The sequence below is a fragment of the Saccopteryx leptura genome, chromosome 2 (genome assembly GCF_036850995.1).
Source record: "Saccopteryx leptura isolate mSacLep1 chromosome 2, mSacLep1_pri_phased_curated, whole genome shotgun sequence".
NCBI lineage: Eukaryota > Metazoa > Chordata > Mammalia > Chiroptera > Emballonuridae > Saccopteryx > Saccopteryx leptura.
In genome coordinates, this window is record NC_089504.1 from 291,425,980 (window position 1) to 291,570,158 (window position 144,179).

General features: G+C 42.4%; 1 protein-coding gene and 1 pseudogene across 4 annotated transcripts; both read right to left on the reverse strand.

The window, feature by feature from the left end:
• Positions 1–47,601: 47,601 nt before the first annotated feature.
• GINS1 (GINS complex subunit 1) lies at positions 47,602–91,642 on the reverse strand. 4 transcript variants are annotated; one of them, XM_066366136.1, is made up of 8 exons: positions 91,442–91,642; positions 85,230–85,294; positions 81,891–81,989; positions 81,302–81,392; positions 60,102–60,218; positions 51,703–51,777; positions 48,782–48,878; positions 47,602–47,729 (listed from the first exon to the last, which is right to left on the reverse strand). In XM_066366136.1, the coding sequence occupies exons 1-7, from the start codon at positions 91,514–91,516 to the stop codon at positions 48,810–48,812; spliced, it is 591 nt and encodes a 196-aa protein (XP_066222233.1). In that variant the 5' UTR covers positions 91,517–91,642; the 3' UTR covers positions 47,602–47,729; positions 48,782–48,809. The 4 variants fall into 4 exon arrangements, with proteins under 4 accessions (XP_066222233.1, XP_066222234.1, XP_066222232.1 ...); XM_066366137.1 differs by lacking the exon at positions 47,602–47,729 and having other exon boundaries at positions 47,744–48,878; positions 91,490–91,642; XM_066366135.1 differs by lacking the exon at positions 47,602–47,729 and having other exon boundaries at positions 47,744–48,878.
• A 39,214-nt stretch (positions 91,643–130,856) lies between these two features.
• On the reverse strand, positions 130,857–134,523 carry LOC136392106 (calmodulin-binding transcription activator 1 pseudogene; annotated as a pseudogene).
• Between the last annotated feature and the right edge of the window lie 9,656 nt (positions 134,524–144,179).

A 144,179-nucleotide genomic window follows, 5' to 3' on the forward strand; every position in this document is an offset into this window, starting at 1 on the left:
GTATTGCTAAAGTGATTTGAGGTACACCAGAGAAAAGAGGTGTTGATTAGCAGATACTGTTGGGATGTTTCACTTTTACAAACACATACCACTGAGTTGGGCTCTGAAAGTTATGTCACTATTCTAATTACAGCAGATCATTAACCATGGATAAATAAATGCATGGAGGAGGCTTCTTTATTGAGACAAGCTGTCCCAATGATCAGATGAATCTGTTCCTTGCAGATTTAGCAAGGAATCTTCCATGTCTTGGAAGGCTGTGTGGACAAAGGTCTATTCTGGCTTCCCAGTCTCTGGCCATGGCCTGACAGCAAATGTCAGCAAAGTCAGTCAAAACCCATTCACCATACCCATCTTGTGTTCAAGACTACAGGCAACAAGTGACATAGCCAGTGCGCGATTAGGCACTGCAGACAATCCGCAAAGACAGCCCCTCTGAATGAAACAGGTCCCAGACACTCCAACACAGGCCCAAACACCCTTCAGATGACTGTGGCTTTTGCCACAGTTACCCAAACTTGATCCTGCCTTTACTTCAGCTCAGAGAGGAAGCACCTCTACACCTGGGCATTCTCCCACACAACACCTCATGGCAGAAGATAACATAACTATTTGATTTTAAGCCAGAATTGTCATTTTTTTCTAGTGATAACTTCACTGTCTCTTCATGAGATTCCAAAAGCAAAAAGAATAAGCAGTCTTAATAATTTAGTTGTGACCATTTAAATCACACCTGAAATCTCAACATCTTACCTGTGAATGCACACCAGAGGAAAATGAAGGGAGAGGGGCAAGAAACACTGATGTAGTGCGCTCAGGCTGTTGGACAGAGCACAGGCTGCTGAGGCATTTCCCACTCCGGCCTCTCATCTCCCTCAAGCGTCACATCACCACCCTGCACAGTACATATAATGGTCGCATCTTTTCATATGTGGAAATCCAGGCTTAGAGAAATCAAGTACGTCATGCAAGGTCACCCAGGGGGAAGATAACCTGTTTGGCTAGAACCCAGGTCCAGCCCACCCCGAAGCCGAGCTCTGTGCCCCTTCACACAGCAGGAGATGCGCCTCTGTTTACTCGAGGCTGATATCACCCTCGGCCCTTCTTTCCAATATTTCCTACATAGTCCCACAAACTGGAGTGGACTCTAGGTCTTCTCATTCAGACAGTCATCAAGACACACTTAAAAAATAAAATGTAAAAGCTTCAACCCACACCCTGAAACCAAGCACCCATCCATCCCTTTGCTGCCACAAACGAGCTAATATGAAATCTCTTTCAGGGAAGCTTTCTAAAGAGATAAACTGATGATGAAAACATTATGCAGCTGACAATATCTGGTGATGATGCAATATTTGGTGGTGATGTCTACAAATGTATTGTCTCCAAAGAACAGGCTCCCCCGTGTCCCTTCCAAAAGAAGGAAGCAACAAAGAAACAGTGCCTAGAGGACTTGCCTCTGTATAGTTGTATCGCCCTCTCTATTTACGTGTGCGGGACAAGTACCCCAGAGAACTTGAAATGTTCCAGCAAAGATCAGGCAGATGGAAGGTCATTCAAAAATGATTCCACGCCCGGGTTAGCTCTGCACAGCCCCCCAGCTTGCATCCTCCGGGGGCAGTAAAAGTCTCTGGGCTTCTTCCCGCACAGCATCAACTGTCACCGGTTCTTTCGCCTTTTATTTACACTGCAGAGCAGGCTGGGTCATCCGTGGGGGGACGGGGAGGGAGAAAAGGAAGAGGCGAGCGGGGAATAAGATACAATCAAGATTTTTGCTCATTCTCAAGAGACCAAAAAAAGGGCCCAACTGAGAAGGAAGCACAGCCCAGGCTGCACGATCAGCAGGGCAGCGCCCCTCTTCCCCGATGGGTTCTGCGCTGTAGCAGAAGCGCCTGGAGGGCCCTGGAGAGCCAGGGTCAAGCCCAGCGCCTCCACCAGGTGTGCGTGCTGGAAGAGGCGCCAACCTAGCGCACCACACAGGAAACCACTGCCCCCTTCAGGCCGCGTCTCGGCTCCGTGGCCGGAGCATAGGGGCTCCCTCTGTCCGAAAAGCTCGCTAACCCGACTTCGCGCGGCCGGCGATCGCTCTTCCAAGCTCCCTCTGCGCGCCTCAGACCCCGAGCTGCGGGAAAGGACCGCGCTGGGGCTCCAACCTGAACCTCAGCCGAGGGAGTTAGGAGAAGGCTTGAGATGGGAAGCTCTAGGCTCTCGGCTCCCCCGAAGAAGGTGGGCTGTAGGGCCAGCAGCTGCGGCTCCCCAAGACCGTGCTTCACTCTGCGCCCGGAGAAGCTGCGCCTGCAACCGCCAGGCCAACAGCAGCGGCGCGGCTGGACATCCCCTCCCGTCCAGGGAAAACTGCTCAGGGCACTCTCTGAGCACCTACGCCAAGGGGGGGAGGGGTGTCTCCTCATGAGACCTCTCCGGCCACAGACAGCGCCTGCCACATCCAGGTAGCAGCGCGGCTGAGCCAGCGGTCCCACACCTGCCCGCGCGGTGCAGTCTCCGAGCCGCTGGCGTGCACCAGGCGCCTAGCCCTTCTGCGTACAGGGATCCCTCGGGGACAGGGGTTTTCCGTCCCTCAGAGCACAACTTAACTCTCCTGGGGGCACGCAGCAGCCCATGGCATCTCCAGCCCCTGGTGGAGACCAATGCAATCAATGCGCCTGTTCCTCCCACCCGGCACTCATAGTCCCACCAGCGAGACCTGGGCAAAAGTAACTACTGTCGGCCTTTTAGGGAATCCAGTTCTCACCTTCTCCGTTCCTCGGATTAGAGGAGACCCTAGTTTCTATCTTACACCTCACACATACACACATACAATCTCAGAGGAAGGAGATGCGCAGCAAATCTTGGTAGCAGCTGTGCCAACCAACCACGGTGAGACCCGGAGGTGAGCACTGATCTCCAGCCCGCGATGTCCTCAGAAGGTACGGACGCGTCAGTCAGGGCTCTGCCCAAGGGCGGAAGCTTGCCTGTGTCCAACTCCACCCCTTACCCCACCCCACCGCCCACTGCAGCCACGGCGGCACGGGTGCTGGACACTCACCTTCGTGTAGAGAAGCCGCAGGTCAAGGAGATGGGGGCGCAGGAGCGACTCGTTGCGGGCTCTGCTCTGTGGCCAGTACCATCGCGGAAAGAGCGCCGCGCCCTAAGCTGCCCTTGGCCACCTCCTTGGAGAGAGGTAGGAGGCCCAAGATGGAGAGCGGCGGGCTGCTGGGCGTTGGTTGGGGGACACCCCGCGCCCTGCCCCGGTCCCGGGCGCCAGTAGCAGCTGTGGCAGCAGCAGGCACGAGGGGGACGGCGGCGGCAGCCCGGGTTGCCCGAAGCTCCGCGGGAAAGCCATGCCGGGTCGCGCTGCAAGCAGCCGGCGCCGTCTCACTCGACCCGCGTGGCCTCATTATACTCACGTGGGCAGGTCTGGCCCGCCGCCTCGTGCCAAGCACTCTGCGAGGCTCTTGCGCCACAACTCCGGCGCCGAACCGGGCTGTGGATCGGGCTCCGGCTCAGCTCACAATGTCCGCGTCCCGGGTGACCAATCAATCACTCCGGGAACTAGTGTGGGCGAGCGGAATGCCAGAGGCAGGGAAGAGACGGAAGAAACACGGCGAGTAGGGCCAGTGACGGTCTGCTAGCACGCCTATCTCCACACTGCCACCCAGATCCTGGCCGCCTCCGCCCGTCCCGGTGAGCGCTCTGAGCCGCGCTCTCTCCGGGATCCGCTTGTCCGCAGACCCTGGAGCCGGTCAGTGCGACGCAAGACAGCAGGAAACGCGGGCAGTGAGAGCGAGACTGCTCAGTGGAGACTCCGTCGCCTCCAGGGACCGAAGCCGTGCGCGCAGGGGCGGTGGAAGGAATGGAGCTGCCCTGGCAAACAAGAGGGCTGCCTTTCCAGCACACGCATACCCGCGCCCCAGGCCCTCCGCTGCGCAGACTGCGGCTGACTGCCCGGGACCTGAGTGCCCGGAGACAGAGGTTGGGGAACGAGCACTGACAAAGCTGCTTCCCAAGCGCTGCCTGCAGCACCTGCACCGAGGTTTGGGACTGCTTCCGGAAAGTCTTGCTGGAAAGGAGTGGGTGACGAGTACGCCACGTGGATGTCCGAATGGCACCTGCTCTGTGCAGGTGCCCGGGGTGCTCTGATCTAGCCCTAAGGGTCAGACGAAGACGCCATAGGCGCTGGAACACACCTTGGTGTTCGGGTGCCTGACCTTGGATAAGGGCACCCTTTATCCCCCCTGGACGTAGCAGCTGCCTTTTGCCAAACCCAGGCAAGACTGGAGTCTTCCCCTGTCCTATGCTACCGCCCTCTCCACGCGTTTCACCTCTCTGCGTTCCCACTCGCAAAGGACTCCGCGCTAAAATTCTCCCGATGTGGGAACATTGTCCTCAGAGTGGGTCCGGGTCCACGGTCTCCCTCTGCCAGGTCTCACTGGCTGCACTGACTAACCTTTAGCAAAGCAGCCCTGTGATCTGATCTAGGGCTTTGGTTACCATGTGCCTCTCCATGCTTAACGAAAAGGAACAGGGATCATTAAAATATAAAATACCAGTGGGCGATTAATGAGGAGGACACAGTCAGTCGTCAAATCAGAAAACATCCTTGATCCTGAACCAAACGTTGTGGGTGATGTTGATGATCCTGTAAATAGTTGGGAGTTTCACCTTAACATAATGTAATGTAAGCCTCAAAGGAGCCCTCTGAATGAAGTCCTGTGCATCATCCTCACTTTACAGGTGAATGTGCTGAGGCACAGAGAGGTTCCACAGCTTGTCAGAGTACACACAGCTACCCAAGGAGGACTGGACCCAGAGCCAGCAGGAGCTCTGTATGTAGTACAGTGGGAACCAGATGGGGTTCAGCTTCTGCAGCAGGCAGGAGGGGCAATGCTCTTCCTCTGGACTGTTCTGGACCTTGTTTCCCTCAGGCGTGTGCTGAAGGAGTTGGGCCAGACTATGTACACAAACTCGCTTTCCTAGAATAAGGCAGGGGCAGCCCTGAATCACAGGTTAGGTTCTCAGGAAGCAGAAAGGGGAAGGGAGGTTGAGCCCAACCCCTGGAAAGTGCCTCGGTCAGCTCGGGGAAATCCTGGCCACATTCTCTCCATCCCAATTCCTCTTTCTAGGCTTCTGCAGACACCACCTCCCTGGCTCCACTTAGCATTTTCTCCTCCCCAAGCAGAGCTCTCCTGAACATCTCCACCAAAAAAGTGGGCCAGAGAACTGTGTCATCCCCAGATGCCTACACGGGAGGCATGTCACTTGGCATCACAGATACTCTGTAGTCATTGGCTTCTGGCATCTGCCATTCCTCAACCTCTTAGCTCAAGTTTCTGAGTGAGCATTTTTACTCTTTTCTCTTTTTCTCTTAGTCATTTATGTTTTCCTTGTAAGCCGTGCCAGTATGGAGTATCTGCTGACACCTACAATGTGGGAATAAGTCAAAAGTTGACATTTACTAAGTGGTTGCCTTGCCTGGCCACCTGCCTTTCAGGCCATGTCTCCACTTGGTGGGTGGCCTGGGACCAGCCCTGACCCAAGGAGCACCAGACTCACTGTCATCAGCCTGGCTTCAGGCCAAGCTCTGATCTCATGCTCCATTTCTGATGCCTGGCCATCCCTCTGGTTCCTAGGTCCTACCTTGGCCTGCGTTCCAGTTTCAGTAACTGGATCCCTGGTGTGCTTCCTGGTTCTGAGTTTCTGCCGGGTCACCAGCCTCAAGTCCATGTTCTTCTAGAACTGGAGTCCAGCCTTCTGCTTCATGATAATCATTTGTTTCTTCAACCAGTGTTTTGCCATACATACTATGTGCTATGCGCTATCTACTATGTGATGGGCAGTGCCCCGGGAGCTGAGGATACAGGCATAAACAGGCCAAACTCATGTCCTGTTCTTGTAAAATTGACTTTCTAATGAGAGATGATGGTAAACCAATAAGCAGAAGTAGTAAGAAGATATTTTAGTCTGTCCGCTTGTGAACAGTTCTACGAACATCAGTAAAGCAGGAAAGAAGATAACGATTGACGGGGCTGTGATTTGAACTGGGGATGTCACAGAAGGACACACTGAGGTGACTTTTCAGCAAAGACCTAAGGGAGGTAAGTAGGCAAGACATGCAAATGATGCTCCAGGTAGAAGAACAGCATGGATAGGGGAGAAGGGAGTGTGCCTGTCATGTTTAAGGAATAGTCAGGAAGTCAATGTGGCTAGAATGGAGTGAGAGCAAAGGGCAAAGCGGTAGCACCAAGGTCGCAGGCAGAGGGACCTAGGCATTGTCAGGACTTTGGCTTGCAAGTGATGAAGTAGGAACTACTAGAGAATTCTGAGTCGATCAGTGCAATCTAATGTATTTTAACAGGATTGCTCTAGCTGTCAAGTGAAGAATTATTGGTAGAGGGCGGAGGGGAGGGGGAGAGCTAGAGTGAAAGCAGGGAAACCAATTAGGAGATTTTGACAATAAGTAAGGTATGGGGCAAGAACCAGGTGTAGGCAGAGGAAGGAGGTGGTGACAAGTGGCTAGGTCATGCATGGCCAACATACGGCCCTCTGGCCGGATCCAGCCCGCGTAATGAGTTTATGCGGCCCGCAATTAAATTTTTAATATTCTCTGCTACTTTAAAATCTCATCTACTCAGAAGTGAAAGCGGCTTTGATTATTGGAAATCTAGATATTTAAGAAGATAGTGATACGCAGAAAAGAATTCCACATGTGACTAAATCTAGGGTTGACTTCCAATAACTGGTCGAATGGATTCACAATACTTCTTTATTTAAAAAAAAAAATTCCATTATAAAGATTTACAACTTTTGTACTCGTCTGTACTCTATATGAACTGTTTGACCCTTAGCGGTGATGTGAAACCCACATTCTTTTAGGCGGAGTTTGCCAGTGCACACCCAAGGTCAAACACTTCGTTATTTTTGTGGTCAAGTGTGCTAAATCAAGTGGCATTGTAGCATAGACAATAGCTCCAGTTGATAACTGAAAACATGTCCAAGCTGTTTGTAAAACAAAATAATTGTTTTATCTGCAATATAACCCCTTCAAGCTCATTCTATTAGTGAAATATTGTTTTGATTGATTGCAATACAGTTTGGATATTTATACAATATGTAATTATATTTTTATTAAAATATATTTTTATTAAAATAATATTGTATATTAATTTTTTTCACTCACATTTATTCATAAAAAATTACATAATAAAATTTTGTTTACTTAAACAAATCACTTTTGTATTTAACATTTTTTAATTTTAATATTTAATCTGGCCCGTGAATATAGTTTTCTTTCTAGTCTGGCCCAGGGGCAAAAACTGTTGGCCATGCCTGGGCTAGGTTAATAATTATTCTTCTTAGTAGTGAGAATAAAATGTATTGGCAGATTCCAAGTCCTAGGGCTGTGGAAAACCCTGATTCTTATGAGCTCATCTGCCTTACATGAGACATAGTAGGGACTTGATAAAGCAACATGGTCAAGGAAGCAACATGGTCAAGGAAGGATTCCTAGAACGTGATGAATGTCACCCCAGGTCTGTATGGCTTCAACTCTTTTTTTTTTTTACTTATTTTTTTTAAGATGAAACGTGGAAATTTTATTTATTTATTTTTACAGAGACAGAGTCAGAGAGAGCGATAGATAGGGACAGAAAGACAGGAACAGAGAGAGATGAGAAGCATCAATCATCAGTTTTTCGTTGCGACACCTTAGTTGTTCATTGATTGCTTTCTCATATGTGCCTTGACTGTGGGCCTTCAGCAGACCGAGTAACCCCTTGCTCAAGCCAGCAACCTTGGGTCCAAGCTGGTGAGCTTTGCTCAAACCAGATGAGCCCGTGCTCAAGCTGGCGACCTTGGAGTCTTGAACCTTGGTCCTCTGCATCCCAGTCTGACGCTCTATCCACTGCGCCACTGCCTGGTCAGGCTGTATGGTTTCAACTCTTATCTCATTACAAAACTCTGCCTCCTTAGCAATTGTTTCTCCCTGTACCCAAGAATAAGAAGCCAGTATCCAAAACACTGTTCAGAGGTTGGGGCTGTGTTGAGGGATGGTATCTTTCCCATTTTGGGGGTATGGGGGCTCCATGGTCCACAGACTGCCTATCAGAAGGATACCCCATCCCTTTGAGTAGGGTGTCAACAGTGGAAGGCTAGAGAGGCCTCCCATGCTGTCTGTTCTCCTTCCATATTAGGCTGCACACCTTTCACCAGCCAGTGCCTGCCGCAAACCAGCACAGCTAGTAATTTCAGGTCCTGAGTGGGAATGGTGCAGAATGAAGAAAATAAGCTCAAAGAGAAAAAAGATGGGATTGAGAGGTTTCTTTGCAATGCAAAGATAGCTTGCAAAACGCGAGTCTCCACCCCCTTTATTTATAGGGCAAAGCAATATGCAAATAAGGAAGTTTCCCATACCCATACAAAGTCACACATCTCCAAGGCAACCCAAGAATTCTCCCAAGTGCAGAAAACCCTCCACCCTGCATAACTGAAACCAACCAACATCAGAACAAACAAAGGGTGAGAGGAAGGGCATGTAAATTGCTTTTAGCAACTTAAGCAAGCAAGTGAAGTCGGGGGATGGGATGAGTGCAAATACTCAGCTTTACAGCCAATATGGAGGTGTGGGGGAAGAACCTACCCTTTGGCTAAGCCTTAAACTGCAAGGGTTTTGCAAACTTGCAGTCTCCCACAAGTGCCAGCTGCTCAGATCTGCCCTCCCAAAGCTGCCTCCTCCCACGACTGGGTCCAGTTTACAACATCTCGTTTTCAATCTGATGTGTCATCCATGCCTGCCTTTCCTCTAACTCCCATTAAAAAAAAATCACAAGCCATTTTTGCAAACATCTCCCACGTATTGCTTATTCTTGTTTACGTTGAAATGTTCCTTTCAACCAAGTCGTTCAGCTGTTTTTTTTTCAGTATATTGTTTTCATTTCTCTTTTTTTTAATGGATAAGTTATGAATGATGGCTGCAAAAAGATTGATTGAATGAGTCTAAGTTGCTTTTTTCTTTGACAAGTCAGTTTTTTAAACCATAAAATTGTGTTTCGGACAACAAATGTGGCCTGGTGTTCAACCAATTCATGTAATAATAATAGGTACCATTTATTAAACACCTACCTCCTCTGTGCCAGATGCCTTGGTATGCATCATCTTAATCTTTACAATAGCCTGAAAGATAGGTATGAGGATCCCGGTTTTGCAATTATGAGGCTGATGTCCAGATGGATTAAATGATGAGCCTAATGATACTCGGCAGAGACAAGGACAGGGCCTAAACCTGGGCTGTCTGACCCCAAACTCCTGCACATGCCTCTGCTCCACATGCCTCTCTTTATGTGACTGAGGAGGAAACAGTTTTAATGAAGTAAAGAATGCTGCTGAGGGTTAACACCAGAAAGAGGTAAAAGGGCTCAGCCAGGGTCCGCCACCAAATCAGAGGTGAAGCTGGCTCTCCTCCTGAGTTATCAGGGAAGCATGTCTGGCTTGGAGAAAGTCTGTGACTAAGCCCTTCAGGAGTCAATGCCAAACCTGGGGTGGACCAGCAGAGCCCGGAGCCTCCTACCAACCCTGCCCCTTGTGCTGTTTGAGAACAGGGCATGACTATGTTGGTTGGGCAGGTCCTAAGTATACAGGGATGAGAATTCAGCTCATAACTGAGTGGTCTCCAGAAGGACTCAGGTTAACTGGCTTCCAGCACTGAAGATTTGGCGTGCCCTTTCTCTTGCTACAAAGCATTTCATATACATATAATCTGTTTAGAGCCTCAGAACATGCTTGTCTGGAAGGTGAGGCACAGACCCCACCCAGCACAGATGAGGAAGGTGAGGGCAGAAAGCTGAGGCAGTTCACCCTGTTTCCCGGTGCAGAGGGACGTGTCTGCGCCAGACCACAGCCTGGGGCTTCGGGCTCCAGAGCCTGATCAACAAGAACATGACTCTGCTGGGGAAAAGCCCTCCCCTCTCTCCTTCCTTCTGACATCCAACAAATGTTCACCCTGCACTTCTCCAGGCCACAGACCATTATAGCTTCCAGGGGGAAGTCAGGGGATCAGCCTTTTCCTCCATTTTCCCACAGCACTTTGGGCTTCATCGTGTCAGTAACTTTATTGCTGTGTAACTGTGGGCCAATTACTCACGATCTTTGTGCCTTAGTACCTCAATAATAATAATTATTATTATTTTTATTATTATTTTAAGTGAGAGAAGGGGAAACAGAGAGATAGACTCCTGACTGCATCCCGACTGGGATCCACCCAGCAACCCATTTCTGGGGTCGATGCTCAGACTATTGAGCTATTCTCAGCACCCAGGCCAACACTTGAACCAATCAAGCCACTGGCTTCGAGAGGACCAGAGAGAGAGAAGGGGGCATGGGATGAGACAGAAGCAGATGGTCGCTTCTCCTGTGTGCCCTGATCAGGGATGAATCCAGGATGACGGCATGCCAGGCCAACACTCTATCCCAATAGTTCTCAAAGTGTGCAGCAGGGTGCACTAGTGTGCCCTAGATTTCCACGTGCGCCCTACAGTATTCCAGAGAAATATATGCCTGTTGGGGACCAAAAAACCAACAGGGTTTTTGGAGTTTAGATTTTTGGGAGACAGAGGTGTGGGGAATTGGCTGTAAGCTGACAGTCTGCTCAACCCCCCCCCCCCCCCCAATCTCACTTGCCTGATTAGGTTGCAAAAGACTATTAAGCTGTGGTGCTGGATTGTTTACACTACCCCTCATGTTCCCATTAAAGACTGGAGGCAAGTTTCTTCTATCCTTTGTTTGGTGTAAAGTTAAGAGGATATGTATGGTGAGGGTTTTCTGCACTCAACACAATTAAGAGTAAAAAGAGAGGAATTCATCAATGTATTGACGAGGAAATGAGAGTTTGCCTTTCAAATATATGCCTAAACATTGAAGAAATCACTAGGACACATCAGGCTCATGTTTCTCATAAACACAAGAATAAAAAAACTTAACACATTTGTGCAGGACCTGCCGAATGTATGTATATATATAAAAACATAACTTTTTTTTCGCTTTTTTATTTTTTTAACCCTTCTTTTTTACAAATTCTAAAAAGCATAATTCAAAAACTGTAACAGGCCCTGGTTGGTTGGCTCAGCGGTAGAGCGTCGGCCTAGCGTGCGGAGGACCCGGGTTCGATTCCCGGCCAGGGCACACAGGAGAAGCGCCCATTTGCTTCTCCACCCCTCTGCCGTGCTTTCCTCTCTGTCTCTCTCTTCCCCTCCCAGAGCCAAGGCTCCATTGGAGCAAAGATGGCCCGGGCGCTGGGGATGGCTCTGTGGCCTCTGCCTCAGGCGCTAGAGTGGCTCTGGTCGCAACATGACGACGCCCAGGATGGGCAGAGCATCGCCCCCTGGTGGGCAGAGCGTCGCCCCTGATGGTTGTTCCGGGTGGATCCCGGTCGGGCGCATGCGGGAGTCTGTCTGACTGTCTCTCCCTGTTTCCAGCTTCAGAAAAATGAAAAAAAACAAAACAAAACTGTAACATAAGCCTGACCAGGCAGTGGTGCAGTGGATAGAACATCGGCCTTGGATGTGGAGGACCCAGGTTTGAGACCCCAAAGTCGTCAGCTTGAGCATGGGCTCATCTGGTTTGAGCAAGGCTCACCAGCTTGGACCCAAGGTTGCTGGCTCGAGCAAGGGGTCACTCAGTCTGCTGTAACCTCCCGGTCAAGGCACATATGAGAAATCAGTCAATGAACAATTAAGAAACTTCAATGAAGAATTGATGTTTCTCATCTCCCTCCCTTCCTGTCTGTCTGTCCCTATCTGTGCCTCTCTCTAACTCTCTGTTTCTGCCACACGCACACACACACACTAAATAAATAAATAAATAAATAAATAAATTGGTACCCCCTTTAAAAAAAAATGTAACATAAAAATGTTTTTTAATGTCAGAATAAATTTAATTTTGTCAGATTTCTTTTGTTTAATTACTATAAAAGCATGCTTGGACTTTATATATTTTTTCTTTAATATTTGACTTAATTATTATAACATATTTCACAGAAATTTGTATATAGTGCTCCTACAATTATTTGTAGGATTTTAAAAGTGCCCTGACTTCAAAAAGTTTGAGGACCACTGCTCTCATAGCTATTGACGATGAGCATTTTTCATATATCTGTTGGCCATTTGTATTTCTTCTTGGGAGAAGTATCTGTTCATGTTCTCTTCCCATTATTATTATTATTATTTTATTTTTCTGAAGCTGGAAACGGGGAGAGACAGTCAGACAGACTCCTGCATGCGCCCGACCAGGATCCACCTGGCACGCCCACCAGGGGCGATGCTCTGCCCCTCCGGGGCGTCGCTCTGCCGAGACCAGAGCCACTCTAGCGCCTGGGGCAGAGGCCAAGGAGCCATCCCCAGCGCCCGGGCCATCTTTGCTCCAATGGAACCTTGGCTGCGGGAGGGGAAGAGAGAGAGACAGAGAGGAAGGAGGGGGGGTGGAGAAGCAAATGGGCGCTTCTCCTATGTGCCCTGGCCTGGAATCGTACCCGGGTCCCCGACACGCCAGGCCGACGCTCTACCGCTGAGCCAACCGGACAGGGCCTCTTCCCATTATTTTATTGGATTGTTTGCTTGTTTGTTGTTGAGTTTTATGAGTTCTTTGTATATTTTGGATATTAGGACCTTATCTGTGCTGTTGTTTAAAAATATCATCTCTCATTTAGTTGGCTGTTTGTTCTGTTGTCAGTTTCTCTTGCTGTGCAAAAGCTTCTTAGTCTGATGCATTTATCTTTGCCTTCAGTTCCCTTTGGAGTCAAATTCATAAAATGCTCTTTATGTCCAAGGTCCATGAGTTTAGTACCTATGCTTACTTTTATGTAATTTGTTGTTTCAGGCCTTATATTTAGGTCTTTGATCCATTTTGAATTAATTTTAGTACAAGGGGACAAACTGTAGTCGAGTTTTATTCTTTTGCATGTGGCTTTCCAATTTTCGCAGCACCATTTATTGAAGAGGCTTTCTTTTCTCCATTGTGTGTTGTTGACCCCTTTATCAAAGATTATTTGACCATATATATGAGGTTTTATTTCTGGGCTCTCTATTCTGTTCCATTGGTCTGAGTGTCTGTTTTTCTGCTAATACCATGCTGTTTTGATTATCGTGGCTCTATACAGGTATTGATTGACTTACGACCTATGCAACTTATGACCATTCGACTTTAAGACCACAATCACTAGCCACGACTGCTCCGCGTCTGGTGTGCAAGCATTGACCAGCTGGGTGTATGACAGTGCGGACCAGCTTCCAGGAGCACTACCATCTCCACGTGCATCATTTAAATTGTTATCCTAGACTCAGTACAGCAATTTGTGTTTTGTGTCTTGGATATTTTTCATCAAACCCTTCCAAGATGTCTAACAAGAGGAAATTGTCTTTGTCTATGCCTCAGCCTGCCAAGAAGAAAGGCCATCGATCTTGACATGAAGATGAAGGTAATTAAGCAGTACAAAAGAGGAAAAAAAATTATGATAAAATAGGACTTAAAGATTTTTATAATATCATTTCACAGTACAGTACATATAGCCTACTCAACTTATGACCAAATCGTGTTACAACCAGTCTGTCAGAACCAATCGTGGTCTTAAGTCGAGCACTAGCTGTAATATAATTTGAAGTCAGGTATTGTAATGCCCCCAGCTTCGTTCTTTTTCCTTAGGATTACTTTGGCTATTCGGGTTTTTTTTATAGTTTCATATAAACCTGATGATTTTTTGTTCCATTTCTTTAAAAAAGGACATTGGAATTTTGATGGGAATTGCATTAGATTTGTATATCGCTCTGGGTAATATGGTTATTTTGACTATATTTATTCTTATCAGACGTATTGTCGAATATGTTCTCCCATTGTGTGGTTTGTCTTTTTATTCTGTTCATATTGTCTTTAGCTGTGTAAAAGCTTTTTAGTTTGATATAGCCTCACTTATTTATACTGTCTTTTATTTCACTTGCCCATGGAGATAAATCAGCAAATATATTGCTGCAAGAGATGTTGGAGAGCTTACTGCCTATGTTTTCTTCTAAGATGCTTATGGTTTCACAACTTACATTTAAGTCTTTTATCCATTTTAAGTTTGTTTTTGAGAATGGTGTAAGTTGGTGGTCTAGTTTCATTTTTTTGCAGGTAGCTGTGCAATTTTCCCAACATCATTTGTTAAAGAGGCTGTCTTTAGTCCATTGTCTGCTCTTACCTCCTTTGTCAAATATCACTTGTCCATAAAGGTGTGCGTTTATTTCTGGGTTCTCTGTTCTGTTCCATTATCTATATGTCTGTTATTATGCCAATACCAAGCTGTTTTGAGTACAATGGCCTTGTAGTATAACTTGATATCAGGAAGTGTGATACCACCCACTTTATTCTTCTTTTTCAAGATTGCTGATGCTATTCATGTTCTTTTTTGGTTCCATATAAATTTTTGGAATACGTGTTCTATATCTCTGAAGTATGTCATTGGTATTTTAATTGGTATTGCATTGAATTTATAAATTGCTTTCAGTAATATAGACATTTTAATGATGTTTATTCTTTCTATCCATGAACATGGTATATGCTTCCACTTGTTTGTATCTTCCTTGATTTCTTTTATCAATGTTTTATAATTTTCTGAGTACAAATCTTTAATCTCCTTGGTTAAATTTACTCTTAAGTACTTTGGTTTTTTGTTGCATTAGTGAAGGGAATTGTTTTTTTTAATTTTTCTTTCTGACAGTTCATTGTTGTATAAAAATGCCTCTGATTTCTGAGTATTAATTTTATATCCTGCCACCTTGCTGAATTCATTTATCAGGTTCACTAGTTTTTTGACTGAGATGTAGGGTTTTCTATATACAATATCATATGATCTGCAAATAATGAGAGTTTTACTTTTTCTTTTCCAATTTTGACGCATTTTATTTCTTCTTCTTTTCTGATTGCTGTGGCTAGGACTTCCAGAACTATATTGAATAAGAGTGGTGAAAGGGGGCACCCCTGCCTTGTTCCTGATTTTAAGGGGGTTGTTTTTCATTTTTGCCCATTGAGTATGATGTTGGCTGTGGGTTTGTCACAGATGGCCTTTATCATGTTGAGGTATGTTCCCTGAATACCTACTTTGCTGAGAGTTTAGATCATGAATGGGTGCTGGATTTTATCAAGGGCTTTTTCTGCATCTATTGAAATTATCATGTTTTTCTCCTTCCTTTTGTTTATGTGATTAATTACATTGATTGATTTGTGAATATTGTACCACCCTTGCCTCTCCAAAAGAAATCCCACTTGATCATGATGTATAATTTTTTTTATATATTGCTGGATCTTGTTTGCTAATATTTTGTTGAGAATTTTAGCATCTAATTTTGTCAGGGATATTGGTCTATAATTTTCTTTCTTTGTGTTGTCTTTGCCTGGTTTTGGAATCAGAATTATGCTCGCCTCATAAAAGGAGCTGGGAAGTCTTCCTTCCTCTTGAATTTTTTGAAATAGCTTGAGAAGAATAGGAGTTAGTTCTTCTTTGAATATTTGATAGAATTCACCTGTAAAGCCATCTGGACCAAGGCTTTGTTTGTTGGGAGTTTTTTGATAACTGTTTTGATCTTATCATATTTGTTGTAATCGGTCTGTTTAGGTTTTCTGATTCTTCCAGATTGATTTTTGAAAGATTATATGTTTCAATGAATTTGTTCATTTAATCTAGCTTGTCTAGTTTTTGACATACAGTTCTTCATAATATTTTCTTACAATCCTTTATATTTCTGTTGTGTCAGCTGTTATTTCTCCACTCTCATTTCTAGTTTTATTTATTTGAGTCCTCTCTCTTTTTTCTTGGTGAGTCTGGTTAAAGATTCATTGATCTTGTTTAACTTTTCAAAGAACGAGCTCTTGGTTTTATTGATTTTCTGTATTGTTTCTTTAGCCTCTATGTCATTTATTTCTGCTCTGATCTTTATTATTTCCTTTCTTTTTTTTTTTTTTTTGTATTTTTCTGAAGCTGGAAACGGGGAGAGACAGTCAGACAGACTCCCGCATGCGCCCGACCAGGATCCACCCGGCACGCCCACCAGGGGCGACGCTCTGCCCACCAGGGGGCGATGCTCTGCCCCTCCGGGGCGTCGCTCTGCCGCGACCAGAGCCACTCTAGCACCTGGGGCAGAGGCCAAGGAGCCATCCCCAGCGCCTGGGCCATCTTTGCTCCAATGGAGCCTTGGCTGCGGGAGAGGAAGAGAGAGACAGAGAGGAAGGAGGGGATGGGGGTGGAGAAGCAAATGGGCGCTTCTCCTATGTGCCCTGGCCGGGAATCGAACCCGGGTCCCCTGCACGCCAGGCCGACGCTCTACCGCTGAGCCAACCGGCCAGGGCTATTATTTCCTTTCTTCTACTACCTCTGGGCTTTACTTGCTATTCTTTTTCTAGTTCTTTTAGTTGCAGGGTTAAGCTGTTTATTTGAGCTTTTTCTTTCTTCTTAAGGTATGCCTGTAATGCTATGAACTTTCCTCTCAGGACTGCTTTTGCTGTGTCTCATAAATTTTGAGTTGTTGTATGCTTGTTATCATTTTTTTCTAGGAATTTTTTTATTTCTTCTTTGATCTTATTGTTAACCTATTCATTATTTAATAACATGCTATTTAATTTCCAAATGTTTGAGTATTTTTCAGTTTTTCTGTTGTGGTTGATTTCTAGTTTCATGCCATTGTGATTAGAGACTATGCTTGATATGATTTCAATCTTAAATTTGTTAAGACTCCTTTTGTGCCCTAACATGTGGTCTATCCTAGAGAATGTACCATGAGCACTTGAAAAGAATGTATATTCTGCTACTTTAGGATGAAAGGTTCTGAAGATACCTATTAAATCCAGTTGACCTAGTGTGTCCTTTAAGTCTGCTGTTTCTGTTAATTTTCTTTCTTGAGGATCTATTTAGAGATGTTAGTGGGGTATTGAAATCCCCTACTATTATAGTATTGCTGTTGATCTCGCTCTTTATATTCATCAAAGTCTGCTTTATATCATATATTTAGGTGTGCCTATATTAGGTGCATATATATTTATAATGGTTATATCTTCCTGTTGGATTGCTCCCTTTATCATTATGTAGTGACCTTCTTTATCTCTTACTATAAACTTTGTTTTAAAGTCTATTTTGTCAGATATTGCTATCCCAGCTTTATTTTCATTTCCATTTACATGAAATATTTTTTTCCAACCTTTTACTTTTAGTCTATATGTATCTTTTCTTTTTAGGTGTGTATCTTGTAGACAGCATATGTATGGGTCCTGTTTTTTTATCCACACAGCTACCCTTTGTCTTTTGATTGGATCATTTAATTCATTTACATTTAAGGTTATTATTGATATGTAGTTGGTTATTGCCATTTTATTCTTTAAAGCTACATTCCTCTTTTACTATATTCTTTCCCCCCTTTGTTCTATTTACAACAGGCCTCTTAACATTTCTTGCAGCGTTGGTTTAGTTATAATAAATTTCTTGAGTTTTTTTTTTCTGGGAAGCTTTTTATTTCTTCTTCAATTTTAAACAATAGCCTTGCTGAATAAAGAAGTCTTGGTTATAGGCTCTTGTTCTGCATTACTTTGAATATTTCTTGCCATTCCCTTCTGGACTCAAGTGTTTCTGTTGAGAACTCAGATGTCATCCTTATGGGGGCTCCTTTGTCGGTGATTGACTTTTTTTTCTCTAGCAGCTTTTAATATTTTCTCTTTATCTCTTAGCTTTGGTATTTTAATTATGATGTGTCTTGTAAGTTTCTTTGGGTTTTTCTTTAATAGAATTCTCTGTGCTTCTTGAACTTATGTGACTTTTTTTCCGCATCAATTTAGGGAAGTTTTCAGCTATGATTTCTTCAAACAATTTCTCTATGTCTTGTTCTTTTTTTTCTTCTTCAGGAATCCCTATGAATCGGATGTTATATCTCTTCATGTTGTCACAGAGCTCTCTTTGAGTTTCCTCAGACTTTTTGAGCCTCTTTTCTTTTTGCTGCTCTGCTTCCATGCCTTTGTTTATCTTGTCCTCTAACTTGCTGATTCTATCTGCAGCTTCATCCATTTTGCTTTTAATTCCTTCCAATGTGGTCTTCATTTCCGATATTGTATTTGCCATTTCTGACTGATTCTTTTTTATTATTTCAATGTCCTTTTTTATACTTGCTATCTCTTTATTTATGTGCTCGTTATGTCCATCCATTGTTGCTCTAAGATATTTGAGCATCCTAAAAATCATTATTTTAAACTCTGTATCTGGTAATTTGGTTATTTCTGACTTATTCAAGTTTTTTTCTGGGGATTTCTCTTGATTCGTTTGGGTCGAATTTCTCTGCTTTCCCATTTTGTCTGTGTATAACAAGGGTGTGGCCACAGGAGTCCAATGGTTGTGGCCTCTGTGTTCCCTAGGTGTAGTCTGTCTGCAGGCCTGCCACCCCCTCTGCCACTGCCTTGGGTGTTCAGGTAAGGGTGTTGCCAGCCTGCTGCAGCAGTCACTGCGGTTTTTGCCTCACCTCTGCAGGCAGGACTGTGTTCATGTGCCTGGGCTACAAGCCTTGGCTGGCCTCGGCCTTCACCCTGCCCCCATTTGCTGGGCCTCAAGCCTTGGCCCTGTGGGTGGTGCTGCACACCTGTGTTCAGCTGTAGGTCTCAGCTGGTTCCCTGGCTTTTGTCCCGGCTCTATATTACTTTCTGATAGCACTCTATCTTGTTTGGTTCTTCTCTTTTGTTTTCTGTCATTTGTTTTTGTTTGGTTGTATTCCATACCTCTTCCCTCTGTTTCTTCTTTTTATAAGCCATGTGTTTCTGTAGTGGTTTTTTCAGGGGTCGTTACCATTAGGTAAGTAAAGAATATATATTATATTCATTGTAGTCCGTTATCTCATGGATGCTTCTACACTCCATCCTCCTTTGGTACTGTTAATCTTTGTCCCCACCCCTTTTTTGTTTTTATTGTCACAGATTAATCTTGTTTTTATTGTGATCTTGATGGAGCTTTCAGTTGTAATTTTGTTTTGTTTTGTTCTTTGTATCTGGTCGGATAATCCCCTTTAGTATTTCCTGAAGTGGGGGTTTTCTGTGATAAATTACCTCATCTTTTCTATATCTGTGAATGCTTTTATTTCTCTTTTGTATTTGAAGGATAGCTTTGCTGGATATAGTATTCTTGGCTGGAATTTCCTCTCTTTCAGAATTTTAAATATTGGGATTCTCTCTCTTCTGGCTTGTAGAGTTCTTGCTGAGAAATCTGATGATAACGTAATGGGCCTTCCTTTCTATGTTGTATTCTTTTCCCTGGCTTCCTTGAGGATTTTTTCTTTGTCATTAGTTTGTGATGATTTCATTATGATGTGCCTTGGAATAGGTCTTTTTGGGTTAAGATGTTGTAAAGAATCATACCCCAGATTCTGAAAAGTACCATACCTCACTTCAGTGAGTTTACATAGAGACACCAAGTCCAGATGAATTTTGAAGGGTTTTATTAAGGGAGGAGATTTATTAAATATGCCAGCCACATAGGCTGACACGAGGCATTTGCAGACCCAAATCATGCGCCCTAAATACATCTCAGGGCTGGTTATATACCTTAATCACACACACAGGCTGGGGGAAGCATGACATCATGACACAATTGTTAACAAGCCCACAACATTTGTTTAGGGAATACACAAAAACATTAAGACTTTCAAGGTAACACAATCAAAGACATTTACAATCTTTCAGGGTTCATCTTCCCTCCTTTGCCTAGTGTTACTCTCAAGATTCCAGGAAGGGAGGTATGTAAATTCTGTCTCTTATTTAAAGATAAAAGAAGTTCCTCTGTTAACCTTTACTCTGTAGTTAGAACTAATGACCCATTGTCCTTGCAAGCCAGAAACTTCTACATTCTTCTCCCTCCCCTCCCCAAAGGAAGGATGGGACAGGAAAGCCTGACCTTTCCTCCTAGAATATCAATATTAATTTTGCAGCTTTTTGGTACCTTACTACATTCCCCACTGGTTTTATATCCTAAGTCAAATCTTTGACTTAATTTAACAATATAGCATGAGGCTGGCGTGTAAGAATATTAACTTATAACATGTAACAGATATTTAACAGACAGCATTAGTAGCTCTATGGTACATTAAAAAAACAAATGTTACTAATTAATTTCTTATAAACTGCACAAACCTTTTGTAACTTACATAAAACTAATTGGCTTTTATAACAATTTACTTTTAGTCAGAACTGTTAATTTTAAAAGCTTTAACCTTTAGTGACAATTAAGCTGGTTTTCATTTTACCCTAGTCTCCCTTTTTCCCCAATGTCTGATTAAAAGGAAGTCCTTAGTGAGTTTCTTCATGCATTAGCCATATGTAGACCAACCAGTTTCTGGTTTGTGGTTGGAGTAGGGCATGTCTTCTACCTTGGCAGCAATGGGAGTGGTCAGGATTACAGTGTGTGGAACCGTCCACGTGGGAGTCAGTTCTTGGGTGATATACTTCTTTATCTAGACTGAGTCCCCAGGCTGAAAAGGACATACTGGCTCTCCTGGCATTGCTGGAATCGCCTCTCAGACAGTCTTCTGAACAGTGCTGAGGAACCTGCAGAGTTGCAAGTACTTAAGGAAGGAGTGGTCATGTTTCCTTTACAATTTGATTCATGCATTTTACTTGCCCTGAACCTTTGGGGCCTGTGGGCACAATGTAACTTCAAATTAGTTTCTAATTAATATTGGGTTCCTTTCCTATTAGCTGTGAGATTTTGAACACAAATGCAGGCCTATCATTAGAATGGGCAAGCTAAACCTGAAAAGAATTCTATATAGCAACTTCCTAATAACTGTCAGTGTGGCCCTACTTTTAGAAGGAAAAGCTTTTATCTTCTGATTTCAGGGGTCCCCAAACTACGGCCCGTGGGCCACATGCGGCCCCCTGAGGCCATTTATCCGGCCCTCACAGCACTTCCGGAAGGGGCACCTCTTTCATTGGTGGTCAGTGAGAGGAGCATAGTTCCCATTGAAATACTGGTCAGTTTGTTGATTTAAATTTACTTGTTCTTTATTTTAAATATTGTATTTGTTCCCATTTTGTTTTTTACTTTAAAATAAGATATGTGCAGTGTGCATAGGGATTTGTTCATAGTTTTTTTTTATAGTCCGGCCCTTCAACGGTCTGAGGGACAGTGAACTGGCCCCCTGTGTAAAAAGTTTGGGGACCCCTGACCTATTTCTTTTTACAATTTCCATACTTTGCTTAGTATTTACTTGGACATAAACCAAACATTCAGATGTTATGCCTTATGTAATAGATTCTAAGTCTGGCTTTTTAATTATCCCTTTCCTGTTGGCAAAACTTTTTCTAATTGGTTTTGAATAAATCTTTGGCAATATGGGTTCTAAAAACCCCACTGGTTTAAGGTACCTTTTCCTACTCATTTGAATTCCTGTGTTCCAACTTTGAGGCAGACTGGAAAAATATTAAATAAACAAAATTAAAACAACTAATGTTAACAAATACTATAACAAGTGTCCTAATACAATAAAGTGACCAAAGCCCAGTAGATTATCAAAGTCCTAACCAATATAACAGGATTCAAAATAAAATCCTTATAGTCTTAAATGTCCTTAACATGTTAATGTAATTTCACGAAGTCTATGTTGACACCATTATCACTTCATATTATTTGCAAATGTAACCTAATCCTACTTCAGTCTGAGAACTGTCTCAATGAGCAGGAGTCACACATATTCAGGAAAAGTTCATAAGGCACTGGAGTTGTGGTCAATTTTCATACTTTGCAGTTAGAGTCTAAGTCCCAATGACGACTGCTTCTAGCTGGCAATGATTCAGGTAGACTGGACAGCTGCCTGAAGCATGGATGGAGACGGAGCTTTCATTTTCTTTTTAAACTGGAGAGATGAACCCCAGGGGGTGGGGGTTTCCCCTGAGGCTCTGCAACCATGGTATAGTGAAGAAAACCTTGGGATGCACTAAGCTGGAGTGTCAGAGGTAAATTTATCTAAATTAGGAGCAGGTCCCAGCCTAGAATAGGCATGGGGCATTGAGATAAGAGGAATAAAGGAAACACTTACATTAAAAAAAACAACAGAAAATAAGACTGTTAATACCCACAACAGAGATCTTTGAGGGATAAATAAAACCAGAATATTAGGCAAGGTATAGTAAATGGCCCTCATGTTTACAAGAAATGAGATCAGTTTACCTGCTACTTGGAAGAAATTCCCTAGGCTTGTCCATGGTGACGTGAGATGGGAGCTGATGTCTCTGGGCACCTTTATCCTTCAGTGACAAGTCCCAGCAGGCTGGGTAAGGTCAGGTCACAGGTGGCTCGAGCAGGGCTGGAAGAGACTGAACCTTTCCTCTGCAGAGTGAGGGGGCAGCTTACCTTCTTTTTTTTTTTTTTTTGCATTTTTCTGAAGCTGGAAAGAGGGAGAGACAGTCAGACAGACTCCCGCATGCGCCTGACTGAGATCCACCCAGCACGCCCACCATGGGGCGACGCTCTGCCCACCAGGGGGCGATGCTCTGCCCATCCCGGGCATCACCATGTTGCGACCAGAGCCACTCTAGTGCCTGAGGCAGAGGCCACAGAGCCATCCCCAGCGCCCGGGCCATCTTTGCTTCAATGAAGCCTTGGCTGTGGTAGGGGAAGAGAGAGACAGAGAAGAAGGCGCGGCGGAGGGGTGGAGAAGCAAATAGGCGCTTCTCCTGTGTGCCCTGGCTGGGAATCGAACCCGGGTCCTCCGCACGCTAGGCCGACGCTCTACCGCTGAGCCAACCAGCCAGGGCGCAGCTTACCTTCTTGTGTCCCTTTTTTCCCAAAGCAAAGGCATTCCCTGGTGGGGGCCGAGAAGACTGGCAGGCTTTAGCTTAATGACCTTTCTTTCCACTCTTGAAGCAGGGCCCTGATAGAGTCCTATAAAGCCCCTTCAGGGTGCTGGAGCCTTTAAGGGTGTATGCCAAGAGCTGGTATTTTCCTGATCTCTTTTGGGCTCTATTTGCCTTTTCTGTTCCTTTCTTGGTCATTATAGACCTTAAAAGCCATGCTCAGATCATCTCACTGAGGGGCTTTAGGGCCCTTTTCTGTCTATATAAACTTTGGGAAAAAGACAGAAACAGCATTATTAGCTGGATCAATAAAAGAGAGTAGCAGTTTGCAAGAAAAACAGGTTTGGCGTCTCCTTTAGGATTCCAGAGTCTCTCTGCTGCTGAATAACTTAGTACATTTGCATTCAAAAAATTTTTTTTATCAATACCATTTCAAAATGATAATAAACTAAACATTACAAAAAAAGACATTATTAACAATTATTACATATTTCCTAATATCTAAACCAAGATTTCAATATCACAGGGCTATAAAACAGCAAATAAAAAGGAGAATTAACAAAAGAACTTTGGGAGATAAGAAGATGGTGATGGAGTAGGTAGACGTACCAACCTCCACCTCCCAGAACCAAAGTACATTACAAGCTAATTTTAAGAACTATCATCTGGAAAAGCCAACTTTGGACTAAACTAAGAGGACTCTTCAACCAAGGAACACTGAAGAAGCCACACCGAGACTGGTAGGAAAAGCAGAAACGTGGAGAGGGCTACCCAGCTCCCCAGAGCAAACGGCAGCCGGGAGAGACTCGCCTGGCGGGAACTTAGTGGTAAAGGTTCACTTTACCACGCCACAGTTGCAGATCTCCAGGGAAGAGCACCCTGGTCTCATCTCTCCAGGCAGAGGAGAACAGAAGCTCCATCTCCACACATGCTGCAGATGGCTTTTCAAGTCTACCTGAATAGAAGCAGTGGTCATTGGGACTTGGACATGAGCTGCAAAGTATAGAATTGTGACAACAATTCCAGTGCCATGTAGACTTTTCCTGGACGTGGACTTTTCCTGGACTCCTGCTCCTTGTGACAGCGCCTAACAGACTGAACTGGGGTTGGGTTGCATTTGCAGAGATTTGGAATGGTGTTGGTGCCAACTTGGACTTGGTGAACATGTTAAGGACACTACTCTTTTATGGCTTCTTGCTGTATTGGCCAAGATTTTACTTAAAGGCTTTAATCACTGTAAAAAAAAAAAAGTAAACAAAAATAGAAGACTGGATAAAAAAGATATGGCACATATACACAATGGTATACTACTCAGCCATAAGAAATGATGACATTGGATCATTTACAACAAAATGGTGGGATCTTAATAACATTATTAGGAGTGAAATAAGTAAATCAGAAAAAAACAAGAACTGCATGATTCCATACATTGGAGGGACATAAAAACAAGACTAAGAGACATGGACAAGAGTGTGGTGGTAATGGGGGGAGAGGGAAGGAGGGAGAGGGGGAGGGGGAGGGGGTGGGGCACAAAGAAAACTAAATAGAAGGTGACAGAGAACAATCTGACTTTGGATGATGGGTATGCAACATAATTGAAGGACAAGATAACCTGGACATGTTTTCTTTGAAACATGTACCCTGATTTATTGATGTCACCCCATTAAAATTAATAAAAATTTATAAATTAAAAAAAACAAAAACAAAAGAGCTTTGAAATAATATATACATTCCTAACATGGAAAATACTTTTTACACAATAAGGGATCTCAATCTACCCCCAATTAACTATTGATTTACTGAGAAAAATAAGGAGTAGTCAAAATGCATTCACTATTTTGTAACTACCCAGTTGGCAGAGAGATACTAACCCTCTTTTTTGACCCACAGTAATTTACACTATGAAGTCAATATAAGGGTCGGGGTGCCTGGGATTCTTGCAGCAGGCTCCGGGAGCTGTGAAGAGCCTGCTGCTTTTACCTTTTTTTTCGTTTCCACTGTTTTTTTTTTTCCTGCAGCCAAACTCATGAACAAGACAATGGGTTTCTCCTAAGCAGGAATTTAATCCAATCTGCCACCTGTAACCAACTGCCTCACTTTGAGCAGCTAATTAAAAAAATACAAATTTCACAAATTTACCTTCCCAACAGTAGGCTGCTTTAGCCCAAATGAGGTTTTTAATTTCCCCACAATTCCCTGAAAATCCTTTTTACAATTTTTACTATTATGGCTAAAGCAGCAGGTCTCCCCCATGAACCCCATGCCTCCCATGACAGACAACAATCATGGCACATGAAGGAATTGGAGAAGGGTAGGGGAAACTTGGAGGGGACCGAACACCCGCCTTGGCCCCATGGGAGAGAGTTGGAACCTTTCTATAATTTTTTTACACCAGTGGAGGGTAACCAGCCACTACTCCAACCTATGTGGGCACCTGTCTCTGATAATCCTATCCCCTATAATCCTGTTACTCATGATTCCATCACTCATTTTTGAGTTGCAATTTATTTTAAGAAACTGATAATTAGCAAGGTCCATAACCATGGCTTGTTAATTTCTAAACCTTTTCACCTGGCCCTGTTTTCTAGTACAGCCCGAGGCAGGCTGAATCCTAACCTAGCTGAGCTCCGGGAGGTGGCTGCAGGGCTCGTCTCTTGGTGCTCGGTCTGCTGTTTGCCTTCCGCTCGGGTGCGCTGTGGGTGTGGCAGGGTGGGGAAGGAGCAGGCCTTCACTCATTTCTCTGTGGCCACCCCTACTCCGTTGTTTCGCACCTGCTTGGCTTTTTATTTTTTCCTTATTTAAACTGCCCGTTTGCTGCCCCTTTCTTCTAGAGGCTGCTTGTAACATGGGACATCTCTTTCTCCGATGTCCTTCTTTCTTGCAATATGCACACTGATTGTTTCCTAGCAGAGCCCTAGTCCTTCTTGAATTGCTTCCTTCCTCCATTGATCCTCCTCCTGACCCTAGGACTGCCTTTTTACAATATTGAAACTTGTCCTGGAAAATCCAGGAATTAGCACACTAACAAAAACAAGAAAATAAGACAGATAGTAACTAACACTCAGAATAAAAGATGCTTGACTATAGAGGTATTAATTATTACACAAAACAAGGGGAAGGGGCCAACAGAACAGAATAATTTCTTCAGGGGAGAAATCAGACAGAGTGCCCTGAAGCCAAAGGTCTTGGATCCAAGAACAAAGAGAATTTACAGTATAAACAATTCACCATTTAAGATTGCCCTCTAGTTTTAAGCCAGAAACCTCCAATTTTGACACAAGAGCTTAAACCAGGCCTTAAAATCAGACACATTTAAACACTAAACAAAGACTTCACATACACAGATTACAAATCAAGAAATTTAAATGAGCGTGCTTTATTTATTTCAATTAAAATTATAACAGATAATTTCTCCTGACAAAGACAAGGCTCAATAGACGAGGGGAGGGTTCCCCCTAGTGGCCTCTCAGGTGCTTGCAGGCTGTGTCCCTGGAAAAACTTTAGACTCAAACTCAGGGGTATCAGACAGAAACTATAAAAAGCAAAGAACAAGATCTGACAAACATAGAGAAGTCTATGGAAGTCCGAGGTGAGACCAATCAACCCAGGCTAACTCAGTCTCCACTGATGCAGTGTGATGCGAGACTGATTAATCCTGGCTAATTGAATCCCCACTAATGCCTTCCTAGAGCCCAAACAATTGTCCTCACTAATGTCTTTTACTGATAGCACAACTAGAAACCTTTGGAAGTCTAAGGCAGGACCTCATTCCCACTAATGCCTTCCTGGAGTACAACCAAACATCCACAGCAAAGCCCGAGGCAGGACCAATAAACTCCCCACCAACGTCTCGGTCTTGGAGAGCCCAATGTGAGAGTGCAACCGCGTCTGGTCCTCTAAATGCAGCAGTACAAAACAGAACAGAAAAGCAAGAATTCAGAGGAAAACTAGAATTCAGTAAAGCAAAAGAGTTGCTTTACCTACCTCCTTGTTTTCTCTGCCAATTTGTCCAAATTGTCGAATTTGGGAACCGGGAGGCATCTGCCGAAGAACTATCTGAACCCACAGAAAAACCGGGAGCCCTGGAACGTTTTCAGTGGCACCTCTCCTCGAGATTCAAGCAGGGTCAGGCAGCTCCCTGGAGAGACCCGCCGATTTGGGGTGTCTTTACCTGGTGACACGAAACACCAGATCCTGGACGAGCCCCTATATGTTGTAAAGTACCATACCCCAGATTCTGAAAAGTACCATACCTCACTTCAGTGAGTTTACATAGAGACACCAAGTCCAAATGAATTTTGAAGGGTTTATTAAAGGAGGAAATTTATTAAATATGCCAGCTGCATAGGCTGACACGGGGCATTTGCAGACCCTAATCGTGCACCCTAAATACATCTCAGGGTTGGTTATATACCCTCGATCACACACACAGGCTGGGGGAAGCATGACATCATGACACAATTGTTAACAAGCCCACAACATTTGTTTAGGGAATACACAAAAACATTAAGACTTTCAAGGTAACACAATCAAAGACATTTACAATCTTTCAGGGTTCATCTTCCCTCCTTTGCCTAGTGTTACTCTCAAGATTCCAGGAAGGGAGGTATGTAAATTCTGTCTCTTATTTAAAGATAAAAGAAGTTCCTCTGTTAACCTTTACTCTGTAGTTAGAACTAATGACCCATTGTCCTTGCAAGCCAGAAACTTCTACATTCTTCTCCCTCCCCTCCCCAAAGGAAGGATGGGACAGGAAAGCCTGACCTTTCCTCCTAGAGTATCAATATTAATTTTGCAGCTTTTGGGTACCTTACTACAAAGATAACTCGGTGTTCTGTTTGCTTCTTGAATTCGAGGCTCTAATTCTTTCCACAGGCTTGGGGAGTTCTTGTCTATTATTTGTTTGAATATGTTCTACATTCCATTTTTCTTTCTCTGTCATGTTAGGGTTAGGGTTAGCATAATGGTTAATATTAAGGTTATGGTTATGGTTAGTGTTATTCTCAGGGTTAGGATTATGGTTAGTGTTAAGGTTATTGTTAGAGGTAGGGGTAGGGTTAGGTATGGTTAGGGTGAGGTTGAGGGTTAAGGTTTAAGTTAGTGTTTCAGGTTAGGGTCAGCGTTAGGGTTAGAGTTAGGCTTAGAGTTAGGGTTAGAATTAGGGGTTATGATTATTGTTAAGGTTAGAGTTAGTGTTTGGTTAGAGTTACTGTTAGGGATAGAATTATTGTGAGGGTTAGGTTTAGGGTTAAGTTTAGGGTTAGGGTTATTATTAGGGTTTAGGTTAATGTTAGGTTTAGGGTTAGGGTTAGGCTTCATTTTAGGGTTAGGGTTATTGTAATTGCTAGGGTTTAGGATTAGGGTTATGGTTAAGATTATTGTTATTTTTAGGGTTAGGGTATAGGTTTAGTGTGTTAAGTTAGGGTTTGGGTTAAGGTTACAAGTTAGGGTTAGGTTTTGGGTTATTTTTAGGGTTAGGGTTATTGTTAGGGTTAGGATTAAGTTTAGGGTTAAGGTTATTGATAGGGTTAGGGTTAGGGTTACTGATAGGGTTAGGGTTAGTGTTAAGATTTGGGTTATTTTTAGGGTTATGGTTAAGTTAAGCATTACGGTTAGGGTTAGGCTTAGGTGTAGGTTTAAATTAGGAGTTAGGGTCAGAGTTAGGGTTAGGTGTAGGAGTTAAAATTAGTGTTAGGTATAAGGTTATTGTTAGAGATAGAGTTATAGTTGGGTTTAGGGTTAGGTTTAGCATTAGAGTTATTTTTAGTGTTAGGGTTAGGGAATAGGGCTAGGGTTCTTGTTAAGGTTAGTGTTAGTTTTAGGGTTATTGTTAGGGTTAGGGTTAAGGTCGTTTATAGGGTTAGGGTAAGTGTTAGGGTTATTGTTATTGTTAGGGTTAGTGATAGGGATATTGTTAGGCTTAGGGTTATTGTTAGGATTAGGATTATTGTTAGGGTTAGGATAAGGGTTATTGTTAAATTTAGGTTTAGGGTTAACATTAAGCTTAGAGTTAGCGATAGATTTATGTTTAGGATTAGGCTTAGTGTAAGGGTTAGAATTAGGGTTTAGCATTAGAGTTAGGGTTAGGAATAGAGGTTAAGGTTAATGTTACGGTCATATTTATTGTTAGTGTTAGGGTTAAAGTTAGAGTAATTGTTATTGTTAGGATTAATGTTATTGTTAGGGTTAGGATTAGTGTTAGGAATTTGGGTTAGGGTTATTGTTAGGGTTAATGTTATTGTTAGTGTTAGGTTTAGGGTTAGGGTTATTTTTAGGGTTAGTGTTAGGGTTATTGATAGGGTTAGGATTAGTGTTAGTATTAGGGCTATTGTTAAGTTTAGGGTTATGGTTATTGTTAGGGTTATTGTTAGAGTTAGGGTTAGCATTACTGTTAGGGTTAGGCTGAATGTTAGGGTTAGGGTTATAGTTAGGATTACAGTTAGGTTTAGGGTTGTTATGGTTAGTGTTAGGGTTAGTTTTAAGGTTAGGGTTTAGGTGTCAGAGTTAGGGTTAGGATTATTTTTTGGGTTATTGTTAGTGTTCGGGTTAGTGTTAGGGTTATTGTTAGGTTAAGAGTTATTGTTAGGATTATAGTTAGGGTTAGGGTATTGTTAGGATTAGGGTTAGAGGATTATGGTTAATGTAAGGGTTATGGTTAGGGTTATTCTTAGGGTTAGGATTATGTCCAGTGTTAGGGTTATTGTTTGGGTTTTGGTTAGTGTTATTTTTATGGCTAGGGTGATGATGAGGTTTAGGGTTAAGATTAGGGATTAGGGTTAGTGTTATGGTTAACACTAACCATAGGGGTTAAGTTTAGGGTTAGGGTTACTTTTAGGGTTTGAGTTATTGTTAGGGTTAGTTTAGTGTTAGGATTATTGTTATTGTTAAGGTTAGCATTAGGTTTAGGGTAAGTGTTAGGATTAGAAGTCAGAGTTAGAGGGGTTAGAAATAGGGGTTAAGTAATGTGTTACGGTTAGGTTTATTGTTAGAGTTCGGGTTAGGATTAGGGTTACTGCTATGGTTAAAGTTAGGGTTAGTGTTTAGGATAAGGGTTACAGTTAGGAATTAAGGTTAGGGTTAGGATTAGGGTTATTGATAGGGTTAGTGTTAGAATTAGAGTTAAGGTTAGGGTTACAGTTAATGTTAGGATTATTGTTAGGGTTAGGGTTAGGGTTTAGGGTTAGGGTTAGGGTTAGGGTTTTGGTAGGGTTAAGTTTAGCATTAGGTTAGATTTATTCTTAGAATTAGGGTTACAATTAGTGTTAGGATTATTATTTGGTTTAGGGTTAGGGATTAAGTTAGGGTTTAGGGTTAGGGTTTGAATTAGGGTTAGGGTTAGGGCTAGGTTTCAGAGATATGATCAAGGTTAGGGTTACGTTTAGAGTTAGGGTTAGGATTAGGGGTTAGAGTTAAGGGTATTGTTAAGGTTAGGTTTAGGAGTTATATTTAGGGTTAGGGTAATTGTTAGGGTTAGGGCTAGCATTTAGGGTTAAAGTTAGGTTTAGGGTCGTGATGGTGAACCTTTTTATAAAAACCACCCACTTTTGCAGTGCTGGTCAATCTGTTCCCTCCCGCCCACTAGTGGGTGTTCCAGCTTTCATGGTGGGCGGTAGTGGAGCAACCAAATGGCGCCACGGTTGGCCCACCATGAAAGCTGGAATGCCCACTAGTGGGCAGGAGGGAACAGGTTGACCAGCACTGCAAAAGTGGGTGGTTTTTATAAAAAGGTTCACCATCATAGGCTTAGGGTTTAGGGTGAAGATTATTATTAGGGTTATTGTTAGGTTTAGCATATACGTTTATTCTGTAAAGTTAGGGTTTGGGTTAGGGTTAAATGTTAGGGTTAGAATTAGGGTTATAGTTATTTTTAGGGTTAGCGTTAAGGTTATGATTAGGGTTATTCTTAGGGTTAGGCTTACAGTTACTGTTAGTGTTATTGTTAGGGTTAGCATTAGCATGTTTTTTATGGTAAGGGTTGGGGATTCGGTTTAGGGTTAATGTTAAAGTTAGGGGTTATGGTTATTGTTAGGGTTATGGTTAGTGTTATGCTTAGGGTTAGAGTTATTGTTATTGTTAGGGTTAGGATGTAGGGTTAGAATTAGTGTTAGGTTTGAGTTAGGGTTAGGGTTATTGTTAAGAGTTAAAGTTAGGGTTAGTGTTTAGGGTTAAGGTTAGGGTTAGGAATTAAGATTAGGATTAGTGCTATAGTTAGGGTTAGGGTTATTGTTAGGAGTCGGTTTAGGATTAAGAATAGGGTTATTGATAGGATTAGCATTAGTGTTAGGATTAGAGTTATGGTTAGGATTAGGGTTACGGTTAGTGTTATTGTTAGGGTTAGGCTTAATGTTAGGGTTAGGGTTTAGGGTTAGTGTTTTGGTTAATGTTAGGATTAGGGTTGTAGTTAGATTTATTCTTAGGGGTAGGTTTACTGGTGTTAGGGTTGTTTGGGTTAGGATTAGGGTTTGGATTAGGGTTAAGGTTAGGTTTAGGTTTAGGAGATACAATCTCAGGTTAGAGTTAGGGTTAGGGTTAGGCTTAGAGTTAGGGTTAGGATTAGGAGTTAGAGTTAAGGTTATTGTTAAGGTTAGGTTTAGGTGTCATATTTAGGATTAGGGTTAGCGTTAGGTTTATTGTTAGGGTTAGGGTTGTTAAAATTAGGGTTAAGATTAGGGTTATTAGGTTAGAATTTGTGTTATTAGGGTTCATGTTAGGTTTAGGATTTAGGGTTAAAGTTGGGTTTAGGGTCAGGGTTAGGGTGAGAATTATTGCTAGGGTTATTGTTAGAATTAGGGTATACGTTTAGTGTGTAAAGTTAGGGTTTGGTTTAGGGTTAGATGTTAGGATTATTATTCTATTTAGGGTTAGGGGTTAGTGTTATTGTTAGGGTTAGTGTTAGAGGTATTGTTAGGGTTAAGGTTAAGGTTAAAGTTAGGATTAGCATTATGGTTATTGTTAAGGTTATGGTTTAGGATTACTTTTAGGGTTATTGTTAGGGTTAGGGATAAAGGTAGGGTTATTAGGGTTAGGGTTATTGTTAAGTTTAGAATTATAGTTAGGGTTATTGTTAGGATTAAGGTTATTGTTAGGGTTAGGGCTAGAATTATTGTTAGGGTTAATGTTATGATTAAGGTTATTGTTAGGGTTTGGGTTAAGGTTAAGGTTATTATTAGGGCTTGGGATAATATTATTTTTAGGGTTAGGGTTAGGGTAAGGGTTATGGTTAAGGTTAGGGGATAGGGTCAGGGTTAGGCTTAGGCTTAGAGTTAATGTTAGGATTTAGTGTTAGGGTTAGTGTAAGGGTTATTCTTAGGTTAATGGAATAGTTTAGGGTTAGGGTTAGCCTTATGGTTAGGAGTTAGGGTTATTGATAGGGCTAGGGTTAAGGTTAGTGTTGTTTCTAGGGTTAGAGTTATTGTTAAGGTTAGGATTAGTGTTATTTGTAAGGTATTTTATGCCGAGGAAGAAAGGACATAGTCACCAAGTGTGGACAAGCAAAAGCTTTATTTAGAGCACTCCCCAACAAGGTTCACTGGTCCACAAGACAGGGGCCAGGGAAGTCACGCAACTTCTCCCGCCCGGGGGTAATTCATAGCATTGGTAGGGTGGTGGAGGGTGGCAAAATTTCATTGGCTGACAGTTGTTCTTTTTCAAAATGCTCCTGGGCCTTTCTCTTTTTTTTTTGGCGGGCATGGCTGTGGCCATTTCTTTTGGCAGTCATGGGCATGTGTCATTCCTCACGTGACCTTCCCCTATTGCCAACCGACCTCACAGTCCAACCTTTTATGTTCAATGAGGGTGCTGCTATTCATCTGGCTACTTCCTGCTGGTTAGGGGCATCATGGGGAAGGGAGGTTGGAAGGTGGTGGCTCTGAGGGGAGTCATGTATATGGGTGTGGGAGCATCTGGTTGACCATGACTTGAGAAACCTCATGAATATGGCCCTGTAAGAATCTAAGAAAAAGAGGAGCAAACATGAGTAATATGCTAATAATTAGAAGAGGACCTAGGATAGGGGCAATCCTGGTGAGGATGGGTGACTGCCACCAGGAGTTAAGCGGGTTGTAAAAAGAGAGGTCCTTGTGCAGTTTCTCTACAGATGGTTGAGGACATTGATGTTTTATTCCATCAGGGCAGTCTCATTGATATAGTAACAGTATTGCTCCCTGCTTTAATTCACTCTGGTGACAGGTTCCCAGTGGGAGGGACAGGAGTAACAGGAGGATCTGCAGGGCCCAACCTTTTGGTGAACGGAAGGTGGGTGGGGCCCAGTGGTTCCAACTGCCAGTGGTCCTGCATGGGGGCAAGCTTGAGGCGAGAGACATGGTACCAAGGTGTTTGCCCTAAGAGCTTGGCTACAGTAGGAGTAGTCAATATTACCATATGGGGTCCCATCCACCTGGGCTGTAGGAAGCCGGGCTAGAGTTCCCTTAGAAGAACTTTGTCCCTTGGTTGGAGGGGGACTGTTGGGTGTGCTTCATCTGGACCCCCAATGGGAGGAAGGGCCAAGTCCTTGTGTTCCTTGAAAAGATGGCAGAGTAAGGATAGAAACGGGAGGTATGTGGCAAGAGGAGGGGGGTTAATAGATAAGTTATGATTAATTAGGAATGGTCTACCAAAAACCAGCTCAAAGGGGCTGAGTCCAGTGGGGTTTCGTGGGGTTGCTCTGATTCTGGTGAGTGCTAGGGGGAGGAGATTTGGCCAGGAGAGTCTGGTCTCAATGGAGAGTTTGGTTAGCTGACCCTCCAAGATGCCATTAGTCCTCTCCACCTTACCCGATTGAGGGTGATAGGGTATGTGGAGTCTCCAGGTAATGTTGAAAGAGGTGGCAACCTGCTGGACTATTTGGGCAGTGAAGGCCAGGCCGTTGTCTGACTGGATGGCAGTCAGCAATCCAAACCGCGGGATGATGTTTTCCACCAGAATGGAGGCAACGGTGTGTGGGTGGAGCACAGAGCATATTCCTAGCAGCTGTGGCTGATGCAATACTGTGAGAATACTCTAGCACGGTGTTTCCCAACGTGGGGCCCATGCCCCACAGGGGGGCAATTTGATAGTTAAGGGGGGCAATTTGAAAATGGACTCGACACGACTTTAACTCTTTCGCCCGGGGCCATTTAAATGCAATGCTAGATATTGGTTCCAAATTTAACAAAAAATGCAATTCTTAAATAATTGCAGTAAATAATTATTAAGTATAATTTCGTTTGACGAGACCAAAATATCAACTGGGTGATTGGCGTCGTCAAGTATACTTCGTCCTGGGTTCACCGCGGAGCGTGCTGTCTGCCGTAGGAAACCCCGGACATTTTAAAAACTCCCTAAACAACGCAGTTATTCTCACCTAATTGGCCCATCGCAACTTCTGTAGTGTTTCACATCATTCAGTTGGTGTTAATTTGAAATAAGTGTCAGTCAAAACTGTTGTAAAAGCTTGTTGAATAAATATACATATATATATATTGTATAGATATAATTGGTAAGTATTTGATTTTATTTTTATCAATATTAAACTCTTTATTAAGTACTTCTTGCATCGGGGCTAGAAAGCACTAATATTTTATAAATATTATTGGGGTTATAATAGTGCATGCACGACAATTTTAATTTTAGAAGCATAACTTTCCAGAAAATTTTGTCAAGTGGAAAAAATATAGATACCTTTTGATTTGCAGTGGTAGTGTAGTAAATGTGTTATATACATTTAAATAAATATGAATTTTTAGTATACGTTTACTCTATGTCACATTGAATATATTTTAACACATATTTTAATATTAGTTTTTAATTGATCTTATTTTTATTTCTTATAGCCCATAGTAAAATGAGTGGTGCAAGCAAGAAAAAAACTCGCCAATATTCGGAGGAATATTTAAAATTTGGGTTCATACCCGTTGTTCACGATGAGCGGATTCCTTTTTGTCTTTTATGCCAGCAATGCTTGACCAACAAATCAATGAAATGAGGTCATCTTGAGGCGCATTTGAAGGCGAAACATAGTGCTCATATTAATTCAGATTTGAGTTACTTTAAAACTTTAAAGAAAAATTTTGAAAAAAGAACAACATTAAAGTCTCTATTTACTGCTCATACTTCAACTAATAATCGTGTTCTTGAGGCTAGTTATCAAATTTCTTTATTCATCGCTAAAACTGGAGAAAATCACACTATAGGAGAGAATTTAATAAAACCGTCAATATCAGCATTTCTTAAAACGGTTCTTGAAAAAGATGACAAAGATGTAAAAGCTATGCCACTCAGTGACAACACTGTTAGCAGAAGAATAGACGAAATGAGTGAGGATATTGAAAAACAACTTATTGAAAAACTGAAAACAAGAAAATTCTCCTTGCAAATGGATGAATCAACTTTGAGAGACAGTGAGGCAGTATTGATAACTTACATAAGATATATTGATAAAGGACATTTTGCTGAAGAAATGTTGTTCTGTAAAAGATTAGAAAGCACCACTACCTCCAAAGATATATATAATAAGCTAAAAAACTATTTAGATGTCAATGATATACCAATGAAAAATATAACATCTTGTGCTGCAGATGGTGCTCCCAATATGATGGGCAAGAAAAATGGCTGCTTAAAATTGATGAAAGATGCGAATCCAGAAATGATTCTTGTGCATTGTGTTATTCATAGGGAAAACTTGGTAGCTAAAAACATCTCGCCTGTTCTGAATGAAGTATTATTGATACATACAGTAATAAAGTATGTTAATGCTATTAAAGCTAGTGCCAAATGTGAGCATCTTTTCAAGCTATTTTGTGAAGAACAAAATGAAGACCATGTGAGACTTTTACTTCATACTGAAGTAAGATGGCTATCTAAAGGAAACTGTTTGAAAAGATTTATGGAACTGTTTGATACTCTTAGTGATTTTTTAAGCGACAAACCTGAAATGAAGTATCTGTTAACAATAGATGGTAAAGCATTTGTGAGTTATTTAGCTGATACCTTTGAAAAACTAAATATATTAAATAAGCAACTTCAAGGAACAAATAAAACTCTTGTCGATGCAAAAGCAAAGATATTTGGTTTCATTACCAATATTGAGTTATGTCAGAAACATACTAACAACAAAAACTTTAAACAGTTTCATTGGCTCCAAAAATGTGAAGTAACTGATACCGCTTTACTTGTTATTGTCAATCATTTGAATATTCTATCGGCTGATTTAAAAGAAAGATTTTCTGATTTAAAACAAATTGATTTCCCAACATGGATGATGCAGCCAATGTTAGTGGATTTGTCTGATATATCACATATGCAGTATCAAGAAGAACTCGCAGAACTGCAAAATGATGAGTCAGTTAAAGCTTTATTTAATATCAAAGGAGCGATGGCATGGCTTTGTGAGGAAACAGAAATCAAATACCCAAATTCAACCAAATGTGCAAGAAAACTATTGCTACTGTTTCCATCTTCATTTTTACCTGAATGTGGATTTAGTGCTGTAAATGATTTACTGGTAAAAAAAAGAAATCGGCTGGATATAACACAACGTGGAGACTTGAGACTAAAGCTAACCAAATTGGAACCTAATATAAAATCTCTGTGCAGCAAGCATCAAGCGTAAGGATCACACTAAATTAAAATAATAAATTAATATAAAAAAATCTGTATTAAAATTATTTGGAATTTAAATGTTTTTCATTATATGTTTTGAAATTTTACTTACTGTGTTTTGTTAACAATTTCATAGTGATTTCTTCCTAGAACCTATCATTTATGTTTATTAAGTGAACAAATCAATTTTTTAATGTTAAAAATTATGTATGTTACATGGGGGGGGGGACATAAAAATTTTAGAAAGGTTAAGGTGGGGCATGGCACAAAAAAGGTTGGGAAACACTGCCTAGCACCTGAAACCCTCCTAGGCATACCCAGGAAGGGAGCTCGCCCACTATAAGGAAGTGACTTAGTGCCAACCACGCAGCTCCCTGATCTTTTCAGCCATTGGCTATGAAGGACATGCTGTAACACACTATTGGCTGAACCCATGTATATAAGCTAGTTTGCTTCCTGAATAAAGTGGATCTGTGTCACTGAACCTGGTCCCTGGAGTCAGGTCTTTGCGTCTCCATTGCCCTCACCCCCGGCAGGTCTTGTCCACAACGGTGTCTGCCGTCTCTTGAGAGGTGGGAAAGGCTTCTACCCACCCTGAAGAGGTATCGACAAAAGTTAAGAGATAATGGAGTTTTTTGTGAGGGGTAATGTGTGTGAAGTTGATTTGCCAATCTTGGCCAGGTAAGTGCCCCCTCAGCTGATGAGTAAGGAAGCGGGGGTGGAGTTCCCCTTGTGTAGAGGCTTTGGAACAGATAGTACATGCTGTGTGTACCTTTTCTTTTTTTTTTTTTTTTTTTTTTTTTTCTTTTTTCATTTTTCTGAAGCTTGGAAACAGGGAGAGACAGTCAGACAGACTCCCGCATGCGCCCGACCGGGATCCACCCGGCACGCCCACCAGGGGCGACGCTCTGCCCACCAGGGGGCGATGCTCTGCCCATCCTGGGCGTCGCCATGTTGCGACCAGAGCCACTCTAGCGCCTGAGGTATAGGCCACAGAGCCATCCCCAGCGCCCGGGCCATCTTTGCTCCAATGGAGCCTTGGCTGCGGGAGGGGAAGAGAGAGACAGAGAGGAAAGCGCAGCGGAGGGGTGGAGAAGCAAATGGGCGCTTCTCCTGTGTGCCCTGGCCGGGAATCGAACCCGGGTCCTCCGCACGCTAGGCCGACGCTCTACCGCTGAGCCAACAGGCCAGGGCCTGTGTGTACCTTTTCAATAGTTTGCTGTAGGCCCGGGAAGAAAAAGAGTGGTTGCAAGAACCGATAGAGAGCTTTTGGCCCTATGTGTAAGGAACAGTGGATATCAGAAAGGAGTTTCAGCCTGTCCTTTTGGTAAGGCAATTCTATCTCCGAGAAATATCCATCCCTGGTTGCACGTCTCCACCTTTTCTGAGAAGGGCCTGTTCTTCCTCAGGAGTGTAGGAAGGTTTCAAGGAGGTGGAAAGAAACATGAGGAGTTTGGGGGGGTCCCTGTGGTGAGGTTTTGAGCCACCTCGTCGGCCCAAACATTTACAAAGGCCACCAGATCCTGAGAGGTTTGATGTCCCCTACAATGTACCATGGCCAACTTAGCAGGTAGCTGTAATGCCTGCAAAAGTTTAGAAATGAGGGTAGCATTGATTATGGGGGAGCCCTTGGTAGTGAGGAATACCCTTTCCTTCCAGAGGGCAGAGTGGCTGTGGGTGATAAGAAAGGCATATTTAGAGTCTGTATATATGGTTATGCATTTTCCCTGGGCCAGAGTGCCCATGTGAGGGCAATCAGCTCTGCTTTCTGGGAGGTGGTGCCCTCTGGCAGCTGTTGGGCTTCTAGGGTAGAAGAGGAGGTGACCACCGCATAGGCCGCCTGTCATTCGTCCATCAGGTCCCTGTTCAGAGCTCCCATCTACAAAGAGTATTAGATCAGGATCTTTTAGAGGGGAATCTGATAACCCATCTCAGGGTCTGTAGAGGAAATCTATTAGCTCTGTACAAGAGTGGGTGGGTTCCGGAAGTGTCATTGGAGCTGGCAGTAGAGTGGCTGGGTTGAGTCAGGGAGAGGGCAAAAGAGTGACTGAAGGGTTTTCGATGAACAGGAAGTAAAATTCTTGTAGGCAGGAAGGACCCAACAGAGAACGAGATTTGTGCGAAAGGAGGTCGGTGAGCCTGTGGGAGGAGAAGACAGTGATGGGTTGGGAAAGGGTGAGTTTAGTAGCCTCCTTGGTGAGTTCAGCTGCCACGGCCAGTGCTCTGTTTTGATCATTCTGATCCCATTCATACAAACCAGTTACAGTGCAGTGGGTGGCTCCTGGGAAGTCCTTTACAGGGGACTCTGCCTCAATTCTTGCCACCCCCAGCAGGAACATCCTATAATACAGCCAGGCCTCACCATACTATGCCCTATTCAGAATCTCCTAATCTAGGAGTCTAAGATCCTTGGGCATCTTAACAATCATCATTCTAAACTCTGCATCCAGTATCTTGGTTAGTTCTGTTTCATTCAGTTCTTTTTCTTGGGATTTTTCTTGTTAATTCGTTTGAATTGCATTTCTCTGTCTTCACACTTTGTCTCTGTATAGACTGCTCCTTTGGATGTGTTGTTTGTGTAGCTAGCTGAGTATAGGACTGGTGTTGTCTGCCTCCAGCTTTCCGTTGTGTTGTTTCTAGATCTTGGGTTGGCTTCAGCTGTTTCTATTCTGCTGTGGGCTACTTGTGTGCTGCTACTGCTCTTTTTGCTGTTTGTGACAGTGTTTTCTATGCCTTAGCTGGGTCAGGTGTGAGGAGCCTTTCCTTAAGATACCACTCTAACTAGGGTTGTTAAGTCCTGAGCTGATGCTCTCCATATCTGGCCGCTGTATGTACCAGCCCTGGACCTTCCTGGCTGGAACCTGGCACAGATCAGTGGGGGTCACTGCTTTTGACTAGCCCTTAGCAACCTTCTTGGAGCTACAGGCAATCCAGAATTTGTGGCTGCCTCTGTTGGCTGTTGTAAATATCAGCTGCACTCTGAGGCTGGCTTTTATCTACTCTTAGCCAGTGTGTATGGCCTTTCTATTTCTGAAGTGTGGTCTTTCTGCCAGCCCCACGCTGCCTCCGCTTGGGCACCAGCACAGGCTTGCTGGCTGCAAGTTGAACTGCTCTGCCAGTCTAGGGACTCCTTGCCTTGCTGGGCTCCGCCCCCTACGATCCCACAGGCTACCTCTCCAGACTCAACCCCCCCACACACGAGATGCCTCTCCTGGCTCCACCCCTTGCCATTGCTGCTCGGGTCACCTGGCTGCACCCCCCCATGGGCTTGCAGCACACCTCACCCAGCTGGGGTCTGCCCCCTGCCAGCTCAGGGGACAACTCCCTTGCAGGGTTCCTCCCCTATGTGCACAGGGGAAGCCTCTCTGGGCTCTGCCCTCTGCCGCCATCACTGCATGGGCTGCATAGCTGGGCTCTGCCCCATCTGTGCGGGGTCCAAGCGCTGCAGCCATCTCCACAGCCAGGCCCTCCCGCCGTTTGGAGGGTACTCAGCAGGTTGGGGGGGCCGTGTAGCCCAGACCTCAGCACTCAAAACCTGTGTCCCTGATGTGCCCTCTGCTTCTACGTGTTTCTCTGTACTGACTGGAGCAGGAGAGCCTCTGGTGGGTGGGGTAACTGCTTCCCTTTGCTGGCTTAGTTCTCCCAGGAAGAATGTTCATTCTAGGTTTGGGGAGTGACCCAGTACAGGGGTCAGGGAGGCTGTCCCCCAGTCTTTCCCTGTGCCGCCGAGACTACACTCTCCTCTCGCAACTGCAGTCCTCTCAGCGCTCCCCACTCCCGGAGCCCCGGTTAAGTGGCTGTGAATGAGATTTTCTGCACAGTCCCTTTCAGACGGAGTCTGGGTCTGAGAGTTCTGCTTCCCTCTTGCAAACAGTAACCCAGCTCTTCTTTCAGCTAAATACTGTCCATACACCTCCTCTAGTCTCCAGGGCTCCAGTCCTGTGGCTGAGGACCCACAACTCTCTGGGCAACCCACCCCACCATGAGAGACCCTCCAGGCTGCCTCTCCCTCCTGGGAGCAGGGCAGCCCTTTCTGCGTCTCTGCCCTTCCTACCAGCTCAGTGTGGTTCCTTCGGTGATGCTTGGTAATAGATTCCTCTTAGTTTAGTCCAAAGTTGGTTTTTCAAGATGACTGTTCCTAAATTAAGTTGTAATCCACTTTGGTTCTGGGAGGTGGGAGTTGTAACATCCGCCTACTCCATCGCCATTTTCCCCTCTTATTTCACTTTAATTACCATACCTCCTAAAAGTCGTATTTCCAAATATAATAACATTGGGGGTTAGGCCTTCAATATGAACTTAGGGGAAACAGAATAAAGTCAGTAGCAGTCACTTTATTGTCTACTTGTTAGAAGTGAGAGGGCATTTTTCTCTGATCTTAACTGTAAGGGTTTTCTGAGGTTTGGGAAAGTGAGGGCTCCCCTGAGACTGGCCTCCTATAACTTTTTGACTCAGGCCAGTTCAGGCACAGCCCCCAGCGCTCATCCTTACAGCACCAGTGTCCCATCCTATTTCAGGCTCCAGCCGTCTGCTCCTGGTAAACAGCAGTTCTCTTTGCTTGCATCTCTAGTTTTCAGGGTATTGGTTTGCCCTGTGACCTCAATTCTCTGAAGGATCTAAGAAGCATTGTTGGTTTTCAGTTTATTCCACTTTCATTCTTGTATGGAGATGGGAATAATGATTTTCAAGCTCTTTACATGTCAGACCAGAAACCCAAAATAGTACTTTTTTTTTTTTTAATAGTACTGTTTTTAATTTTGGTTTCTGCATGTTCACTGTTGGGACATAGACTTACAATGAGTTTTTATCTCTTGGTCTTGTATCCTGCCCCTTGCTGAGCTTACTAATTAGTTCTAGGAGTGTTTTTGTTACCTTCAGCTTCTTAAATCCCTGCTCCATCCCCGAGATAAGTCCCCACAGCTTTTTTTTTCTCCTGGCCCACCTTTTCCCATGCATGGCTGATGAGATTACTGCTGTGGAAACTGCCTCAGACTGCTTGTTGTGGGTGGCTTATCTTGGCTCCAAGACTTGGGTGTTTGCTTCCATGCATGTGTGGTAGACTTGCTTGGGCCTCCTCCATTAGGAGAATAATTCAGGGATTGATTTAAGATGAAAACTTCAGACTCTACGTTTGCCTGAGGACCAGCACTTTGTACAAATGACCTATTTGGGGATTTCTTGGGCTCCCTACCCCATTCCAGCTATCTCCAGGGCACATTTGTAAATGGATTAGAGGCATCCACTTGCTTTCTTTCCCTCACCTTTTTGTTAATGTAAAACTGTAAATACACAGAAAAGTTGAAATGATAATAAACTGACTTGCCACATACAACAGCCTTAATTTACAGTTGTTAACTGTAATACGTGCTTCGGTTATTTGTTTATATCTGCCTTTGTACATCTGTCTCTATATGTGTTTTCTGAACCATTTGAGAGTAAGTAACAGATATAATCATACTCTGCTCCAAAATATTTCAGCAGGTGTCTCTTAAAAATGAGTGCATCTTCTACTTAACCACAGTACTGCTATCACACTTAAGGAACTTAATCATGACCAGTGTTCAGACTAATCCACATTTCTGATTGTTCAAAAATTCCTGTGAGTGTGTGTGTGTGTGTGTGTGTGTGTGTGTGTGAGAGAGAGAGAGAGAGAGAGAGAGAGAGAGAGAGAGAGAGAAAGAGAGACAGAGAGAATGACAGATAGGGATAGACAGACAGGAAGGGAGAAGCATTAATTCTTCATTGTGGCACCTTAGTTGTTCCTTGATATATGGCTCTGTTGACTAATGAGTTTGCCGACCACTGATCCAACACAACTTACACCATTCACAAAAATAAACTCAAAATGGATAAAAGACTTAAATGTACACAGTCTCAAAACCATAAAAATTCTAAAAGAAAACTCAGACCACTCTGGAAGCAATATTTTTGCCAATATATCTCTTTGAGCAAGTGAAATAAACAACAAATTGGGCTATATCACACTAAAAAGTTTTTGCATAGCAAAAGACACCATTAAGCCTGACCTGTGGTGGCGCAGTGGATAAAGCGTCGACCTGGAAATGCTGAGGTCGCCGGTTCAAAACCCTGGGCTTGCCTGGTCAAGGCACATATGGGGGATGATGCTTCCAGCTCCTCCCCCCTTCTCTCTCTCTGTCTTTCTCTCTCTTCTCTCTCCTTCTCTGTCTCCCTATCTCTCTCTCTCTCTCTCTCCTCTCTAAAAATGAATAAAAAATTTTTAAAAAAGACACCATTAACAAAAAGAAAACCCACTCAACTGGAGGACATATTTGCTGATATGTCTGATAAGGGGTTCAAAACCAAATTTATAAAAAATTTCTAAAACTCAACACCAGGAAGGTAAACAAGCCAATTAAAAAATGGGGAAAGGACCTGAATAGACACTTCTCCAAAAAGGACATACAGATGACCAATAGGCATATGAAGAAATGCTCAAAGTCACTCATCATTAGAAATGCAAATTAAAACCACTATGAGATGTCACCTCACACCTGCCAGAATGGCTTTCATTAACAAATCAACAAACTACAAGTGCTGTCAAGGGTGTGGAGAAAAGGGAATCCTCCTGCACTGCTGGTGGGAATGCAGACTTGTGCAGCCACTGTGGAAAACAGGATGGCTCCTCAAAAAACTAAAATGTAACTGCCTTATGACCCAGCTATCCCACTTCTGGGAATACAGCCTAAGAATTCCAAAACACTAATTCAAAAGGAAATATGCACCCCTTGTTCACTGCAACATCGTTTACAATAGCCAAGAACTGGAAACAGCCCAAGTGTCTGACTGGACAAATGAATAAAAAAGCTGTGGTACATTTACACAATGGAGTACTACTCAGCTATGAAAAAGAAGAAAACCTTACATTTTGCAAAGGCGTAGATGAACCTGGAGATTATTATGCTAGTGAAATAAGCCAGGCAGAGAAAGATAAATACCATATGGTCTCATTTATATGTGAAATCTAATGAACACAATAAACTGAGGAACAAAACAGAAACAGAGGTAGGGTCACAGAGAAGAGATAGACAGCTGTCAGAGGGAAGAGAAAAGGGGGCTTGATTAAAGGTGAAGAGATTAGACAAGTTGCATATATATATAACACATAGATACAGACACCAGAGTAGCAGTTCCTAGAGTGAAAGGGGGGATGGAGGTAGGGGGTGGGTGGCAAAGGGGGTGAGACAGGGGTGGAGACTTTGCATATGGAAAGGCGGGCATGATGCAGTGTATACAGGATGTCATACTGAGTGGGGCACTTAAAACCATGTCAATATAATAAAAATAAAAATTTTTTTTAAATGAGCAATGGACACAAACAATAATGTGGCAGATTGCTTGGCACAAGGAGGGGGTGTTTGAGGTGAGGGTAGATGTGGAGGTGGGTAATAGGGGTAATAAATGGGAATGGATGGAGTCTCGATTTAGGGGAGGGGTGAACACACAATACGGAGTTCGGAGATGTGTTGTAGAATTGGGCACTTGAAACTTGTATAATTATGTTGACCAGTGTCACCTCAATAAATTCAGTTAAAAATTTTTAAGAAACAGAAAAAGAAAAGAATCAAGGAGTCAAAAAATCAATGACCTTTTATCTTCCACCTTAAGTAACAAAAGCAGCAAGTTATACCCAAAGTCATCAGAAGAAAGTAAATAATGAAGATCATAATAGCCTGACCAGGCAATAGCACAGTGGATAGAGCACCAGCCTGGGATGCTGAGGACCCAGGTTAAAAACCTTGAGGTCGCTCGCTTGAGCAGGGGCTCACCTGCTTGAGCTTGAGATCATAGACATGACCCCATGGTCACTGGCTTGGCTGGAGCCCCCCAGTCAAGGTATGTATGAGAAGCAATCAATGAACAACTAAGGTGCCACAACTATGAGTTGATGCTTCTCATCTCTCTCCCTTCCTGTCTGTCTCTCGTAAAAACAAAAACAAAAAAAGTCAAGGAACAGAAGAATGGGTTGGCAAACTACATGCTTTCAGGTTTAACCCAGTCCAGTAGAGCCTGTTTTTGTAAACAGTTTGATTGACATACCATACCCATCCCTGCTTTTGTGCTCTAGTAGCAGCCATAAAAAACTGGCCTACAAAGTCTATAAAGCCTAAGATACAGAAAAATGTTTGTTGATCCTTACAATAGAAAAGAGAAAAAAAACAAGCCAAAGCTCGTTTTCTGAGAAGATTAATAAAATTGGTAAACCCAGGATGATCAGGAAAAAAAGAGAAAAAATTACCAAAATCAGGAATAAGAGAGTTGACATCACTACAGAATCTACAAAAAGCTTAAGGCAATATTGTAAATGACACTATATGCCAATGACTTAAATAAGATATTATGGAGATGAAAATGATCAAAGCTCATTCTAGAAGAATACACTGAATAGCCCTACGTCTATGAGAGAAATTAAAATTGCAGTTAACCTCTCTGAAAAGAAACTCCAGGCCCAGAAGTTTTAAATGTGAATTCTACTAAAAATTTAAGGAAGACATAATATCAGTCTACATAATATTAGTCTACAAAACTAATCCAAAAAATTAAAGAAGAGGAAGTATTTCCCCACACATTCTATGATATGACAAGAAAACACTACAGACCAATATCCCTCATGAACAGACACAAAAAGTGTAAACAAAATTGTAGCTAATCAAATCTAAAGTGAGATTATGCCAGAAATGCAGGGTTATTTTAACACTGTGGAAAAAATATATCGAAAAATCAACATTTCTCTCCTAAAGATTCATTCCCAGATCATTCTAACAGTATTAAAACTATTAAATTTTAATTGATTCTAGAGATTAAGGAAGGGGGAGAAAGAGACAGAGAGAGGAGACCGAAAAGAAAGGAACATCAACGTCTTTGTGCATGTGCTCCGACTGGAAATGGAACCAGCAACCTCTGCCGCTCGGGAAGACATTCTCATTAACTGAGCCATCCAGCCAGGGCTATTACATTTTTATTTAAAATAAGCAAAGGGGCCCTGGCCGGTTGGCTCAGCGGTAGAGCGTCGGCCTGGTGTGCGGGGGACCCGGGTTCGATTCCCGGCCAGGGCACATAGGAGAGGCGCCCATTTGCTTCTCCACCCCCACCCCCTCCTTCCTCTCTGTCTCTCTCTTCCCCTCCCGCAGCCAAGGCTCCATTGGAGCAAAGATGGCCCGGGCGCTGGGGATGGCTCCTTGGCCTCTGCCCCAGGCGCTAGAGTGGCTCTGGTCGCGGCAGAGCGACGCCCCGGAGGGGCAGAGCATCGCCCCCTGGTGGGCAGAGCGTTGCCCCTGGTGGGCGTGCCGGGTGGATCCCGGTGGGGGCGCATGCGGGAGTCTGTCTGACTGTCTCTCCCCGTTTCCAGCTTCAGAAAAATACAAAAAAAAATACAAAAAATAAATAAATAAATAAAAAATAAAATAAAATAAGCAAAGGAACAAATACCAACTCATTTAACACACCAGACACTGGTGTTCCCACCTTTGTATGATTACTGTAGTTCCTTCACTGATCTGGGCAGCCTATAACCGTGCCCACTGATGGGACGCAGCAGACATGGTGCTAGTCCAGTACCAGGCCACCAGGCCTAGCTTTCAGAAAACTAACAATGCCTACTTCCATCCTCTTAACACCATGGGAGAACTGAGCTGCCAGGTAAGAAGGCCAGCCAGTTTGCTGGAGAGAACCACAGGGGGACACCACACAAAGACAGCAGGCTAAGCCAGCCAGCCATCATCTGAATATGACTGCTCCAGAGACCCCAAGCAAGATCTGCAAAACCATGTAGTCGAGTCCAGTCAACCACAGAATTGCAAGAGCCAATTAAATGGTATGGATTGAAGCCACTGTTTGAAATGGTTTAATAGGAACAGATAACTGACAAAGCACAGACTTACATACACACATACATACATTCCTTCTTCCAAAACTTTAGAAACCAACATCACTCACAGTTGCAAAATTCCTCAATAAAATAACAGTAAATCAAACTTTACAGTTTACTACATGTTTAACACACCATGGCTGAGAAGAGCGTAGCCCAGCAAATGCAAGTAGTTTTAACAATAGAATTCTATTCATATAATTCATAACAGTAGGGAGTTAAGTGAGAAACAGTATGATAATAACTCCAGTTCCATAGGCGCACCTGGAAAAAGCATATTTGTTAATTACCACTATTTTGTTTTTAATTATGGTACTTAATTTATTTTGAGGCTTCAAGTTGCTCGGAGGGAGGCCAGTTTTGGTATTTTCCCTGGAGAAGTATGGGATAAAGACTGAGAACGGAGACTGGCTTTCCAATCAAGTCATGAAAAAAGATAAGCTACCACCATTTATTTTTTAAGGTTTAAATAAAATATTGAAAAAATAAATAATTGATTTTAGAAAGAAAAAGGGGCAGGGAAGGAGCAGGAAGCATCTCATATGTGCTTTGACCCAGCAAGCCCGGGGTTTCGAACCAGCGACCTCAGCATTTCACGTTGATGATCTATTCACTGCACCACCACAGGACAAGCTGCCATTTATTATCAGCAGCAATCCACATTTTTCTGAAAGTTCTATACAACTAAATTACTGTGAGAAAGAAATGAGTTTATATAAATATTAGAATGTGGCCAAGTCATTATGACTTGCAAGTTTTATACATGTATCAGCCAAAGCTGGTTAAATAGAAAAAAGATTCAATTCATATCCGGTATAAAAACTAGAAAATAATTAGCAAACCACTAAGAAATGGTACTATACTTTACATATGTAACCAGCGAATAGCACATGGGATGGTGGTATTTAGTAGGTGAAGGGGGAACTTTCATTTTCCGTATGATATATTTTTTACCTTTTTTTTTAAACTACACATATTATTACCTTCAAATTTCTAGCCACAATTCTAAATAGTCAATATAAATTGAGGGCCTGACCTGTGGTGGCACAGTGGATAAAGCATTGACCTGGGATGCTGAGGTCGCCAGTTCAAAACCCTGGGCTTGCCTGGTCGAGGCACATATGGGAGTTGATGCTTCCTGCTCCCCTTCCTTCTCTCTCTCCTCTCTAAAATGAATAAAATCTTAAAAAAAAACAAACTATAAAAATATATATAAATTGATAACACCTCTAAAATGTCAAATGTTCAACTAGTGCACATTCATTTCAAATAAGATTTATTTTATTTGGGGAATTAAACACAAAAGAACATGGTATAATTGAAGTTCAGGAATGACAGGGGGCTAGCAACATGGTAATGGCCTTCAGAGCCATGGTTCCTCACAGCTGACTCACATGGACTTTAGGGTTCACCGGTGTGCATGGTTCCACGTGCTCTGGGGGTAAATATGAAGGAGGGAAGTGACTACCGACCCACAGGTAAAATATCAACATTATCAATTCCAGTCACTAGAAAAAACTTCCAATTGTTTATCAGCAGAAATTTAGATGAAAGTCTAATCTGGCTCCCAAAAGTATGGGGAGAAATCATTTTCAATAATGAAAATAATCTGGAAAGGGCAACCTACTGATCTAAGTGAAAACATACAAATTCACAGCCTAGGTAAATCTTCTCTGTAACTTGATTTAGGCCAGAAATACTTCCCTAGATAAAAACAAAACTGCCTAGTCTTTTACATTTGAATGCCTCTTTCAGATTACTGGGCTGGTAACGGAGGGAACCAGTGGGGAAAGCCACTGAAAGGCCACTCACCGACTACCAGGCAGGACCTCTCTGTGCCTCTCCAACTCCTACCACAGAAACTGCCCTGCACTTAGCTGACCAACTCTTCATGTGACTTCTCTATCAATGTGATTCTGAACAAAAACTGTGCAGTTTCTTTACTAATGCTCACACTACAAGTCCACAGACAAACATGAGCCAGACCAGCCACCGCTGTTAGAAATGAGCAAAATCATTGTCCTTTTTCCCTTCTCAAATAGCCAGGCAATTGTCATTAAACATTACATATACTGAAAACTTTTATAACCACCATCTCCACCTGCCCATATGATTTGGAAATACATACTCCAGAAATTCAGCTCCCTGACTTACAACATTCACACTACCAGAAACAAGGCAAGATGCCAGGGACCCACTTTGTCCCTGAACAGCCGAGTGCATCTCTTATTGTTTAAAATATTCAAATGTAATAAATATTTACTTTCATTAAACACACAGACACATTGTGGCATTTTAGGAATGTTATAATTATAGATGCAGATTACAAAAAAGAGGAGGAATCTGGTACTATAGAAAAACAAACCATTCTCAGCCCAGTATTTCTGGTTAAAGAAGTTTGTAACCTTTAAAACTAAAGAGCGGTGGGATCAAGGGAGGGTGGAGAAGGAAGTAGAGAAGTTTGTGTGAACGGGTTCAGCCTCGTACCACAGGGAAGCTTGACATCAGTGTAAGGTTACCACAGGACATGTTCCAGAACGCCTTGTCTAATCAGCTGCTCACACTTCCACCTAGGTAGAAAGTGCTGAAAGGAACAGGTAGGGGAGAGAAAGAGTAATGATTGGAAAATAAATTTAAATTACATTTTACATCATTAAAAAGCACCAACTGATTATATATTTTTTATATTCCAACAGATATAGTTAAGTTAAATTTAAGTATATCTGCTGTGTTCCTCAACTGAAACTGATGGTATGCAGAGCTGTACTGAATTCTGATTTTTATAAACAAATTCTTACTTTGATTAAGTTAAATTTAAAGACTTGTGCATTCTAGTGGGTGTTTTCCCTAGAGTTTGCATTTTGAATTTATGCACAGAAAACCCAGGTAGGTGAGATTTTGGGGTACCAGATGACAAGCTGTACAACTCACTAAGGAACATCTCCATTAAATCTTTTCTAGGATTTGAGTCTGAATATTTATTCTAATAACAGTGACAACTATTCTGTACTTTTTCAAGGATTAAAAGTATTTGTAACCTATAAAATCAGTGCTGTTTACACTCTGTGTTGTGAAGACCCTGGCGCTCAGCTAACGCTCGACCTCCATCTCCTGAGAGGATACTGTTCACATTCTGAAGCGGAAAGGAATCTCCTTGTCTGATTCCCTCCTAACACACAGGAGCTTAAAGCAGAAGTGAACATTTCCTAAGCTTTGAAGTGAGGAGGTACAGGAAGAAAGGAAGATTTTCCAGCTCATGGGTGACCAACATAATCTCAAAGAAAGACACACATGGATAAAAACGAAAAGCAGTATAGCCTTAAAAAATAATTGCAGTAGCAGAGGTTATCAAAAGCATTCAAGAAAGCAAACTGTAATTTCAGCGCGACTGTGCACCTAAAGATCCCTATTTACAAATGTCAAAGCCCTTATGCAAGGCCTGTGACCAAATAAATGCCTCTAAACCAGTCATGAAACACATGGGCCAAGGACTATTACCTAACATGTTTCTGAATTCTTAAAAAGACTTTAGGATGTATAATACAAAAAAGGTGGCCCACCACCACCCCAACAGAAAAAAGGGGGAAAAAAATACTGAGTTATATAAGTTATTCTAATTTTTTTTTATAAAAATAAGGGGTTTCTGATTTTTAGACAAACAGAAACATGTTTACTATACTAATAAGCATTAAATGAATGTATAGTAAGAAAATGTCTCCTGTTATGTTTCATATTATGTGGACAGATTCTATAGAAAACTGATTTTAGATGTGGTCTATTTATGTATGTATGTATGCATGTACATACATACTCACTTATTTATAGGAAGGGAGAGACAGGAAGAGAGAGGAAGAAAGGTAGTCAGACAGTTTTAGAAGCCCCTGAATATGAACTATAGTAGATTATATGTTTTAAATTTTTTCCTCATTTTTAAAATTAAGGGAAGGGTGATACTAAGAAAGTTAAAAGTATCACCAGGGAGTAATTGTGTGACACAGGAGCAAATGGAAGAGGGGCTCAGCTGGGTCTCCACTTGCCCAGCCCTACCAAGGTTCTCTTGCCGCTGAGGAACCACCAGCATCTGGGCACTCTGGGTGGGAAGATGAGCCATAACGCTTGAGAAAAAAATTCAGCCACAAAAGGGTGTTTAGGAAAGTGATATTTTCTCCTATCTTTTTTTTTTTTTAAACATCATTTTGCTTTAATAACCTTTTTTAAAAAAGATTTTATTTACTCATTTTAGAGAGGGGAGAGTGAGAGAGAAGGGAGAGAGAAGCGGAAAGCATCATCTCCCATATGTGCCTTGACCAGGGCAAGCCCAGGGTTTCAAACTGGCAACCTCAGCGTTCCAGGCTGACGCTTTATCCACTGCGCCACCACAGGTCAGGCCATTTTCTCCTTTCTTGCTTTATGAGGAAAGCGTTATTCTTGTGAACCAGGGCTTGACTTTGGGCCCTCCACCAGAAATACAGATTTTTATGAGCATTGACTTATCAGTATTAATTCATTAATATTATTCAATTCATAAATATCCTACTTCTTAGAGGACACTGGGAGGGAAATTTTGCCTCAACAAAAAATAGATTTTAAGGTACTCTAAAAATGTCTTTAAAATATGCAACATTTGTTTTAGAAAACTACTCAAAGTTCTAAGGGTACTCATAAAATGAGAGATCAAGTAAGTCATTCCTTCTTAAGGAAGTAAGTCCAAGAACCGCATAACCTGAAGCATTCTTTTGCTCTATGACATGAACAAAGATGTAGGGTATTAGATACTAACCAGTTGATAGCAGATGAAAGGCAAGAAAGAGTGGATTTCATTAGATAATTTTTCCTCCTGTATTATGTAATTATAAAAAATTGAAACAAAAATAAATTTAGCTAATGTGAAATTAGTGTGAACTTGAAGATTTCTAAGGAAATAATAAATATATTGAGATTCTTAAAAAATATTTGGTTTAAATAACAACTTCCATTTTTGTTTTTCCCTTTTAAATTCTGTTAAAATATTTCTGTAAATTTTTTTTATCTGTATCATTATCTGTTTGCTAAAGAACTAGGATTTGTAAAGTGAAGTACAAGTTAAAAATGACTGCTTATCACCTTTTTAATTATCATTCAAAGGAGCTAAACCCAACATTTTCACAGTGCCTTAACTAGAATAAGGCCCATTGTGATAATTTCCCTGGAAAAGGCTTAGAGTTAAAATACAAGCAATATTCTAGTAAATTAATTAACCTTTTCTTAATATAAATATATGCAACATTTGCCTCAACATTTTTCTACTTAGAAAACGTAGTCTTACATTAAAATAATGCCTAGATATGAATGATCATCATATTTTGCTACTGATTTCAGTGTTTTCATCATGTAACACAACATTTAAAATATCTTAAGACAAGAAATACCTGGCTATTTTTTTTTAATAGGACTGAAGTACCATCATCAACTTCAAATTCTCCATAGTCTTTTAGACATCGTACCTGAAAGAAAAATACTGATGTTTTATCTATTTTTAAGAGACAGACAGACAGAAAAAGAGAAAGATGAGAAGCCTCAGCTCGTAGTTGCTCACTGACTGCTTCTCATATGTGCCTTGACCAGGCGGCTGAAGCTGAGCCAGTGACATCTTGCTTAAACCAGCGACCTTAGGTCTCAAGCCAGCAATCGTTGGGCTCAAGCCAGCTACCAAGGGATATAGTGGATGATCCTCTGCTCACACTGGCAATCCTGCACTCAAGGCTGGGGAGCCTGCACACAAGCCACATAAGCCAGCACTCAAGCGTGAGACCTCTGGGTTTCAAACCTGGGGCCTCAGTGTCTCAGGTCGACACTCTATCCACTGCACCACCGCCAGTCTTTTTTTTTTAAGAGAGAGGGAGAGGGAGGATGGGAGGGACAGACAGTAAGGGAGATGAGAAGCGTCAACTCATAGTTGCAGCTCTTTGGTTATTCATTGCTTTCTCATTATGTGCCTTGATCAGGGGGCTCCAGCTGAGCCAGTGACCCCTTGCTCAAGCCAGTTACCTTGGGCTTGAGCCAGTGACCTTGGGCTCAAGCCAGCAACCATGGGGTCATGTCTATGATCCCACGCTCAAGCTAGCAACCCCATGCTCAAGCTGGTAAACTCAAACTGGTAAGCCAGCAACCTCAGAGTTTCGAACTTGGGTCTTCAGTGTCCCAGGCCAATGTTCTATCCACTGTGTCACTGCCTAGTCACACTCTAAATTATTTTTTAATATAAAGTAAATAAGAATTATATAAATAACCACACAGTAACATTATTAGGCTTTCTGTTGGTCTGTTTCTTCTCTGTGTACTTAGGCCTGGTACTCCTACTGAGATATTCTAGTGATTCCAACTGTTCTGGTTTGATGGGAAGAATGGCACCATCTCCCAGTGTATGTGTGCTAACAGCAAGGAAACCCAGGAAGCTGTGAAGGGGAGACATCATTGCATTCTTTCCTCTCTGTAAATCCTAAAGTATCAAGTGGCTAAAATATACATTTACAAAGAAATGACAATGTTTTAGACCAATTCCAACATGCCTCTTATAGATTCCTCCCACGAAATATCAATATTTGAGAATAGAACATGGGTAAGTCTGCAAAACTTCTGTTTTAAAAAGATTTTCCACTGACTGGCGGTGGCGCTGTGGATAGAGCATCGACCCAGAATGCTAAGTTTGTTGGTTTGAAATCCAAGGTCAGCAGCTTGTGTTTGGGCTCCCTGGCTTCAGTGTGAGCTCACCAGCTTGAGTGTGGGGTCTCTGGCTTGAGTGTGGTATTGTTAGCACAATTCCAAGGTCGCTGGCTTGAACCCCAAGGTTGCAGGCCTAAAGCCCAAGGTTGCCAGCTTGAGCAAGGGGTTGCTGGCTTGGCTTAAGTGGTGGCTGGTCCAATCCCCAGTCAAGGCATGTATGAGAATCAATGCAAAACGAAAGTGAAGCAACTACAGGTTGATGCTTCTGTTTCCCTTCCTGTCTCTCTCTCCATTTCTCTCTTTCAAGAAAAAAATAAAAAGATTTTTCCAATCTCCTTTGATATTCAGACTCTTTCCCCAAAATAATTAGAAGTAAACCAGACTTCTTATAACATGAGATGCAGACTCATGTTATAAGAATCAGGAGAGGTTCTTAGTTGAAAGGTGGGACACATCAGACTGCCTTTTGATAACCACTTCTATAACTTCTGTAACTACAGAGAAGGAATGTTCCTGAAAAGAAGGTTACAGACCTGGCTACAGTTCCAACTGCTGCTACAGGGAACCAGGACATTTTATTCTCCTTAGTAACTAGGACAGTTATTAGTAACGCCAACTCCAGGAATAAGTTTCAGTCATTTACTTTATCTAGGTAATTTCATCATGTCCTATAATTTCTCTAGAATCTTACCAGACTCCTAACAGTATTTTAACTTGTTCCATCAACTGGCTTCAACAATTATTAGCATCTGGTCAATCCTGTTCCCTCATCCACTTCTAGAGTTTGAAGCGAATCCTAGATATAATCCATTTTATCTATATATTTTAGTATCTATTTCTACAAAAGAAGATTCTTTCTGAAAAATACAATCTTGATATCATTACTGCATTGTATTGAGAATTTTTCAATCATGAGATATCCAGTTAGTATCCAAATTTCCCATTTCAGAAGTTATTTTTTAAAAAGTTGCCATGTTCAGAGTCCAACAAAAGCTGCACATTACATGTTTCTGATATCTCTCTTTTAATCTATAAAGTTCCTTCCCTCTTCTTTTCTTCTTGACAATTTGCTAAAGAAATTGAGCAGTTTGGTAGTTTCTCATAAACTATAGTTTTTAAAAATATCTTATTTATTGATTTTATTTTTTTAAATTTATTGTTTACATAGATTCTAGTGTCACCCCGAATGCATCCCCCCCTCCCCTGTATTCCCCTCAACATCTCCCTTGCCCCATCCCCACTTCCCTTCAGGTTTATCCCATCCTCTCCTCCCCTTTTCCTCTGTCCTCTTTCCCTCTGGTCCCTTTGATCTTTCCTTTGTCTCAATTCCGTTCCTCAGTTCACATTGTTCATTGAATTCCTCAAATGAGTGAGGTCATATGATATTTTTCTTTCTCTGCCTGGCTTATTTCACTTAATAGTTTCCTCAGGTGCACTATGGGGAGGGGGGCAAGGGAGATGTTGAGGGGAATATGGGGGGGAGTATATTTGGGGTGACACTAAAATCTATGTAAACACAATAAATCAATTTAAAAAACAAACAAAAAGTAAGATTTCCTTCTCTTTCATGGCCCTACAGTACTCCATTGTGTATATGTACCACAGCTTTTTAATCCACTCATCCATTGACGGACACTTGGGCTGTTTCCAGATCTTGGCTATTGTAAACAATGCTGCAATAAACATGGGGGTGCATTTCTTCTTTTGAATCAATGATATGGTGTCCTTGGGATATATTCCTAAAAGTGGGATGGCTGGGTCAAAAGGCAGTTCCATTTTTAATTTTTTTTTTCATTTTTTTTCATTTTTTTTCTGAAGCTGGAAACAGGGAGAGACAGTCAGACAGACTCCCGCATGCGCCCGACCGGGATCCACCCGGCACGCCCACCAGGGGCGATGCTCTGCCCACCAGGGGGCTGATGCTCTGCCCATCCTGGGCGTCGCCATATTGCGACCAGAGCCACTCTAGCGCCTGAGGCAGAGGCCACAGAGCCATCCCCAGCGCCCGGGCCATCTTTGCTCCAATGGAGCCTTGGCTGCGGGAGGGGAAGAGAGAGACAGAGAGGAAAGCGCGGCGGAGGGGTGGAGAAGCAAATGGGCGCTTCTCCTGTGTGCCCTGGCCGGGAATCGAACCCGGGTCCTCCGCACGCTAGGCCGACGCTCTACCGCTGAGCCAACCGGCCAGGGCTCATTTTTAATTTTTTGAGGAATCTCCATACCGTTTTCCACAGTGGCTGCACCAGTCTGCATTCCCACCAGTAGTGCAGGAGGGTTCCCTTTTCTCCACATCCTCGCCAGCACTTATTCTGTGTTGTTTTGTTAATGAGCGCCATTCTGACTGGTGTGAAGTGATATCTCATTGTGGTTTTAATTTGCATTTTTCTAATAATTAGTGATGTTGAACATTTTTTCATCTGCCTATTGGCCATCTGTATGTCCTCTTTGGAGAAGTGTCTATTCATTTCTTTTGCCCATTTTTTGATTGGATTGTTTATCTTCTTGGTGTTGAGTTTTACAACTTCTTTATAAATTTTGGTTATTAATCCCTTATCAGATGTATTGTTGAATATGTTCTCCCATTGTGTGGTTTGTCTTTTTATTCTGTTCATATTGTCTTTATCTGTGCAAAAGCTTTTTAGTTTGATATAGCCCCATTTGTTTATCCTGTCTTTTATTTCACTTGCCCGTGGAGATAAATCAGCAAATATATTGCTGCAAATGATGTCGGAGAGCTTACTGCCTATGTTCTAAGATGCTTATGGTTTCATGACTTACATTTAAGTCTTTTATCCATTTTGAGTTTGTTTTTGTGAATGGTATAAGTTGGTGGTCTAGTTTCATTTTTTTTGCAGGCAGCTGTCCAATTTTCCCAACACCATTTGTTAAAGAGGCTGTCTTTACTCCATTGTATGCTCTTCCCTCCTTAGTCAAATATCAATTGTCCATAAAGGTGTGGGTTTATTTCTGGGTTCTCTGTTCTGTTCCATTGATCTATATGCCTGTTCTTATGCCAGTACCAGGCTGTTTTGAGTACAATGGCCTTGTAGTATAACTTGATATCAGGAAGTGTGATACCTCCCACTTTATTCTTCTTTTTTAAGATTGCTGAGGCTATTCCTGTTCTTTTTTGGTTCCATATACATTTTTGGAATATGTGTTCTATATCTTTGAAGTATGTCATTGGTATTTTAATAGGAATTGCATTGAATTTATAAATTGCTTTGGGTAATATAGACATTTTAATGATGTTTATTCTTCCTATCCATGAACACTGTCTTATTTATTGATTTTAGAGAGGAGGAGGGGGTAGGGGAAGAGCAACAAGCATCAACTCATAGTAGTTGCTTCTCATACGTGCCTTGACTGGGAAGCCCTGGGCTTTGAACCTACAACTTCAGCTTTCCAGGTCGATGCTTCATCCACTGCACCGCCACAGGTTAGGCATTCATAAACTAAATTTTGTTGTGGATTCCTGTTGTGGGGTCATTTAACATGTCCCCCTCTCTGTCCTTGAATTTCCTACAGAGTGGGAGTGAAGTCTAGAAGCTAGATCAGATCAAGTCTGGTTTTATGGCAAATGGTATTATGTATGTGTTTTTGCAAGACCTCTGTTTCTTTTTGAATGTGTGGACCCTAAGAAGATTCATTTGATATTACCAAAAAGGAAATTATCTGCTGAAATGGACTCTCCATAATCAAGAGAGGGCCCAATTTTAAAAATACAGGGTTAGCAAAAGTAGGTTTACAGCTGTTCAAATGGAAAATAATAAATAATAATACAAGAATAAACTGTTTCTTGTACTCAAAATTGTAAACCGACTTTTGCTTACCCCTATAATAACAGCCTAGAGGTCACTTGCTGACAGGGACTTCTCTTTTCACAAACAGTGTGTCCGTAAAGTCATGGTGCACTTTTGACCGGTCACAGGAAAGCAACAAAAGATGATAGAAATGTGAAATCTGCACTAAAATAAAAGGAAAACCCTCCCAGTATCTGTAGGATGATGTGGCAGCATGTGCAATGGCGCAGATGATGACATAACACCGCGTATACAGTGGAGCAGCCCATGGCCATGCCAGTCGAGATGTGGATGGTACAGAGGAAAGTTCAGTGTGTTCTGTGGCTCGCTAAATTCGAATCCGTGACCAAAGTGCAACGTGAATATCGGCATGTTTATAACGAAGTGCCACCACATAGGAATAACATTACTCGGTGGGATAAGCAGTTGAATGAAATCGGCAGTTTGGTGGAGAAACCCCGTCTGGTAGGCCATCAGTCAGTGACGAGTCTGTAGATGCTATACAGGATAGCTACCTAAGGAGCCCTAAAAAATCTGTGCATGAACCCACAATGAACTGCACTGAATAGGTATGAAACTGGGAGAGTTTTCCTTGTATTTGATGCAGATTTCACATTTCTATCGTCTTTTATTGCTTTCCTGTGACTGGACAAAAGTGCACCGTGACTTTACGGACACACTGTATTTTGTATACCAGGGTAGACCTGACTAAACCCTCCACCTCATGCACTATGCCACACTTGTTTAACATGTCCCCCTCTCTGTCTCCAAATTTCCTACAGACTGGGAGTCAATTATGCCAATTTGAGTCAACCATTGCAGGGATGCCCTGGTTTCATTTTTACTTTCTTTTACTTTTATTTATTGATTTTTAGAGAGAGTGAAACGCTGATTTATTGTTCCATTTATTTATGCATTCATTGGTTGACTCTTGTATGTACCCTGATGGGGAATGAACACACAACCTTGGTGTAATGGGACTATGCTCCTACCAACTGAGTTACCTGGCCAGGGCTGGTTTCATCTTTTGAGCAATGGACTGAGATTTTCCCTGTCCAGTTAAAACTATGCAAATTATATTCTCATTTGCATCTATACCGACAAACCAGAACTGCATGATTTGGACCAATCAGAACTGTACAATTTGGAAACCTCATTTACATGAAATGGACCAAAATGGAAACTACAGGCAAGAAAATTCCCTATAAAAGGTGCCTTCTCATTTGTCTCAGTGGAGCAACACTTTCAACACTTTGTTTCTGATGGAGGCTGCTTCTGCCTAGTTTACAAACTATTATCTAAATAAAGTTTCTCTTTATTCACTCCACAGGCTTTTCAACTTGTTTACAGATGTTAAGATTAATCAGTGAGTCCGGGTGTTATCCATAACCATCTGGTGTTATCCATAACCATCTGTATCTATCCATTATTAAGGACTCCATTAACTTTCTAAGGTTTTAGTAGCTATTTGCCTTCATGCATTAAGGTTACAAAATGTCATTAATGTAGTTCTTTTATTCTTGCTGCATTTATTAGTGGGAATTCTTCTATTAAGAAATTTTCCTTGTAAATAATCTGGCTACTCTGAGATAGAGTTTTACAGTAAAGGTAGATGGATACCTGATTCCATTCTTTTTTTATTGCTTCTCAATATAAGTTACATACCTCATATCTCCAAGGGGGCCCAAAAAGGTTTTATTTTTTAAAATTGTAATTGTTGTATGTTGTCATTATCCATTCACAATTCTAACAAAATTGATGTTACTCAATTCACTGATAATTCACTTTGATGTTCAAATTGCCCCTTCTTTGGTCAGAGGGAGCTCCTTCAAATCAGTTCCCAAAACTCTGAGCAACCATGTAATCCTTCATACTTTCCTTGCTTTCTAGAAAGACATGGTGTTCCTGCTCAGCTTGTACATTTTTTATTTAAAATTAAGAATCACTCCTTTTTTTCCTGAAGAAGTCCTGGTTTTATTTAGTGGGAAATGGCAATTAGACTCCCAAAGCTATATGCTCATTATCTGGGGGTGGTTGTTGTTTCTAGGCTTTTTCAGCAGAGATAAGAAAAAAATTGTTTTTAAAGAGATGATTCAACCTGACTATATCCTGTTACTTCGAATTCGAGTTTGGGAAAACAGAATTTTCACTTAACTTTTTCATTTTAATATTTGAATCTCTCTTCTCTTATTTTGAAAATCTTGGTTCCCAGTGCCATACTTTTTTGCTCTGTTCTTCAATCTTATAATATACCCACTAGAAATAATCAATTTATGTGTTTTAAAGTAATTTAAAATAATTCCAGTTTGACTAATCCATCAATTTAAAATACAGGTTAATTTGTTTTATTTTGCTCTCAAAATTTGTGAGTCGATTTTCCACTTTAACTATAAAATGTTGACATGGTTCTGAAGCCAAAAATATTAAAACTGGTCTATTTAGAAAATATTAGTTTTTTTATCATCCACATACCGGTAGTATTTTTTATTTTGGTTCATCCCCCCCCCCCTTTTTCTAGTGAGAGGAGGGGAGATAGTAAGACAGACTCCTGCATGCAACCCTACCAGGATATACCTGGCAATCTCCCATTTGGGGCTGATGCTCTGCCCATATGGAGCCGATGTTTGCAACTGAGCTATTTTAGTGACTGAGGGAGAGGCTCTATTGAGCCATCCTTAGTGCCTGGGGCCATGCACTCAAATCAATCAAGCCATGGCTGTGGGAGGGGAAGAGAGAGAGAGAGAGAGAGAGAGAGAGAGAGAAAGTGGGAGCAGGAGGAGAAAAGAAGCAGATGGTCACTTCTGTGTGCCCTGACCAGGAATCAATCCCAGGATTTCTACATGCCAGGTCGACACTCTACCACTGAGCCAACTAGCCAGGGTTCCCTTTCTTTTTTAATATAAGCTTATATATATATTCATTTACCCTCAGAAAAAAGCTGCACAATCTATGCATTTTTTTTTTTGCCTGACCAGGCTGTAGCACAGTGGATAGAGCGTCTGACGAGGAACCAGGTTCAAGACTCTGAGGTTGCCAGTATGAGCGTGAGCTCATCTGGTTTGAGCAAGGCTCATCAGCTTGAGCTCAAGGTCACTGGCTTCAGCAAGGGGTCATTCCATCTGCTGTAGCTCCCCAGTCAAGGCACATATGAGAAAGCAATCAATGAACAACAAAGGTGCCACAATGAAGAACTGATGCTTCTCATCTCTCTCCATTTCTGTCTGTCTGTCCCTATCTGTTCCTCTCTCGGTCCCTGTCTCACACATACACGAACACAAAAAGCCAGTTTTAAGAGGTATACTTACTTCAATATATAGGCTTTTGGGAGGTTTCGTATCCTGTGTAATATCCAAACCTTCATCTCCTCCCAATGACCTCATGTAAGTAGCAAGGGACTTTTTATAATGATTGAACCATTCGATCTGCAAACATAAAGATGGTCATATCACAAAATTACCAGTAGAAACTGTATAATCATCCTTTCAAAAACAGCACATATACCCATATGGATCATGGTTATGACCATTCATTCATTTAAACCATAGGCATAGCCTGACCAGGTGGTGGCACAAGGGATAGAATGTTGGACTGGGATGTGGAGGACCCAGGTTCAAAACACCAAGGTCGCTGACTTGAGCATGGGGTCACTTGCTTGAACATGGGATCATAGACATGACCCCTTGGTCACTGGCTTGAGCAAGGGATCACTCACTCTGCTGTAGCCCCCTGGTCAAGGCACATATGAGAAAGCAATCAGTGAACAACTAAGGAGGTGCAAAGAATTGATGCTTCTTATCTCTCTCCCTGTCTGTCTGTCACAACCCCCCCCAAAACATAGACATAGCTCATTTTATTGAGCTTCACAGACATTGTGTTTTTTTATAAATTAAAAATTTATGACAACCCTGATAGGGCTGCAGGTGGGGGACATGACCCCTTCCCTCCTTAAATGGACAAAGGGACACTGACAAACTGGATGTTCCAGGTCACTACCCCCTGGGCATCCAGGTGACTAACCCGAGTGTGGATGATCCCCTAGCTTACTTATGGTTAATCTTGCATAAATTGCTAGAAACTATATTTTTCCTTAAGGACTACCAGCCCCTACCCTTGAATCCCCTATTTAACTCTACCTGTTAGAGAACTGGTTGCTGACCTCTGTCTTAGGAGTCAGCCTTGGTTGCTGAACTCCACCTTAGGAGTGAGCCTGGCAGATGATCCCCTTATAAACTTTTCTTGCCTGAACTCGGTGTTTCTTCTGACCGACCTTACAAATCCTACATGCTGCAAGTCTACAGCACTGTTTTTCCAAAAGCATTTTCACAGTGTCTCTGTCACGTTTTGGTAATTCTCATCGTATTTCAAACTTTTTCATTATTACTATACTAGTTATGGTGATCTGTGGTCAGTGATCTTTGTTATAATTGTTTTGAGTCTAGGAGGTAGCACAGTGGATAGAGCATCAGCCTGGAATGCTGAGGACCCAGGCTTGTAACTCTGAGGTCACCTGCTTGAGTGAGGGGTGACTGGCTTGAGTGTGGGATCACAGACATGACCCCTTGGTCGCTGGTTTGAGCCCAAAGGTTGCTGGAGGAAATAACTGTTTTGCCCATAGAAGGATAGCAACCTTAATCATAAATGTTTCATGTGTTCTGTCAGCTTCACCAATCTGCTGTTTTCCGGTTTCTCTCTCTATCCCCTCAGGCCCCCCGATTCCCTGAGACACAAAACATATTAAAATTAGGCCAATTAATAACCCAAGAACGGCCTCTAAGTCTTCAAGTGAAAGAGTCGCACATCTCCCACTTTATTTATTTTTAATTAAAATTTTTTTTTTTCATTATTGACTTTAGAGAAAGGAAAGAGGAGGGAGGAAGGGAGGTGGGAGAGAGAGATAGGAACATAGATCTGTTCCTGTAGGTGCCCTGTCCCTGGCTTGACCCAGCAATCTCTGAACTTTAGGATTATGCTCGGACCAACCGAACTATCCAGCCAGGGCTACACAGCCCTCACTTTAAATAAAAAAGTAAAAATGATTAAGCTCAGAAAGGAAGGCATGTCAGGCTGATAGCTAGGCCCCTTGTGCCAGTTAGCCAAGTTGTGAATGCAAAGGGATTAAAGGAAATTGGAAGTGCTACTCTAGTGAATACATAAATGATAAGTGAAACAATCTAGCTGATCAGGTGGTGGCACAGTGGATAGAGCGTCAGGCTGGAATGCTAAGGACCCAGGTTTGAAACCCCAAGGTCGCCAGCTTGAGTGCAGGCTCATCTGGCTTGAGCAGGGGATCATCTACATGATCTCAAAGCTCGGAAGCTTAAGCCTAAAGGTTGCTGTCATGAAAAGCCCAATGTCACTGGCTTGAGGAAGGGGACACTGGCACAGCCCCGGCCAAGGCACGTATGAGAAGCTCAGTGTACAACTAAAGTAAAAGCACCTACAAATTGATGCTTCTCACCCTCTCTCTCACACACACAAAAGTTTGATCATGAGATTGCAGCATTTCAGTCACATCTTCAGGCTCTACTTCTAATTCTGGTTCTCTTGCTTTTTCTACCATATCTGTAGTTACTTCCTCCACTATTACGTTGAAGTGATATCTATTGACACCATCCCCCAAAATGATTGAATATTGCAGGGCATCGTAGCATCGATGGGTTTCTGCAAGTTTTGTCAATTGATTGTTTCTCTGATGAAGAACAATATCTCTAGGTGGAATTGATCTCTGACTATAACAATTGCCACTTCGTCTATAGTTGGAGCATTGAATCTTCACACATGTTCTCCAGCAGCCATTTTGTCAGCACAAATAACAATCTTGTCTCTGTCACGTTTTGGAAATTCTCATCGTATTTCAAACTTTTTCATTATTACAATACTAGTTATGGTGATCTGTGATCAGTGATCTTTGTTGTTATAATTGTTTTGAGTCTAGGAGGTAGCACAGTGGATAGAGTATAAGATGGCATCATGTCAATTGCTGTTTTGAACAAACGCACTAAATTGTTTTTTTCGTGAAGAAGCTCTTGCAGTTGGGAAATGATGAACCTTTTTATGCCAGTAGAAATTCCACAGCGTGCATTCAATTCATCAGTGCCATCACCAATGAAATACATTTGTAGCAATTTATGTTGACCATCTGGGAACGGAAGCAGAGAGCCGGCTTTATGATAAATTTGTCCTTTCACTTTGAAAGTTGGCATAAATTGAGCTGTTACGATTTCTGCACCAAACAACGTCATTTAGAAGCATGAGTTCTATTTCCTGATGTTAGATAGGAAATGCTTTGATTCGGCAGTATATCCGGCAAACAAAGTTTTTAATGGCTCTGGCGGTTCTCCAAGTTAAGGCAGTTTAATTTTTCCAGCAGTGCAACACATTCCTTTTGTTTCTCCATTAAATTTCAGAGCCTTGCAATAAGGACACACTTCAGTCATAGTGCCAATGAGAACATGACAGCTCAAACTATAATCATCAGCTGGGTTGTACCGGAATGCAAGGCGATTGTAATCGCATGATTGCTGAGCACGGAGTCGTGTTTGACTCTGATTTGTTGTTTCTTCTTGACATCTTTCAGCCACTCTCAGCCTGTCTTGTTCATTCTGTTGAGAACAAAGCAGATCTGAAGCTGCAGGATGTGATCACCGTACTCGCGACCCTGCATCCTCAAGTAAATGGATGGTAAGTCGGAAACATTGAAATGGAATCATAAAATATTTAGTATAGCGTGTGTTGCTTTTACATCCAACAGATGGCACTGTTTTTATTTAAAAAGCATGTTTTTACCTGTCATAGGTGTGACATCTATATCTATATAATAGGTATATAAAAAAGAGCGCGTATTTGAATGTAATATTGTGTCAAGGCCCTGGCCGGTTGGCTCAGTGGTAGAGCATCGGCCTGGCATGCAGGGGTCCCAGGTTTGATTCCCAGCCAGGGCACACAGGAGAGGCGCCCATCTGCTTCTCCACCCCTCCCCCTCTCCTTCCTCTCTCTCTTCCCTTCCCACAGCCAAGGCTCCACTGGAGCAAAGTTGGCCTGGGCACTGAGGATGGCTCCATGGCCTCTGCCTCAGGCACTAGAATGGCTCTGGTTGCAACAGAGCGGCACCCCAGATGGGCAGAACATCGCCCCCTGGTGGGCATGCCGGGTGGATCCCGGCCAGGCGCATGCGGGAGTCTGTCTGACTGCCTCCTCGTTTCCAACTTCAGAAAAATACAGAAAAAAAAATTCAAAGCAATCGGTGAAGAACTTTCGGAGATTTAAGATTTTGAACAAATGAACATTTACATTTTTATTTATATAGAAGATTTACAGTAGAGTAGATCAAGCTGAGAATCAAATCAGCAATTCGAATATAAGGAAACAAAAAAACACCCAATAAGAACTGCAAAAAGAAAAAAATCCAAAAAAATAAAGATAGTGTAAGGAGCCTCTGGGACAACTTCAAGCACCAACATTGACATCATGGGGGTACTGATGAAAAAAGAGAAAAAGGATCTAAGTGGTGGTACAGTGGATAGAGCGTCAGACTGTGACACAGAAGACCCAGGTTCAAAACCCCGAGGTCACTGGCTTGAGCACAAGCTCATCTGGTTTGAGCAGGGCTCACCAGCTTGAGCCCAAAGTCACTGGCTTGAGCAAGGGGTCACTTGGTCTGCTGGAGCCCCCAGTAAAGGCACATATGAGAAAGCAATCAATGAACAACTAAGGTGCCGCAACAAAGAATTGATGCTTCTTATCTCTCTCCCTTCCTGTCTGTCCCTCTCTGTGTCTGTCTCTCTCTGTCACGAGAGAGAGAGAGAGAGAGAGAGAGAGAGAGAGAGAGAGAGAGAGAGAGAGAAAGGGATGGAGAACCTATCTGAAGAAATAATGACAGAAAGCTTTCCTAACCTGGTGAAGGAAATAGACATACAAGTCCAGGAAGCACAGAGAGTCTCAAACAAGATGAACCCAAAAAGGCCCACACCAAGACACATCATAATTAAAATGTGAAAGGTTAAAGACAAAGAGAGAATTTTTGTTGTTTTTTTTTTCTTTTTGAAAGAGGCATGGAGACAGGAACATTGAGCTGCTCCTGTATGTACCCTGACCAGGGAATCAAACTGGCAACTTCCATACGCCATGATGATTCTCCAACTACCTGGGCAGGGCTAAAAGAATCTTTTTTTTTTTAATTCAGTGAGAGGAGGGGAGGTAGAGCGACAGACTCCCATATGTGCCCCGAACAGAATCCACCTGGCAAGCCCACTAGGGGTCGATGCTCTGCTCATCTGGGGCATAGCTCTGTTACTCAGCAACCGTGCTCTTTTTAGTGCCTGAGGCAAAGGCCATAGGGTCATCCTCAGTGCCGGGGCCAACTCACTCCAACTGAGCAATAGCTGCAGGAGGGGAAGAGAAAAACAGAGAGAGACAGAGAGAGAGAGAAGAGGCAGAGGCATGTAAAAGCAGATGGGTGCTTCTCCTGTGTGCCCTCACCGGGATCCCAGGACATTCACACACTGGGCCAATGCTCTACCACTGAGCAAACCGGCCAGGATCAAGATTTTATTTATTTCTTTTAGAAAGAGGAAAGAGTAAAAGATAGAGGAGAAAGAGGACAGGAAAGCATCAACTCACAGTAGTTACTCCCCATATATTGATATATATGCCTTGACTGAGAAAGCCTGGGTTCGAACTGGCAACCTTAGCATTCCAAGTTGACGGTTTACCCACTGAGCCACCACAGATCAGGCAAGAAAGATTATAGGTTTAAAGAATAAAACAGGCCTGACCAGGCAGTGGCAGAGTGGACAGAGCACAGGCCTGAATGCAGAGGACCCTGGGTCAAAATCCTTGAGTTCACTGCCTTGAGTACAGTGGTACCTTAGTTGTTTATTGATTGCTTTCTCATATGTGCCTTGGCTGCGGGGGGTGGGGTGGGATGGAGGGGCTTGCTCCTTGCTTAAGCCAGTGACTTGGACTCAAGCCAGCAACAATTGGGCTTCAAGCCAGTGACTTTTGGGCTTAAGGTAGTGACTATGGGGTGATGTCTATGATCCCATGCTCAAGGTGGCATCCCTGTGCTCATGTTGGGGAGCCCACGCTGGATGAATGCACGCTTAAGCCAGCAACCTCAGGGTTTTGAACCTGAGTCCTCAGCATCCCAGTCAAACACTCTGTCTACTGCGCCACCACCTGGTCAGGCAATCATGTGATTTTTATCCTTCATTTTGTTTATGTGATGAATCACGTTTATTGATTTGTGAATATTGTACCAGCCTTGCCTCCCCAGAATAAATCCCACTTTATCATGGTGTATGATCATTTTGATGTTTTGCTGGATCTGGTTTGCTAATATTTTTTCAGAAGTTTAGCATCTATGTTCATCTGGGATATTGTCCTATAGTTTCTTTCTTTGTAGTGTCCCTCTGGTTTTGGAATTAGGATAATGCTTGACTCATAAAATGAGCTTGAAAATCTTCTCTTGAATTTTTTGAAATAGCTTGAAAAGGATAGGTGTTACTTCTTTGAATATTTGGTAGAATTTGCCTCTGAAGCCTCCAGTCCAGGACTTTTGTTTACTGGGACTTTTTTGATAACTGTTTTAATTTCATTTGTTGTAATTGGCCTACTTCAGTTTTCTGATTCTTCCAGATTCATTTTGGAATATTTATGTTTCTAGTAATCTGTCCATTTCACCAGGTTGTCCAGTATTTTGGCATATAGTTCTTTATCATATTTTCCTACAATCCTTTGTATTTCTGTGGAGTCAGTTGTTACTTCTCTTTCATTTCTGATTTTATTTATTTGGGTGTTCTCTTTTTTTTTTTTTTTCATTTTTCTGAAGCTGGAAACAGGGAGAGACAGTCAGACAAACTCCCGCATGCGCCCGACCAGGATCCACCCGCCACGCCCACCAGGGGCGACGCTCTGCCCACCAGGGGGCGATGCTCTGCCCATCCTGGGCATCGCCATGTTGCGACCAGAGCCACTCCGTATGACTCTATTGCCTTGAACTTCCCTCTAAGGACAGCTTTAGCTGTGTCCCTTAAATTTTGGGTTGTTGTATGTTCATTTTCATTTGTTTTAAGGAAATTTTTGATTTCTTCCTTGATCTCATTGTTAATTCATTAGTTATTTAATAATATGCTATTTAGCCTCCAAGTATTTGAATGTTTTTCCATTTTTCTATCGTAGTTGATTTTTATTTTCATGCCACTGTGGTCAGAAAAGATGCTTAATATGATTTCAGTCTTCTTAAATTTATTGAGACTTATTTTATGTCCTAACATGTGGTCTATCCAAGAAAATGAACCATGAGCACTTGAAAAGAATGTATATTCAGCTACTTTGGGGTGAAATGTTCTGAACATATTAATTAAATCCAGTTGATCTGGTGTGTCATTTAAGGCTGCTGTTTATTTTTGATATTATGTCTGGAGGATATATCCATTGATGTTTGTGGATTGTTAAAGTCCCCTACTACATTGCTTGTGATCTCTTCCTTTATGTCCATCAAAATCTGCTTTCTATATCATATTTAGGTGCTCCTATGTTGGGTGCATAGATATGTACAATGGTTATATCCTCTTGTTGAATTGTTCCCTTTATAATTACTTAATGACCTTCTTTATCCCTTATTATAACCTTTGTTTTAACCCTTTGAGTAGTGAGTTTTTTTCATGCTCACTGATCCCTGGGAGTTACCATTTTATTAACTTAAAATCATGTTTGATAACTAATTTATAGAAACAAGAACATACATTTCCCTTTTTTTAATGTTGCCTTAGACCAGCGGTTCTCAACCTGTGGGTCGTGACCCCAGCGGGGGTCGAGCGACCAAAACACAGGGGTCGCCTAAAGCCATCGGAAAAATGTATTATATAATAAATATGTATTTTCCGATGGCTTTAGGCGACCCCTGTGTTTTGGTCATTCAACCCCCGCCGGGGTCACGACCCATAGGTTGAGAACCGCTGCCTTAGACATTTTTAAAATAAATCAATTGTACTTTGGAGGCACAAGATATACATGAATGTTCATACTACTTAAAGGGTTAATCCATTTACATTTAAGATTATTGATATGTACTTATTTATTGCCATTTTATTATCTTTTCTTTTTTAAGTGAGAGAGACAGAGAGAGGAACAGATCAGTAGGGACTGACAGGATGAGAGAGAGAGGAGAAGCATCAATGCTTCATTGCAGCACCTTAGTTGTTCATTTATTGCTTTCTCATATGTGCCTTGACGGGGGGTGGGGGTACAACAGCAGAGCAAGTGACCCCTTCCTCAAGCTAGCGACCTTTGGGCTCAAGCCAGTGACATAGGGTCATGTTTATGATCCTGTGCTCAAGTCAGCAACCCTGCGTTTAAAGTCACTCACTTGAGCAAGGTGTCACTCGGTCTGCTGTAGCTCCTTGTTCAAGGCACAAATGAAAAAGCAATCAATGAACAACTAAGGTGCCACAATGAAGAACAGAAGCTTCTCATCTCTCTTCCTTCCTGTCTGTTTCTATCTGTCCCTCTCTGTCTCTGTCATAACTAACTAACTAAATAAATAAATAAATGGTGTTGGGAAAATTAGACAAGTACATGCAAAAAAAATAAAAATTAAGCCACCAACTTACACCACTCATAAAAATAAACTCAAAATGGATAAAAAGACTTAAATATAAGTCATGGAACTATAAATATCTTGGAAGAAAACAGGCAGTATACTCACTAATATCTCTCACAGCAATATTTTTGCTGATTAATCTCCATGGGCAAGTGAAATAAAGGACAAACAAAACAAACAGGACTATATCAAACTAAAAACCTTTTGTACAATAAAAAACACCATGAACAAAATAAAAAGACACCCATACAATAGAAGAACATATTTTCCAATATGTTTGATAAGGGGTTAATAACCAAAATTTATAAAGAACTTCCAAAACTCAATACCAGGAAGATAAACAATCCAATTAAAAAATGGGCAAAAGAATTGAATAGATACTTTTTCAAAGAGGATATACAGATGGCCAATAGGCATATGAAAAAATGTTCAACGTCACTAATCATCAGAGAAATGCAAATTAAAACCACAATGAGATACTACCTCACACTTATAAGAATGGTGCTCATCAACAAATTATTAGAAAACAAGTGCTGGCGAGGGTGTGGAGAAAAGGGAACCCTCCTGCCTGCTGGTAGGAATGTACTTGTGAAGCCACTGTGGAAAACAGTATGGTGTTTCCTCAAAAAATTAAAAATGGAACTGCCTTTTGATCCAGCTATCCCACTTTTAGAAATATATTCTAAGAATAGCAAATCAGATTCAAAAGGGGTGATATGTACCCCCATGTTTATTGGAGCATTGTTGAGAATAGCCAAGATCTGGAAACAGCTCAAAAGTCTGTCAGTGGACAGGTGGATTTAAAAGCTGTGGTACACATATACAATGGAATACTACATGGTCATGAAAAAGAAGGAAACCATACCTTTTGCAACAGCATAGATGGACCTGGAGATTACTATGCTAAGTGAAATAAGCCAGGCAGAGAAAGAAGAATATCATATGATCTCAGTTATATGTGGAATCTAATGAACAAAGTGAACTGAGGACAGAACAGAGGCAGAGGTGGAGTCACAGGGATCAGAGGGACAGCTGTCAGAAGGAAGGGGAACAAAGGGATGGAATCAGAGAAGGGATTAGTGAAATAATATATTCACAACAGATAGACACAGATAACAGGACAGCAAATCCCAGAGGGAAGGGAAGAGGAAGTTAGGGAAAGGGGGGCTAAGAGGGTATAAATAGGGACATGAGGGTGGGGTATGAGAGTGTTATATTCAGTGGGACACTTGAATCCATGTTAACACAATAAATTAAAATTAATAAAAGTTTAAAAAATAAAAAATAAAACTAGTCTGGCATGGAAGAAGAGAGGATAACTGCCACCCCAGTCCCCACCCCATTTCACCTTAAGAGAGAATGAGTCTAAAGATGGTATAAGAATGGGCTTGGTCCCTCGGAAAGGGAGATAAGAATCTAAACATTCATTGAAAATATTTATAAATTGCATTTATGTATTTTTTAATGAGAAGGTCCATATCTTTTGTTATATTTTAAAGGGATCTTAAGAGATGGCTATGACTGAAGGTTGGATAGATAAAAGTGGGCTTTGAAAAACAGTTGTAAGCCTGACCTGTGGTGCTGCAGTAGATAAAGAGTCGACCTGGAACACTGAGGTTGCAGTTTTTTAAAATACTTTATTTATTCATTTTAGAGAGGAGAGAGAAGGGGGAGGAGCAAGAAGCATCAACTCCCATATGTGCCCCGACCAAGCAAGCCCAGAGTTTCGAACCAGCGACCCCAGCGCTCCAGGTCGACGCTCCATCCACTGCGCCACCACAGGTCAGGCGAGGTTGCAGTTTTGAAACCTAGGGTTTCCTTGGTCAAAGCCCAAATGGGAGTTGACACTTCCTGCTTCCCCCCGCCTCTTTCTCTCTTTCTTTCACCTCATTAAAATGAAAAACAGTTGTAAAAAATTCTGCTTGCTCTTGGAAAAAATAAGATGTCACTGTTGCATTGTTATGGCAGCCATATTCATTCCTTTCTGTTTTCTAGTTTTTCAAACAATTAAACACTAAATTAAAAAAGAAACCATAGGCAATAGACTCTCAGACACTTCTGGAAGCATTATTTTGCCAATATAGCTCCTTGAGCAAGTGAAACAAACAACAAATTGAGCTATATCACACTGAAAAGTATTTGCAGAGCAAAAGACACCATTAACAAAAAGAAAACCCACTCAATGAGAGAGGATGTATTCACTGGTATGTCTGATAAGGGGTTAATAACCAAAATTTATAAAGAACTTCTAAAACTCAACACCAGGAAGGTAAACAAGCCAATTAAAAAATGGGCAAAGGACCTGAATAGACACTTCTCCAAAAAGGACATACAGATGGCCAATAGGCATATGAAAAAAGGCTTAAGGTCACTAATCATTAGAGAAATGCAAATTAAAACCACAATGAGATGTCACCTCACACATGCCAGAATGGCACTCATTAACAAACGAATAATAAATGAATAAATAAAGTATTTTAAAAAACTGCAACCTCAGTGTTCCAGGTCGACTCTTTATCTACTGCAGCACCACAGGTCAGGCTTACAACTGTTTTTCAAAGCCCACTTTTATCTATCCAACCTTCAGTCATAGCCATCTCTTAAGATCCCTTTAAAATCAACAAACCACAAGTGCTGTCAAGGGTGTGGAGAAAGGGGAAGCCTTCTGCACTGCTGGTGGGAATGCAGACTGGTGCAGCCACTGTGGAAAACAGGATGGTGTTTCCTCAAATTAAAAATGTAACTGCCTTATGACCCAGCTTTCCCACTTCTAGGAATATATCCTAAGAATCCCATGTTCATTGCAGCATTGTTTACAATAGCCAATATCTGGAAACAGTCCAAGTGATCATCATTGGAAGAGTGGATAAAAAACCTGTGGGTAGCCTGACCAGGCGATGCCGCATTGGATAACGTGTCGGACTTGAACACTGACCACCCAGATTTGAAAACAGAGGTTGCTGGCTTGAGTGTGTGCTCACCAGTTTGAGTGCAGGGTTGCCAGTTTGAGCCCAAAGGTTGCTGGCTTGAGCAAAGGGTAACTGGCTCACCTGGAGCTCCCCAGTCAAGGCACAGATGAGAAAGCACTCAATGAACAACTAGAGTGCCACAACTATGAGTTGATGCTTCTCATTTCTCTCCCTTCCTGTTTGTCCATACTTCTCTCCCTCTTGTTTATAAAAAAAAAAAAAGCTACGGTACATTTACACAATGAAATGCTACATGGCTGAAAAAGAAGTCTTATTTTTGCGTAGACATAGATGGACCTTGAATTATGCTATTGAAATAAGCCAGGCAGAGAAAGACACATACCATATGATCTCATTTATATTGATATGTGAAATCTAATGAACACAATATACTGAGGAACAAAACAGAAACAGAGGCAGGGTTGCAGAGAACAGATAGACAGCTGTCAGAGGGAAGGGGAAGCAGGGGCAGGATTAAAGAAAGTGAAGGAATTAGCCTAATTATATATAGATAACACATAAATATATACAACAGAATAGCAATCCCCAGAGTGAAGGGGGGATGGAGGTAGGAGGAGAGGAGGTGAAACCGGGGTATAAACTTTGCATGGGGAAGGGTGGGCATGATGCAGTTAGTAGAGGGTTTGTTTTTTTTTATAAAGTTGTCCATTGATTTGCAAGAGCGATTTGCCATTTAGTGGAAGTTTCCCAGAGCCATTGTTGTTGATCCTTTGAAAAAAGGAACAACAATAATTTTGAGGCTCAAAACCTATAAACTGTAAGGGTTGCCTATGCCCCTTGATAATCCAGGAGGCAACAAGATCAAAATATGGAAGTGAATTCCATGGGCTATTAGATGGTTCAATGTGCCCAAGCTGTAGCTGCTCTTGTACCAATTGAGCAGCTGCCCTAAGTTTCTCCTGAGAAAGGGGCCGTTGGTCTACCTATACAGGATTATCTGATTTCCAAGTAATTGGGTCTGCACAATGCATTATTGAGGTAGCAGGAGCTACCAAGGCCCTTATGCTAAATTTTGATATCCTAATCCACACCTTCTGGTATTGGGTGCCACTTCTATGGGGGTGAGAATTCCTTGCTGTTCTTTCCCTAGTCCCTTGGTGGGCAAAAATCTCCGATCAAGCATCTGAGTACTAACTAAACCATTAGGACTGACAAGCAAAGCTCCCATATTTTACAAAACATCTCTACTCCACAAATTAACTGGCCATCCAGGTAGCACATAAGGCTTAAAAAATCCAGAATGACCTTCTTAATCAGGGGTCCCCAAACTTTTTACACAGGGGGCCAGTTCACTGTCCCTCAGACCGTTGGAGGGCCGGACTATAAAGAAAACTATGAACAAATCCCTATGCACACTGCACATATCTTATTTAAAAGTAAAAAAAAAAAAAACAGAACAGGAATAAATATAATATTTTAAATAAAGAACGAGTAAATTTAAATCAACAAACTGACCAGTATTTCAATGGGAACTATGCTCCTCTCACTGACCACCAATGAAAGAAGTGCCCCTTCCGGAAGTGCGGTGGGGGCCGGATAAACGGCCTCAGGGGGCCACATGCGGCCCACGGGGCCGTAGTTTGGGGACCCCTGTTCTTAATCTTCCTAATTTAGAAAACTACAACTTTGTTGAGGGGATTTACTCTGCCCTATACCTTGTTATTCTGTGGCTGCTGCATGAGTGGGCCAGGAAGGAGGCCAATGTAGCTTAGCAATAACAGATACATCAGCTCCAGTATCTAAAAGTCCTTTAAATTTATGCTCATGTATTGTTAGTTCCATTTCAGGGCGTTCCTGACCTATTTTTTTTTAAATCCAATTGGCAAAATCAGAGGAGCCAAATCATCAATTTTCTTGGGGCCCCTTTTGCAGGATGTGGCCTGAGAAGCAGAATTAGCATCCTTATACTATTCTTCTAACTGCCTGAATAAGCCATGAGAAAAAATTTTTTTGATTAATTTAAATGGGGTGACATTGATGAAATTGTCTTCCGTCACCTTCTAACTGGTTTTCTTTGTGTCCCTTCCCTCCCCAACCCCCTCCATCTCCTCCCCCCCCACCCTGTAACCCCAACACTGTTGTCCATGTCTCTCAGTCGCATTTTTAGACCCACCTATGTATGGAATCATATAGTTCTTAGTTTTTTCTGATTTACTTATTTCGCTCAGTATAATGTTATCAAGGTCCATCCATGTTGTTTTAAATGATCCGATGTCATCATTTCTTATGGCTGAGTAGTATTCCATAGTATATATGTACCAAAGCTTTTTAATCCATTCGTCCCCTGACTGACACTTGGGCTGTTTCCAGATCTTTGCTATTCTGAACAATACTGCCATAAACATGGAGTGCATTTCTTCTTTTCAAACAGTACTATGGTGTTCTTGGGGTATATTCCTAACCGTGGTATAGCTGGGTCAAAGAAGGCAGATCGATTTTTAATTTCTTGAGGAATCTCCATACTGTTTTTCACAGTGGCTGCACCAGTCTGCATTCCCACCAGCAGTGCAGGATGGTTCCCTTTTCTCCACATCCTCGCCAGCAGTTATTCTGTGTTGTTTTATTGATGAGCGTCATTCTGACTGGTGTGAGGTGATATTTCATTGTGGTTTTAATTTGCATTTCTCTATGCCTATTGGCCATCTGTATGTCCTCTTTAGAGAAGTGTCTATTCATTTCTTTTGCCCATTTTTGGATTGGATTGTTTGTCTTCCTGGTATTAAGTTTTACAAGTTCTTTATAAATTTTGGTTATTAACCCCTTATCAGACGCATTGTCAAATATATTCTCCCATTGTGTAGTTTGTCTTTCTATTCTGTTCTTATTGTCTTTAGCTGTACAGAAGCTTTTTAGTTTGATAAAGTCCCATTTATTTATCCTGTCTTTTGTTTCACTTGCCTGTGGAGACAAATCAGCAAATATATTGCTGCGAGAGATGTCAGAGAGCTTACTGCCTATGTTTTCTTCTAAGATGCTTATGATTTTACGGCTTAGATTTTACGGCTTAGTCTTTTATCCATTTTGAGTTTATTTTTGTGAATGGTGTAAGTTGGTGGTCTAGTTTCATTTTTTTGCAGGTAGCTGTCCAATTTTCCCAACACCATTTGTTGAAGAGGCTGTCTTTACTCCAATGTATGCTCTTACCTCCTTTGTCAAATATCAGTTGTCCATGAAAGTGTGGATTTGTTTCTGGGATCTCAGTTCTGTTCCATTGATCTATATGCCTGTTCTTATGCCAGTAGCAGGCTGTTTTGAGTACAATGGCCTTATAACATAACTTGATATCCGGAAGTGTGATACCTCCTGCTTTATTCTTCCTTTTCATGATTGCTGAGGCTATTCATGTTCTCTTTTGGTTCCATACAAATTTTGGAATATGTGTCCTATATCTTTGAAGTAAGTCATTGGTATTTTAATCGGTATTGCATAGAATTTATAAATTGCTTTGGGTAATATAGACATTTTAATGATGTTTATTCTACCTAACCATGAGCACGGTATATGCCTCCACTTCTTTGTATCTTCCCTGATTTCTTTTAGCAATGTTTTATAATTTTCCGAGTACAAGTCTTTAATCTCCCTGGTTAAATTTATTCCTAGGTACTTTATTTTTTTGGTTGCAATGGTAAAGGGGATTGATTCCTTAATTTCTCTTTCTGACAGTTCATTGTTAGTGTATAAAAATGCCTCTGATTTCTGAGTATTGATTTTATATCCTGCCACCTTGCTGAATTCATTTATCAGGTCTAGTAGTTTTTTTACTGCGACTTTAGGGTTTTCTATATACAATATCATATCATCTGCAAATAATGATAGTTTTACTTCTTCTTTTCCAATTTGGATGCCTTTTATTTCCTTTTCTTGTCTGATTGCTGTGGCTTGGACTTCCAGAACTATGTTGAATAAGAGTGGTGAAAGGGGGCACCCCTGCCTTGTTCCTGATCTTAAGGGGATTGCTTTTCATTTTTGCCCATTGAGTATGATATTGGCTGTGGGTTTGTCATAGATGGCCTTTATCATGTTGAGGTATGTTCCCTGTATTCCCACTTTGCTGAGAGTTTTGATCATGAATGGGTGCTAGATTTTATCAAATGCTTTTTCTGCATCTATTGAAATTATCATGTGGTTTTTCTCCTTCCTTTTGTTTATGTGATGAATCACATTGATAGATTTGCGAATATTGTACCAGCCTTGCCTCCCCAGAATAAATCCCGCTTGATCATGGTGTATGATTTTTTTTCATATATTGCTGGATCCAGTTTGCTAATATTTTGTTGAGGATTTTGCATCTAAATTCATCAGAGATATTGGCCTATAATTTTCTTTTTTTGTGTTGTCTCTGCCTGGTTTTGGAATCAGAATTATGCTCACCTCATAAAAGGAGCTTAGAAGTCTTCCTTCCTCTTGAATTTTTTGAAATAGCTTGAGAAGGATAGGAGTTAGTTCTTTGAATATTTTGTAAAATTCACTTGTGAAGCTATCAGGCGCCAGACTTTTCTTTTTTGGGAGTGTTTTGATAGCTGTTTCAATCCCATTTGTTGTAATTGGTCTGTTTAGGTTTTCTGATTCTTCTAGATTAATTTTAGGAAGATTCTATGTTTCAAGAAATTTGTCCATTTCATCTAGGTTGTCTAGATTTTTGGCATACAGTTCTTCATAGTATTTTCTTAACAATATTTTGTATATCTGTTGTGTCAGTTGTTATTTCTCCACTCTCGTTTCTAATTTTATTTATTTATTTATTTATTTTTTTGTATTTTTTCTGAAGCTGGAAACGGGGAGAGACAGTCAGATCAGACAGACTCCCACATGCGCCCGACCGGGATCCACCCGGCACGCCCACCAGGGGCAATGCTCTGCCCACCAGGGGGCGATGCTCTGCCCCTCAGGGGCGTCACTCTGCCGCAACCAGAGCCACTCCAGCGCCTGGGGCAGAGGTCAAGGAGCCATCCCCAGCGCCCAGGCCATCTCCGCTCCAATGGAGCCTCGGCTGCGGGAGGGGAAGAGACAGAGAGGAAGGAGGGGGGAGGGTGGAAAAGCAAATGGGCGCTTCTCCAATTTGCCCTGGCCGGGAATCGAACCTGGGTCCCCCGCACGCCAGGCCAACACTCTACCGCTGAGCCAACCGGCCAGGGCCTCGTTTCTAATTTTATTTATTCGAGTCCTCTCTCTTTTTTTCTTGGTGAGTCTGGGTAAAGGTTCATCGATCTTGTTTACCTTTTCAAAAAACCAGCTCCTGGTTTCATTGATCCTCTGTATTGTTTCCTTAGCCTCTATGTCATTTATTTCTGCTCTGATCTTTATTATTTCCTTCCTTCTACTAGCTCTGGGCTTTCCTTCATGTTCTTTTTCAAGTTCTTTTAGATGGAGGGTCAAGTTGTTTATTTGAACTTTTTCTAGCTTCTTGAGGTATGCCTGTAATGCTATGAACTTTCCTCTCAGGACTGCTTTTGCTATGTCCCATAATTTTTTTTTTTTTTGTATTTTTCTGAAGCTGGAAACGGGGAGAGACAGTCAGACAGACTCCCGCATGCGCCCGACTGGGATCCACCCACCACGCCCACCAGGGGCGACGCTCTGCCCACCAGGGGGCGATGCTCTGCCCCTCCGGGGCGTCGCTCTGCCGCGACCAGAGCCACTCTAGCGCCTGGGGCAGAGGCCAAGGAGCCATCCCCAGCGCCCGGGCCATCTTTGCTCCAATGGAGCCTTGGCTGCGGGAGGGGAAGAGAGAGACAGAGAGGAAGGAGGGGGGTGGGGTGGAGAAGCAAATGGGCGCTTCTCCTATGTGCCCTGGCCGGGAATCGAACCCGGGTCCCCCGCACACCAGGCCGATGCTGTACCGCTGAGCCACCCGGCCAGGGCTATGTCCCATAAATTTTGAGTTGATGGATGCTCATTATCGTTTGTTTCTAGGAATTTTTTTATTTCTTCTTTGATCTTATTTACCCATTTGTTATTTAATAACATGCTATTTAGTTTCCAGGTGTTTGAGTGTTTTTCAGTTTTTCTGTTGTGGTTGATTTCTAGTTTAATGCCATTGTGATCAGAGAAAGTGCTCGATATGATTTCAATCTTCTTAAATTTGTTGAGACCGCTTTTGTGCCCTAACATGTGGTTTATTCTAGAGAATGTACAATGAGCGCTTGAAAAGAATGTATATTCTGCTGTTTTAGGGTAAAAGGTTCTGAAGATATCTATTAAATCGAGTTGATCTAATATGTCCTTTAAGTCTGCTGTTTCTTTGTGAATTTTCTTTCTTGAGGATCTATCTAATGATGTTAATGGGGTATTGAAATCCCCTACTATTATAGTATTGCTGTTGATCTTGCCCTTTAAATCCATCAAAGTCTGCTTTATATATTTAGGTGCTTCTATATTAGGTGTATAGATATTTATAACGGTTATATCTTCCTTTTCGATTGCTCCCTTTATCATTATGTAGTGACCTTCTTTATCTCTAATTATAGTCTTTGTTTTAAAGTCCATTTTGTCTGATATGAGTATTGCTACCCCAGCTTTTTTTTTCATTTCCATTTGCGTGAAATATTTTTTTCCATCCTTTAATCTTCAGTCTATGTGCAACTTTTGATTTAAGGTGTGACTCTTGTAGACAGCATATGTATGGGTCCTGTTTTCTTATCCATGCAGCTACCCTATGTCTTTTGATCAGATCATTTAATCCATTTACATTTAAGGTTATTATTGATATGCAATTGTTTATTGCCATTTTATTCTTTAAAACTGTATTCATCTTTTGCTATATTCTTTTTCTTCTTTGATCTGTTTACAACAGGTCCCTTAGCATTTCTTGCAGCCTTGGTTTGGTTGTACTGAATTCCTTGAATTTTCTTTTTTCTGGAAAGCTTTTTATTTCTCCTTCAATTTTAAATGATAGCCTTGCTGGATAAAGTAGTCTTGGTTGTAGGCTCTTGTTCTGAATTACCTTGAATATTTCTTGCCATTCCATTCTGGCCTCAAGTGTTTCTGTTGAGAAGTCAGAAGTCATCCTTATGGGGGCTCCTTTGTAGGTGACAGTCTTTTTTTCTCTAGCAGCTTTTAATATTTTCTCTTTATCACTTAGCTTTGGTATTTTAATTATGATGTGTCTTGGTGTTGATTTCTTTGAGTTTCTCCTTAATGGAGTTCTCTGTGCTTCCTGAACATGTGAGATGTTTTCCTGCCTTAACTGAGGAAGTTTTCAGCTATGATATGCTTGAACAAAGTCTCTATCCCTTGTTATTTCTCTTCTTCTTCAGGAACCCCTATGATGTGGATGTTATTTTTCTTCATGCTGTCACAGAGCTCTCTTAGAGTTTCCTCAGACTTTTTGAGTCTCTTTTCTTTTTTCTGATCTGCTTCCGTGCCTTTATTTATCGTGTCCTCTAACTCGCTGATTCGATTCTCAGCTTCATTCATCCTGCTTTTAATTCCTTCCATTGTGTTCTTTATTTCAGATACTGTATTTGTCATTTTGCTGATTCTTTTTTATTATTTCAATGTCCTTTTTTATATTTTCTATCTCTTTATTTAGGTGTTTGTAATGACCATCTATTGTTGTTCTAATATCTTTGAGCATCCTAAGAATTGTTATTTTAAACTCTGCATCTGGTATTTTGGTTATATCTAATTCATTTAGGTCCTTTTCTGGGGATTTCTCTTGGTTCATTTGTGTTGCATTTCTTTGCCTTCGCATTTTCTCTGTGTAAAGGAAGGTTTTGGCCCCTGGAGTCCACTGGGTATGGCCTCTGTTCCCTAGGTACAGTCTGTCTGCAGGCCCGCCACCCCCTCTTCTGTTGCTGCCCAGGGCTTTTGGATTTGGGCATTGCTGGTGCCTGCCCACTGGGGCTGTTGCTGTGGTTTCCACCTCTCCTTCACGGGAGTGGCTGTGATCATGTGCTCGGGTGCACAAGCCTTGGTGGCCTTGGCCTTTGCCCCGCCCCCATGGGTGGCGTTATGCTCGGCCCTGAGGGCAGTGGCGAGCACCTTTGCTCAGCTGCGGGTCTCTGCCAGTTTCCGGGCTTTCGCCCCACCCTTACAGGTGAGCCCACTCGTAGAGCGGCTGCTATCCTTGGCTCTACCACCGGGCAGGACTGCGTGCCCACACTCCAGTAGAGGGTTTTATATTGAGTGGGGCACTTAAAACCAAGTCAACACAATTAAAAATAAAAATTTTAAATAAAAAGAAAAGTACAAATCGATAGTTACATAACAGTCACCAGGGTGTAAAGCAAAGTGAAGAGAGTATAGTCCATAACATTCTAATAACTAAGTGGGGTGTCAGATGGGTATGAGGTTTATCAGGATGAGTACTTAGTAGGTTATATGTTTAATCACTGGGGTATACATCAAAAATTAGTACAGTGGTACCTTGCGATACGAACAGACCAACATACAAATTTTTAAGATAAAAGCTGCGGCTCGGTCTGTATTTTTGAGATCCGAGTGAAATTCTGAGATACAAGTCGTGATTCAGGAAGCTGCCGCTAGTTGGCACACGGGTCCAGTATCAGCAGTTTGATATATGAGTTGACTGACTGACGAGCTCAGTTACAGAACAAATTAAATTCGTATCTCAAGGTACCACTGTATTTTATATCAACTGTAACTGAAAAATAAATATGATTTAAAAAAATAAATATAATTTCCAAGATCCTTAGAGCTTGTACTAAAATTAATTTATGGATAAGCTTTGGTTATCAAAATCTTTGGTTTTCTAGACATTTCTTCTGAAACTAAAAGTTTAAAACTAGAAATTATAAAAGTAATGCAAAATAAGTAGCACACATTTTGTTTCTGTAAAGCCTGTTGTGATGATAAACGATGTAATATTCATAGTCTTATATAAATTAATGAGAAAGTTATTATATCTGAAAGCTATTATTTAAGCTTTAATATTTTCATCCCATTTATATGCATTTATGTTTAAATTTACATATAAAGTTATATTAGAATTGTAAAACTGATTATCTTATGAATAATAAAGAGAAAGAACCAACAATTCAGGGGGAAATGGTGTTTAAATATTCAGTCTACTTTTTAAGAAAGTGAAGAAAAGCCTGGCCTGTGGTGGTACACTGGATAGATCCTCTACCTGGAACGCTGAGGTTGCTGGTTTGAAACTCTGGGCTTGTTTGGTCACAGCACATAAGACAAGCAACCAATGAACAGCTAGAGCTAAGCAACTACTTTTCTTCACTCCCTCCTCTCTCTGTAAAATCAATTAAAATCTTTAAAAAAATTAAAATAGCCTGGCCTGTGGTGGTGCACTAGATAGAACTTCCACCTGTAATGCTGAGGTTGCCGCTTGGAAACCCTGGGCTTGCCCGGCCAAGGCGCATACAAGCAAACAACCAATGAACAACTAAAGTGAAGCAACTATGAGTTGATTACTTCTCATTACTGCCCATCCCTTCAGTGAAATCAATACATAAATTTTTTTAATTTAAATAAAATATGAAATAAAATAACAAAAAGTAAAGAAATGGACCATATCTTATTTGGTGGCTTTTATAGAGAAAAGAACTTTCTTATCTCATAGACTAAAAAGCTTCACAGTTTTGTGCTGATGTTTTGATTCATTTTTTGACTAAAATTTCTTATATCTGAAAAAGTAAAAATTTCTATTAGTTGTTACTGCTTGGTTAATTTAACTGTTATTTCTGATTATCTGTATAACTAAGACTTTAATCATTTTTGTCTTTAGACACCTATAACTTATCATTATATATCAATGCTATAAAATCTTTCTTTGCTAATTATTTTTGATATTGGTCTTCCCAAATATAGACTACAAAGATTACATATTAAAAAAGGTGTTAAAAAAAACAAGAAAGAGAAATACTAATATTATATAAAAATGTGAGAACTTCAGCATTTTCCAATTTCATAAATTTGAATAACAGTGGTAACTTACTTCTTCAGAAGACATGTGGAATCGTAAAACATTTGGCAAAACACTGCCATATTCCCACCTGATTGCTCTAATCCGAAGCAATCGGTCATACCTAGGACATTAAGAAGGTATTAGATGGCTTAACAAAAGGGGTATCAGAAGTTGTTTTGATTAGGAGATACGCAAGACTCACAATAATCTAAATGTACTATGTGGACTTTAGTTGGCTGATAAAGCAAAAAAGCCAACTGTAATAAGTCATCTTTTGGACAATACAGAATATTTATCAGAGATACATACTAAAGTATTCAGTGTTAAAAATGTCTTGATGCTCTACAATAGTGTAGCATGAACAACATAAAACAAATATGGCAAAACATTAAAAACTGTTATACATGTACAACGGCTCCACAGGAATTCACACTATTCTTCCTAGTTTTATTAATAATGCACTTTTTCATAATAAAAAGTTTTAAAATGGAAAAAAGAATTTAAAATGTTTATAAAGAGAGAAATCTAAGAACTGCTGTTTTCCATCTGAAATGGTTAGGAAACCACATGGAAAATACTCCATTGTTCCCTGACACCCCAAGCAAAAACTGAGTCTTACAGGTATGCTATAATGCAGCGTCGATTTCTCAGCAAAGAACAGTGTCGAAATTTGATGGTTGGTATCAAATCACTTCGTCCACCTGACTTCGCTTCATTCCTAGTAATTTGATAGAATAAATAACAAATATGTCTATTTCAGAATAAATAAAATTCTCAGTCAATTAACAATGGACTTACATGCTTGTTTTTTAAAATACTTATTTATTGATTTGAGAGACAGAGAGAGAGGGAGAAAGGGAGAGAGAAGAAAAACTTTTTTGTTGTTTCATTTATTTATGCATTCATTGGTTGAATTCTTGTATGTGCCCTGCCTGGGGATCAAACCTACAACTTCTGAACTATTCTCTGAACTACTAACCTATCTGGCCACAGCCCAGGCTTTTTTAGTATCTGCCTCTACTTCAGAGCTTTTATTAATATGTTAAAAGTTATAAAAACGACAAAAGCCAAAAATTTGTGTACCAGCATTTCATTTAACCATTGATCACTTTGCATTTTTGTCCACTGATTAATCTCCATTATTTCCAAAAGACACCATGTTTACTCACTTTTTGGAATTCCTTTATCATGCTGTGATAAGAGACAAACCTATTCTCATGTTCATAAGATTATGGTACTATATCATGTTTTTATTCTATGTAGCACTCCTTGTCAACATGGTGCTCTACTCATCCAACAAATATTTGTTGATCTTCAATTATGTACAAGCACTGTACTTCAGTGTTTTTCACACACAGAGAAAGAAATTTTTGGTTCTATTCTATAAAATGTACATCTCCTTAGAAATTAGACAAGTACAACATTTTAAAACCAGATGTTCAATTGTTTAATGGGTACAGAGTTTCAGTTTTTTAAGATAAGGAGTTACGAAGATGGGTGGTTGTGGTAGTTGTACAACATTAGCAATGTATTTAATACTACTGAACTATCCATTTTAAAATGGTTGGGATTTTATGTTATATACACATGTTATTTACCACAACTTTAAAAATTGGGGGGAAAAAGTCACATGTACAGAAAGAAACTACTTTGGAGTTTTAAAAGGAACCTGATAAATATTAAAAGGATTCCTCCATGCAGTGTATGCTGCAGGCCCTGAAAATAGAGGCAAATATGTCCCATCCAATCATGTCTTCTAGATTTCTTCTATATACACTTTTGCCACTCTGTGAAGGTCAGATTTATTTTCCACATTGCTAACAATGTGTTCTGGATTATAAAGTAATAGTACAAATAAAATACACCTAACTTAATATCAAGTAATTTATTGGCACATAGTAACTCCCTAATAAATTCACATTCACACATGAGTAATTTAAAAGAAACAGACGTCTTTTTTTTTTTTTTTTAATTTCAGTGAGAGGAGGGGAGGCAGAGACTGACTCTCGCATGTGCCCCAACTGGGATCCACCCAGCAAGCCCACTAAGGGGAAATCTCTGCCCATTTGGGGCCCTTGCACTGTTGCAACAGGAGCCATTTTTTAACAGCTGAGGTGGAGGCCATGAAGGCATCCTCAGCATCCGGGGTCAACTCACTCCAGGAGGGAGTTGAGATAGAGAAAAAGTGAGGGGGGAGGGGTGGAGAAGCAGATGGGCACCTCTCCTGTGTGCCCTGACCGGGAACTGAACCCAGGACATCCACACGTTGTGCCGACACTCTATGACTGAGCCAATTGGCCAGGGCCAAAATAGACTTCTTTTGATAAATAATTTTAACTAGAAACTGGTAATGATGATTGTCCCCCTAGAATGAAACTGAAAGGATAGGGAACGGGATTTTGGATTATGAATTTGCAAATAGTACTAATACAGGGAATTATTCCCTTACTGGATCAAGGCCTGTCAGGCCACCTCAAAAATACGTCTTTACCCTGTTCACTTTTTATCTAGTCCAAGTCACCTCTCCTGTCACCAGATGACCAGCATGTCTCCCTCTCTTCTCAGCTCTGTCCAAGGAGCAGAAGCACAACCTTTAAAACGCAAACGCTCCACCATCTTCCCTACACATTTAAAATTCTTACCTGGGTGTCTTGCTTTGCCTACTTAGTAAGCTTCAGATATACTGGCCTTCTTTAATTGTCAGTTTCCTGACCATCCCCCTTCTTCCATGACTCAGGGATTTTCCATATGCTGTTCCCTCCACTTGCCCACATGCTCTCTGCCCACAATTACTGCTTCACTCAAAACCTTTCTCCGTTAGGCCTCACCTGAAAAGTCTCTTCCTTGGGGAGAACTTTCCTGATTCCTCAATCTAGTTATACCTTCAATTCATTATTCTCTCTCCTAGCACTCTGTTGTGTTCCTTCATAGCTTGTCTTCCAATTTGGTCCACCTGTCTTTCTGCATTAGACTTCGAAGGCCATAGTGACAGAAATCTTGACTACTGTGTTTACAATTAAAATAGCAGAGCCATTTATCAGCACATAATTGTTTAGTACATATTTGTTGAATGAATGAATTAATGAATGGATCAGGAAATTGAGATTAGGACTTTACATACTCCTTACATTTACTGCAAACCTGTTGTGGTTCATTTCCTCATTCCATCTATAAAGATTTTTCTGTATCCATCTTTAAACACCATAGTTGGAAATGTTCCTGTTGTGTTGTAAGCTCCACCAATCTTAGTAGTATGCTACTGATTTCTATATCTAAGTCATAGCAGTCAAATAACAAATATTTATTGAGCATCTACCATAGTCCATGTACTACTTGACTCCCTGGAATATAGCTGTGATCAACACATAACCCTTTATTCCTTTATACTTAGAACACAGTCAGGCTCACAGAGAATTAAAAAAAAATACACATCTAAAAACTGATGCAAGATTATATGATTTTAATATCACATCTCTTAGGTTGTTTCAACCCTTTTAGTATGAATGAACGTTCATATATATCCTTGTGCCTCCTGACCATCCAGAGTACGATCAATTTATTTTAAAAATGTGTAAGGCAACATTAAAAAAAGGCAAATGTATGTTCTTCTTGTTTCCATGAAGTGGTTATCAAACAAACATGATTTTAAGTTAATAAAACTGTGACTGGAACTAATCTCATTTTTTGAAAAAAAACAAAACAAAACAACTCATTCCCGGGAGTCAGTGAGCATGAAAAAAACTCACTACTCAAAGGGTTAAAATATGAATATTATCCGTTGAGGATGCCTCTATGGAGCCTCTGCCTCAGGTGCTAAAAAAAAATAGCTCAGTTGTGAGCATGGCCCCAGACAGGAGTTGCCAGGTAGATCCCAGCCGAGGTGCATGCAGGAGTCTGTGTCTCCCCTACTCTCACTTAAAAAATAATAAAACAAAATATGAATATTATCAAAACTTACACATCAGACTGGTTTTGTTCGTATAAAGCTTTCATCTCCTCCAGAACTTGCCTGAGTCCATCCTCCTAGAACATACAAAAGGATATTAATCCACATTAATTCCCCCACCAAATCTGTACCAATATTCTATCTATGCTATGTTATCTTAATTTACATATGTTATCAAAAAGCAATAATCCTTTCATACCTACTAAAGTAGCTATAGTAATAAGTGTTGGCAAGAATAGGGAGAAACTGGAACCTTGGCACATTGCAGGTAGGAATGTAAAACGGTAGAGCACTGTGTAAAAAAGTCTAATGGTTCCTCAAAAAGATAAACATTATTATCCAGCAACTCCACTCCTAGGCATAGACTAAAGAGAATTAAAAACATATGTTTTTACAAAAACATGTACACAAATGTTCAAAGCAGCATTATGGCCAAAATAGCCAAAAAGTGGAAACAATCAGAATGTCTATCCCTGGATGAACTGATAAACTTAATATGGTATATTCATTTGACGGAATATTTGACCATAAAAAGCAATGCAGTGCCTGACCAGGTGGTGGTGCAGTGGATATAACACTGGACTGGGACACAGAGAATCCCAGGTTTGAAACCCTGAGGTCGAGGTCGTGGGCTTGAGCACAGGATCGAGTTTGAGCACAGACTCACCAGCTTGAGTGTGGGATCGCTGGCTTAATAGTGGGATCAAAGACGTGACCCCATGGTCGCTGGCTCAAGCCCAAAGGTGGCTGGCTTGAAGACCAGGATTGCTAGCTTGAGCCGAAGGTCACTGGCCTGAGCAAAGGGTCACTTGCTTTGCTTTAGCCACCCTACTTGCCCCATCAAGGCACATGAGAAAGCACTCAGTGAACAACTAAGGTGCTACAACAAAGAATTGATGCTTCTCATCTCTCTCCCTTCCTGTCTGTCTGCCCCTATCTGTCCCTCTCTCTGACTGTGTCTCTGTCAAAAAAAACCCCAAAAAAACAATGTAGTACTGATACAACATGGGGATGAATCTTGAAAACATCATGCTAAGTGAAACAAAACAGATACAAAGGACAGATACTATTTATATATGAGTCCACTTCTCAGAAATATGTAGAAATTCATAGACAGATTAGAAGTTACCAGGGGCTGAGGGGAGATGGGAATAGGGAGTTACTGTTTAATGATTACAAACTTTCTGTTTAAGGTGATGAAAATTAATGTTATTGAAGTATATACTTAGAAATGGTTAAAATAGTAAATTTTGTTATATTTCACACACAAAAAAAATTAAAATTACTACATTGTGCTGAGCAAAAGAAGTCAGATATAAAGAAGTAAATACTGTATGATTCCAACCCGCCCTTTACAGAAAAAGTTTGCAACTCCCAGAACAATGAATCCAGAAATATGTAAAGACAAATATAACCTGTAGTCATGGAAAAGTCAATCCATGCCTGACCAGGCAGTGGTGCAGTGGAGTCAGACTGGGATGCGGAGGACCCAGGTTCAAGACCCTGAGGTCGCCAGCTTGAGCGCGGGCTCATCTGGTTTGATCAAAGCTCACCAGCTTGGACCCAAGGTCGCTGGCTCGAGCAAGGGGTTACTCGGTCTGCTGAAGGCCCTCGGGCAGGGCACATATGAGAAAGCAATCAACGAACAACTAAGGTGACACAATGAAAAACTAATGATTGATGCTTCTCATCTCTCTCTGTTCCTGTCTGTCTGTCCCTATCTATCCCTCTCTCTGACTCTGTCTCTGTAAAAAAAAAAAAAAAAAAGGAACAGTCCACGGCTGCATAAGGTTGCAGGTGTGAGATAGCTACAAAAGGGAAAAACAAAACTTACGGTGACAGAAATCTTAATTGGGGTGCTAGTTATAAGGATGTATATGTTTTTCAAAGTTCAAATGTCTGTTAAAATGTGTACTTGGTTGTATATAAATTATACCTCGATAAAACAGCAAAAAAAAAAAAAATCAATAGTCCTAAAGAAGAAATAAGGCATGATAAAAGTATTAAATAATTTATTATTTACTGAAAAAGTGTCTTTAAAAGTTACTACCAAAAAAAAAAAAAAAAAAAAAAAAAAAAGCCTGACCTGTGGTGGCGCAGTGGATAAAGCGTCGACCTGGAAATGCTGAGGTCGCCGGTTCGAAACCCTGGGCTTGCCTGGTCAAGGCACATATGGGAGTTGATGCTTCCAGCTCCTCCCCCCGTCTCTCTCTTCTCTCTCTCTCTCTCTCTCTCCCTCTCTCTCTCCTCTCTAAAATGAATAAATAAAATAAAAATTAAAAAAAAAAAAAAAAAGAAACAGTGTGTTTTGAGGGGGCAGTTTGTACTGCAAGAACAGAAAGGCCAAAAGAGGTTTTCCTATTATCCACTTTGAAGCAAATTTTTTAAAAAATTTAAAAATGTACTTGGAAGGATAAAAAAATTAGTATTCTGAAATTCATAAACGTTACACAATAGGTCTGTTAACAATCCAAAAATAACTGACCCATCTACTTTTCCAATCTACTTTTAAGGCCAAAACATATGCATTAGCAAAAATGCTTTGGCACATTTACAAATCAACTACTTAACCCTGTTCAAATATAGGAAAAGATTTTCCTGATGAAAACTGTCTGTAAGCATGCCTGACCTGTGGTGGCGCAGTGGATAAAGCGTTGACCTGGAACACTGAGGTCACCGGTTCAAAACTCTGGGCTTGCCTGGTCAAGGCATATATGGGAGTTGATGCTTCCTGCTCCTCCCCCCTTTCTCTCTCTCTCTCTCTCTCTAATTCTAACTCTCTCTCCTCTCTAAAATGAATGAATAAATAAAAATTTAAAAAAAAAAAAAGAAAACTGTAAGCAAGACTTCTACCTTCCCTTTTAATAGTTGGTTAAAAAGAGATCATGAAAAAGTCTGATTTATTAGAATTCAGTTAAATATACATTTATCAGGAAATATTATTTTAAGGAATAGTTGAAGCTCTTGTAAAACAAATATATATATATATATATATATATGTATGTATACAAAAGATAAGTATAATTTTGTAAAAATACATAAGCTTCAGATTTAGATCTATAGTGGGAACTGAATCTGTTTTGTGTCCCCACAAGATAACTTTCCTAAAAACTCAAACTACCAGTTCTGCATATAGAAAGTGGGTAATCATTTCCATTTTGCTAAGCACAGCATCTAACCATGAGATGCTGGAATGAACAAGATAGGGCTCCTGCTCTAAACCCACTTATTCAATTATCTTATTCAAAAGAATGATTCTTGAAAGTCATGGGCCTACTGGCCCTCAGATCAATCAGATCAGTTCTCAGTGTGCGTGCCTCTGCTCAGCTGTGAGACAGTGACTAGCTTCTGTAGGCTGAGTCACCTGAAAAAGGTGGGTTTGTCAGTGGAAGGCAAGAATCCAACAGTAGTGAAGCAACACTTAGCTATACACCTTTGCATTTCATCATCTCTACTGAACTTCCCACTGTGGTCTCTTTTTTAGAGAGAGACAGACAGAAAGGGAGGGAGATGAGAAGCATCAACTTGTAGTTGAGGAACTTTAATTGTTCATTGATTACTTTTTCAAATGTGCCTTGACAGGGGCGGGGCTACAGCTGAGCCAGCAACTTTGCGCTTCAAGTCAGAGACCATGGGGTCACGTCTATGACCCCACGCTCAAGCTAGCGACCTCAGCATTTTGAACCTGGGTCTTCAGCGTCTCAGGTTGATTCTCTATCCACTGTGCCACCTAGTCAGGCATGTTGTCGAATTTTTTAAGGGAGGCTGATGTAGCCTGACTAGGAGGTGGCACAATAAATAGAGCATTCTGCTAGGAGAGAGGTGTCAAACAGCTAATAGAAAGCAACGTGTCAAGTTACACCAAATAGGTGTGGAAGAGCAGCACAGACACCCAGGTTCGAAACCCCAAGGGTGTCTACTTGAGCTGGGGCTCACCAGTTTGAATGCGCAGTTACCAACTTGACAGTAGGATCACAGACATGACCCCATGATCGCTGGCTTGAAGCCCAAGGTCGCTGGCATGCACAAGGGGTCACTGGCTCCGCTGGAGCCCCACCCTCCATCAAGGCTCACATGAGAAAGTAATCAATGAACAACTAAAGTGCAGCATCATTGAGTTGATGCTGATGCTTCTCATCTCTCTCTCTTCCTGTCAGTCCCTGTCTGTACCCACTCCACCCCACCCCTGGCTCTCTCTCTCTCTCTGTCTAAAAGAAAAATATTTTTAAATAAATAAATAAAGTAGGTAAATGTACTGAAGTTGAAACAAACTGGAAAATGCATTCAAAGTGAGGCTTTGCCTCCAGTATGTTGTTAAGATCAAACAATTCCTTTAACTTGATCCTTAGTTTCTCTTCACTGTTTCCACATCTGTAAAATGGCCTGATTTTCAGACTTAGCTGCTCTTTAATGTTCAAAACAAAATTCACCTTCCTCAAAACAGTCTTCCTCCTTAACTCCAGTATTGTTTACTCAGCTACCCGAGAAGAGAGCCTCCGAGATTCCCATTCCTCCTCTTCATTTATTACTCAACCCCTCTCCAACACACCCCCCCCTTCCTAATAGTCACAAGTCTTACTTGTCTCAAGTCACTGAAACCCAAACACTGATTTCAGGGCCTACGGACTGGATAGTTTGAACCGTACAAATCTCTCACCTGGTCCATTATAACCAATCACCCATAATCACCTCTCTGCTTCCATTCTTTCTTCTCTCTAATCCATTCCCCCAGTGCTGCCACAGATATCCTCAAAACACAAAAAATTACCCCGTCACTCCCCTGACTAAAACCCTTTCTTTACCAGCTTCCAAATGCTCTGGGTGAATACCAAACTCTCTTACACCTAGAACCCACACACACCAAACTCTTACACCTAGAATCCACACACACCAAACTCTCTTACACCTAGAATCCACACACACCAAACTCTCTTACGCCTAGAACCCGCACACACTTAGTCACCCTTCCTAGGGGATCAGGTATCTCTGCTGTCTGCCATATTTCCTCAGGCTGAGTCACTCCCAACTCCCAGTGGTGACCTCAGCCTTCCAGGCCTACCTCCAAAGCCCCCTCCTGTGCCCCAGCTCACAATGGAGATTCTCTTTTGTGCAGCTCTTCCAAGCCTCTTTGCTGTAACTTTATATGTTGTTTTCTATTAGCTGTTTGACGCCCCTCTGCTAGCAGAATGTACCCTGGCATCCATACAGTGGCTGCCCTATGATAGCAAATGTAGTCAAGTGCAAGTCTGAAGCCAGATTGCCAGGGTTTAAATCCTTAGCTTTAGTTCTTACTGGCTGTCACCACGGGCAAAATAATCTCCTCCTGTCACCACATACATAGCTGGAAAAAATGGAAAACAAGAGTTTAAACCACATAGGATTATTAAACCAAATAGGATTATTGTGAGGACAAGAGACAATAGATCAAGTATTTAGCATCCTGACCGGGACAGTAGCAATAAAAAAATAATAGAAAATTCAAAACAGTGATTAGTAACAGCAGCAGCGGTAAAAAGACTGTCATTGCTGTGTCAAGCTTTCTTCAGAGACCCTGATGTACACCATGTCACTGAGCCCTCACTACACCAAGAATTGGGTACTATTATTACCATCGTCCCCGTGTTTGCAAAACAGAGCACACAGAACATTTGAATAACTGGCTCAAAGCTACCCGGCTGAGCCAGAATCCCAGCCTGGCTCCAGAGGCCTAGCTTTCACCTGCATGCACAAATGTCAAGTTCTGCAAAGAAGCCTGACCTGTGGTGGCGCAGGGGAATAAAGCGTCGACCTGGAATGCTGAGGTTGCCGGTTCAAAACCCTGGGCCTGCCCAGTCAAGGTACAAATGGGAGTTGATGCTTCCTGCTCCTCCCCCCTTCTCTCTCTCTCTCTCTCTTCTCTAAAAATGAATAAATAAAAAAAATATATAAACAGCAACAACAACAAGTTCTGCAAAGAACAGCAATCAAGTCACAGATGAAAAAAAGGAGAACACTATAAGAACTACACCCATATAAAGAAATGCACCAAATTTCTGCGTGATACAAGCACGAAGACCTTCTTTTTCCACTTATACTTTGGCCAGGTCCCAAAATTTCTGTGCCCGACTTTGGCGTTTGAGAATGTAACCCCTCCGGGGCGGCGCAAGAAAACCGGGAGAGCGCTGCCGCGTTCTGCCCTCAGGCCCGGCTCCAACTCGCCCGTCCTGTCCACCCGGGCTCCTCACATTGAAGGTCGGCAGCTGCCCTATGGGCGCGCGGTGCAGCTCACAGACCAGCTCCATGGCCCTGTCGCAGAACATGGTGGTGCCGTCCCTGTCCCGTGGCCTTGTCAACCACCCGCTCCCACGCCGACCGGTCTCCGGGCTCACAGCCGCAATTCCCTACTCCCGCGGTCCCGAGATCCCAGCTCCAGATTCTCGCCTGAGCCTCAGCTCTGCGCTTTGGCGCCACACACGCCCAGCCAATAGGAACGCGCTGCTGAGCTTCGCGGTCTACGGCGGCGCTAAAAGGACATTTACTTCCACTGCGCAGCCGCACTACAGAAGTGGGCTGGGAGTCCTACTCTGCGGAAAGCCGCCGCTGATAAGGCAGAGCGGGCGCAGTTCTGGGAGTTTGTAAACTGTGCAGGTTTGTTGTCGAATTCCCAGTCGACTAAGCAAGCAATTTTGTGCGCTGACAGCTCCACATAAATGCACGTTTGTCAACTTTCTCCTTTCATTTGCGTCATTCATTTTCGTTTAGTTTTAGAGTTTCGCAGTTTGAGGTGAATAAGGTAGAACTAGAAACTTGCTGTGCATTAACGGTAGGACGCATTTCATTCGTTTCGTTTTGCAGTGTGGGTGTTTAGTTTAATAGAAAAGGAAAACCAACTTTGGGCATCTCCTGTGTGGTAGGAACTATGACATTTAATTCTCAGGATTAACCAACCCTAAGGTGGTTTTTAAAGACCTTTAGTATTCGGGACTCCTGCATGCCAGGCCAACGCCAGGGCATACAGGAGAAGCGCCCATCTGCTTCTCCACCCCTCTCCCTCTCCTTCCTCTCTGTCTCTCTCTTACCCTCCCGCAGCCAAGGCTCCACTGGAGCAAAAGATGGTCCGGGTGCTGGGGATGGCTCTGTGGCCTCTGCCTCAGGCCCTAGAATGGCTCTGGTCGCAACAGAGCGACGCCCCGGATGGGCAGAGCATCACCCCCTGGTGGGCATGCCGGGTGGATCCCCATCGGGCGCATGAGGGAGTCTGTCTGACTGCCTCCCCGTTTCCAGCTTCAGAAAAATACAAATAAATAAATAAATAAATAAATAAATAAAATAAATAAAGACCCTTAGTACTGATTAGGAGACAAGTTAGATAACTTCTCTAAGGTCACCAGTCCCTGTACTTAAGCTTTCAACTCCACAGTACTACCTTTGATGTTAGAGCAGACATTTAAAAATGTGTAAAATCACTTTAGTCACAAGGTGTATAGAGAGGGAAAAATGCCCTAGGTTAACACCAATTTATATGGCCATATTCTTGCTTACACGATTATGGAAATTGTCATAATCCACACAAGAATCAAAGATAGGAATTACCACTATAAAAATTCATTTGGCAATAAATAAAAGCAATATTACTTGGATTAATTCTAGCTAACCTGAGAAACGATTCCTCTTTTGCAAATATACAGTGGATGTGTGATCCAAGAAATGAGCATGTTGAGTAACATTTCCTTTTCATCTCGCAGTAAGGGAAAATTTAGGTTAAGTGTTTTTATCAAATACATAGTTCTATCCTGGACCATGCTACAGGGTTATGATCCAAAGATAAGCAGCATCCACATCTTTCCTTTGCCATAAATGCTTTAAATTTCAAACCCCAGGCATGAGATTTACTTCCTTACCTGTACAGTGGGGACAAAAGTATCCACTCCTGAGGGGCAGTGATGATTCTTTATTCCTTCAGAAAATATTTATGAAGTGTCTACTATGTACTAGACATTATTCTAGACCCATAACAATCAATGTTCTGTTGTGGGAAAACAGCAACATACAAATACAAATACATTGATAAATATATTAGTGAAAAGCATTAAAAATAAGCCAAAGAAGGTGAACGGAGTGATGGGGAGAGGACCTGAGGGTACCAAGTTAGTATTGAGAGAAGTCACAGCCCTGAAGTGGGGAGGGAGTAAGCCAAGGATATGGCACCATTGGGAGGACAGAAAATTCCAAGCAGCAAGAATGCAGTGCAAAGGTCCCAAGAAAGGTTGTGTGGTGGCTGGCACATGACCACCACAATTCCCTCCTGGCACCTCTGTATCAGCAAGAAGGCAGAGATGTTGGAGCAGAGTGAGTGAGGGAGACGCTGGTGGCTGAAATCAGATGGAAGGCTAGAGGTCCTTTCACAGGATTTAGTAAGGTTTTCTTTTCAGTGAGATTGGGAGCCACTGAAGTGTTTTGAGCAAAGAAGTAACAGCACTGGAGCTAGGTTTTCACAAAGACCTACATGGAAGCTGAGTTATGTAGACAGAATTGAGGTAAAGGTGGAGGCAGAGACCACTTAGGCTATTAAAATAATCCAAATGTGAGATGCTGGCTGCTTGGCCCAGGTTTCAGGGTGGATCCTGAAAGATCTGAGAAGGCTTGGTAATAGATCTGTTGTGGCAAAAAAAAAAAAAAAGGGGGGGGGGGTAGAATTAAGGATGACTCTAGGGTATAATCTGAGGAACTGCAATGATGGTCTTGTCATCCTCACTATCCTCACCTGTGGTGGAGAAGATTGCTGATGGAGCTGTGAGTGGAAGAAAAGTTGGGAGCTCAGCTTTGAACGTTATTTTAGGTTCCTGTAGGAAAAGAACTAGAAATACAAATGTAGGTGTCACCACTGTGGATTGGCATTTATAGCCTGGATAAGTCCACACAGAGTGTGAGTGTGGACCAGGAGTTGAGGACTGCATGGGCAAGGCCTAGTACTAGCAAGGACACAATTCCCTTTACTCTCTTCTCTCCAGCTCTCCCTAGCTTTTTTGGTTTTTTATTAAAGAGAATTCAATGAGTATTAGAGTAAAAAATTATTTACAATTTAGTTGCTGGTTTCCCAATCTCCAGTACGTGTTGGCACATTACTTTATTTATTTATTTATTTATTTATTTTACAGAGAGAAACAGAGATAGAGAGGGGCAAATAGAGACAGAGAGGAAGGGAGAGAGATGAGAAGCATCAATTCTTCATTGGGTCTCCTTAGCTGTTCATTGATTGCTTTCTCAAATGTACCTTAACCAGGTGGGTCCAGCAGAGCCAGTGACCCCTTGCTCAAGCCAGTGACCTTGGACTCAGACCAGCAACCTTGGACTTCAAGCCAGCTTGACCTTTGGGCTCAAGCCAGCAACCATAGGGTCATATCTATGATCCAACATTCAAGCTGGCAAGGCCGTGCTCAAGACTTTCAGCCAGCACTGAAGCCAGAGAGCCCGCGCTCAAGATGGCGATCTAGGGGTTTCACACCTGGGTCCTCCGCATCCCAGGTCAACACTCTATCCACTGTGCCATCACCTGGTCAGGCTGCTACATCACTTTAAAGAATTCACCTTTTGAATTCCAAAAGTATGTTTGGACAAATATAACTGCTGGTTGTGGTATTTAATAATATGGTCAATGAAACTGTTTTTGCAATTTCTAAGTATCACTACAAAACTAATATGTAGAGCTACATAAATTTCTTAAGGCATTTCTAATTAATCTTAGATTAACAGTTGCCAATAATTTGCACTGACAGATGTTGAAATTCCAAGTTACTTTGGGATAAGTAAGCAAATCTCTGGTTGCACTGTTGTATCAAAAATTACAGAATTAATATTAATATTTTAGGAAGCTTAAAGAACATTTTGTTAAGTTGGGCTAGGTGTGCAGAGAGATTTTGAAACTGATCTTTATACTTGTGTGATTAGCATCAAAACCAAGATGGCCGATGGCATTGTATTGTAAATGCAGAGGGGAAGGAGAGTTGGATTCTCTGACCTTCCCCCACACCTGTGAGGAAGCAAGTGAATAGCTAGCCAGGTGCAGGAAGAAAAAAGAAAAAAGATTTTTTATATTGATGGGCCATTTATAGGCATTTGTCTCCATGGAAACTACCCCACCCCTCCTGAAAGCGTGTAGTTAATGTATATATATCTCTGAACAAAAGAATGGCAGGTGAACACTAGAAAATATAGGAATATCTTTTAATATGTAGAGAGACATTTTTACTATTGTGTTACTTTGTAAGTTTTAATGTGTAGAAACAATTTTTATGAATCCTATAGACAAATGTTATAAACTTGCTAATAAATTGTATCCCATCCTCTCCTTCATCCTTTTCCCAAACCTGTATAGGTGCAAACAAAGGTTATAAGCTTATGCCATGATGTCAGGTTTTTTCCCTGCCTATGTATAATTAAGGGTATATAACCAGCCCCTAGAATATTAATCACACATGATTTGGGACTGCTGCCCATTGTAAGATATATGCGGCCGGCATATTTAATAAATTTCCTCCTTTAATAAAACTCTTCAAAACTCATCTGGACTTGGTGTCTCTACGAAAACCCATGGAATTGTGGATTGGGTACTTTACAACATTTGGCACCTATGCAGGGCCTATGGTGTTTCGCGTCACCGGGTATAGGCACCCGGAATTGGATGGACTCTCCGCTGAGCTGCCCGACCCTGTTTGAATCTCGAGGAGAGGTACGCCACTTGACATGTTTTCAGGGTTCCTGATCTTCCTGTGGGGTCTGGACATTTCTTCGGTAGATGCCTCTCGGTTCCCAAATTTGACAATTGGGATAATTTGGCAGAGAAATCGAGGAGGTAGGTAAAGCAACTCTTTTTGCTTTACTGAATTTTCTGGCTTTCCTCTGAATATTTGATTTTGCTTTTCTGTTTAGGACTGGTACTGGTCTGGGACTAGGTGTAGGTAAAGTAGACTTGTGACTTTACGAATTTGTAATGCCAGTGTGTAGGTAAAGAAAATCTCCTGTTTTACTGATTTGAAACTCTGGAAGCCTGAAGGTAAGGTCAATCTAGATCTATGGCCCAATCTAGATTTGTGGTTTTACTAATTCGTAACTCTGGTCTGTAGGTACAGTAAATCTTTTGTTTTGCTTATCTGAAACTCTGGAAGCCTGTAGGGAAAGCAAACCCTTTGTTTTACTAATTTGAAACTCCAGAGGCTTTTTGTAAGTGGAACAGATCTTTTGTTTTCGGTGTGTAGGTAGAACCGACTGCTTTGCTGTTTGAAACTAGTCTCCACATTTGGTGGTATTCTTGGGGGAGACCTGAGTAGGGACTGAGTTCATACTGATATAATCAGTCCCGTCTCAGGACTTTCCAGGGACACCTTTGGGTTTGTCGAAATCTCATTCTTTGTTTTCCTTACTTTTGTCTAAAATTTCTGAGTTTAAGTCCAAAGTCCTTGTAGGAACACGGCCTGCGTACACCTGAGAGGCCACGAGGGGGAGCCCTTCGCTTGTCTATGAAAGCTCGCTCGTGTGTGTGTGTGTGTGTGTGTGTGTGTGTGTGTGTGTGTGTATGTGTGTGTGTGTGTGTAAGTCCTTGTTTAATGTCTAAATGTGTCTGTTTTAAAACCTGGCTTGGGTCTTTTGTGTCAAGATTGGAAGTTTCTGACTAAAAAGCAGTCGTAAGTGGTGAACTATTATTCTCTTTGTTCTCAAATTCTAGCTTCGGGCGCCCTGTTAGGTTTCTCCTCTGAGGGAAATTATTTTCCTCTGTTGGCTTCTTCACCTAGTCTTGTGTAATAGTTAATACCTCTATAGTCAAACACCCTTTATTTTGGGTGCTAGTTAATTATCTGTCTTTCTTATTTTTATCGGTGCACTAATTTCTGGATTTTTCTGAAGTAGTTTTAATTTTGTAATTAGTAGTCTTGGCTATTAAATATGTGAGGAGGGGCCAGTTCACAGAGGACTCTGTTTTCTCATTCACCTGCAAATACCAGTCTTTCTCCTCCCCTGCTGGCCAAGGGCCCCTCCCTTCTACACTGTGTTCTTAAACCACTCCTCCCTCCTTACAGATGGGCAGCTCTGTCTCTCTTTCTTCTTTGACCCATCCCCTCCACTCCATTGGCTTTGGCTGTCTCTTTTTCTTCTTTGACCCATCCCTGCCCCTCCTCAGAGACTGACTGTGCCTTCCACTACTCCTCGTCCTCTCCCCTCTCTTCAGAGCTCTAAATCTTTTTGACTCCTCTGACCACATGGAACCACCACCAGCACTTCAATCTCCTCCTTCTGTAGATTCTGACCCTCCTTCTTTTCCATCCAGCTGTTCACACTGTCCATCTGTCTGCTTTCTCTCTTCCTCCCCTCTATGCTGACAACCCTGCCATCTCGAAAAGCTTAAAAAAGCAGAGTTGTCTATTGAGCTGTGTGAGTAAGTAATCTGTTTTGTCTCTTTGTCAGAAAATATCTCTAGTATAATTTTAATTGAAGCAAGTAAAGTGGCTCATTTAAATTCCTTAATTCATAATTTGTATATAAAATCTTTGTTTAATGTGTAACTGTGTCTGTTTCTAAGGCCTTAAACCAATAATTACCCACCTCTTAACAAGTCTTACTCATCCCCATGGACTCTCCCTGAAATACCCCCATCCTTCCTGTTTAAAAACCTTCAGGGGCTTATCGCCTCATACCAGACTTACACCTAATCAATGAGACAGTAATTCTCCTCCATCCAGTAGTCCCTAATGTCTACAAGTTACTGTCACACATTCCCTCAAACACTACTCACTTCACGGTCCTAGACTTCAAGAATGCCTTTTTTACCATTCCTCTACACCCTGACTCTTACTTTCTGTTTGCCTTTACCCAGACACTAATGCAGCCCAGCAATTTACGTGGACTGTCTTACCCCAAGGGTTCAAAAACAGCCCACACCTGTATGGGCAGGCACTAGCTCAGGATTTAACAGCATGCAATCTCAAAACTAGTACTCTCTTACAATATGTAGATGACCTACTCCTCTACAGCCCCTCCCTGCCTGCCTCAAGGTAACACACCGCCACCCTTCTTAACTTCCTCACCATAAAGGGATATCGTGTCTTCTCTGCTAAGCTCAACTTCACTCTTAGTCCATAGTCTATCTGGGTATCGCCTTAACCCCCACCACCTGAGGTCTCACCCTAGATCGAATTCAGACCCTCCAAAGTCTCCAACCACCTACCACCACAAATCAAATCCTTTCTTTCCTTAGTCTAATAGGCTTCTTTAGACACTGGATTCCTAATTTTACTCTCTTAGTCAAGCCCCTCAGTGAGATCTTCTGAGTATGGCTTTTAAGGTCTATAATGGCCAAGGAAGTAACAGAAAAGGCAAATAAGGCCCAAAAGGTGTCAGGAAATACCAGCTTTTGGCACACACTCTTAAAGGCTCCAGAGCCCTAAAGGGTTTCATAGGATTACATCAGGGCCCTGCTCCAGAGTGGAAAGAAAGGTCATTGAACCTACCAGGCTTCCCGGCCCCATCAAGGGACACATCTTTGCTGTGGAAAGAGAGACACAAGAAGGTAAGCTGCTCCCTTGCTCCATGGAGGGAGGGTTCAGTCTCTTCTAGCCCTGCTCCAGCTACCTGTGACCTGACCTTGCCCAGCATGCTGGAAATTGCCACTGAAGGCCCAAGGACATCATTCATGAGCCTAAGGTATTTCTTCCAAGTAGCAGATAAACTGATCTCATTTCTTGTAAAAAACAAGGGCCATCTATTATGCCTTGCCTAAATATTTAAGTTTTATTTATCCCTCGAAGATCTCTACTGTGGGTATTGACAGTCTGATTTTGTTACTTTATTTAATGTATAGCATCTCCTTTATTCCTCTTGTCTCAATGCCCCATGCCTATTATAGGCTGGGACCTGCTGCTAATTCCAGGTAGAAGTAGTGGTTACTAGGACTTAAACTCTAACTGCAAAGTGTAGAAATGTAACCACCCTTTCCCTAATTACTTGCAGAATTTATAGGTTACTCAGCAAACTGTTCAAAGACTGTCCAAGAGGCGCTTCCAGCAGTACATCACCCAAGGACTGACTTTCACGTGGACAGGTCCACACACCTTGATCCTGACAACTCCCTCTGCTGCTAAGGGCAACTCTTTCCTCCACCCTGACCATCTGGAGCTCAGAAACAGAGAAACAAAACCGATCCCTTGTCCATCAATTCTCTATCTGCCTCTCAGCCTGCCTCACCCAATCAGCGGCTTTCTACTTGTGTGGGACCAACACCTATATGTGTCTCCCTACTAATTAGACAGAAACCTGTACCCTAATCTATATCACCCCAAATATCAACCTAATCCCACCCCATGAGCCTCTTCCAGTTCCTAGTACACTACCCATCAATCTAAAAGACCAAACGATGGCCCTGGCCGGTTGGCTCAGCGGTAGAACGTCGGCCTGGCGTGCGGGGGACCCGGGTTCGATTCCCAGCCAGGGCACACAGGAGAAGCACCCATTTGCTTCTCCACCCCCCCTCTTTCCTCTCTGTCTTTCTCTTCCCTTCCCGCAGCCAAGGCTCCATTGGAGCAAAGATGGCCCGGGCGCTGGGGATGGCTCCTTGGCCTCTGCCCCAGGCGCTAGAGTGGCTCTGGTCGCGGCAGAGTGATGCCCCAGAGGGGCAGAGCATCGCCTCCTGGTGGGCAGAGCGTTGCCCCTGGTGGGCGTGCCGGGTGGATCCCGGTCGGGCACATGCGGGAGTCTGTCTGACTGTCTCTCCCCGTTTCTAGCTTCAGAAAAATACAACCCCCCCCCCAAAAAAAAACAAAACAAAAAAAAACTAAAAGACCAAACGAGTTATACAGGTAATTCTTCTTGTTGTTGCTTTAAAAATCTCTACAGAAGTAGATCTAGGGGCAGGGGGACTAGCCACTTCCCTGTCTTATTCCTACTCTCTCTCTCTCTCTCTCTCTGAAGCCCAGCAAATTTGTAAAAAAACAAACCAAGTCATGGAATCAGTGGTTTCACACAAACTGGGTGTCTTGACTATTGCCTTTCATTGGTCCACTCACTCTCCTATTTATTTTTCTAACTTTTGAACCCTTCCTCTTACCTTTGTTCACTAGTTTCTTACAGAACCACATGCAGACCTTTGCCTATCAGAAAAGTGGAAAAATCTACCTAACCCTACACACCAACCCTGAAACCTGCCCTCACAAAACAGAAGAATCTGGAACCCTATAAATACACCCCTACTCCAACTGCCCCAGGGAGAGGTTCACGAAGGAGGCCCCCAATAGGGATAACAGCAGGAAGTAGCTCCAGAAGATGGCTGGTCCGAGACAAACCTCCTTCCTGAACCCCATACCCTCTCCTTCCCCCCACCTCTTTTCCTTTTTTATCATACCACAGAGTTGAGAAATGATATATGAAATTCCAACTGCCCTTTTGTTGTTCCCCCTGGCTGCCTGACCTCACCCTTACTTACTGGATAATCACCCCTGAGGCAGAAGAGTTCCAGAAAGCTGAAATCCTAAAACTGTAAAAGGGAACATACCTGAACTTTTGACTCAGTACCCCCTCAGGATCCCCCAAACCCTATAAAATTCGCCCCCTTAGTCTGTAACCAGTGCCCTTCTCCCTGGAGAAGTGCCCGGCAGGGTTCCTTTCTTCCTTTCAATAAAACCTGTTACTCTGGTCTTTTCGGACTCCCATGGATTCCAACAGTATTTAATGTCTTTACATTTACTTAAATTTCAGACTCTTTTTACAAATCCACGCACTGGGCCATTATTTGTTAGGGTTTGAGTCTAGGTCTGAATCAGGGGCAGGATGTTTAGGGTCAGGGCTTGAACTTGGGCTAGGGATAGGACCAGGCCTAGGCTTAGGCTTAGGGTTAGGGAGGCAGAGTGAAGGCCACACTATAGGTATTTGACTCTTGATTATCATCAAAATGAGGAACTTTGCAAGTGTCTGAACACAGACCCTGACTTACTGGTTTTGTCTCCAGAAAGATAGACCTTGACCATAGCAGACCGAAGCTCAGTTCCATTCCACATGCCCCCAGGTTAGGTGTTCCCTCCATCAGGACTCTGCATTTGCAAAGGGAGTGCTGATAGTCAAAGCAAGCCATTATGGGCCCAGGGATCAGGAGGAGTTTTATTTTCCAATAACTGACTGGAGCAGAGGAAAGACCTCTGGTATGGGGAGTAGAGCATTACCTTGTTTGTACTTTTCAATTGTGTGTGGTTTTGTTGTGTACATTGTTACCCAATAAAGAATGGTGTTTTGGTCTGCACATCAGTCATGCCATGAAAATGATGCACTTGCTTCACATTTTTATCCCAGGAGGTAAAATGTTATGTTGTCTGAGGGGTGTGCCTGTTTACAGACCTCTCAACGTTATATTTGCTGTGTTAGTTTTCATGAACTTAGTTTATAGGTACTGAAGAAGGGTCAGGAGGTTGTCAGTTTTTTAGTTTTATTCCCACTATGTCCATTTAGTAGTATTCCTTCTTCCAGAAGTTGAGTTATGTGTTATTTTTGTTGTCTTTCCCTTGAAGTTCTTACGTAAATGTTGTGGTGAGTAGCTTCAGGGTTTCTTTACAAGTGCATTTGAGAACTCCTATTCGGAGACATTTGTCTTTCACCTCGCATTACTGATCCCTTGTTTTACTGAAATGGCAAGAGAAAAAAACTGAGTGGCGTCCATCAAAGTTTGTGGACACATGATTCACAAGTTGAACAGGGTTCATTGCAAAGGTGTTCTGAGTTTGACTCACTGCCACCCTCGTGTGGATATATTTGAAAATTACATCTTACTGTACCTCACCGGGGGAAGTGATAGGCTGCAGTGGGTTCTCTAGGAGGTCGTGTACAGTTCTTCTTTGGAAGCTTATTTTTGAGCCATAAATAGTTTTTAGTTAAATTTTCTGTCTTAATCCTAATGAAACCCAGAAATATTATTTCTGCCATTTCGTTCCTTTGAGGTCCCTTGCAACTGCTTTCATAGTATGATGTAGTTATCATATTTCCAGAAATGTTTCCAGCGTAGATTTGGAGCACAGGATAGGAGCCTCACCTAGGTGCTCTTTGACTGCTTGTCTACCAGCAATTGCTTCTTGTTGTGTGAAACAGTTAACGACTGTGATATCATTTGAGGTGCCAGCATAAGTGAATTTTGATGAGTTTGCTTCTGCCAATGGTGCATTTATAGCAGCCTTTTGTTTGTGATTTGTACATTTGCTTCAGAGACAGCAAGAAATATGCTTTACTAATTACAATCACTTGAATTCTGTTGTGGTCTTTCCCGTCGCATATGAAGGTCCGGTGAGTGTGCAGAGTTTTGCAGCTATTCTGTTCTGATACCATCTTGTGTTCATGTTTGCTTGGAGTCAGAGGTTGCTGCTTAGGGAAGGAAAACATTGTTGGGTTTAGGAAGTTTTCTGCATGTTGGATTTGATTGACTGGTCATGGGACTTAGGTTGTGTGTGCTGTTATTGAGTTATTGATGGCTGACTTTTGTTTCTGAAGGATGCACGCTGTGTCTGTGAATGACAGTGGTGTGATATGTCTCCCAGTGTGATTATGGATTTACTCATGTACGTGTTCAGTATGCATAGTACCTTTCTCCATTTCTGCATGTTTTGTCTCTCGGTAAGGTCATCCTTTTAGGTGGCTGCCTTGTTTTCTCTTGCACATGTGTTTCTATTGCCATGAATAGGTTGTATCGCAGGTTTGGGTGTGAGGATCTGATATTTCATTTCTATTGAGTTGTCATGCAGCCACTTTTTAAGATATGGATGTGTTTCCACTTTTCTTATTGTGGTGTCCGTTATGGAAAGCCTGTGCATGGATTTCTGTCCAGTGCTTGGGAGTCATTGACATTACTGTACACTCTGTGGCTGATAATAATAATTGCCTATCCAAAACCTTGAGGTTTTTTGCCTGTTGAAATTTTTCTGGTGTCTTCTGTGCTCTGGGTACCCTTCTCTCACATCTGTGAGGGGTTTTCTGTCTGTTATATTTTCATTCTGAGGTGCCATGCTGTGTTTTCACTGACAGGTTCTTCTGTAACTGGTACTTTCCTTGCCACATACCTCTGTTCCTTTCCTTCACGGCACTTGTCTCTATGTAGGATGATATGCTTACTTGTTTATTGCCTGTGTGCCAAGGTAGACTGAGAGGTGTTTGAAGCGCTGCCTGTTTGTTTGTTGAGGTGTAGGCTATACTGCATGGCTGTCAGAGTTCCTTCCACTAGCTGATGTTTGGTGTATGTGTACGAAGTGAATGACCATACTTGTGAGGTGTGGAAACTGTTCTTCCTAGAGAATGAGTTTCCTAGTCCCTTTCAGTTTCAAGCAAGATGAAACTGATTATCATCCTCCCTGCCCCAGTGAGCTTTCCACACAGTGTTATGTCACTCACTGTCTGCCTTTGAGTGTTGTGCTTGTTTGTTTCATGCTTTACTGTGTTCTTTATCCCAGCACCTGATGGCTGGTTTCTGGAGGTGTGTCTCAGTGGCCCTGCATGCTTCTGTAGAAGAAATTCATAGGATACTCAGTGGTGGGACTTCAGGATTGAGACATGGGTTGTAGCTCGGTGTGTATGGGCTGCCATGACTTGCATAGTGCCCGGTGACAAAGGCGTGTCTGTGTGTTGGGCGGATAAAATGTATTATGCTCACTTTGTTAAAGATGGCGCTGTCCACATGGAGGCCGTTGCCCAGGTGATATTAATGTGTGTTGGGGGCAGGCTGTGGGCAGGCAGAATCCTTGTAGCCTGGGGCTTGGTTTTGGGATTAAGCTTTTCCCACCCTTTTTAATGTGGGGTGGTGCAATTCCATCATGTCTTTAATAAGTGACTTTGTATTAGAGACTTCCCTATTTTGTATATTGGATTAAAGGTTTGGATTTCTACACTATAAAATGGGAGCAGAATGGAAGCTTGCACTCTTGGTTCCTGAGATTATCATTAGAGGAGAGAGCAGAGAAGAGAGCAGAGAAAAGCCACGTGGAAGAGGCCAGAAGAAGCAGCCAAGATGGTGGAGTGTTGAGTGAGAAGCCAGTTAGTGCAGAGTTTGTGCAGAGAGAAGGAAGGAGATGGGGAATAGAGGTGAATAACTCTGGTGAGCTAGAAACCTTTGATTCTAGAAAACTCGGATAAGTCAGTAGCTTTGTGAGCGCTGAATGTGAGTGGGTTTTGGATCCCAGTGTGTGTTTTTACTTGCCCACCGGGTGCAAGCTAGAATTAAAGCTAATGGCCCACCAGTTCTTGGCTCCGTTGTTTCTTTACCGACTGTCCGAATTCAATGCGAACCTGCATGGGCCGGGCTGCTGTGATGGTGGCCCCAGCCGTGGATACTGGCTTTACACTGTGAGTGGGGGGGCATGGAGATCATTGGCTAGGGCATAGGCCTGGCTTGATAAGCAGACTGTCCTGGAGGCAGTGGCAGGAGTGGAGACCCAGGGAAAGGACAGAACAGCTTCTGGGATGTGTTCAGAAGGATGAGTTGTCTCTTGTGAGGGGTCCTGTGATGAGGTTTCAAAAGAAGAGCAGTGAACCTCACTTGTTTGTGTTTGTATTTGGAAGTGTTTACCTTTAAATGGGCTGGGGAGAGACCTGAAGATGGCAGCAAAGTAGGCAGACGCACAGACTCCCAGCTCACACCACCAAACTGGATTATAAACTAATTTATGAACAATCAGCATGAAAAACCAAATCTGGACTACAAGAACAGCTTTCAAAAACCAAGGAGCAAAGAAGAAGCCATAACAAACCTGGTAGGGAGTGCCTGAATCTCCCCTGCTTACAGGAACAGGGGGGGTGAGGCTGGGCTCTCACTCCAAGGAAAAGAGCATTAAATACTGCTCACAGCCACTTGCCTGGTGACCAGGGAACGAGGTGTGTTGAAAGGGCCCGCTTGTCTTCCAAAAAGAAAGGAGAGAGAGAGAGACGGATGGTGAGGGGGAGAGGAATATAGGTGATGACATAAAAAGCTGACTCATTCAGTGCTGGAGGCAGCCATAACTGGGGGAGGGGCTGATCCTTCCACAAAGCAAAATACAAAAGTACTTCCAGGTCACAGAGATACAGACATCTCTCCAGCTCCAATCAGCACAAAAAGACACAGCTGAAAACAAGAAGTGGGGAGGAGGGGCAGTAACTCAGGTCTCCATGGAGATCTGAGATATACCTCCCCCTACTGAAGCTGAGAAAGCAACCCACCCCCAGAGAGATTAACTGGCAGAAAAGGACTTCAGAGCCTCAGGTCACACCCACCGCATTCCTGGATACAGTTTCAAATAAGCCCCCTGCTGAGATCAGCAAACAAGACAATCACCTGTTAAGAAAACAAACAAATCAAGACTTCAAAGCTGCCCAAATCCCAAAGTGGATTACAAATAATAGCTAATGCTAACCCAAGAAGACCTAGAAACAACACAAGTAAAAACTGGAGGTAGATAACACCAAGCCTAGACTCAACTAGCTCTACAAAGAAGACACCCAGACACAATGAGAAGACAAAGAAGTGCAATCCAAATGAAACCACAAGAGAGACCTTCAGGAGATGAACTGAGTGATATGGAAATAATCAAACTTCCAGATGCGGAGTTTAAAATAATGATTGTAAGGATGCTTAGGGATCTTAGAACAACAATGGATGGTCATCATGAACACCTAAATAAAGAAATAGCAAGTATAAAAAAGGATATTGAAATATTAAAAAAGAATCAGTAGGAGATGACAAATACAATAACAGAAATGAAGATGACAATGGAAGGAATTAAAAACAGGATGGATACAGCTGAGGATCGAATCAGTGAGTTGGAGGACAACTGGAATCAAGGCATGAAAGCAGAGAAGAACAAAGAAAAGAGACTCAAAAAGTCTGAGGAAACTCTTAGAGAGCTCTGTGACAACATAAAGAGAAATAACATCCGCAACACAGGGGTTCCTGAAGAAGAAGAGAAAGAACAAGGGATAGAGGCTTTATTCAATCATATTATAGCTGAAAACTTCCCTAAATTAATGCAGGAGAAACTCTCACAAATTCAAGAAGCACAGAGAACTCTACTAAAAAGAAACCCAAAGAAACCTACACCAAGACACATCATAATTAAAATACCAAAGCTAAGTGATAAAAAGAAAATATTAAAAGCTGTGAGAGAAAAAAAGGCTATCACCTACAAAGGAGCCCTCATAGGATGATATCAGACTTCTCAACAGAAACACTTGAAGCCAGAAGGGAATGGCAAGAAATATTCAAAGTAATGCAGAACAAGAACCTACAACCAAGACTAATTTATCCAGCAAGGCTACCATTTAAAATTGAAGGAGAAATAAAAAGTTTCCCAGACAAAAAAGAAACTCAAGGAATTCATTACAACCAAACCAACGCTGCAGGAAATGTTAAGGGGCATGGTGTAAACAGATCAAAGTGGGAAAAGAATATAGCAAAAGAGGAATACAGCTTTAAAGAATAAAATGGCAATAAAAAACTACATATCAATAATAACCTTAAATGTAAATGGATTAAATGATCCAATCAAAAGACATAGGGTAGCTGCGTGGATAAGAAAACAGGACCCATACATATACTGTCTACAAGAGACACACCTTAAAACAAAAGATGCACATAGGTTGAAGGTAAAAGGATGGAAAAAAACATTTCATGCAAATGGAAATGAAAAAAAAGCTGGGGTAGCAATACTTATATCAGACAAAATGGACTTTAAAACAAAGAATATAGTAAGAGATAAAGAAGGCCACTACATAATGATAAAGGGAGCAATCCAACAGGAAGATATAACTATTATAAATATCTACGCACCTAATATAGGAGCACCTAAATATATAAAGCAGACTTTGATGAATATAAAGAGCAAGATCAACAGCAACACTATAATAGTATGGGATTTTAATACCCCACTAATATCACTAGATGAATCCTCAAGAAAGAAAATTAACAAACAAACAGCAGACTTAAAGGACACACTAGATCAACTCGATTTAATAGATATCTACAGAACCTTCCACCCTAAAGCAGCAGAATATACATTTTTTCAAGTGCTCATGGTACATTCTCTAGGATAGACCACATGTTAGGGCACAAAAGTGGTCTCAACAAATTTAAGAAGATTGAAATCATATCAAACACTTTCTCTGATCACAATGGCATGAAACTAGAAATCAACCACAACAGAAAAGCTCAAAAATTCTCAAACACATGGAAACTAAATAGCAGGTTGTTAAATAACAAATGAATTAAGAATGAGATCAAAGAAGAAATAAAAAAATTCCTAGAAACAAATGATAATGAGCATACAACAACTCAAAATTTATGGGACATAGCAAAAGCAGTACTGAGAGGGAAGTTCATAGCACTACAGGCACACTTTAAGAAGCTAGAGAAAGCTCAAATAAACAACCCTGCATCTAAAAGAACTAGAAAAAGAACAGCAAGTAAAGCCTAAATGTAGTAGAAGGAAGGAAATAATAAAGATCAGAGCAGAAATAAATGACATAGAGACTAAAGAAAACAATACAGAGGATCAATGAAACTAGGAGCTGGTTTTTTGAAAAGGTAAAAAAGATTGATGAACCTTTAACCAGACTCACCAAGAAAAAGAGAGAGAGGACTCAAATAAATAAAATTAGAAATGAGAGGGGTGAAATAACAACTGACACAGCAGAAATACAAAGGATTGTAAGAAAATACTATGAAGAACTGTATGCCAAAAAACTAGACAACCTAGATGAAATGGAAAAATTCCTTGAAACATACAATCTTCCAAAAATCAATCTGGAAGAATCAGAAAACCTAAACAGACCGATTACACCAAATGAGATCGAAACAGTTATCAAAAAACTCCCAACGAAGAAAAGTCCTGGGCCTGATGGCTTCACCAGTGAATTCTACCAAACATTCAAAGAAGAACTAACTCCTATAATTCTCAAGCTATTTCAAAAAATTCAAGAGGAAGGAAGACTTCCAAGCTCCTTTTATGAGGCGAGCATAATTCTGATTCCAAAACCAGGGAAAGACAACACAAAGAAAGAAAATATAGGCCAATATCCCTGATGAATATAGATGCAAAAATCCTCAACAAAATATTAGCAAACCAGATCCAACAATATATGGAAAAAATTATACACCATGATCAAGTGGGATTTATTCCTGGGAGGCAAGGCTGGTACAATATTTGCAAATCTATCAATGTTATTCATCACATAAACAAAAGGAAGGAGAAAAACCACATGATAATTTCAATGGATGCAGAAAAAGCATTTGATAAAATCCAGCATCCATTCATGATCAAAACTCTCAGTAAAATGGGAATACAGGGAACATACCTCAACATGATAAAAGCCATCTAAGACAAACCCACAGCCAACATCATACTCAATGGGCAAAAATTAAAAGCAATCCCCTTAAGATCAGGAACAAGGCAGGGGTACCCCTTTCACCATTCTTATTCAACATAGTCCTGGAAGTCCTAGCCACAGCAATCAGACAAGAAGAAGAAATAAAAGGCATTCAAGTTGGAAAAGAAGAAGTAAAGCTATCATTATTTGCAGATGATATGATATTGTATATAGAAAACCCTAAAGTCTCAGTCAAAAAACTACTGGACCTGATAAATGAATTCAGCAAGGTGGCAGGATATAAAATTAATACTCAGAAATCAGAGGCATTTTTATACACCAACAATGAACAGTCTGAAAGAGAAATTAAGGAAACAATCCCCTTCACTATTACAACCAAAAAAATAAAGTACCTAGAAGTACATTTAACCAAGGAGACTAAAGACTTGTACTCGGAAAATTATAAAACATTGATAAAAGAAATCAAGGGAAGATATAAACAAGTGGAAGCATATACCATGCTCATGGTTAGGAAGAATAAACATCATTAAAATGTCTATATTACTGAAAGTAATTTATAAATTCAATGCAATACCAATTAAAATACCAATGACATACTTTAAAGATATAGATCACATATTCCAAAACTAGAAAGCCCGGCGGTCATACAAAATGACCGCTGTTCTAGATATTATAAATTGTAATTAAAATGATTTGTGCAAAGGTGTCTGCTAATTCAAACTGAATTACCCAGGGCAGGCGGCGAGGACGCCCCTTTGCTTACTGCCCCACGGGGTTTCCCCCTTTTACTTGCTTAATTGCTTAAAGTAGAGTGCAATGAAGGAAACCACTGGCGGTACATTTCTTAAGAGCCACCGCTAGCTCAATAAATAAAGGTGATTTAAATAATAAAATGTTAATTCACATGTCAAAGATCTCTTTGTACACAACATTTCTTGTGTAGATCTTTCCATCATTTTTAAGCTCGCCTTGCAGAGGACCATTAATTATTTTTAATTTTATGTCCGTTCTTTCACTAACTCTTGAACAGGCAACATAAAGTTGACTGTGTCCAAATGCAGGCTCAGGTAAAAAAATGCCAACACGCTTAAGCATTTGGCCCTGAGACTTATTGATGGTCATAGCAAAGGCAAGTTTTACAGGAAATTGTCTACGTCTCAATTGAAACGGCAACCCTGTTTGAGATGGAGCCAAATCAATTCTTCGAATGACATGTATTTCACCTTTAGAGGAGCCATGGAACTACAATGTTTCCGTACTTGCAACATTGAGAAAATCCTTTCTTGCCACGGTCAAATCGATTAGTTTCTAACTTGAAGTTTAAGGATTGACAGTGTTCACATTTAATATTCATGTCACCAAAGGAATGCTCAAAAATTAAAGTTTCTCCATTTGAAACTGTTTTAATCCTTTTTGCGTTTCAGTCAGCATTACTCTGTCTTTTTTTTTTTTTTTTTGCATTTCTCTCCTGCCTTTGTTCAAGGGACTCATTTTGTCGAGACAGGCTTTTTTGTCTTGCATCTGAGGCAAGCCTTGTTTCTCTATGCTCATCAGTCTCATTTTGCCGAGAAAGATGCATTTGCTCTGCAACTGAAGCAAGCCCTGTCTTTCTCTGCTCAGTGGTTTCTTTTTGTCGAGAAAGTCGTTTTTGTGAGCTTTAGCTCCTTTTCTTTCCTCTTCAGTGCTGTATTTTCTAGGAGGCATTCTTAAAAGAAATTACATTAAGACATCGTTTTTATGTAAAACAGATGATTGCCAATGCAAACAAATGTTCACCTTCCCCCTGACATGCTCAATTTGCATTCAGCTTTAAATTGTTTCAAAAGCAGATGATTGCCAATGCAAACAAATGTTCACTTTCCCCCTGACCCGCTCAATTTGCGTTCAGCCGTGGCAACTTCACCCCATTGGCTAGTACAGTTACGCAAGCAACCAATAAGCTATCGGTGACAAACAGACACTTAAGTCGCATATAATAAAGAATTTATATGGAACCAAAAGAGAACATGAATAGCCTCAGCAATCTTAAAAAAGAAGAATAAAGGGGGAGGTATTACACTTCCTGATATCAAGCTATACTACAAGGCCATTGTACTCAAAACATGGCATAAGAACAGGCACATAAATAAATGGAACAGAATGGAGAATACAGAAATATACCCACAGCTCTATGGACAACTGATATTTGACAAAGGAGGTAAGGAAATACAATGGAGTAAATACAGCCTCTTCAACAAATGGTGTTGGAAAAATTGGCCAGCAACCTTCAAAAAAATGAAACTAGACCACCAACTTACACCATTCACAAAAATAAACTCAAAATGGATAAAAGACTTAAATGTAAGCCATAAAACCATAAGCATCTTAGAAGAAAACATAGGCAGTAAGTTCTCTGACATCTCTTGCAGCAATATATTTGCTGATTTATCTCCACGGGCAAGGGAAATAAAAGACAGGATAAACAAATGGGACTACATCTTACTGTCTTTGCACAGCCAAAGACAGTAAGAACAGAATAAAAAGACAAACTACACAATGGGAGAACATATTTGACAGTACGTCTGATAAGGGGTTAATAACCAAAATTTATAAAGAACTTGTAAATCTCAACACCAGAAAGACAAACAATCCAATCAAAAAATGGGCAAAAGAAATAAATATACACTTCTCCAAAGAGGACATACAGATGGCCAATAGGCATATGAAAAAATGCTCAACATCACTAATTATTAGAGAAATGCAAATTAAAACCACAAGGAGATATCACCTCACACCAGTCAGAATGGCGCTCATCAACAAAACAACACAGAATAAGTACTGGCAATGATGTGGAGAAAAGGGAACCCTCCTATACTGCTGGTGGGAATGCAGACTGGTGCAGCCACTGTGGAAAACAGTATGGAGATTCCTCAAAAAATTGAAAATCGAACTTCCTTTTGACCCAGCCATCCCACTTTTAGGAATATACCCCAAGGACACCATAGAATGGTTCCAGAAGGAGAAATGCACCCCCATGTTTATAGCAGCATTGTTCACAATAGCGAAGATCTGGAAACAGCCCAAGTGTCCGTCAGAAGACGAGTGGATTAAAAAGCTTTGGTACATATATACTATGGAATACTACTCAGCCATAAGAAATGATGACATCGGATCATTTACAATAACATGGATAGACCTTGATAACATTATACGGGGTGAAATAAGTAAATCAGAAAAACTAAGAACTATATGAACCCATGCATAGATGGGACATAAAAATGAGTCTCAGAGACATGGACAAGAATGTGATCGTAACAGGGAGTGGGGTGGAGGGGTGGGGAGGGGGCGATGAAGGAGAGGGAGGGAGTTGGGAGAGGGGAGGGGCACAAAGAAAACCAAATAGAAGGTGATGGAGGACGATTTGACTTTGAGTGAGGGATATGCAGCACAAAGGTCAAAATAATCTGGAGATGTTTTCTCGAAACATATGTACCCTGATTTATCAATGTCACTGCATTAAAATTAATAAAAATAAGATAAAAAAATGGGCTGGGGAAGGGCCCGAGGCAAAGTGTGGGCAGGATGCCACAGAAGGGAGCTTGGAAGAAAGGAAGGCCTTTGTGTTTGTCAGGAGAATGGGTGGAAGGACAATATGGGAAGAAAGTTTTGGAGGCATTGGAAAGGGACTGGCTGTGGGACACGACAGTACCACAGCAGTAGAGGTTGTGGTGTGCGCCACATGATAAGGAAGAGACAACATTGTTAAGGGGCAGCCATAGTGGCCGATTATGAGCTTAAGGCTTTCAAGGTTTCATCAAGTGGGAAGGGGAGAAGAGAAAGTGTTATAAAGTACTGCACCCCAGATTCTGAAAGGCACCATACCTCACTCCATCGAGTTTATGTAGAGACATCCAGTCCAGATGAATTTTGAAAGTTTTATTAAAGGAGGAGATTTATTAAATATGCCGGCCACATATGGATGACATGGGGCAGCAGACCCAAATCGTGCAGTTCCCAATATATCTCAGGGGCTGTTTATATACCCTTGATCACACATGGGCAGGGGAGGGCATGACATCATGGCACAAGCTGACAACATTTGTTTAGGGGATACACAGAAACATTAAGACTTTCAAGGTAACACAATCAAAGATGTTTACAAATCTTTCAGGGTTCATCTTCCCTTACTAGCCTAGAGGTATTTTACTCTCAAGATTCCAGGAAGGGGGAAGAACTACAATCAATGTAAGGTGGTATATAAATTCTGTGTCCCATTGAAAGAGAAGAAGTTTTTCAGTTAACCTTTATTTTAGATTTAAAACTAAATGGCCCATTGTTCTTGCAAGCCAGAAACTTCTACATTCTTCTCCCTCCTCTCCCCAAAGCAAGGTCGGGACAGGAAAGCTTGACAGGAAAGCCTGACCTTTCCTCCCAGAATATCAATATTAATTTTTAGCTTTTTGGTACCTTACAACAATAGGTCCCATGGTGTTGCATCATTAGAGTTGACAGAAGGTTGGGCTGGACTTTCTCTGAAATGGTCCTGAGCTGACTTGTCTTGTCAGTTCTGTTGTGACAAGTAGGAGGATGTGCAATGTCCTTTTGGTGGAGCGCGGAGGTGGTGAAAGAGCTTTCAACCTTTTGGTCTTGTTGACTTGGAGTCCTGTGTACTACAGGGTATGTTTCAGAAAATTTCAAAAGAAAGCAGACAGGATGGCATGTAGGTTGTCAGGCTGCTTGAACAACAGCTTTGGTTTGTATGCCTTTCCGGACTTGACTGGAGGGGGTGGCTCAGCATTTATAAAAGACAACAATGTGGGTGAAACATGGGTGTTGGGCAGATAAAATACATTATGCTCACTTTGTTAAAGATGGTGCTGCTCACGTGGAAGCCCGTTGCCCAGGTGATGATATTAGTTGCCCTTCTTGCTTGGGATGGGTGTGATTATGTTAATATGTGTTGGGGGAGGGCTTTTGTGCCAAAAGGTTTTAAAAGGAAGAGAGATCACATTGTTCCAGGGGAAGAGTGATTACGTTCTAGGAGGAGCCCATGCTAGAGGAGAGCAGAGAAAGGCCACATAGAGTAGAAGAGAGGCAGCCAAGATGGTGGAGTGCTGAAGGAGAAGCCAGTTTGTGCAGAGTTTGTGGAGAGAGAATGAGATGGGGAACAGAGGTGAATAAGTCTGGTGAGCTAGAAACCTTTGATTCTAAGAAACTCAGATTAGTCAGTAGCTTTGTGAGCACTGAATGAGTGGGTTTTGGAGCCCAGTGTGTGTTTATACTTGCCCACCGGGTGCAAGCTAGGATTAAAGATGATGACCCACCAGTTCTTGGCTCCATTGTTTCATTACCATCTGTCTGAATCTAATGCGAACATGCATGGGCCAGGTGGCTGTGATGGTGGCCACGGCTACTGGCTTTACACCAGGGAAGGGTGTGAGGTTGCGTTTGGAGGCCATTTAGGTCCTATTGATAGGGTTACACGTGCCTTCCCTGTGTCTGCTTTGCCCAGTTCTGCATGAGCTTGAAAATCAAGGGTGTTCTTCCACTGTTATTTGGCAGGTGCTGTGGAGCTCAATTCTGTGGGTGGAATGTGGACAAGGGTCATTGGTTTTCCCACTGTCAGTCATGATAGAATGGGACTTTCCCTTGCTGTGCTTGTTGCAGGTACGCAGAGTATACAGGTCATGTCTTAGATCTGTACATTGTTAGAGTGTGACCCCTCCACACTAGAAAATGATTGATGGAAAAAAATGCTTTTGTTTGCTACCATCTAGCAACCTTCTTGGAGTAAAGCACCTGCTTGGTAAATGCCTGGTGTTACATTAATGCAAGGAGAGTATGACTGTCCAAAGCACCTAACATCTGTCTTCCCCAGGTGGGGCCACAGGCTTATGGAACCTGAGACTCTACTGTCTCATGGGAAGACACGTCTCCTCCTTTCCTATAGTTGTGGGCAATGTGGCAAGGTCCTAATATCTCATGTTTGACCCTCTCCATACCCATAGGAGTGCCCCTGGCCATCCCCATCATGTTGTTCTGAGATAGCGTCCAAAGAGACTGTGTTATTAATGCAGGCCTGTACTTCACAATATATTGGCTGTGAGTTGATGGGAAAGGGCACTGTGCCATTTTGGAGGGGAAACTGAACACACACTGCAAAGACTCAGAGATGTGACCTCACAGTCTGAGCGAAGATAATTGAACACTCACAGTATAAGGGAGGTGTGGCAGGGTCCTGTATGTTCTTGGAGGGTAACCATGCTGCACAGGATCCAACTTGTCCCCTGATATTTGCATGCTTCCACCTAGTGGACATTTTGGGGGTTGCACCTGACCTGTTTTCTTGGTATAGGGCAACGGTTCTCAACCTGTGGGTCACAACCCCAGCGGGGTCGCCTAAAGCCATCGGAAAATACATAATGCATATCAGGTATTTACATTCCGAATCATAACTGTAGCAAAATTACAGTTATGAGGTAGCCACCAAAATTATTTTTTGGTTCGGGGTCACCGCAACATGAGGAACTATATTGCAGGGTCATGGCATTAGAAAGGTTGAGAACCACTGGTATAGGATCTTAATCAGTTTAACTTCATGCAATGAATTGAACAAGGCATCTCACACCACTGCTACCTGAGGGTGTCTTCCAAGCCTACAGGGCTTGAGCTGAAGGTGCCTGTGATAGGCCTACACCTCTCCTCCTATGAAATAGGGATCAGTGATGGGTTGCCAGGAGTTTTATTGTCACATGCAGAGATTCCTCCCCAGTTACAAGACACAGCACTATGACAGGGTATCCCAGTTTTCCAGAGAGAGCTGTGTTAGACTACTCAGAGGAGTCCGAGGTGTTCTGACAGCACATCCCAGGAGCTCATGAATGCTGCTGTCTACAGATGGTGTGTAGCCATCCCTATCCTGTGTGTCTGGCAGGACCCCTGTACACACTCCTAGGTCCAGTGTTTATGTCCTAGGCTGAGCTAGCCTCCATGCGTGAAGCCATGTCCCACACTGAGAAGACACAGAGATGACACGGCAGATTTCCATGTTCTCTCTCAGTGAGCCCTCACAGGGGAGGACAGATTCTGTCACATCAGCTCGGATTCTGTCTTGCGGTGGGCTGTCTCCTCGCAGTTGAAGGATGTGGTGGTGATGTGTCAGTGCTCACTTTACAAGGAGAGAGCTTTGTTATTTCTCACAAGACTCAGTGTTGTGGTCATAGGAGTGCCAGTTTTCCCGTGCGGTTGATACCCAGAAGACTGTGACCCCATATCTCAAGACTACTTTTATGCAAAGATGGCTTTCCTTTCTTTGTTCTTTAGACTCAAAGCTGACATGAAAGTAGATCTGATTGTTCAATGAGGATCCTAGTTCATGTGATAGGGGTCTAAACTTTCACAGGTAATTATTTTCTCAGCGTTGAGATGACACAGACGTCCCATGACGGGGGTCTTTTTCTCTCTGAGTGTGATGTGGTTTCACCATTCAATTTCTGCTGCCAGCCTCAGTGTATCACCGGAGTAATGCTAAAGTGGATGCCACGTGGGAAAGAAAGATTTTTGGTGCCCTATAGTGGACATTTTGTGAATAGCACCTTTTAAGCAGAAAGTCTCTTGCAGGCTGCTGGTATGGATGTTTTAACACTTGGAAGACAGTAAGATTTCCCACATGATCAGTAAGGGAAAATGGTTTGAGTGTGTATGTTTCCATTCCATTTCTGAGTCTTTGTCCAGTTGTTAGAGCTGAGAAGGTATGAGGAGAACAATTGCTTCTGTTTCATTCACAGACGTCGAAAGATTTGGCCACAGTAGATTGATAGCTGTGACATCGCTAAGTCCAGAAATTGCTCTACCAGTGAGGTGGAGACTCTTCCACAAAAGGTAAAGGATGCTCTGGGTCACTTCGTTTCTGTTCTTTGTGTGGCCATGCAGAGTCGGCTGGAGTTCTGAGGCTTTCAGACTTGTATGTATGTCTCAGTGTCTTTATCTTTCCTTCACAAACTGTTTCTAAAGGTTGCTGCTTGCAGTTATGGTCATGGCTTCAGGTTTATGGCTTTCTCTCTCTCTCTCTCTTTTTTATTTCTTTAGTTATTCCTTTGCTTATTTATTGCTCTGTTTTCCCTTTATTTCCTTCCTTATTTCTTAGTTTATATAGTCCTCTAGTTCTGTGTTTTTCTGTTTACTTATTTATATATGTATTTGTTTACTCAGAAATGGTTTTCTATTCCTTCATTTATTAACTTATTTGCTCATTATTGGACGGTGGTTGTGTTTTACAGTGTGAATGTCTGCTTCAGTTCTTGCAGGTGTCATCTGCACTCTGCTGTCTGCTTGTACTCTGAATTGTGCCTATGGCATCCTGGTGACAGATATGAAATCTGTGCCGAGAGTATGTGCTGCGTGGACAGATGGGAGTTGGGCTGTTTGTTTGGTGCCTACGACATTTCTAGTTTTGTCTGTAATTGTGGGTTCAGTGTGCCGTGGTGCATGGGAAGCTCCAGTTTAGAATGTGATGTATGGGTATTACCATGAAGGGTTCCGTGTCAGTGTGTGCCATGTCATTTGCCGCCTTTGGCGTTTCTGGTCTGGGCCGTGTCTGGGCATGAACTTTGGGGTGAAGCCCCCTGGCCTTCAGTTCTGCTCTGCAGTGTTATCCATGGCTTTGGATGACAGTGTGGGGTTGTGAGTTTAGCTGTGCTGTCTGCTGGGTGTCTTACCTTCTTCATTAAGTCAGATGACCAAGACCTGTTGGCACAGGATTCTCTTGTGTGTTAGGGTGGGATCCCTTTTCACACTCTGATGCACACTGCCATGGGCTGTGCATCTTGGAAAGAACTGCATAGAGGCCCTTGGAAAAGAAAACATTGGTTTTTGCTGCCTCCAGTGGGCAAGATGGGATAGCACCTCTCAAGAGGAAATGTCTTGAAAGTCCTGATAACATTTTGTAAGAAGGCTATGAAACCCCCATTGCAGCTTACATCAGCGGTGCCTGTGACTGTGTCAGATGCTCATTGCTTATTCCAGTTACGGTAGTCTTCTGTTTCTGGGGTGTGTGATTTCTCCCTATCCATGAGGCAACAAAGTGCTCCTTCTCCATTGAGGCTGGCCACACTTCTTTCTCCCTACCCTGTCCACAGAAGGCATGCGTGTTTGCTTTCTGTCCGTTAAGTTGTGCAGGTTCCCACAGGCTCATGACCAGAAGAAAAGTGGGTGGTGGAAGCTCTGTGTCCAAGGGCCTTTTCACTGAGCCAGATGGCAGCTCTGCCTAGACTCCCTGCCACTGCTGTGCTCTGGCCTGTCGTCTCTGAGTCCTTTCCTCTGTCTCTCTTTCTCAAGCCATCCTAAGCATTCTCTCTCGGTCACCCACACTGGTGTAGTAAGTCTTCCTGAAAAAACTCTAGCACCATCCATTCTAGACCAGGGTAGGCCACAGATGTCTCTTTTATGTTCTTGGTGATGGATGGTTGAATATACCTTTATTTTGAAGTATACTGCTGTGGATAGACGGAGAAGTTGGCTTTGGTATCTGTTTTCTTTCAGGACGTGCTAGATTTCTTTATTTAGGTTCCTGATCAGATTCGGTGCTGTGTCTGTGAAGGGGGTGCTCCATGGGTATGTTGACGTGAGTCCTGTCTTCCACTGCTTCTTTTCTAGTTTTAAGTCTGCTCAGAGAAAGGGTGTATGGAGGTTTGTTTATAGAATAGAGTCGTTTGTCTTTTTCTTGGATTTTGCTAGAATTTGGTTCATTCTAACAGAGTTTTGGAGATGAAGCATGTAACTATTTTCAAGTGTTCCATGGGCCCCTTTTTGCCTGTCTGGATGGCTGCGTTGAGAGCATGCAAGTGGTCCATCTTGATGGCTTATTTCTTTTATTGGAGTTGCTGTTGTGTGTTCACCATTGACCATTGTGGGTAGCGTGTCCATTGTCTCTTGAGTGGGAACTTTGCTTGCAGAGTGGATAGAGTGTTGATGACAGTCCAAGTTTATCAGGTTCGGTCAAGGTGCATACAAACCGTGAGTATAAACAGCTACTGTTCCTTGCGTCTCTGTGTCTCTCTCTTTACTCTGAAACCAATATACATATATTTTTAAAGTTCTTCAGTTCTATCATGAGTTGTTTTTTTGTGTCTCATTGTCTTCAATGACCTTTTTTCATCCAGGTTAGACAATTTGGGGTGGGAGGAGAGACAGGTTCAGGGTCAGAAGACAGGTAGGTGTTGCTTGGGGGGTTGGTGTCCGGCATCAGGCCTATGAAGTCCGCCTGTGGCTCTGGTTCGGGACTGGGCTCCAGCTCTTGTGTGCAGCATAAGACGTCTGGGGTTCCGGTTCGGCTTCAGGTCCTAGTCTGTGCTCCCGGGCAGGCGTCCGATGTCCCACATCAGGTTTCCAGGGTCCCGCTTTGGGCCTTCGTCGGGGGGCTCCGGGTCCACCACCCAGTTACTGGCATCAGGGGTCCGGCCTCCATACGCCGCCTGATGTCTGGCATCAGATGAGCCGGCAAGGGGCGTGGCTTCGCTCGCTCGTCCATCCTCTGACTCTGCTGCCTGGTGTGCAGCCTCAGGTGTGCGGGCTCGAGGACTGCTGCAGGGCCTATGACTTCGTTATCTGGTGTCTGGCATCAGGGGTCCGGCCTCTGGGTCTGTTGCCTGGTGTTCGGTATCAGAGGTGCGGGCAGAGTTTGGGTTTGGGCTGTTGTCCATGCTCTGGGTCTGGTGCCTTACACCTGGCATTGGATGTCTGGATTCCTTCCAACCAGAGTCCGTAGGTGGATTCTGTATCTGCTGTCTGGCATGAGGGCTATGTGTAAGGTTTGAAGTGACAGGTGGAAGGGAAGTGTAACGGGTTATGTTAGGGTTTGGGCATTAATATGTGTATGCTATTTAGTGTTTACAGATTTGTCTATGCTTAGGCTTTCTGTCACTTATGTAGGTATTGGGCTATTTCATGTCAGGGTGTTAGTCTAGGTGGAGCTTAGGGCTAGGATATTTGGAGTTAGCACCAGGGTTATGGGAATGACATGGGCCAGTCTTATGGTTTCTTCCTGGGTGGTCGCTATTGCCTGCATTCAGGATAATTACATGAGGTAGCTATGGTTGAGGGGTTAAGTTGAAATATTAAATTAGGATTAATAGTCGGAGTAAGTGTGAGGGGTAAACTTGGGGTTTGGTTTAGAGCAGGGGTCGGGAAACTTTTTGGCTGAGAGAGCCATGAATGCCACATATTTTAACATGTAATTCCATGAGAGCCATACAACGACCCATGTACGTTATGCATTATCCAATAAAAATTTGGTGTTGTCCCGGAGGACAGCTGTGATTGGCTCCAGCCACCCGCAACCATGAACATGAGCAGTAGGAAATGAATGGATTGTAATACATGAGAATGTTTTATATTTTTAATGTTATTATTTTTTTTTTATTAAAGATTTGTCTGCAAGCCAGATGCAGCCATCAAAACAGCCACATCTGGCTCGCGAGTCATAGGTTCCAGACCCCTGGTTTAGAGGGTTAGGACTATAGTCAGCGCTGGGGCTTCGGCTTGGAGTGCAGCTACAGCTAGGGCTAGGGCTTAGGGTTTAGAGCTGAGGTTGAGTTTAAGGCGTTGGGTGAAGGTTAAGTCTCCAGGCTGAGGTCTAAGGTTGGGGTTAAGACTCAGTCTGTGGCCTGACCTGTGGTGGCGCAGTGGATAAAGCTTCGACCTGGAAATGCTGAGGTCGCTGGTTTGAAACCCTGGGCTTGCCTGGTCAAGGCACATATGGGAGTTGATACTTCCAGCTCCTCCCCCCTGTCTCTCTCTCCCTCTCTCTCTCCTCTCTAAAATGAATAATAATAAAAAAAAGACTCAATCTGTGATGTCTTTTCACAGTCTGATGCATGCTGTTATGGAGTGTGCATCTTGGGAAGAACAGCAAACTTTGTGACCAGTGGGAAATTTTTTTGCTGCCCTGCAGTGGACATTTAGGGAATAGCAAGTTTACAGGGAAAATCTCTTCAGTTGTGTTGGTTTGCTTTGAAGTAAGACTGAAGCCCCATGGCAGCTTCCAGGATCACATCCTCTGGCTGTTTTCTGTGCTACTTTGTTCCTTCCATTTATGATTATCTGCTGCTTGTCAGGTATGCAATTTCTTCATAGAATGAAACATTCGTACGTATGTGTGTTTCTGAATTGGGCCGTTAAGCTCTCCTACTCTGTGTTCTGTTGGCAGGTTAGAGAGCCCTGAAGCTGGAGAGAGGTTTGTTTGTCCTCTACAGAAGGAAGTGAGGAGGCAGAGCATGGAAGGTCGACTTGGGGAGTGTGTGCATGTTCCCATTTCTTACCATTGGAGTTTACTCATTTAAGTGATTTAATGTCGTTTAAATGTCAATGACTGTTAGATGTGGAACATCTGCCGATTTCTCCTCTGGATGTCGGGGTTTCTTCACAGTTTCCAAGGTGAGGATGAAGAGGATCCAAGTTTTCCCTTTGGCAGGTTGAAGCAAAATGGGAAAGCATTGAGACAAACCTAAAGGCTGTCCTCCATGCCATTCTGAGAGACTTACTTTGAAGGTCCCAGTTGGGGAAGACAGCTTTGGCGCAGTCAGTTCAGTTTTAGATATTGATGATGTAAGTAGCAGTTTGCCGTTGAGGCCCTTGCCTAACCTTCTGTGTGCTATTGTTTGGGGATGGCCTAAGCACAAGGAATACATCATGTCATGATTCACCTGCACGGTACCTATTTTATTTCTGCAATGGAATACCCCTTCACTGACTATTCATGTTGTTCTTCGTTTCTAATATTACATCACATTTTGGGGTGTTTGCATGTGGTTTCTTTCAAATGTTCCTGAATTGAATGTTGGATGTCTAGTGTTTATTGGGGGTCATGGAGCTAGCTGTGAGACATGAGAGGTGCGATGAAAAGAATGGCTTTGCTTTTATTCCCCCAAGTGAGAAGACGGGGATCGTCCTGACTGCCTGGGACACTGCCGGCTCCTGAAACTGCTCTCCCGGACAGAACACAGTGTCTTCCAGCCAAGGTGAGTGATGTTTCTGTTCACTCTGTTAGCCTTTTCAGCATGACAATGCCGGTGTGCTGTACCTGAGAGGCTTTGTGAGTGATGTCTTCATTTTGTGTCTTTGCCTCAGTTTTATTAAGCTTTTGTGTGGCTTGCTGTGTAGATCCAGGGTCGCCAGGCTATGGGTTCCTCTATTTATTACTTACTTACTTATTTTTTTATTCATTCACTCCTTAACACAGTGGTTCTCAAAGTGTGTGCCAGGGCGCACTGGTGCACCCTAGAAGATTTCCAGGTGCGCCCTATGGTATTCCAGAGAAATATGTGCCAGTTGGGGACCAAAAAACTAACAGGGTTTTTGGAGTTTAGATTTTTAGGGGGACAGAGGTGTGGGGAATTGGCTGTGAGCTGACAGTCTGCCCAACCCCCAACCTCATTTGCCTGATTAGGTTGCAAAAGGCTGTTAAGCTGAGGTGCTGGATTGTTTATACTACCCCTCATGTTCCCCAGAAAGACTGGAGGCAAGTTTCTTCTATCCTTTTTTTTTTTTAATAGAGACAGAGAGGGAGTCAGAGAGAGGGACAGACAGACAGGAATGAAGAGAGATGAGAAACATTAATCATTAGTTTTTTGTTGCGACACCTTAGTTGTTCATTGATTATTCTCTCATATGAGCCTGACTGTGGGACTACAGCAGACTGAGTAACCCCTTGCTCAAGCCAGCAAGCCTGGGTCCAAGTAGTGAGCTTTGATCAAACCAGATGAGTCCGTGCTCAAGCTGGAGACCTCGGAGTCTCGAACCTTGGTCCTCCGCATCCCAGTCCAACACTCTATCTATCCACTGCGCCACTGCTTGGTCAGGCTCTTCTATCCTATCCTTTGTTTGGTGTAAAGTTAAGATGTTATGTATGGTTGAGGTTTTCTGCACTCAACACAATTAAGAGTAAAAAGAGAGGAATTCTTCAATGTATTGACTAGAAAATGAGAGTTTGCCTTTTGAATATATGCCCAAACGTTGAAGAAATTGCTAGGACACATCAGGCTCATGTTTCTCATAAACACAAGAATGAAAAAACTTAACACATTTGTGCAGGGACTGGCTGAATTTACTAAATCTTACTAAGAATGTATCTATGTATATGAAAAGATAACTTTTTTTGTCATTTTTAAATTTTTTTAACTCTTTTTTTTACAAATTCTAAAAAGCATAACTCAAAAAATGTAACATAAAAATGTTTTTAATGTCAGAATAAATTTAATTTTGTCATATTTATTTTAATTACCATAAAAGCACGCTTGGACTTTATATTTTTTCTTTAATATTTGACTTAATTATTATAAACATATTTCTCAGAAATTTGTATACAGTGTGCCTACAATTATTTATAGGATTTTATTTATTTATTTTATTTATTTTTTTTTTTAATTTTATTTTTTTAATGGGGTGACATCAATAAATCAGGATACATATATTCAAAGATAACAAGTCCAGGTTATCTTGTCATTCAATTATGTTGCATACCCACCACCCAAAGTCAGATTGTCCTCTGTCACCTTCTATCTTGTTTTCTTTGTGCCCCTCCCCACCCCCTATCCCTCTCCCATTCCCCCCTCCCCCCCGTAACCACCACACTCTTATAAATGTCTCTTAGTTTCACTATTATGTCCCACCTACGTATGGAATAATACAGTTCCTGTTTTTTTCTGATTTACTTATTTCGCTTCGTATCATGTTATCAAGATCCCACCATTTTGCTGTAAATGTTCCGATGTCATCATTTCTTATGGCTGAGTAGTATTCCATAGTGTATATGTGCCACATCTTCTTTATCCAGTCATCTATTGATGGGCTTTTTGGTTGTTTCCATGTCCTGGCCACTGTGAACAATGCTGCAATAAACATGGGGCTGCATGTGTCTTTACGTATCAATGTCTCTGAGTTTTTGGGATATATACCCAGTAGAGGGATTGCTGGGTCATAAGGTAGTTCTATTTTCAGTTTTTTGAGGAACCACCATACTTTCTTCCATAATGGTTGTACTACTTTACATTCCCACCAACAGTGTATGAGGGTTCCTTTTTCTCCACAGCCTCTCCAACATTTGCTGTTACCTGACTTGCTAATAACAGCTAATCGAACAGGTGTGAGGTGGTATCTCATTGCCATTTTGATATTTATAGGATTTTAAATGCCCCCTGACTTCAAAAAGTTTGAGAACCACTGGCTTAGGGTGTGTTCTGGGTCCTGACTTTGTCTCAGCTGTCTGTTGCATGCTGTGCCTTCTTCATTCAGTGATGTGACCTAGAGGTGCTGTGGTAAAATAATCTAGTGTCTCAGGTTGGATCCCTTTTCAAACTCTAATGCATGTTGCCATGTATTGTGATTTTGGGGAAGAAATCGTGACTGAGGCCACCAGGGAAGAAAACATTTTTTGCCGCCCTCCAGTGGGCAAGTTTGGAATAGGTCCTCTTAAGAGAAAATGTCTTGACATCTCCTGATACCCCCCATTGTAGCTGATCAGCAGTGCCATGAATGTGTCAGGTGCTCATTCTTTCTTTCAGTTGTGGTAGTCTTCTGTGTGTGGGGTATGTGATTGTTCTATTTCCATGAGGATGAAAGTACTCCTTCTCCCTTGAGGTTAGCCACATCTCTGTCTCCCCTTTCTTTACACTGGGAGGTGTGCATGTTTGCTTTCTTTCTTTTCAGTGGACAGGTTCCCACAGACTCGTGACCAGGGCAGAGGTGGGCGGTGGAAACTCTGGGTCCAAGGACACTTCTGACAGTGACCTTTTCAGTGAGCCAGATGGCAGCTCTGCCTAGACTCCCTGCCACTGCTGTGCTCTGCCTGTCGGCTCTGAGCTCTTTCCCCTGTCTCCATTTCTCAAGCTATCATAAGTGTTCTCCCTCAGTCACCCACACTGGTGTTGTGACAGTTTTCTTTCAAAATTTCTAGCTACCACCATCCATTCTAGACCATGATAGGCCACAGATGTCTCTTTTATATTGTTGGTGATGGACATTTGAATATTTTACACTTTTTTTTTGAAGTGTACTGCTATGCATATATAAACGTCTGTTTTGGTGTCTTTTTCCTTCAATACATGATACATTTCTGCGTTTCAGTTTCATGATCAGACTCGATGTGCGCTGTGTCTGTGAAGGCGGTGTTCCATGGCTATGTGAACAGGGATCATTTTTCCCATGGCTTCTTTTCTAGCTTTAAGTCTCCTCAGGGGAAGGGAGTAGGGAAGTTCGTTGATAGGATGCAGTCCTCTGTGTTTTCCTTGACTTTTGCCAGGAGTTGGTTCTAACAGAGTGTTGGTGATGGGAAGTGCAACTCTTTTCCGCTGCCTCAAGGGCCCTCTTTCGTCCGCCTGGATGGCTGTGTTGGATGCATGCAAGCGGTCAGTCATGATGCGCTTTATCACACATTGGAGTTGCTGTTATGTGTGCAAACCTGACTGATGTGAGTATTGTGTCATTGGTGTATTGATTGTGAACTGGAGCAGTGTAGGGGATGAAGTGTGGATGACAGTACAGGCTCATTCCACTCAGTGAAGGCACATACACACAGCGAGTATTAACCTTGACTGCTTCCTGCTCCTCTCTCTTCACTCTCAAACCAATAAAATCTTTGAAAAAAGTCTTCTTCAATTCTATCATGTGTTGTTTACTTGTGTCTCATGGACTCTAATGACATTTTTTTCATTCAGGTTAGACAGTTTGGGGTGGGAGAAAGTGTGATAAGGTGCCAAGGAATTGCAAAATTAATAAAATTAGTATTTTAAAAAGAAGAGTCAGGCCCCCTGACCCCTCCTTTCTGAGAAAGAAAAAACAAGAAGAGCTTACAGGGGCAAAAGTCAGATAGTTATAGGTTAACTAGTTCCTATAGTTCTCTGGAGGGACTGACATCATTTGCTAGACAGAGCAAAGAAGATAGAACCTACCTGAAAACCCTTTCCTTTTCTCTTTTCTTAAAAGCCTTCAGGAAACTATGTTTACATACTTTAATTAAAAATTCCTACACTAGGCCTGACTTGTGGTGGCACAGTGGGTAAAGTGTTGACCCGAAATGCTGAGGTCGCCGGTTCAAAACCCCGGGCTTGCCTAGTCAAGGCACATATGGGAGTTGATGCTCTCTGCTCTTTTCCCCCTTCTCCCTCCCTCTCTCTCCCTAAGTCTCCTCTCTCTAAAATGAATAAAATCTAAAAAAAAAAAAAAAAATTCCTACACTAATCCTGACTCTTCCTCCCCTCCTGGAGTCATGAGAGTGACATAAATCTCTGGACAAAGGGATCATTACCCCCCCCCCTTTGCATGAAAAAACTGTATTCTGTAACATTTTATATGCTTTCTAATAATCATTATTTTCAAATTCTTTGTATGTGCAAAACTTGTACACTAAGTAAGTGGGGACTAGCTTTAGACTTCCTAATAAGCTAACCCCAACACTCTTAGCAAAAGTAACTTCATTTAGCTTCTCTCCTTATCCTAAACTAAACATTTCTCACTATTGTGGCAACAGGGATAGGTTGTAAATCCTAGAAGGTTTAGGAATGCCTTTGTCAGGTATGTAAAACATTCATTACTACTGTGTTCTCTTATGGTCTTAATGTGTAGCAATGTTCTTTCCTTTTGATAGATCCTATAGGTAAATGTTGTAACAAGACAGTAAAAACTCAATAAGCTTGTGAGTAAATGACTTTTGTACCATGCTTCCCCTCCTTTTCCCCCAACCTGTGTGTGATTATGTCTATAAAAGCAGCCTCAGAGCTATATTCTAGGCTGCATGATTTGAGATTATGCCCCGTGCATGTCGCTGGCTTAATAATAAAGCTCCTCCTAAAATTTCTTCTATAACCTACCTTGGTGTCTCTGTGGAACTCGCGAATTAAATTACATTACCACAGAAGGACAGCTTCAGGGTCAGAGGACAGGTAGCTCATGCTCCGGGGGCTGGTGTTTGGCATCAGGCCTATGAAGTCCGCCTCTGGCTCTGGTTTGGGACTGGGCTCCAGCTCTGGTTTGGGACTGGGCTCCAGCTCTCGGGTGCAGCATAAGATGTCTGGGGTTCTGGCTTCGGCTTCAGGTCCTAGTCTGTGCTCTGGGGCTAGTGTCCAGTGTCCTGCATCAGGCTTCCAGGTCGGAGTCTGGCTACTAGCTGTTGTCAGGGCTCTGATTCCACAGCCTAGTGGCAGGAGTCAGGGATCTGGGCTGGGGGTCAGGCTTTGGTCTATTGTCAGGGCTTGGGTACATGGCCTTGTGTCCAGCCTTAGGTCCAGCCTCCGGGCACACTGCCTGCTGTCAGGCACGAGACGTGTGGGCTCGAGATCCTGTCACAGTCCATCGCCTGGGTTCCCGGTCTGTTGCCTGGTATACGGTACCTAGTGCATGGACCGGGGGCCCTGCTTCTGTCCGTTAACTAGGCTCTGGGTCCGGGGTCTGGCATGAGGCATCAGGGGTCCGGGATTGGGGTCCAGTCTTGGTCTGTCATTTGAGCTGTGGCTCTGCTGGTTGGTGTGCATCATCAAGCATGCAGCCTTGGGGTTCACTGTCAGGTGTCTGACCTCAGGAGTCTGGCCTCCGGGTATGCTGCCTGGTAACAGATGTGCCAGCCTGGGATGTGGCTCTGGTCCCTCCTCCGTGCTGAGTCTGCTGTCCTGTGTTGGGGTCTGGCTTCAATCCGTCCTTCTGTCCCTGGGTCTGTGGCCTGGTATGCGGGCTCAGGGACTGTCGCCCAGGCTCTGACTTCACTCTATGGTGTCCGGCATCAGGTGTTCAGCCTCCAGGTCCACTGCATTTTGTCTATCAGCCATGCAAGCTGAGTCTGGGTTGGGGTGCATCATCCAAACTCTGGGTCTGGTGCCTTATGTCCAACTGGAGTTGGTGGGTGGATTGTGCGTCTGGTGGCTGACATCAGACCTTCAGGGCTCTGTGCTAAGTTAGAAATTGAGAGATGGAAGTGTCACTGGGCAATGTTAGGGATAGTTTATTAATTTCTGTATACTACTTAGTGTTTATACATTTATCTATGGTTGGGCTTTCAGTCACTATTCTAGATTAGTGTTTTTCAACCAGTGTGCCGTGAGACATGGTCAGGTGTGCCGTGGGGAAATTAAACATGGGTCCCCAAACTACAGCCCGCGGAGGCTATTTATCCGGCCCGTTGCCAGCTGCCTCCATCCGAACATAAACATTCCCCTCACAATCCCTCCAGCTATCAGTGACAGGAAGAGTGGAGGCACAGGGAACGCTCACTGACCAATCACCTTCTAGGATTCATCCCGATCACTAGCGATGAACCAATAGTAGGCCGCCTCTCATCCACACCCAGGAAGGTCCCCACTCGTCTGCCACGCACTTGTCATTGTGTGGCCAAGGCAAGTAGTTGAAGCTGCTACTCCTCCCCATGGTCCCGATTTCTAATCCTGGTCAGGACTGGAGGTAAATGTTGCCACCACTAGATGAAGCCTCAGCCTCAGCTGGTTATGTCTATCCTGATAGTGTATATAGATATTTGACCTTTTTCTTTTTAAAAGAGGCCCCTGCAGAGGGTGATATATAATGCATCACAATGTTATCTACATTGTATATGGCCTCCTGAAGGGTCATCTTCTTAAAGAGCTCAAATCTCTATATACACCATCAAAACAGACAGAACCAAGGCCCCTGCACCCAGCTGACCATGGGATTTGAACCCACAACCTCAGGGAGAACTCTAGTATTTATCAGAATCCTTATCTAGAAAGCAAACTTCTCAATCTGACAGTAGAGATGCTCTGAGGACTTATGATGTTACACAAGTACCCAACATTTTCTAAAATTGACTTTGTCCAGTCTCTATATTAGAAAGAGTATTTACTAAATTGATTTGAACCCACAACCTTGATGAAAGCTCCAGTATCTATTAGCGGGACTGTATATATGAGGGGATACATGGGACTGTATATATGAGGTTACATGGGACTGTATATATGAGGTTACATGGGACTGTATATGAGGGGATGTTACGTGGGACTGTATATGAGAGGGTGTCACGTGGGACTGTATATGAGGGGATGTTACGTGGGACTGTATATGAGAGGGTGTCACGTGGGACTGTATATGAGGGGATGTTACGTGGGACTGTATAAGGGGATGTTACGTGGGACTGTATATGATGGGATGTTACGTGGCACTGTATATGAGAGGGTGTCACGTGGGACTGTATATGAGGGGATGTTACGTGAGACTGTATTTATAAGGGGATGTTACGTGGGACTGTATATATGAGAGGTGTTACATGGGACTGTATATATGAGGGGGTTATCCTTTTTTATTTAACTTTTTTTTTAATAAATGTACTTTATTTAAAGTTTAAATAAATTCTAACAGAGTGTCATTTTGTGTCATTTTGGTAGGTGGTGTGCCCCAGGATTTTGTAAATGTAAAAAATGTGCTGCGGCTCAAAAAAGGTTGAAAATCACTCTAGATAGTGGGTTATTTCCTGTCAGGGTGTCACTGTGGGTTGCTTAGGGCTAGAATGTTCGAAGCTAGCACTTGGGTTAGGGAATGGTACTGGCTGGGTTTACGGTTTATTCTAGGGTGATATCTATCGGTTTGGCCTTGGGTGATAACATGAGGTAGTTGAGGTTGAGGGTTTAAGCTGGAATTCCACATTTAGGTGTTAGAAATAAACTGGGTTAAGTTTAGGGGGTTTGGTTGGACTCAGGGTTAGGGTTAGGGTGAAGACTCAGGGGTAGTGTTAGGATTGTGTTGAAGACTCGGGCTGTGAGGTCTCCTCTCAGTCTGCTGCACACTGCCATGGAGTGTACATCTCGGAAATAACAGCAGAGTTGAGGCCGTGGGAGGAATTTTTTTTTGGCTGTCTTCTTGAGAACATTTAGGGAATAGCACGTTCATAGAGCAAATCTCTTGAGTTTTGGTTTTCTTTTGCAGGAAGACAGGTGTGCCTGTGGTAGCTTCAATGATTGCTTCCACTGATAGTGTTCTTTGCCAGTTTGTTTCTTTCATTTTTGATTATGGGCTGCTTGTGAGATATTCTTTCATAGAAATGAGACATCTGTGCCCGTGCGTGTCTTGACTTTGGTCATTTGGCCTCGCTACTCTGTGTTCTATCTACAGCTCAGAGATCCCTGAGGTTGGAGGGAGGGTTGTTTGTCCTCTTTACTTATTTATTTAAAACTGAAATGAATTTTTTTTAATAATTTTATTTTTTTAATGGGGCGACATCAATAAATCAGGATACATATATTTAAAGATAACATGTCCAGGTTATCTTGTCGTTCAATTATGTTGCATACCCATCACCCAAAGTCAGATTGTCCTCTGTCACCTTCTATCTAGTTTTCTTTGTGCCCCTTCCCCTCCCCCTCTCCCTCCCCCCCTCCCCCCCTCCCCCTGTAACCACCACACTCTTATCAATGTCTCTTAGTCTCACTTTTATGTCCCACCTACGTATGGAATAATACAGTTCCTGGTTTTTTCTGATTTACTTATTTCACTTTGTATAATGTTATCAAGATCCCACCATTTTGCTGTAAATGATCCGATGTCATCATTTCTTATGGCTGAGTAGTATTCCATAGTGTATATGTGCCACATCTTCTTTATCCAGTCATCTATTGACGGGCTTTTTGGTTGTTTCCATGTCCTGGCCACTGTGAACAATGCTGCAATAAACATGGGGATGCATGTGTCTTTACGTATCAATGTTTCTGAGTTTTGGGGGTATATACCCAGTAGAGGGATTTCTGGGTCATAAGGTAGTTCTATTTTCAGTTTTTTGAGGAACCACCATACTTTCTTCCATAATGGTTGTACTACTTTACATTCCCACCAACAGTGGATGAGGGTTCCTTTTTCTCCACAGCTTCTCCAACATTTGCTATTACCTTTCTTGTTAATAATAGCTAATCTAACAGATGTGAGGTGGTATCTCATTGCAGTTTTGATTTGCATTTCTCTAATAGCTAAAGAAGATGAGCATCTTTTCATATATCTATGGACATTTGTATTTCTTCCTGGGAGAAGTGTCTGTTCATGTCCTCTTCCTGTTTTTTTATTGGATTGTTTGTTGTTGAGTTTTATGAGTTCTTTGTATATTTTGGATATTAGGCCCTTATCTGAGCTGTTGTTTGAAAATATCATGAAATGAATTTTAATACAGAAAATGAAGACAGCATTTTGCAAATTTATCGCTCAAAGGATCTTTCTATTTGAGGAAATCAGCGTGTTACACTTTGAGAGATGAAATGTTACAGCTTGCACACCAAAATTTAAAAATGAAATGAAATTAAAAAATGAAATGGTTACCACGGTAATGCAGGTCAGGGAATTAAAGGTGAAGGGTCACACATTATTAAAAAGAAATCCAAAAGACCGGCTGCGTCATGCTCTCTCATTAGTGTTCCAACAGTGCCTCTCTTTGGGTAAACTTGAACATTTCGGCAGACATTCAAGCAGCTTTTTCAGTAAAAGGATTTTTACATGACTACTATTGCGGTTCCCATGATCATCTTCTAGAGGTGGCAAGGTGTTGAGAACACAGTAGGTACTAACTAGTTCCGCAGAATACACTTTGGGAAACGCTCTTCGGGCTCGTTTTCGGCCCCCATTTCCCCTCAGCGCTCCTCCTCCTCCTCCCCCTCCTCCCCCTCCTCCCCCTCCTCCTCCTCCTCCCCCTCCTCCCCCTCCTCCCCCCTCCTCTGCCCCTCCCCTCCTTCCCCCCTCCTTCCCCTCCTCCCCCTCCTCCCGCTCCTCCGCCCCTCCCCTCCTCCTCCTCCGCCCCTCCCCTCCTCCTCCTCCCTCCTCCTCCTCCCCCTTCCCCCCCTGCCCGGACCCCGAGCGCGCGCCTTGTCCCTCCGCCACCGGGCACCCTGTTTGTCCTCTTTAGAAGGAAGCAATGAGGCATAGCATGCAAGGTTCATTTGGGGGTTATGTGCATGTTGCCATTTTCTACCATCAGAGTTGAGCATTTTAACTGATCTATTCTCCTTTGAATGACAATGACTGTGATATCTTCCAATTTCTCTTGCGGATGTTGGAGTTTCTTCACAGTTTCCAAGGTGGGGATGAAGAGGATCCAAGGTTTCCATTCGTCAGGTTGAAGTAAAATGCGTAAGGAAGGAGACAGCCCTTACGCCTGGCCTCTGTGTCACTCTGAGAGACTTACTTTGAAGCTCCTGGTTCAGGAAAACAGCTTTGGCGCAGTCAGCTTAGTTGTAAATATTAATGCGGCCAGTATTAGTTTGTTGTTTAGCTCCTTGCCTAACTTTCCCTGCGCTATCATTTTAGAGATGACATAATCAAAAGGAATATGTCACATCTCTTTACGTTGTCAAAATTCACCTGCACAGCATCTACTTTATATCTGTGATGCAGTCCCCTTTTTTACCCACTATTCAGATTTTTGTCTCCAATATTGCATTATGTTTGGGTGTTTGCATGTGGTATTGTTCCAGATGTTCCTGAATTGACTGCTGATGTCTAGTGTTTATTTGAGTGTGTTGAGTCGATCATAAACCTACCTGTTAGACATGAAAAGGTGCGATCAAAATTATTGCTTTGCTTTTCTCTCCCCAGGTGAGAAGGGCTGTGGATCTGTCATGAATGCCTGGGACACTGCCGGCTCCTGCAGATGCTCTTCCTGACAGAACACAGGTGTGTTCCAGCCAAGCTGAGTGATGTTTCTGTTCATTCCTTTGGCCTTTTCAGTGTAATGATGCAGGGTGTGCTGGAATTGGGAGGTTTTGAGAGTTACGTCTTCATCTTCTATCTTTCTCTTGCTTTTAAACAAGTTTTTGTGATTTATGCTGTGTGGATTCGGGGTCCTGGGGCTATGTGCTCCTCTACTTAGGGATCTAATTATTTATTTATTTATTCCCTCATTCATGAACTCATTTGCTCATTCTGTCACTGATGCTTTCATTTTGTAATGATGGGTCTGTTTCTAGTAGTATATCTGTCTCAGCTCTCTCATGTGGCATCAGGGGTCTCCTGTGTGGCTCCAGCCCTTCTTTCTGGGTATGGTTTCAGAGATTTCTTCCGCCAGGACAGTCTGTGCTTTCCAGCCATTATGTATTCTGAATACGGGTGTCTGGCATACTGGGTGCGCTTCCAGGTGGCCTACGGATCTTGGTCCTGATGCAGGGAATCTGACACGAGGAGTCTGATGTCTGTCTCTGCTGTCTCCTGTCTGACTTTTGTATTAACATTCTGTATCCTGTGTAGGCAAGAGGTTTTGGTTGGAGGCCCATGACCATAAGGGGTGCTTTGCAATAGTATCCTTGGCTTTGGGTGTGTGTTGGGGCAGTGACTTGGGGTCTGCTGTCTGTTATGTGTCATGCCTTCTTCATTTACTAAGATGACCCAGAGCTGTAGTGATGAGCACTTTTGGTTTTTCTGGATGCCATCTCTTCTCATGCTTTGCATGCTGTTATGCATTGTGCATCTTGAGAAGAACGCCAGGGTTGAGGTCACTGGGAAAGAAAACATTTCTTTTGCTGCCGTCTAGTGGGCGTATTTGGTATAGCACCTCTTAAGAGAAAAAATCTCTTGTAAGATGCTCATTTTGTTTGGATAGAAAACTTGGAAGCCCCCAAGGAAGCTTTCATCACGAGAACCTGTGGCTGTTTCCTAGGTTCATTTTTCCCTTCCATTTCTGATCGCGTCTTGCTTGTGTGGTCTCTGGCTTTTTTATAACCATGAGGCAACATATTGTTCCTTCTCCACTGGGGATACCCACTCACCTCTCCCATTTCATACACAGGTGTGTATCTTCGCTTGCTCTTTTGGAGGGCTCTTCCTGTGCATTTCTTTTCAAGGAGCCCCAAACCACCTGTGCCTATGACTGTGATCTTGTCACTTCTACAGGAATCTTTGCATTTGTTTCCCTTCCTCTGCCTTTTATGCATGAGCTCTCTGAGTCTCCTGGAGTTGCGCCATGACATTTTCCTGATAAGAATTAAAGCACCCAGAAAGTCCTGACCATGTCAGTCAGGGTCCGGATGCCTCAGTCCTTCCATCAATGGTGGACATTGGCATGCTTTCTCTGTCTAGGTTACTGACAATAGTATCACTGTGAAAATTTAGGGATATGTTTGCTTGAATGTATGCCTTCAATGTCTGTATTTGAAATTTGAGTCATTCAACACAATAATGTTATTGCATTCTGGAAGGGGGAAGTACAGTACATAATGGCTAAACCATTTTGCCTTTGCACAACTAGTGTTTAATGGTCCACACTTTCCTACGCTAGTGTCTACATTGCTTACATCTAGCTTCTCAATTGCGGTCCCTGCGCTCTCTGTAAGGGCAGGTTGCTTTGTCATTTCAGCATGGAATATCATCTTCTCTAGGAACAAGGACTGCTAACAGTCATGTGCAAGTGGTCATTTGTTTTTTCTGTGAGTTTTGCTAAGTGTTGGTTGTGGATCACAGTGTGCTGTTGGAGCTGGGATGTGGAACTGATTCCTTGCATGTCGTGGGCCATTATTTTTCTGTCTGGTTAGCTGTGTAATTTTCGCAGAAGTCATTGGTCTTGAGGTCACATCTTTTCCTTGTTTTTCATACCCTTCATTTACAATAGATTTACTGTCATTTGCCAGTAGCAGACTGATGCTTGTTGTGTTTCCATCCTGTTTCATTTTATTGTATTTCATTGCATCCAATGACCTCTCCCCCATTCAAGTGAGGCATTTAGAGTGGAAGGCTTACCAGCTTTGGGGTTGGAGATCTTGCTTTGGAACTGGAGGATAGATCTTTTAACCTCAGGGTCTGGTGTTCAGCATCGGGAATATCAAGTCTGGCGCTGGCTATGGTTTGTGGCTCGGGTTCTGATGTTGTGCATGTACCTAGGGTCCAGCCTGAAACTGTAGTCCATGCTCTGGGTCTGGAGTCCAGTGTCCGGCACCAGGCCTCCAGTGTCAGGGGTTGGCTTTCGGCTGTTACCCGTGTTCTGTGCCCACGGTCCAGTTTGCATTATCAGGTGTGTGGGTTTGGGGTGACAGCTCTAAGTTGGTCACTACTGGTAAGGCTAAGGTTGGGGCCTATGGTGATAGGAACAGAGTGTTGGGTGTCAGGGGTGGAGTATTCAGTGTAGATTTAGCTGTGAGGGTGTAGTATATAGGGTGTAGGGTGATGGTGATGGACCAAGGGCTAGGAGCGGCGTTAGAAAGAGAGCCAAGGCTAAGCTATACATTTTTGCTCGTGAATACTATCGAAATGGGGATCTTGGTAAGTGTCATCACAGAGACCCTGAGAGGATTGTTTCATATGCAGAAGGACCCAGTTTTGAGAGCCCAAAGTCCGGACTGCTGGTGCAGTACGTGAGGAGCTAGCTACTGGTGAAGAAAATGCTGTCAGAGGCTAATTGGTCTGAAAGAGGGTGTATTCCTCTTTAACTGGGAAGGGATCAGGTGGGTGGAGCTCAGGAAAGGCTTATTCTGTGGACTTCGCCATGTTCTAGGCCTTTTTTACTATTCCATTATTGTGAGTTTCTCTTGTGTACACTCTTTCCCAGATGCAAATGGTGTTTTTGGCTGCATCTAACCTATGGGAACAAGAGGATGCCATTCCTTACAAATTTTATTCTGAGAGGTCGTGCAGGCCCATGGAGGCAACTGTATTGTCTGTTTCCTTTCTTTCACTTCCTCTGGATGTGATTTACAGGTCTGCGTTCTTCCCAAGGGGGTGACACTTGTGAATGTTCAGCTTTTTGTCCTACTATTTCTATTGAGGGGGTTAGATTTGTATCATTTGTTGCTTTATGTTTCTTGTACTTAAGAGTTATTGTTTTCTAATCAAGTGCCTACCAGCTTTTGGAGTGAGTTAGAAGTGCATTTTGTGAGTACTGAACAGATACAGTTCCTATGAAACTTGCATTTCTGCTTTCTACATTGACTGTCGTGGCCCAAACGTGCTGTTTGTGACTGCTACCTTGTGAGGTTTGTGGACGCTTGATTACTATCTTGAATATGGCCCATCCAGAACCTATTGCAAGTGCAGCTCTCTGCTGTCCTCTCGTGGACAGCTTGAGAACAGCGTAGTTTTACAAAGCATCTGCTCTTATTTTGGAAGGATGCATTAAGCCTCCAATGCACCTTACATCATCCCTAGCTCAGAATGTTTTATATACCTACGTTTTCTTTTCTATCTCTGATTCTCTCCTGCAACTTGAGAAAATATAATTGTCTCATGTATGTGATGTTCCCATACATACATATATATTAAATTTGGTTACTTTTGTTGGTAATCTTTTTTTTTAAATGGTCTCTGTGGCCTTATTTTTTTTTTAGCTTTTTAAAAATATTTTTTCTTTCTTTCTTTTTTAATTGAATCCAGAGATAGGAAGGGGGAGAGAGGGAGACAGAAACACTAATCAGGTCCTGTATGTGCCCTGCCAAGGATCGAACCAGCCACCTCTGCATCTCAAGACAAATGCTCCAACCAACCAAGCCATCCAGCCAGGGCAGTAATCTGTGTCTTATGTATTTGATTTAATTGACCAGCAAAATAACCTTGAGGTAGAGGGAAGTTTGTATCTTATGCACATAAGCAAGTTCTTTAAAAAGCAGTTCTTTAAAAAGAGGTAAATTTTGAGAGTAGATGTATATCACCATTTTTTTGCAAAAAGATTAAAATATTTAATGTAATTTAGTTTTAAAATTGAATGATTATGTGACTGAAATATGGAACAATATACTAATTTAGTTTCTAAATGTAATACTTTTATTTAAAGCTTTAAATATGAGAATGAAGAGGACCAAAGTTTGCATTTGGCGTGATTTTAAGCTGGTTGTTAAGAAACAAATGACTGAGTAAAATCTATGGTTCTCAGCTCGTTTTCCTAAGATATTTAGTTGAAAACACCTGGTTAAACAAGAGAAGTTTGGCACAGTCACTTTAGCTGTTGTAGACATGAAGACTCCAAGCTGAAACTTGTAAACTCTTTTACTTGACCCCCTGGGTCCTATTGTTTTTGGAATTTCCTAACAAAAATTAAAAAGTAAACTGCTTGACATGTATGCTTTAATTTTTTTAAAAAATTACCTGCATGTCACCCATTTCACCTCTACCCTCTATGACCCTGTACCCTCAGTTTCCAGAATGTCTTATATACCCAATTGTGGGTCAAATAAATTTGCAAATATGATGCATGTGTTTGCTCACTTATAGTTTGCATTGTGTTTGGGGGACAGGCTGTAAGCAGGCAGGATCCTTATAGCCTAAGAGGCTTAGTTTTAAGACTAAGCTTTTCCCCACAACCTGGACTGTTGCATGGTGGTGGTGGGGAGGTGCACTCTCATGAGGAATCCCATTTATGCCTCAGATAAGTGACTTTGTATCAGAGACTTCCTTGTTTGTATATTGGATTAAAGGTTTTGATTTCTACACTATAAAATGGGGCAGAGGAGCCCATGCTGGAGGGAGAGCAGAGAAAGGCCACGTGGAGGAGAGGAGAAGCAGCCAAGATGGTGGAGTGCTGAGGGAGAAGCCAGTTTGTGCAGAGAGAAGGAGATGGGCAACAGAGGTGAATAAGGATGGTGAGGTAGAAACTTTGATTCTAGGAAGCTCGGATAAGTCAGTGGCTTTGGGAGCCCTGAATGGAAAGGGAAGTGTTTTCCCACTGCGTGTATTTCTTGCCTGCTGGGTGCAAGCTAGGATTAAAGGTGATGGCTCACCAGTTCTTGGCTCCATTGTTTCATTACCGTCTGTCCGAGTCAAATGTGAATCTGCACGGGCCAGGTGGCTGTGATGGTGGCCGTGGCTACTGGCTTTACACCAATATTAGCTCATTATCTTTGGTATTCATTTGTATGTGCATTTTCCTGTGCCTGTATTAAATGCTGAGTATCTCCTGTTAATCTGCTCACATTATTTGATTACTAGCCCAGGTATTAGAACTTACCAGGTCTACCTGACTAGGTGGTGATGCATTGGATAGAGCATTGACCTGGGACCCTGAAGGCCCAGGTTCAAAACCCTAAGGTTGCTGGTTTGAGTGTGGGCTCATCTGGCTTGAGCATGGGCTCACCAGCTTAAGCATGGGGTCACCAGTTTGAGCATGGGATTATAAGCATGACTCCCTGGTCACTGGCTAGAGCTCAAAGGTCACTGGCTTGAAGTCCAAGGTCGCTAGCTTCAATACAAGGTTGGTGGTTTTGCCAAGGGGTATCTGGTGAGCTTGAGCCTACTCGTGCTTGTCCTGTCAAATCACGTATGAGAGGCAATCAATGAACAACTAAAGTGCTGCCACTATGAGTTGATGCTTCTGATCTTTCTCCCTTTCTGTCTGCTCCTGTCTGTCCCCCTCTCTCTCGCTCGCTAAAAACAAAACAAAACAAAAACAAAAAAACCTTTCTGCCTGACCAGGCGGTGGCGCAGTGGATAGAGCGTCGGACTGGGATATGGAGAACCCAGGTTCGAGACCCCAAGGTTGCAAGCTTGAGCGCGGGCTCATCTGGCTTGAGCAAAAAGCTCACCAGCTTGGACCCAAGGTTGCTGGCTCGAGCAAGGGGTTACTCAGTCTGCTGAAGGCCCACAGTCAAGGCATATATGAGAGAGCAGTCAATGAACAACGAAGGTGTCGCAACAAAAACTGATGATTGATGCTTCTCATCTCTCTCCGTTCCTGTCTGTCTGTCCCTTTCTATCTCTCTCTCTGACTCTCTCTCTGTCCCTGTAAAAAAAAAAAAAAAAAGTATTGGCCCTGGCCAGTTGGCTCAGTGGTAGAGCATTGGCCTGGCATGCAGGAGTCCAGGGTTCAATTCCCGGCCAGGGCACACAGGAGAAGCGCCCATCTGCTTCTCCACCCCTCCCCCTCTCCTTCCTCTCTGTCTCTCTCTTCCCCTCCCGCAGCCAAGGCTCCATTGGAGCAAAAGTTGGCCCGGGCACTGAGGATGGCTCTGTGGCCTCTGCCTCAGGCACTAGAATGGCTCTGGTTGCAACAGAGTGATGCCCCAGATGGGCAGGGCAGAGCATCGCCCCCTGGTGGGCATGCCGGGTGGATCCCGGTTGGGCTCATGCGGGAGTCTGTCTGACTGCCTCCCCATTTCCAACCTTCAGAAAAATACAAAAAAAAAAAAAACAAAAAAACCTTTCTGAGTCTAAGGAAATGATTTTTTTTTTAATTGTGAGGAGGAGAGGTAGACAGACCTGCATGCACCGCAACTGGGATCTACCCAGCAAACCCCTCCCGCATCTGGAGCCGATGCTCAAATCATCCAAGCTATCCTGAGTACCTTAGGCTGATGCTCAGACAAACTGAGCTACTGGCTGTGAGAAGGAAACAGAGAGAGAATGGGGAGAGGAAGGGAAAGAGAAGCAGATGGTTGCTTCTCATGTGTGCCTTCACCGGGGATTGAAGCTGGGACATCCACATGCTGGGCTGACCCTCTATCCACTAAGCCAATAGCCAGGGCCTAATTAATTTTTTTTTGTCCCCCACAGTTTTGATGAGCCAACCATACAAAATCACTGGTGTGGACATCGCTAATTTCTAGAAGCTTCTGCAGCTGAATAATCATGTACATATTCTAGCAAAGATAATTATTATTTTGTTCAGTTTTTCAGGCTTTCTCATCCAATACTTAAATATTTGTTAGAACTGCAAGTCATTTCCGTCTCTTCTGCATATACGTTAGAATGAATAAATATTTGCATATAGGTACTTGCATATAGGGTCATTCATTTTCTTTATGAAATCAATTCACCCACAGACTGTCATTTTCTCTGTGTCTATATTTTTTATGTTATTTGTCATAAGAAGGAAATATCAGAGAGAGAACAAGGCATAGATTTTTAATAAGCCTGTTGTTAAAGCCTGTCTCATAGTTTGGGGTATTATATGATTCTCTTCACTTCAGCATCTGTTTAGATAAATGTTTCTGTCGGTTACCCATGAAGAACTGAATGAGGTTTATCTTTCCGTTTTGTTTTCTGTCCCATGGGCAGCAAAAATGTCTGGTTTTCACAATCTGGAAATGCACCCCCTGGCCAGTTTTATACACTGGAATTGCAAGTACAATTTTTTTCTGGTTGGGCCAGCTCTCAGAGGATTGTGTCATGAAAAAATGGCATCCCATAACAAGTCTTTGTATTCATAACCTTTGTTCCCGGCAATGCTGAAACGCTCCCTTTCTAGTAGTGCCTGCCTGGGGCTAGCATGGGAGGGGTAGAAATTTTTAGTTGTAAAAGCCCAAGAGACACATGGGGGCAAATTTTTAAATTTTGATGCCAGTTCAGAATCAAATAAGAAGAAGCGTGCCTGCAGGGGCGCAGGAAACAGAGCCCTGCATGCATTTTCTTTATCTGGGTCTAGCCAGCCTGTAAGAGGCAGACGGGTGCCATAATTCTGGGGAGAACTGAGCCCAGAGGGAAGTTCTCTCCCCAACTTACAGCAGGTATCGGAGGATCTTGGGGGATGCCTGTGGTAACTGGTGCATTTCATCCAGCTGGAGTTTGTGAGCACTTTCTTCAGGCTGTTTACAAGTGAGCATTTCCTCAGGAACAGTTTCTAAAGGACAGTCTCTGGGTTGTGGTGGGACCACTTTTTGTGAGTACCTCCTCCAAACAAGGTTCAGAAGTGTGCTCTATCCAAATGGACAAATTGATAGAACAGAATCCAAGGTTTAGTGATTGTTGGTTAAGTAAGTTTGTAAATATATGATTTTTATGTTTGCTCGCTTATAGTTTGCATTGGGGGCTGGGCAGCACCCAGTGGTCTTGAAATTGTAAATTACCTTCCTGCTTAGGAAGGGCCATTGTTTTGGTAATGTTTGCTGGAGGAGAGGTTTTTGCACCAGAAAGTTTTGAAAAGAAGAGAAGGAGAAGAGGCAGACTGAAGCCATGTTTGCAGAGTGAGAGCAGAGAGAATGCAGAGTGCTGAGGAAGAAGCCATGTTGGCAGAGAAAGAGAAGGTGTGCAGATGGGGAATCAGAGGTGAGGGGCTTTGCAAGCTCCACAGAGGCTGGTGAGGCCTTTGATTCTAGGAGGAACTGGAGAAGATTCTCCTGGTTGTGGAACTGGATAATGTGTCAGGGCTTTGAGAGCCCTGTGTGTTTGCTCGTCGGCCAGTGTGAGACTTTAATAAAGGAATGGCCCACCATTTTTTGGCTCCACTGTTTCTTTACCATCTGCCTGAATCCAATGGGAACCTGAACCTACTGGCCATACAGTGATAGATGCTAATCCATAGATTTTATATGACAAAAATATCTTCTTAGATCAGTCAGAAAGATGTGCATTATATAACAATGATGTTGGGACATGGGGCAAGCAGCAAGTCACAGATAAAAGTCTAGCAGCATGACCCTTTTCTGGGTCAAGAGGCGGGGCCAGGTTGGAGGTCAAATATGAGGCTAAGTTTTGAGGCCAGAACTGGGGCCAAAAGTGAGACAAGAGGCCTAAGGAGAGGAACTGATGTGTCCCAGAATCAGGGCTTGACCATGAGGTATATGGCAGTGTGGGACTAGGGGATCAAGACAGGTTTCAACCTGAGGGATGTGGTCATGTGGACAGGAGGAAAGAAATGCAACCCAACCTGAGACTAGATGGGTGTGGGTCAAATAAGTTTGCAAATATGATGTATATGTTTGCTCGCTTATAGTTTGCATTGGGTGTTGGGGACAGGCTGTAAGCAGGCAGGATCCTTATAGCCTAAGGCTTAGTTTTAAGACTAAGCCTTTTCCACCCTTTTAATACTAAGATCTTCTCAACACTAAGCTTTTCCCCACATCCTTGACTGTTGCATGATGTGGGGTGGTGCTCTCTTATGAGGAATCCCATTTATGCCTCAGATAAGTGACTTAGTATCAGAGACTTCCTTATTTGTATATTAGCTTAAAGGTTTTGATTTCTACACTACAAAATGGGGCAGACTGGGGGCTTGCTCTCTCTCCATTCCTGAAATTAGCATTGCAGCAGAGAGGCAGCCAAGATGATGGAGTGCTGAAAGAGAAGCCAGTTTGTGCAGAGAGAAGGAGATGGGGAACAGAGGTGAATAAGGCTGGTGAGGTAGAATCAATTCCTTTGATTCTAGGAATTTTGGATGAGTCTGTAGCTTTGGGAGCCCTGAATGGAAAGAGAAGTGTTTTCCCACTGTGTGTATTTCTCTCCCACTGGGTGTGAGCTAGGATTAAATTTAATGGCCCACCAGTTCTTGGTTCCATTGTTTCATTACCATCTGTCTGAATCAATTGTGAACCTGCACGGGCCAGGCGGCTGTGATGGTGGCCATGGCTACTGTCTTTACATTTGTCATAGTCTGTAGCAGGATTCGAATCAGATTGGTATGGAGCCACCACCACCTTTGAGCAGTGGAGTAGAGGACTGGCTGCTGTTATGGTTCCCCATGGCTGTCCTTTTGGGGGCTATAGGCTGGCTTTTGCAGCCATGCGTGAGGAAACCAAGAACTCTGTGGAAGAGGCTGCCGGGGATCTGCAAACCGAGTAGTGGAAGGAGCTGGAGCAAACATGGAAGAAAGAGATGCTGACCCTGCAGCTGAAGCAAGCACCTGAGCACCTGAGAAGGAGGCTGACCAGGTTTGCAAGATTCACCTGGAAATGGAGCAGCCATTGAAGAAGGAATCACAAGTTTGCAAGTCGCAGATTGCCCTGGACATTGTGGAGAGCCAGCAGCAGCAGGAGGCTGGGGCTGAGGCTGCAAGGCCCATGGAGATGGCGGTGGTGGCCCAGGGCTCAAGCCTGGCAGTTGGAGCTGATGTTTTCATTTCCTTTTTGGAGGATGAGGAACTCAGGCTGGAGTTGTGATTTGCAGTCTCCAGAAGATGAGAGCCCAGCAGCAAGGAGTACCTATTATGCTCCTGGTTGGTCTGCAATTTTGGGACATAGGGGTGAATGCCATCATGCTCTCCAGAGCAGAGATAGAAATGCTGACTGCCATTGCCACGTGCTCATCTTTGGGACAGTGTAAGACCTGCCAGGACAGCAGGGATGAGGGGGGTGGCTGAGGCACCATGTACGTGGACTGATTCCTGGACTATGACCAGAGTGGGCACTGGCTCCTTTGTTGGATGGACTTACAGATTTTGGACAATGTGAAATACCCTGATGGGGGTGGGGGCGGCTTTGCTGGAGGCCCTTCCCCTGCCCTGGGAAGCTTTTCCCATGGCTAGAAAGAAGGCCAAGGACATTTTGTGCTTTTGGTAAAGTGCTCAGAGACTGGTGAAAAGTACCTTTGTAATTGTTAAAACTGTATGATTTGTGTTGTTGTAATTTGTGTAATGTGCTTAATTTCTTTGTACAAGAATACCTGTGCTTTAGATTGTAAGAGAGCAAAAGGGGTAGAATGTCAGTCAAATAAGTTTGCAAATATGATGTATATGTTTGCTCGCTTATAGTTTGCATTGGATGTGGGAGGGGGCAGGGTGTAAGCAGGCAGGGTCCTTATAGCCTAAGGCTTAGTTTTAAGACTAAGCCTTTCCCACCCTTTTGATACTAAGATCTTCTCAACACTAAGCTTTCCCCCACACCTTTGCATGTGTGCTGTTGCATGATGTGGGTGGTGCTCTCTTATGAGGAATCCCATTTATGCCTCAGATAAGTGACTTTGTATCAGAGACATCTTTATTTGTATATTGGCTTAAAGGTTTTGATTTCTATACTATAAAATGGGGCAGACCGGGCTCTCTCTCTCTCTCTCTCTCTCTCTTCCTGAAATTAGCATTGCAAGGAGAAGCAGCCAAGATGGCAGAGTGCTGAAGGAGAAGCCAGTTTGTGTAGAGTTTGTGTAGAGAGAAGGAGATGGGGAAGAGAGGTGAATAAGGCTGGTGAGGTAGAAACGTTTGATTCTAGGAATACTCGGATAAGTCAGTGGTTTTGGGAGCCCTGAATGGAAAAGGAAGTGTTTTCCCCACTGTGTGTATTTCTCGCCCACCAGGTGCGAGCTAGGATTAAAGCTAATGGCCCACCAGTTCTTGGCTCTGTTGTTTCATTACCATCTGTCCGAATCAAATGCGAACCTGCACGGGCCAGGCGGCTGTTGTGGTGGCCGTGGCTACTGTCATTACAACGTCCTCCAGACTGAATATCAGATTTGAAAGTGTCAACAACAAAAAACTTCCAAACCACACCTGACCAGGCAGTGGCACAGTGGATAGAGTGTCAGACTGGGATGCGGAGGACCCAGGTTCGAGACCCCGAGGTTGCCAGCTTGAGCGCGGGCTCATCTGGTTTGAGCAAAAGCTCACCAGCTTGGACCCAAGATTGCTGGCTAGAGCAAGGGGTTACTTGGTCTGCTGTAGCCCCCCCCCCAGTCAAGGCACATATGAGCAAGCAATCAATGAACAACTAAGGTGTCGCAACAAAAAACTGATGATTGATGATTCTCATCTCTCTCCGTTCCTATCTGTCTGTCCCTGTCTGTCCCTCTCTCTGACTCTGTCTCTGTAAAACAAAGCAAACAAACAAACAATAAAACAAAAAAACCCTTCCAAATATGTAAGAATTTTTATGAGTTTATTTGAGCCAAACTGTTGACAATTGCTGGGAAGCAAAGTCTCAACAGGCTGAGTAAATGCTCTGGCAAAATGGTGATTTTACCACTTATTTTACACATTAGAATCAAAGAGGATGACAGATGGGGTTACATGATATTGATTGGTGATAGGTTAGGGAG

Bases quoted from the DNA above. Each gene is read 5' to 3' on its own strand.
- GINS1 (XM_066366136.1), bottom strand. From the start codon at position 91,516: ATGTTCTGCGACAGGGCCATGGAGCTGGTCTGTGAGCTGCACCGCGCG. The intron at 85,295-91,441 runs GTGAGGAGCCCG...TGTATGTTCTAG, and splicing joins GGCAGCTGCCGACCTTCAAT to GAGGATGGACTCAGGCAAGT. The intron at 51,778-60,101 runs GTAAGTATACCT...TTTTTCTTTCAG, and splicing joins CCAAAAGCCTATATATTGAA to GTACGATGTCTAAAAGACTA.